A 144,179-nucleotide genomic window follows, 5' to 3' on the forward strand; every position below is an offset into this window, starting at 1 on the left:
CTTGCGTGCCAACATGCTATTAAAATGGTTGTGATGTGGTATGATGGGGTGGTATCCTCCTTTGAATGATTCAAGTGACTTGACTTGGCACATGTTCACACATGTAGTTGAAACAAATCAACATAGCCTTCACGATATTTATGTTCATGGTGGATTATATCCTACTCATGCTTGCACTCAATGTTCATTAATTTTAATGCATGTTCATGACTGTTGTCGCTCTCTAGTTGGTCGCTTCCCAGTCTTTTTCTAGCCTTCACTTGTACTAAGCGGGAATACTGCTTGTGCATCCAATCCCTTAAACCCGAAAGTTATGCCATATGAGTCCACTATACCTTCCTATATGCGGTATCTACCTGCCGTTCCAAGTAAATTTGTATGTGCCAAACTCTAAACCTTCAGATGAAATTCTGTTTTGTATGCTCGAATAGCTCATGTATCAACTAGGGCTGTCTGTATCTTCCATGTTAGGCGGGTTATTCTCAAGAGGAGTGGACTCCGCTCCTCACTCACGAGAAAATGGCTGGTCACCGGGATGCCCAGTCCCATGCTTTATGCAAATCAAATCAAAATAATTGCAAACAAAACTCCCCCGGGACTGTTGTTAGTTGGAGGCACTCGTTGTTTCGAGCAAGCCATGGATTGATGCTTGTTGGTGGAGGGGGAGTATAAACTTTACCATTCTGTTTGGGAACTGCCTATAATGTGTGTAGCATGGAAGATATCACCATCTCTTGGTTGTTATGTTGACAATGAAAGTATGCCGCTCAAAATATTATTTATCTCTATTTCAAAACCGAGCTCTGGCACCTCTACAAATCCCCGCTTCCCTCTGCGAAGGGCCTATCTATTTACTTTTATGTTGAGTCATCACCCTCTTATTAAAAAGCACCAGCTGGAGAGCACCGCTGTCATTTGCATTCATTACTATTAATTTATATTGGGTATGACTATGGCTGGGTCTGTTTTTACCATGAATTACAATGTTTAGTCAGTCCTTAATCTTTAAAGGTGCTCTGCATTTATGTTTTGCGGTCTCGGAAAGGGCTAGCGAGATACCATCTTGTTATATCATATTATGATTGTTTTGAGAAAGCGTTGTCATCCGAGATTTATTATTATTGCTCGCTAGTTGATTATGCCATTGATATGAGTAAACATGAGACCTAAGAGTTATTGTGAATATGGTTAGTTCATAATCTTTGCTGAAAACTTGAATGCTGGCTTTACATATTTTCAACAACAAGAGCAAACAGAGTTTGTAAAAGTTTTTCTTTATCACTTTCAGTTTGTCAACTGAATTGCTTGAGGACAAGCAAAGGTTTAAGCTTGGGGGAGTTGATACGTCTCCGTCGTATCTACTTTTCCAAACACTTTTGCCCTTGTTTTGGACTCTAACTTGCATGATTTGAATGGAACTAACCCAGACCGACGCTGTTTTCAGCAGAATTGCCATGGTGTTATCTTTGTGCAGAAACAAAAGTTCTCGGAATGACCTGAAACTTCACGGAGATTATTTTTGGAAATAATAAAAAATATTGGCGAAAGAATCAAGGCCAGGGGGCCCACACCCTTTCCACGAGGGTGGGGGGCGCGCCTGCCCCCCTGGGTGCACCCCCTGCCTCATGGGCCCCCTGGAGCTCCACAGACCTCAACTCCAACTCCATATATTCGTGTTCGGGGAGAAAAAAATCAGAGAGAAGGATTCATTGCGTTTTACGATACGGAGCCGCCGCCAAGCCCTAAACTCTCTTGGAAGGGCTGATCTGGAGTCCGTTCGGGGCTTCGGAGAGGGGAATCCGTCGCCATCGTCATCATCAACCATCCTCCATCACCAATTTCATGATGCTCACCGGCGTGCATGAGTAATTCCATCGTAGGCTTGTTGGACGGTGATGGGTTGGATGAGATTTATCATGTAATCGAGTTAGTTTTGTTAGGGTTTGATCCCTAGTATCCACTATGTTCTGGGATTGATGTTGCTATGATTTTGCTATGCTTAATGCTTGTCACTCGGGCCCGAGTGCCATGATTTTAGATCTGAACCTATTATGTTTTCATGAATATATGTGAGTTCTTGATCCTATCTTGCAAGTCAATAGTCACCTACTATGTGTTATGATCCGGCAACCCCGAAGTGACAATAATCGGGACCACTCCCGGTGATGACCATAGTTTGAGGGGTTCATGTATTCACTATGTGTTAATGCTTTGGTCCGGTACTCTATTAAAAGGAGGCCTTAATATCCCTTAGTTTCCATTAGGACCCCGCTGCCACGGGAGGGTAGGACAAAAGATGTCATGCAAGTTCTTTTCCATAAGCACGTATGCCTATATTCGGAATACATGCCTACATTACATTGATGAATTGGAGCTAGTTCTGTGTCACCCTATGTTATGACTGTTACATGATGAACCGCATCCGGCATAATTCTCCATCACCGATCCAATGCCTATGAGCTTTTCACATATTGTTCTTCGCTTATTTACTTTTCCGTTGCTACTGTTACAATCACTACAAAACCCAAAAATATTACTTTTGCTACCGTTACCGTTACTTCCATACTACTTTGCTACTAAATACTTTGCTGCAGATACTAAGTTATCCAGGTGTGGTTGAATTGACAACTCAACTGCTAATACTTGAGAATATTCTTGGGCTCCCCTTGTGTCGAATCAATAAATTTGGGTTGAATACTCTACCCTCGAAAACTGTTGCGATCCCCTATACTTGTGGGTTATCATGATGACACCACATAAGGAAAAGTATAAGTAGAAAATTTTGTTAGAGATTGACAAACATAGCATTAGTCAATGATGCAACTCATGAAAGAATTAATAAGGGAAGAGAAGATTCGCATATAAATATACTATCCTAGAAATCTTTTGTGATTGTGAGCCCTCATCAAAATATTATATGCCAAAATTGTTGACGTTGGACAAGGAAGACAACCTAATGATTTATGTCTATTTATATTCACATAGAAGTCATATTGTCATGGATCCTTTAACATGTGGTGCTTGCCCCCTATCTTTGCTAGCCAAAAATTCCGCACTAAGTAGAGATACTACTTGTGCATCCAAAAACCCTTAAACCCAAATCTTATTTTCAAGAGTCCACCATACCTACCTAGGGATTGAGCAAGATCCCTCAAGTAAGTTGTCATCGGTGCAAAAAGGCAATAAAAATTGCTTCTAAAAGTTTGAGATCATTTAGTGTAAGAGAAAATTGAGCGTTGTACGAACTTGTGATGGTGAAGAATAAAAGCAACAGACTGCATAATAAAGGTTGCCATCACAAGGGGCAATACAACGTGACGTTCTTTTTCATTAAAGGGTTGAGCATAGAAACAAATAAGTGCATGGCAACCTCTGCTTCCCTTTGCGAAGGGCCTATCTTTTACTTTTATGCAAAGAGTCAAAAGTTTTCTCTCTATTCCTTTTTATTTTTCTCCTTTGGCAAGCATCATGTGGTGAGGAAAGATCTAGGCACATATGTCCAGTTGAATATAGATAGCATGAGTTATTATTGTTGACATCACCCTTGAGGTGAATACGTTGGGAGGCGAAACTACAAGCCCCTATCTTTCTATGTGTCCGGTTGAAACGTTTTGCTCATGTGTACACGGTGAGTATTAGCAATCATGGAAGACTATATGATGGTTGAGTATGTGGACATGCCTAAAGGCTTCGGTACATGACCCTTCCTGAAAAGATGATGAATTGTAGTTGCAAAGTTGACAGAGAACATAGTTTGTTAGTTTCAAATAGAGTTTTTGCTTTATACTTCAATAGTGTGATGAATTGTCACTTGTTCATGAGAAGTCTATGATAAAAGTTCTATGATAAGAGTCTTATGTTTAAGTTTGTTGTTGTTATAATAATAAACATGATGCTTCTATGTCCGTATTTTGTTTTTATCGACACCTCTCTCTCTAAGCATGTGTACATGTTTTTCGATTTCGGTTTTCGCTTGAGGACAAGCAAGGTATAAGCTTGGGGGAGTTGATACGTCCATTTTGCATCATGTTTTCCTACTGTTATTTATGACGTTTTTATCCATAATAATGCTTTTTAGAGTAATTCTAATGCTCTTTCTCTCATAATATGCAAGGTATACACAAAGAGGGAGAATTCTGGTAGCTAGAAATCTGGACCTGGAAAAGCTACGTCAGGCTACCTATTTTGCACAACTCCAAATAAGTTGAAACTTCACGCAAAATTTTTATGGAATATATGAAGAATATTGGAGCAAATAATTACCAGAGGGGCCCCACCTGGTGGGCACAACCCACCTGGGCGCGCCAGGGAGCCCAGGCACGCCCTGGTGGGTTGTGCTCACCCAGGCCCACCTCTGGTGCCCATCTTCTGGTATATAAGACATTTTGACCTAGAAAAAAAATAAGGAGAGGACTTTCAGGACGGAGCACCGCCGTTTCGAGGCGGAACTTGGGAGGAGCACTTTTGCCCTCCGGTGGAGCGATTCCGCCGGCGGTACTTCCCTCCCAGAGGGGGAAATCATCGTCCTCATCATCACCAACAACTCTCTCATCTTGGGGAGGGCAATCTCCATCAACATCTCCAAGAGCACCATTTCATCTCAAACCCTAGTTCATCTCTTGTGTTCAATCTTGTTACCGGAACTATAGATTGGTGCTTGTGGGTGACTAGTAGTGTTGATTACATCTTGTAGTTGATTACTATATGGTTTATTTGGTGGAAGATTATATGTTCAGATCCAATATGCTATTCAATACCCCTCTGATCTTGAGCATGATTATCATTTGTGAGTAGTTACTTTTGTTCTTGAGGTCATGGGAGAAATCATGTGAACTTGATATGTGTTCGATATTTTGATAGTATGTATGTTGTGATTCCCATAGTGGTGTCATGTGAACGTCGACTACATGACAATTCACCATATTTGGGCCTAAGGAAATGCATTGTGGAGTAGCAATTAGATGATGGATTGCGAGAGTGACAGAAGCTTAAACCCCAGTTTATGCGCTATTCCATAAGGGACCGATTGGATCCAAAAGTTTAATGCTATGGTTAGAATTTATTCTTAATACTTTTCTCGTAGTTGCACATGCTTGCGAGAGGGTTAATCATAAGTAGGAGGTTTGTTCAAGGAAGAACAACACCTAAGCACCGGTCCACCCACATATCAAATTATCAAAGTACCGAACACGAATCAAACCAACATGGTGAAAGTGACTAGATGAAAATCCCGTGTACCCTCAAGAGCGCTTTGCTTATCATAAGAGACCATTTTGGCCTGTCCTTTTGCCTCAAAAGGATTGGGCTTCCTTGCTGCACCTTTGATACTATTATCGTTACTTGCTCGTTACAAATTATCTTGCTATCAAACTGCTCTGTTACTTACAATTTCAGCACTTGCACACATTACCTTGCTGAAAACCACTTGTCATTTCCTTCAGCTCCTCGTTGGGTTCGACACTCTTACTTATCGAAAAGAGCTACAATTGATCCCCTATACTTGTGGGTCATCAATAACCGAGCCATCATAGTAAAAGTAGAATAAGTATAAATGACACAGGAATCGCAACAAAGCATTCTCAGAACATTTAACACTCTTTGAACATTCTGGGTATGCCCGGTAACACCAATGTGGTTGCATTTGTTTCCGGAATGTAAAATTCCCGGGAAGGCAGTGTTCTTTTTGGCTACTAACTAGGACCCGATCCTAAGCGCCATTGCCGAGACGTGTGCAGCTCGGGAACATTTCGGTAAACATGGGGTGCGTAGTTGCACAAGAAAGAAAATCACTTAAGGAAAAACGGGCATTCAACAAAGTGTTGCATACATGCATAAATAAGGCATAAGATGCATACTAGTTAGAGGTTTTTACGTCAAATTGTTGTTGTGGCTACCCATGTCATATAAGCATTGCAGATGAAACCAGGAAAGCTTCAAGGGTCCTTTTCTTCTTCCAAGAACACTTGTCGACGATCCTATCGATGTAGTGGGCTACAACGTCTTCAGCTTCCTCGATGATGCGTCTGAAGGGAGGCGTTTGAGGATGACCCACAAGTTGGTTGACGGGTAGGGTGATGAAGGTGGGAAAGAATGAGCATTGCGACTGCGTCAGCTATCTCCTTGCCTTCCTTCTCAAGCCAGTCACTGTGGGCAGCGTCATGAGCTTCAAGCTGCACAATAATATTCTCAAAGAAGATGGCTAAGCTCTCAGCTCTGTCTCATGTCGGATCAGCAGTTAAAGCCAGAGGAGCCGTCTTCATCTCATCATCTGAGCATTGATGTGGTCAGAAGTTCTGCAAAGCGTTTTCAAGCGTGCCTGATGAGAATGGCTTCGGCTTCTCGAAGTTTCTTGGCCTTGACAAAACTTTCCCGAAGAGTGATGATGTTCCCGAAGCACATCCGGTGGCTGGACTGTAGCTCATTCAATTTGCTTGTCAGCTCTGCATGGGCAGCCTTCACGGTGCCCATCTCCTTCTCCTTGGCCTCAAGGTTTTATTGAGCTTGGCCACCAATGCCTTGGTCATGGACTTTAGTTCTTGGAGCTCTGCCAGTTGCCGGGAATTGTCACCCAGCCGCTACTCAAGGTCCTTCACAAGCCCGACAAGGCGCTCCTTCTTGGTGTTGGCAGCCTTGCCTTGTTCGCAGGAAGCCTCAAGATCATATGAGTGTTGGCGGGATAGTTCCTTAACTGCATTCTCCTTGTCTTGCCGGGCATCTTCAATCTGCTTGGCGAGTTGGCCTTGGAACTTTTGCCGAGCAGCTTTCGTAGTGTTCTCCAAGTTGCTTTCCCGAATGGTGAGCTCTTCCTCATGAGTATCTTGGGATATCTTCTATTGGGTTAGAGTTACTTGCAGGTCTGCAAGTTATTTGCGCTTACCCTCCACCTGAAGATCCCATGCGGCCTTGATGCGGCTTGAAGCTACATCGGTATTTCCCCAAACAGGAAGGGATGATACAGCACAGCGACGGTAGGTATTTCCCTCAGTGATGAGACCAAGGTTATCGAACCAGTATGAGAACCAAGCAACAATACGTAAACGGCACCTGCACACAAATAAGAAATACTCGCAACCCGACGTATTAAAGGGGTTGTCAATCCGTTTCGGGTAACGACGCCAGAAATTGGCAAACAGACGTGAATAAATTGTAGTAGGTTGATAGATCAAACGCCAGATAAAATAAATAAGAATAAATTGCACCAAGGTATTTTTGTATTTTTGATTTAATAGACCAGAAAATAAAAGGCAAATAAAATAGATCGCAAAGGCAAATAATATGAGAAAGAGACCCGGGGGTCATAGGTTTCACTAGTGGCTTCTCTCGAGAAAAATAGCAAACGGTGGGTAAACAAATTACTATTGGGCAATTGATAGAACTTCAAATAATCATGACAATATCCAGGCAATGATCATTATATAGGCATCACGTCCAAGATTAGTAGACCGACTCCTGCTTGCATCTACTACTATTACTCCACACATCGACCGCTATCCAGCATGCATCTAGTGTATTAAGTTCATGGAGAAATAGAGTAATGCAATAAGAATGATGACATGATGTAGACAAGATCTATTTATGTAGAAATAGACCCCATCGTTTTATCCTTAGTAGCAACGATACATACGTGTCGGTTCCCCTTCTGTCACTGGTATCAAGCACCGTAAGATCGAACCCACTACAAAGCACATCTTCCCATTGCAAGATAAATAGATCAATTTGGCCAAACAAAACCCAAATATCCGAGAAGAAATACGAGGCTATAAGCAATCATGCATATAAGAGATCAAAGAAGATTCAAATAAATTTCATGGATAAAAAGATAGATCTGATCATAAACTCAAAGTTCATCCAATCCCAACAAACACACCGCAAAAAGAGTTACATCATATGGATCTCCAGGAGACCATTGTATTGAGAATCAAATGAGAGAGAGGAAGCCATCTAGCTACTAACTAAGGACCCGAAGGTCTACAAAGAACTACTCACGCATCATCGGAGAGGCACCAATGGAAGTGGTGAACCCCTCTGTGATGGTGTCTAGATTGTATCTGATGGTTCTGGACTCTGCAGCGGTTGGAATTGATTTTCATCGACTCCCCTAGGGTTTCTGGAATATTGGGGGTATTTATAGAGTAAAGAGGCGGTCCAGGGGCACCCGAGGTGGGCACAACCCACCGGGGCGCGCCTGGGCCTCCTGGCGTGCCCTGGTGGGTTGTGCTCCCCTCGGAGCACCCCCAGGTGCTTCTTCGGCCCATTGGTTGTCTTCTGGTCCAAAAAAATCCACAAAAAGTTTCGCTGCGTTTGGACTCCGTTTGGTATTGATTTCCTACGATGTAAAAAACATGCAAAAAACATCAACTGGCACTTGGCACTATGTCAATAGGTTAGTACCAAAAAATAATATAAAATGACTATAAACTGATTATAAAACATCCAAGAATGATAATATAGCAACATGGAACAATGAAAAATTATAGATACGTTGGAGATGTATCAGCATCCCCAAGCTTAGTTCCTGCTCGTCCTCGAGTAGGTAAATGATAAAAACAGAATTTTTGATGTGGGATGTTGCCTAACATGTCATCTCATATTCTTTTCTTTATAGCATGGACATTTGGACATTTATATTGTTCAAAGCAATAGTCTAGTTTTGACATGATAACTTAAATACTCAAGCATATCTACAAGCAACCAAGTCTTTCAAAATATCAACGCTAAAGTAAGTTATCCCTAGCCCGTCATGCTCAATCATTGATCCAGTCATGAAACACACTCGCATATTAGCTACATCCAATGCTCAAGTATGATCATAGTGCCCCCTAGTTGGTGCTTAATAAGAGAAGATGGAGACTCAAATTGAAAATAAAAAACTGCATAAAGTAAAATAAAGGCCCTTCGCGGAGGAAAGTATGGATTTGTAGAGGTGCTAGAGCTCAAAGCGGTCATTTAGAGATAAAAACATTTTGAGAGGCATACTTTTCCCACCAACGAAAACGACTTAAAGTTCCCAACACTTTCCATGCTAGATATATCATAGGCGTTTCCCAAATAGAAAATAAAGTTTATTCCCTTTTCAACCATACTTTCACTTTCCATGGCTAACCATATCCACGGGTGCCTTCCATACCACACTTTACAAGGAATTTATTATTTGACAACATAAGTAAATTCATTTTTCATTCGGCACTGGGCATCCCTAATACCTTTGCCTTACTCTCGTGCAATGACAAGTGAATAAACACTCATCGTGAGAATAACACATCTAGCATGGAAAATATTAGCCACTCCTCACCGCCTCGTGAGCGATACGAGCACACAAAAGAGAAATTTATTTTGAAAATTAGAGATGGTGATTGATACGTATCCATCGTATCTACTTTTCCAAACACTTTTGCCCTTGTTTTCGACTCTAACTTGCATGATTTGAATGGAACTAACCCAGACCGACGCTGTTTTCAGCAGAATTGCCATGGTGTTATCTTTGTGCAGAAACAAAAGTTCTCGGAATGACCTAAAACTTCACGGAGATTATTTTTGGACATAATAAAAAATACCAGCGAAAGAATCAAGGCCAGGGGGCCCACACCCTTTCCACGAGGGTGGGGGGCGCACCCCCTGCCTCGTGGGCTCCCTGGAGCTCCACCGACCTCAACTCCAACTCCATATATTCGTGTTCGGGGAGAAAAAAATCAGAGAGAAGGATTCATCACGTTTTACGATACGGAGCCGCCGCCAAGCCCTAAACTCTCTCGGGAGGGCTGATCTGGAGTCCGTTCGGGGCTCCGGAGAGGGGAATCCGTCGCCATCGTCATCATCAACCATCCTCCATCACCAATTTCATGATGCTCACCGCCGTGCGTGAGTAATTCCATCGTAGGCTTGCTGGATGGTGATGGGTTGGATGAGATTTATCATGTAATCGAGTTAGTTTTGTTAGGGTTTGATCCCTAGTATCCACTATGTTCTGAGATTGATGTTGCTATGACTTTGCTATGCTTAATGCTTGTCACTAGAGTCCGAGTGCCATGATTTCAGATCTGAACCTATTATGTTTTCATGAATATATGTGAGTTCTTGATCCTATCTTGCAAGTCAATAGTCACCTACTATGTGTTATGATCCGGCAACTCCGAAGTGACAATAACCGGGACCACTCCCGGTGATGACCATAGTTTGAGGAGTTCATGTATTCACTATGTGTTAATGCTTTGGTCTGGTACTCTATTAAAATGAGGCCTTAATATCCCTTAGTTTCCATTTGGACCCCGCTGCCACGGGAGGGTAGGACAAAAGATGTCATGCAAGTTCTTTTCCATAAGCACGTATGACTATATTCGGAATACATGCCTACATTACATTGATGAATTGGAGCTAGTTCTGTGTCACCCTATGTTATGACTGTTACATGATGAACCGCATCCGGCATAATTCTCCATCACCGATCCAATGCCTACGAGCTTTTCACATATTGTTCTTCACTTATTTACTTTTCCGTTGCTACTGTTACAATCACTACAAAACCCAAAAATATTACTTCTGCTACGGTTACCATTACTATCATACTACTTTGCTACTAAATACTTTGCTGTAGATAGTAAGTTATCCAGGTGTGGTTGAATTGACAACTCAACTGCTAATACTTGAGAATATTCTTTAGCTCCCCTTGTGCCAAATCAATAAATTTGGGTTGAATACTCTACCCTCAAAAACTGTTGCGATCCCCTATACTTGTGGGTTATCAGTGATGTGGCCGCTGTCACATCAGATGGCACATACAAATTTGCTTAGAACGGCAAAAGATTACCGCGTATAGGTAGGTATAGCGGACTCATGTGGCAAAACTGGTTTAAAGTATTTTGGATGCACAAGTAGTGATCATACTTAGTGCAGAATGAAGGCTAGCAAAAGATTGAGAAGCGACCAACCAAGAAACAAATAATCTCATAAGCGAGCATTAAGCATAATTAACATCGAATAATGCACCACAAGTAGGATATAATTTCATTGCATACTTATTGACTTTCGTGCTTGCATAGGGAATCACAAACCTTAACACCAATATTCTTACTAAAGCATAATTACTCATCCAGATGACTCACATATCACATCATCATATCTCAAAACTATTACTCAGAATCAAGTTTATTTTGTCCAATGATCTTCATGAAAGTTTTTATTATATCCGTCTTTGATATCTATCACTTTGGAACTAATTTTCATATGTTGCTTTTGACAAGCTCAAACTAATATAAGTGAAGATCATGAGCATAATTTTTCTTTCTCTCAAATTAATTTAAGTGAAGCAAGAGAGAATTTCTTGAAAATTTTACTAATTCTCAAATAAATGTAAGTGAAGCAAGATAGGACATCTTCAAAAATACTAAAGCACATCATGATCAAAAAGATATAAGTGAAGCACTAGAGCCAATCCATAGCTCATAAAAATTTAAGTGAAGCATAGAGAGCAATTCTAACATGTCATGGCATAATTTTGGATCTCTCAAATAGGTGTGTCCAGCAAGGAATCAAGACTAAAAACACAAAATAAAACAAGCAAAGACTCATATCATACAAGATGCTCCAAGCAAAACACATAGTATGTGACGAATAAAAATATAGCTTCGAGTAAAATATCGATGGTCGTTAGAAGAAAGAGGGGATGCCACTCGGGGCATCCCCAAGCTTAGTTGCTTGATCTCTTTGGATAATAGCTTGGGATGTCGGGGCATCCCCAAGCTTAGTTGCTTGATCTCTTTGGATAATAGCTTGGGATGTCGGGGCATCCCCAAGCTTAGGCTCTTCTTACTCCTTATTCCTTCATCCATCTTAAGATAACCTAAAACTTGAAAACTTCAATCACACAAAACTCAACAAAACCTTCGTGAGATCTGTTAGTATAAGAAATCAAATCACTACTATAAGTATTGTAGCAAACCGATTCATATTTTATTCTTGCATTATATCTACTGTATTCCAACTTTTGTATGGCAAAAACTCATCAAAGAAAACCATAGAATAATCAAAACAAGCGCACAATGCAAAGACAACAGAATCTGTCAAAATCAGAACAGTCTGTAGTAATCTGGATATTTCGAATACTTATGAATCTCCAAAAATCTTGAGAAATTAGGAAAACCTGAGTAATTTGTATATTAATCTTCTGCAAAAAGAATTGGTATTTTTATCACGCTCTGGTTAAAAGTGAGAATTGTTTTCGTGAGCGCAAAAGTTTCTATTTTTCAGCAAGATCGAACAACTATCAGCCAAGAAGATCTAAAGGCTTTACTTGGCACAAACACTAATTAAACAAAAAAACACAATCATAACAGTAGCATAGTTGTACTAACACTCAAAAAAAGAAAGCAAAAAGCAAAAATAAATTTATTCGTTGGTTTGCCTCCGAACAAGCGCTATAGTTTTACGCCCTTAGCTAGGCATAAAGCAAGGATCTAAGTTTTGTCATCTTTCTTCTTTGTCTCCTTAGAGGTGTTTTCATTATGGGGTTTTGTAAAAACAACATAAAACATATTATCCATAGCAACCTTAGCACTATTAAGTTGCTTAACATCATAACCCCTTTGATTTCCGGCAACAATCCAAGAGTAATGTTGATTAACATTATTGAAAACTTGTTGGATTATATCTAAGATGGGGACTTCCTTTTTAAGATTTTCATCAAAGATTTTATTATCCCCAAGAAAATGTCGTAAAGCATAATCGCTATTGTAAAGAATTTCATCTATCACGGGCTTTACATGATTCATACCATAAAAATCAAAGATTTCCCTAGCTTCCCGTATTATGCAGTCAAATTCATTCATAAGAACAAGAGTGGCCAACTTCCTAGCCTTGGGATTCTTTATAGCGCGAAGCTCAGAAAACAATCTTTGCAAAGTAGGATGAGTACGGATAAATTTACTTTCAAGTTTCAGAACTAGTGCTGAAATAGCAACCACATAAGATCTAGTGGTTCTAAGTATAGGAGCATCATCAAGACTTAGATTTCCCACACAATTGAAAAAATCTTGGATGAGTTCTTTTCCTGTCACACCCTGCATTTTGTAACATGTCATTTGCATTATTAAAGCATGAAATTTGGACCAACAAAAACTTTTGCATTATTTGGCTTTTTATTTGGAGTTGGTTTTCTCTCTGTGATTTTCAAGTGCTCTTTAAAGCCAACACAACTCCACCTTATATACTTCATCTCATTGCCCCAAACTTCTGCCCAATGATCATGCCATGTGTATGGAACAGTATAGTATTTTATTACAAAAATAATTTGGCCAAATAGTATTTTCAAAAATTAGTTTTCCAAAAACCCCTGAATTGAGGTTTGCACTACAAGTACTTGATTTGGGGTATGAAAAATATTTCAAAGAGTATATTTGAAACCTATTAGATATAGGATTCCCATAAATCACAAAAATATAATTTTAAAAGTTATTTTCCTATTTTATTTAAAAGCTTTTGCTTAAGGCCAGAAATGGTCTTTAATAGGGAAAAATTATTTTATTGTTTCAAAAATATATGACAAAAATCAGGAAAACTCTGTGGACATATATTTTGCATATACAAGAGTTTCAACACATGGTCATGTTCAAAATATTGGACAAAACCACCCAAAACCATTTCTGCCCATTTCAAAGATTTGAAATATTTCTACAGGAAATATTTTCATAAAAATCCAAGGAAAATCCAGCAAGTCACAAATGCATATTGTGATTACCTTGCAAAGCCTCATCTCAATTAAGGTCAGTTTGGTTCACCAAAGTGCCCCAAAACCCTCTCTGACCAGAATCAAATTTGAACAACTTTGTACTACCAACTTTCTCTCCTTGACCCCAACTTTTGTGATCATGTTCACATGACCAAATGAGGCCCCTACACTAAGTGGTGCATCAAGGAGAGGTGATTTGCTCAACTAGATCTACACAAGTTCATTTCTGCTAATTTCTAGGGTTTGCCAAAGTTACATTCCAAATGAGCTCATCTTCCTTCTACCCTATCATTTCGTCATGACAAACACCCCTGCCAAGTGGCACAAGAAGGAACTTAGTGAAAGTACCCCAAAATCATATCAAACACCTTCTGCATGTTAACTAAAAACCCTGTTTGGGCTCCTTCCACTAATCTCCATGAGCTCCACTTTTTACCACAACCCCACCTAGTCCCCCTCTAGCACCTGGATGCTTTTCTGCCCGAGGAAGCAATGATGAAGGGGGGAGAACCCCATTTTTCTTCTCTGGACAGTGGATTCCTCTCTCTCTCTCAGCCTCCTTCTCTCCTCTCAGCCTTCCAGAGCATCCAAGGCTCTCCCCAGCTTTTGCCCATGCCCCCTGCAGCTGCCAGACACGAGTGGGCGCGCGCGGACGCGGGAAAGCCGTGGATGCCGGCCAAAGTCGCGCTCTCGAGCGCCTGGTAGGGCACCCGACCGTTGACGCCGCGTCTCCCGGTCACCTCGAGCCTCCCCGCGCGCCAGTCGATGGCCCTCGACGTCCGCTCCACGCCAGCAGGCCGCCCACTTGCTCCCGCGCCCTCCTCTCTCTCCTGCAGCTCGCGCCAGAACGCCGCCCCGCTCGGCCAATGCTCGCGCCGCCCCTGTGGCCCGCCTGCAGCTCGTCACGCTCCTCCTCTATCTCCCTGGCACGCTAGAGCACTCCCACGAACACCCCCGAGCCCTCCATTCCCTCTCTAACGGCCACCCGAGCCGATCTCGCGGGCACCCGTAGGACGCGCCTATGGTGGACCTCGGCCAGCCTATATAAGGCGACCCCGAGCCTCTCTCTCGCTTCCTGTCGCTCTCCCACACTCCAATCTACCTCCCGATCCATCCATTTGTCTCCAGAGCCACCCGAGCTCGAGATCGAGCTCGACCTCCGCCGCCTCGGCTCGTCGGCGTCCACGCGGTACACGCCTCCTCCCCCCTGTTTTCTCTCGATCTGGAACCACACGGCATCGCTGACCCTTTCCCCTCTCTTCCCCACTCTTTTTGCAGCCGGGAACGGCCGGAACCATCGACGCCCGAAGCATCTCCGCCGCGAGACCTCGTCACCGGCGAGCCAGGCTGCTCCGGCGACCATCTCCACCACCACCCGAACGGCGACGTCCCCTTGAGTCCAACGGTGCCACCCGCTCGACCTGCCGTGCCCTGTAGCGTCGCCGGTGAGCTCGCCGTCCCCTCTGCTGCGAGGTTAGAGATGACCGGTGGAGCCCACCTGTCATCCTCTCCTCTCCCTTGCCCCCGCTCTCTCTCTCTGACGCTGGGCCCCGCCCGTCAGGTTTGAAATCTGGCGCGCGCGCGCCGCTCGTCTCGCCTGGGCCGAATCGCCTCTGGGCCTGTACACTGCGGCTGTTCTGGCCCAGTTGCACAGTGGCCTTTTTCCTTTTCTTTTTCTGTCACTTTTCCAAAAATTTCACAGGATGAACTATTTATCCAAATGCAATAATTCCAACTCCTAAAATCTTAGAATAATCCCACCTATTTATTGGTGTAACTTTCATACACATCCATTACACTTTTCTGCACTGTTCAAATTTAAATTCAAATTTGAACAATAAAATCTCTGTTTGAAAATCCACTAGTCTGTCCCCCTCACTCCAAATCCAAAACTAAGAATTTTCCCCTTCTTAGTTTTCCTCCTAGTATTTTACAAAAATAAGTTGACATTTTTCTCAGCACTTTGACTTTTCTGTTTTTATTATTGTCTTATTTTTCCGTTGTTTTCTTGCGACGATTAGATCCCGTGTTTGACAAAGTAGTTGGAGCAGAAGAAGGAGAAGGGCCTGAAGACTTTGAAGACCAAGCCAACCAAGGCAAGCAGCCCTTTGACCATGTCTATGAAACCCTTTTTATGCATGTCATATAGCACCATATTGTTGTTGCAATGGAATCATGATGAGGTGGTAACCACCTTGATGGGTTGCCTCCGTTACTTCCTCGCTGATACTTGCATTGTGCATGACCCTACCTCCTTATGAGGGTTATGCCGGTGGGAGTAGATAGGATGCTAAAGTAGATGCTACGCAAGTGGATAGGGGTTATGCATGGAAAGAAACAAGTGTGGTTTGACATACTTGCAAACAGCCCCAGTGGGTGCCACTAATGCCCGAGGGAGATAGTGAGCTAGGTTACCACTTGATAAAGAAGTGGTGTACCGGAGCAAGTTGTGTGGGAGTGTTTTCGAAAATGGATTAGATTTAAGATTTGTCGACTGTCCCAACCTTACATGCGCAACCACTCTACCCTTATATGGGAAAGGGCATTATTGATTACCTAGGCCGATACTAGCTTGGAGCCCGCATTACTAGTGACGGGGGAGAGTTGGTGCTCTCTCTCGGGACGGGGTCGTGCCAGGTAGGGCGGCCATGGCTGTCTTCACAGGGCACCGGACACACCGTTGGTACCCCGTGCTTGTGGTATGTGATGAATATGGGAGCGAGGCTCCACAATTTTAAGATGTGAAATGTTGGGCACGGGGGTTACTACCAATCGAGTGGACTCTATGTTAGTGTCGTCTAGGGAAAGATAGTGATCGGGTGCTTACCCCAGGTACTTGAGGTACCGCGGGTCGTGGATGACACGGAAGTTCCCCGGATCTTGTGGGTAAAGTGTGCAGCCTCTGCAGAGTGTAAAACTATTCGAATAGCCGTGTCCACGGTCAAGGACAGTTGGGCGGTGCTGCTTAAACTACGTCCAAAGTTTCAAACCGTGTGTGTGTGTTGATAAAACTAACCAGGTTAAGTTAAATGGCTTGACACGATGATCAAGTTGGATTGGTGTCCAACTCCACTTATGTTGATATCTTTAACTTGTTCATACGGATACCTGTACTCTCGTGATGCATACTTTACATGTTGACAGATCATGTCATTGCCCTCAAAACTAGCTTTCTACAAACTACCTACTTAGTGCTATATCATTGCATTATTGTGCCCTGTCCCAATCATGGGTTGCTTGCGAGTACATTCAAAGTACTCATTGGCTTGCCACTGGTTATTTAATTGGCCAGGCATGGAAGAACAGGAGTTCGAAGAAGAGTTCTTTGGAGACAAACATGCGAACTAGGACGTTTCCCAGTCAGAATGCCTGTAGGGTTAAGGCAGATGGCATGGGTTCTAGTTATCGACGAAGATTTCCGCTGCTTTAGTTTATTTGGTATTCAGCCCTTGTGGCTTTACCTATGTAAGACTCGACCATAATGGTCATAATTTGTGTAAGACGGTATGTATGGATGTAAGACTCTTGTTATTCAGCTTCTGTGTGTTCAGTGAGCATTGATCTATGGGATCACTGTACACGTGCATTCGGTGATCACGACTTACGAGTCGGGGTCCCCACAGAGCTGGTATCAGAGCCATCCTGACTGTAGGAAGCCTTAGTTAGCGTGGACGTTAGTTAGGGTGAGACTATCTACAAAATTACCTATATACCTAAGTTTTCTAAAAATGTCCCAAACATAGGTCACCTTTCCTCTATTGACCCTTCCCCTTCCACTTTTGTAGATGGCCGTCGTACCCGAGGACTTCCTGACCACTGGCTTTTCCGTGCTTCTTGAGGATAGCCTCAAGAAGTGCCAGTTCACTCGAGCCCCCACCTTCTCCTATCACGAGCACTGGATCGACAGCAGCAAGAAGGAGTATCACGTGGAGGTAGTCATGAGGACGAACGACTCTCCGACAAGCTGGTTCTTTGAAGGACCCCAGATGGCGACCCTGCTTCTTGCCGTTGAGACTGCTGCACTCAAGGCGCCGACTCGCCTTCAAGATCTTCTGCTAGAGATGGCAAGTGAGCCAGCCACTCGTTACCTGCCTTATCGTAAGGAGGGTGATGACGAGAGCAGCGCACCAGCTCCACCCATGGACGAGGGGCTTCCCCTCCGTTTCCAGACCTACTTCAGCTTGTGTGCTGACAACCTTGCACAACACTTGGCCTCGGAGTCGATGGAGCTTCGGAGGGAACTCCATGAGACCAAGGAACTCCTCCGCCTAGCTCAGACAAAGGTGGACAGGATCAAGAAGGATGGTGCTCCCCCTGGACAGCCCGTTGTTGCCTATTGAGGCGGGCGACCCCCACAGGCTACGCATGCCAAGGGATCATCTCGGCCACGCTGTATGACGGCGAAGGAATATCGCAACCTCTTCATGGTGCCACCGGCGAAGCAGCGCCGTGTTCAGCTCCTCCACTCCCCCACTCCCTCAAGTGACGAAGAAACTGAGACAAATGAAGATGAGGAGGAAGACCCAGAGGAGCCGGAATACGCAACCGAGCATTCCACCACTTAGACACCGTTCAGGACTAGGATAGGCCAGTCCGTAACCCTTAAGGTAGGATAGGTCGTGTACCCCTTATGCGAAGTCGAGTCCATGTAATGGTTCAAATGAAACCATGTTGTGTTTGCTTTCAACTCGTTTTGATGGAAGTCGTACCTTCCCTTCGGGAACTTGTAAACGACTACATCCCCCATTTGGTTTTAATGCATGAGTTTGGCCCTTCTGGCCCTTGCTTAACTTAAAATTGTGTCACGCCCACCCCCTTACTAGGCATCCCATCTATATTGCTTTCCCTTATCTTTCCCAATCATGAGACCTTGACCGCTCCAACAGGATGCCTGTTGTAACACGTACTGGTGCCTCTACTCAGCAGCAAGAAGCTGGAGCAGGAGCCAGTCAGGACCATACCCAAGGACAAGCTCCACCACCGCCACCACCTCCAAACATGGACATGGCTCAGCTTCTCCAAGCCTTCCGAGAGGAACGCCAAGCCAACACTGCAGCCCTCCAGATGATTGCCCAAGCCGTCAACCGCCAGCCGACGGGGAACGGCAATGGACGTTCTAACTTGGCAGAGTTCAAGAAGCATGCACCACCTACCTTCGTTGAGACTGCTGAACCCCTGGATGCAGACGACTGGGTCTGCACCATTGAGGATCTGTTGGAACTAGTCGGCTGCACTGAAGACCGCGAGAGGGTGGCATATGCTGCCCACTGTCTCGGGGGAACTGCCAGAGCTTGGTGGGATGGATTCAAGGTCATGCATGTTGGGCAAAACATCATTTGGAATGACTTCAAGACAGAATTCCGCAAGGCCCATATTCCTTCCGGAATCATGGCCATCAAGAAACGTGAGTTCCGAGCCCTGAAGCAAGGAAGTAGTACTGTCAAGGAGTACATGCAGAAGTTCAGTGTTCTGTCAAGGTATGCTCCTAAGGATGTCAGCACTGATGCTGCCAAAAGAGAGCGCTTCATGGAAGGCCTTAACCAGACTCTGCAGTACTCGCTTGTTGTGTGTGACTGCCCAACCTTTCCTGATCTGGTGAACAAGGCACTCATGCTTGAGGACAAGCGACGTGCTTTGGATGATACCCGTAAGCGCAAGATGATCAGCAAGGGCAGCTCCAGCAACGAGAAGCCTCGCCCGTGGCAGCCAGCCCCGGTCAAGCCAACCTATCAGCAACCAAGAGCCCCTGCACCCCGCACCAATTATCAGCCTCAGCAGTACGCCAACCCCAGGCCAGCTTACAACAACCCCTATAACAATGCCGACAAGAGCAGCAACCCCAATCAAGTCACTTGCTTTGGATGTGGTCAGCCAGGACACTACTCCAAGAATTGCCCCAACAAGAAGCCTGACGCCCCACGCCCCAATGCGCAGAACCCCGTACCAGGCCGCGGGATGCCACCAAGGAACCAAGCTCCCCGCAACCCGCCCAACAATGGCAAGGGTCGTGTGAATCATGTCACTGCAGAAGAAGCCCAGGAAGACCCGGACGTCGTACTGGGTACGTTCCTTGTTAACTCAGCACCTGCAACTGTCTTGTTTGATTCTGGAGCCATGCATTCATTTGTCACCCAACAGTTTGCATTAAAAAGTGGCATGACCCCTACACCCCTGAATAACCCTATGGTGGTACAAACCCCCGGAGCTGAGATGAGAGCCAAGATAGGCTGTAAGGGAGTCGGGATCGTCATTAACGGGGTAGATTTCCTAGCAGACCTTATCATCTTAAGATCGCAAGGCTTGGATGTGATCTTAGGAATGGATTGGCTCATCAAGCACCAAGGGTTGTTAGATTGTGCCAACCGAACTGTCACTATGACCAATGACCTAGGAGTCGAAGTTAAATTTGCCTCCAACCCCTCCTCTGCTCAGGCCACCCAAGTCAACTGTCTGACTGAAGTTGGATTGGAGCAAGTGCCGGTAGTATGCGAATACCCCGATGTATTTCCTGATGAGCTACCCGAAATGCCTCCTGACCGAGACATTGAGTTCATCATCGAGCTCATACCCGGAGCAGGACCTATCTATAGAAAGCCTTATAGAATGGGATCGGAAGAGTTAGCAGAGTTGAAGAAGCAACTGGAAGATCAGTTGAGGAAGGGATTTATCCGCCCTAGTGCCTCTCCTTGGGGATCACCTGTTCTGTTTGTGGCAAAGAAGGACGGTACTATCCGCTTATGCATTGACTATTGTTCCCTCAATGAAGTTACAATCAAGAACACGTATCCACTTCCCAAGATTGAAGATCTGTTTGATCAACTCAATGGGGCCAAGGTGTTCTCCAAGATCGACCTTAGATCTGGGTACTACCAGCTGAAAATCATACCCCAAGATATTCCGAAGACGGCATTTGTAACCAGATACGGCCTGTATGAGTGCACGGTCATGTCCTTTGGATTGACCAATGCCCCAGCTTACTTCATGTATCTCATGAATAAGGTCTTCATGGAATATTTGGACAAGTTTGTTGTCGTCTTCATTGATGACATTCTTGTCTTCTCGAAGACGGAAGAAGAGCACGAGCAACACTTGAGGATGGTCCTAGACAAGCTTCGAGAGCACCAACTGTACGCCAAGTTCAGCAAGTGCGAATTTTGGCTGCATGAGGTTGGATTCTTGGGTCATAAGTTGACTGCCGAAGGATTGTCAGTGGATCCCACCAAGATCCAAGCCGTGACTGAATGGCAAACCCCGAGCAATGTGAAGGAAGTCAGAAGCTTCCTTGGACTCGCGGGATATTACCGCAAGTTCGTTGAAGGATTCTCAAGCATTGCCTGACCCATGACCCAGCTCTTGAAGAAGGACAAGAAGTTTGAATGGACGCCGAAGTGCGAAGAAAGCTTCCAGGAGCTGAAGAAGAGATTGACCACCGCCCCAGTTCTGGCCACACCTGATATTCACAAAGAATTTGTGATATATTGTGATGCGTTGAGAGTAGGGCTTGGAGGTGTTCTTATGCAAGAAGGAAGAGTCGTAGCGTATCTGTCCAGACAGCTACGTCCTCACGAAGAGAACTATGCTACTCATGACCTCGAGTTGGCCGCTATAGTTCATGCCCTGAAAACATGGCGGCATTACCTCCTAGGGAAGCGGTGTGAGATATACACGGATCACAAAAGTCTGAAGTATATTTTCACTCAGAAGGAATTGAACATGAGGCAGAGAAGATGGCAAGAATTGATCAAGGATTATGATCTCAGTGTTCAATACCACCCTGGAAAGGCTAATGTGGTAGCAGATGCATTAAGCAGAAAGGCTTGTTCCTTGAATGCTATGCTTAAGGAAAAGCTACCCGCCTTGTATAAGGAACTTGAAAGCTTCGGGTTGGAACTGGTTGCACCAGGATTCTTGGCCAACCTCGAAGTCAAGCCTACCTGATGGATGATGTTAAGGAAGCTCAGAAGGGAGACGAGAGTATTGAAGGCATCAAGAGGAAGATCAAGGCATGTAAGGCCCCAGGATTATCAGAGGATGAGCAAGGAATTTTGTGGTTCAGGAATCGCATTTGCGTACCCAACAAGGTTGAGCTCAAGAACTTGATCTTGCAAGAAGCTCATGACACCCCGTATTCCATCCATCCTGGAGGGACTAAGATGTATCAAGACCTGAAGGAAAGATTTTGGTGGCACGGGATGAAAAGAGAGATTGCCACCTATGTTGCAAAGTGTGATGTATGCCAAAGGGTCAAGGCTGAATATCAGCGACCTGCTGGATTGCTGCAACCACTCAAGGTTCCCGAGTGGAAATGGGATAAAGTTGGAATGGACTTCATCACCGGATTACCCAGGTCAAGCAAGGGGCATGACTCCATCTGGGTCATAGTCGATCATTTGACCAAAGTAGCCCATTTCATTCCTATCAAGACTACCTATGATGGCAACCAGCTGGCAACCCTTTACATCAATAGAATTGTAAGCCTTCATGGTGTTCCTAATGAGATCGTGTCCAATCGAGGGACCCAGTTTACCTCAAGGTTCTGGAAGAAGTTCCAAGAGGCTATGGGAACCAAATTGTCCTTCAGCACTGCTTTCCACCCACAGACCAGAGGTCAGACAGAGCGAGTGAATCAGATACTCGAAGACATGCTCCGAGCCTGTGTCTTAGCATATGGAGCTAAGTGGGAAGATTGCCTCCCTTATGTAGAATTCTCCTATAACAATAGTTATCAGTCAAGCCTTCAGATGGCACCATTTGAGGTGTTATACGGACGGAAGTGCCGCACACCCCTCAATTGGTCAGAAACCGGAGAAGGGCTAGTATTTGGGGCCGATATCCTCCGTGAAGCAGAAGAGCAAGTTCAGCTAGTCAGAGAGCGATTGAAGACCGCCAAGTCAAGACAGAAGAGCTATGCTGACACTCGTCGCCGACAAGTAGACCTCCAAGTCGGAGACCATGTATACCTGCGTGTAACTCCTCTTAAGGGAACCAAGCGTTTCCACGTTAAGGGGAAGCTCGCACCAAGATTTATCGGCCCCTTCGAGATCACCGCACGACGCGGAGAAGTGGCTTACCAGTTGGAACTGCCACCTGAACTATCCGATGTGCACAACGTATTCCATGTGTCACAACTTCGGAAGTGTCTCCAAGTTCCAGACAAGCCCGATCTTTACAAGGACGTCGATCACCAAGCCATTGACCTTCAGCCTAATTTGACCTACCGTGAGAGGCCCATCTGCATTTTGGACAAGGCTAAGCGACGCACTCGAAGCCGCACCATCAAGTACTTCAAGGTCCAGTGGAGCAACACACTGAAGCAGAAGCAACCTAGGAACGTGAAGACTACCTTAGAACCGAGTTTCCCGATCTCTTTATCAGCCTAGTTTAGGAATCTCGGGGACGAGATTCTTGTAAGGGGGGTAGGTCTGTCACACCCTGCATTTTGTAACATGTCATTTGCATTATTAAAGCATGAAATTTGGACCAACAAAAACTTTTGCATTATTTGGCTTTTTATTTGGAGTTGGTTTTCTCTCTGTGATTTTCAAGTGCTCTTTAAAGCCAACACAACTCCACCTTATATACTTCATCTCATTGCCCCAAACTTCTGCCCAATGATCATGCCATGTGTATGGAACAGTATAGTATTTTATTACAAAAATAATTTGGCCAAATAGTATTTTCAAAAATTAGTTTTCCAAAAACCCCTGAATTGAGGTTTGCACTACAAGTACTTGATTTGGGGTATGAAAAATATTTCAAAGAGTATATTTGAAACCTATTAGATATAGGAATCCCATAAATCACAAAAATATAATTTTAAAAGTTATTTTCCTATTTTATTTAAAAGCTTTTTCTTAAGGCCAGAAATGGTCTTTAATAGGGAAAAATTATTTTATTGTTTCAAAAATATATGACAAAAATCAGGGAAACTCTGTGGACATATATTTTCCATATATAAGAGTTTCAACACATGGTCATGTTCAAAATATTGGACAAAACCTCCCAAAACCATTTCTGCCCATTTCAAAGATTTGAAATGTTTCTACAGGAAATATTTTCATAAAAATCCAAGGAAAATCCAGAAGTCACAAATGCATATTGTGATCATCTTGCAAAGCCTCATCTCAATTAAGGTCAGTTTGGTTCACCAAAGTGCCCCAAGACCCTCTCTGACCAGAATCAAATTTGAACAACTTTATACTACCAACTTTCTCTCCTTGACCCCAACTTTTGTGATCATGTTCACATGACCAAATGAGGCCTCTACACTAAGTGGTGCATCAAGGAGAGGTGATTTGCTCAACTAGATCTACACAAGTTCATTTCTGCTAATTTCTAGGGTTTGCCAAAGTTACATTAGCAAACTCTTCCAAATGAGCTCATCTTCCTTCTACCCTGTCATTTTGTCATGACAAACACCCCTGCCAAGTGGCACAAGAAGGAACTTAGTGAAAGTACCCCAAAATCATATCAAACACCTTCTGCATGTTAACTAAAAACCATGTTTGGGCTCCTTCCACTAATCTCCATGAGATCCACTTTTTACCACAACCCCACCTAGTCCCCCTCTAGCACCTGGATGCTTTTCTGCCCGAGGAAGCAATGATGAAGGGGGGGAGAACCCCATTTTTCTTCTCTGGACAGTGGGTTCCTCTCTCTCTCTCAACCTCCTTCTCTCCTCTCAGCCTTCCAGAGCATCCAAGGCTCTCCCCAACTTTTGCCCATGCCCCCTGCAGCTGCCAGACGCGAGTGGGCACGCGCGGACGCGGGAAAGCCGCGGATGCCGGCCAAAGTCGCGCTCTGGAGCGCCTGGCAGGGCACCCGACCGTTGACATCGCGTCTCCCGGTCACCTCGAGCCTCCCCCGCGCGCCAGTCGATGGCCCTCGACGTCCGCTCCACGCCAGCAGGCCGCCCACTTGCTCCCGCGCCCTCCTCTCTCTCCTGCAGCTCGCGCCAGAACGCCGCCCCGCTCGGCCAATGCTCGCGCCGCCCCTGTGGCCCGCCTGCAGCTCGTCACGCTCCTCCTCTATCTCCCTGGCATGCTAGACCACTCCCACGAAAACCCCCGAGCCCTCCATTCCCTCTCTAACGGCCACCCGAGCCGATCTCGCGGGCACCCATAGGCCGCGCCTATGGTGGACCTCGGCCAGCCTATATAAGGCGACCCCGAGCCTCTCTCTCGCTTCCTGTCGCTCTCCCACACTCCCAATCTACCTCCAGATCCATCCATTTGTCTCCAGAGCCACCCGAGCTCGAGATCGAGCTCGACCTCCGCCGCCTCGGCTCGTCGGCGTCCACGCGGTACAGGCCTCCTCCCCTGTTTTCTCTCGATCTAGAACCGCACGGCGTCGGTGACCCTTTCCCCTCTCTTCCCCACTCTTTTTGCAGCCGGGAACGGCCGGAACCATCGACGCCCGAAGCATCTACGCCGTGAGACCTCGTCGCCGGCGAACCAGGCTGCTCCGGCGACCATCTCCACCACCACCCGAACGGCGACGTCCCCCTGAGTCCAACGGTGCCACCCGCTCGACCTGCCGTGCCCTGTAGCGTCGCCGGTGAGCTCGCCGTCCCCTCTGCTGCGAGGTTAGAGATGACCGGTGGAGCCCACCTGTCATCCTCTTCTCTCCCTTGCCCCCGCTCTCTCTCTCTGACGCTGGGCCCCGCCCGTCAGGTTTGAAATATGGCGCGCGCGCGCCGCTCGTCTCGCCTGGGCCGAATCGCCTCTGGGCCTGTGCACTGCGGCTGTTCTGGCCCAGTTGCACAGTGGCCTTTTTCCTTTTCTTTTTCTGTCACTTTTCCAAAAATTTCACAGGATGAACTATTTATCCAAATGCAATAATTCCAACTCCTAAAATCTTAGAATAATCCCACCTATTTATTGGTGTAACTTTCATACACATCCATTACACTTTTCTGCACTGTTCAAATTTAAATTCAAATTTGAACAATAAAATCTCTGTTTGAAAATCCACTAGTCTGTCCCCCTCACTCCAAATCCAAAACTAAGAATTTTCCCCTTCTTAGTTTTCCTCCTAGTATTTTACAAAAATAAGTTGACATTTTTCTCAGCACTTTGACTTTTCTGTTTTTATTATTGTCTTATTTTTCCGTTGTTTTCTTGCGACGATTAGATCCCGTGTTTGACGAAGTAGTTGGAGAAGAAGAAGGAGAAGGGCCTGAAGACTTTGAAGACCAAGCCAACCAAGGCAAGCAGCCCTTTGACCATGTCTATGAAACCCTTTTTATGCATGTCATATAGCACCATATTGTTGTTGCAACGGAATCATGATGAGGCTGTAACCACCTTGATGGGTTGCCTCTGTTACTTCCTCGCTGATACTTGCATTGTGCATGACCCTACCTCCTTATGAGGGTTATGCCGGTGGGAGTAGATAGGATGCTAAAGTAGATGCTACGCAAGTGGGTCAGGGTTATGCATGGAAAGAAACAAGTGTGGTTTGACATACTTGCAAACAGCCCCAGTGGGTGCCACTAATGCCCGAGGGAGATGGTGAGCTAGGTTACCACTTGATAAAGAAGTGGTGTACCGGAGCAAGTTGTGTGGGAGTGTTTTCGAAAACGGATTAGATTTAAGATTTGTCGACTGTCCCAACCTTACATGCGCAACCACTCTACCCTTATATGGGAAAGGGCATTATTGATTACCTAGGCCGATACTAGCTTGGAGCCCGCATTACTAGTGATGGGGGAGAGTTGGTGCTCTCTCTCGGGACGGGGTCGTGCCAGGTAGGGCGGCCATGACTGTCTTCACAGGGCACCGGACACACCGTTGGTACCCCGTGCTTGTGGTATGTGATGAATATGGGAGCGAGGCTCCACAATTTTAAGATGTGAAATGTTGGGCACGGGGGTTACTACCAATCGAGTGGACTCTATGTTAGTGTCGTCTAGGGAAAGATAGTGATCGGGTGCTTACCCCGGGTACTTGAGGTACCGCGGGTCGTGGATGACACGGAAGTTCCCCGGATCTTGTGGGTAAAGTGTGCAGCCTCTGCAGAGTGTAAAACTATTCGAATAGCCGTGTCCATGGTCAAGGACAGTTGGGCGGTGCTGCTTAAACTACGTCCAAAGTTTCAAACCGTGTGTGTGTGTTGATAAAACTAATCGGGTTAAGTTAAATGGCTTGACACGATGATCAAGTTGGATTGGTGTCCAACTCCACTTATGTTGATATCTGTAACTTGTTCATATGGATACCTGTACTCTCGTGATGCATACTTTACATGTTGACAGATCATGTCATTGCCCTCAAAAGTAGCTTTTTGCAAACTACCTACTTAGTGCTATATCATTGCATTATTGTGCCCTGTCCCAATCATGGGTTGCTTGCGAGTACATTCAAAGTACTCATTGGCTTGCCACTGGTTATTTAATTGGCAAGGCATGGAAGAACATGAGTTTGAAGAAGAGTTCTTTGGAGACGAACATGCGAACTAGGACGTTTCCCAGTCAGAATGCCTGTAGGGTTAAGGCAGATGGCATGGGTTCTACTTGTCGACGAAGATTTCCGCTGCTTTAGTTTATTTGGTATTCAGCCCTTGTGGCTTTACCTATGTAAGACTCGACCATAATGGTCATAATTTGTGTAAGACGGTATGTATGGATGTAAGACTCTTGTTATTCAGCTTCTCTGGGTTCAGTGAGCATTGATCTCTGGGATCACTGTACACGTGCATTCGGTGATCACGACTTACGAGTTGGGGTCCCCACATTTCCCTTAACATTCCCTTGCCCCAAGATAAAAGTTTTATCATGCAGATTGCCCGTACGTCCAATCTTAGGAGTTAGGCCATCATCTGTTGGTGCCATACCGAAATCACTCAAGATTGTAAGCAAAGTATAGATCTGACGAGGAAACGGCGAACGAAAAAGAGGGCGAATAAAACGGCAAATTTTTGTGAAGTGGGGGAGAGGAAAACAAGAGGCAAATGGCAAAATAATGTAAATTGCAAGGAGTTGAGATTTGTAATTAGGAACCTGGTATATGTTGAAGATCCTCCCCGGCAACGGCACCAGAAATTCCTTTTGATGCAGCTTGAAGCTACGTCGGTATTTCCTCAAAGAGGAAGGGATGATGCAGCACAGCGACGGTAGGTATTTTCCTCACTGATGAGATCAAGGTTATCGAACCATTAGGAGAACCAAGCAACAATACGTAAACGGCACCTGCACACAAATAACAAATACTCGCAACCCGACATATTAAAGGGGTTGTCAATCCCTTTCGGGTAACGGCACCAGAAATTGGCAAACGGACATGAATAAATTGTAGTAGGTTGATAGATCGAACGCCAAATAAAATAAATAAGAAAAAATTGCAGCAAGGTATTTTTTATTTTTGGTTTAATAGATCTGAAAATAAAAGGCAAATAAAATAGACCGCAAAGGCAAATAAAATGAGAAAGAGACCCGGGGGGCGTAGGTTTCAATGATAGAACTTCAAATAGCAAACGGTGGGTAAACAAATTACTGTTGGGCAATTGATAGAACTTCAAATAATCATGATGATATCCAGGCAATGATCATTATATAGGCATCACGTCCAAGATTAGTAGACCGACTCCTGCCTGCATCTAATACTATTACTCCACACATCGACTGCTATCCAGGATGCATCTAGTGTATTAAGTTCATGGAGAAACGGAGTAATGCAATAAGAACGATGGCATGATGTAGACAAGATCTATTTATGTAGAAATAAACACCATTGTTTTATCCTTAGTAGCAACGATACATACATGTCGGTTCCCCTTCTGTCACTGGGATCAAGCACCGTAAGATCAAACCCACTACAAAGCACCTCTTCCCATTGCAAGACAAATAGATCAAGTTGGCCAAACAAAACCCAAATATTGGAGAAGAAATACGAGGCTATAAGAAATCATGCATATAAGAGATCAAAGAAGATTCAAATAACTTTCATGGATAAAAAGATAGATCTGATCATAAACTCAAAGTTCTTCCGATCCCAACAAACACACCGCAAAAAGAGTTACATCATATGGATCTCCAAGAGACCATTGTATTGAGAATCAAACGAGAGAGAGGAATCCATCTAGCTACTAACTACGGACCCGAAGGTCTACAAAGAACTACTCATGCATCATCGGAGAGGCACCAATGGAACTGGTGAACCCCTCCGTGATGGTGTCTAGATTGGATTTGGTGGTTCTGGACTCTGCAGCGGCTGGAATTATTTTTCATCGACTCCCCTAGGGTTTCTGGAATATTGGGGTATTTATAGAGTAAAGAGGCGGTCCAGGGGCACCCGACGTGGGCACAACCCACCGGGGTGCGCCTGGACCTCATGGCACGCCCTGGTGGGTTGTGCTCCCCTCGGAGCACCCCACAGATGCTTTTTCGGGCCATTGGTTGTCTTCTAGTCCAAAAAAATCCACAAAAAGTTTCACTGCGTTTGGACCCCGTTTGGTATTGATTTCCTGCGATGTAAAAAACATGCAAAAAAACAGCAACTAGCACTTGGCACTATGTCAATAGGTTAGTATCAAAAAATGATATAAAATAACTATAAAATGATTATAAAACATCCAAGAATGATAATATAACAGCATGGAACAATAAAAAATTATAGATACGTTGGAGACATATTAGGCCTCCTTCAAGATTAGAGCCGATCGATCTTTGACCAATTTCCTTTCTCCCTGGACTACTTAAGTCAGCCTATCAGGATGATGCTGTTGTGCAACTTTAGTGCGCTCCTGTAGAGCTCCTTCCAAGCTGTCAACGCGTTCAGCATAGCGTGCAAGCTCCTCCTTGCGTCTGCGGTGAGATGTGATCACTTTGTTCCTCCATGATTGTTGTTTCAGTTGGAGAAGACACTGAGTGGGCAATTGGAGGTTGGTGGTGGAGTAGAAGCATGCTCTTCTGCAAATTCAACGCTGGTGTCAATAGAGCGTTTTGCCTTTGTTGATGGATGAGCTATCTCTGTATAATCAAGATATGAAGGAATCAATATGCTCGGTCTATTCTCTTAACAAAAATCAAGGCATGGAAGTTAGGAAAGACGAGAAAATGGTACCTGAAATGTTGGGACGGGGAGGCACTTCTTATTCGATGGTGGTTCCCGCCGCCACGTTGTCACGGGGAACTGTCCTGCTCTCGGGCCTTCCTAGAATTATCTGTCAGGAATGGCTTGACTCTCTGTCCTTCCCGGACTCTCCTTGTCGGGAATGGATTCACTGGGGGCTCTTGCCGAGGAAATTCTTCTCGGGGAAGATCCTTCTGGAGGAACTTCCTGGGGTCCATCTTCCCTGGGATCTTGAAGAATGTTTTCAGGGACTCCTTCCGGGAAGATGAACCCTAGAAAGTTCCCTCGAGTACACCTGTCCCATCCTAGGAGAGGGTTGACCACTCAACGCAAAAGAACCTAAGAACCCTAGAAGTGGTCCCTCTCACTTCCCCACACCAAATCTTAGATCCCGGAAGCATTTGTGTGAGTTCTTGAGAGTTGTTCCAGTCAAGTGATAGATCTACTCCCTCTCCTTCTTGTGATCAAAGAAAATCATGATTTCAGGAAGTCTTGAGCTTTTCCCCTTGGTCTTATTACTCTTGGAGGTTGGAGAATCCTAGGAGGTAGGAGTTCTTCGGTGAAGAATAGTTCGTTGTGATTACCCCCGGAAAGTTTGTGAAGGTTTGAAGACCACCTCAAGGTCTACCACTAGCGGTTGAGAAAAGCCTTTGTGATGTTGTCTCAAGGGGAGAATAGCGTGAGCCTTTGTGGCATTGGTGTGCCTTCTCGGTAACATCCACCTCTCTAATGGTGACAAGCTTCCCTCCAAGGAAGTGAACGTTGATAACCCACATGTATAGGGGATCGTTTGTAGCCTTTTCGATAAGAGTGTTGAACCCAATGACGAACTAAAGGTAGACTTTATATTCTCTTCAAGTTCTATCGACCACCGATACAATTCTACATACACTAATGTTTTCTTGAACTAGAAAAAGAATAAAACTAGTTTGTAGGTGTAATGGGATACATTTGCAAGATAATAAAGAACGTGGAAATAAAATTTAGGCGCTATTTTAATTAGAGATCAATAGAGTTAATATAGCGAGTGTGGAAAAGTGGTGGTCGGATGTGCGAAATTGTCCCTAGGCAATTGATATCTAGATCGGTAATCATTATTGCAATTATATATGAGGGGGAGGCATGAGCTAACATATTTTCCATACTTGGATCACATGCACTTATGATTGGAAGTGTATCAAGCATCTGCAAATACTAAAGATCATTAAGGTAAAGCCCAATCATAGCATTAAGTGTGAAGTTCTCTTTAATCCCACATGCAAAAACCTGCTTACCCGAGTTTATGTTTCTGTCGCTCACGCAACTCAGTCAGTAAGAGTTAAGATTAGTTAAAATAGTAATTAAGGGATTAATCCCCGCTTGTAATGGCGGTTGCTTTCTGCGATCGTTGCATCGGTTCAGACGGAACCGACGCCCCCTTGTAATGCTTGTTCCAGTGCTATATATAGCATTTCATCTAATGCATCTAATGAAAAGAGGATAGTTCGATCTCAAACACGTTATCAGCCACGTTGCTCTCTGTCGAGCGAATGGACACCGAAGAACCTCCCCTCAGTGGAGACGACGCAACCTAGGCCTCATCCTCTCCGTTCGCGACCTTGTTGCCGGCGTGGGGTCCTCAAGGCATCCCGCGCCACGAGTACAGAGTAGACATCGGCCCCGACACTACTCCTCTCGAGATGGCACCGCGCCTGTCGTCGCGGTTGCCGCACTGCGCCGCCCCGCGCCCGGCTATGTGTCGCGCCCCATGCGGTTCGCCCGGCCGCCCATCGTCTGGCCCCTGCGCCATGGCTAGCAGCGCTAGGCCGTGACCGCCCTCACGCGCGCCAGCCCTGCGCTAGGCCTCGCCCGGCCACCGGCCGGCCGTGGCCGCGCCTGCCCGCGCCAGGCCGTGGTCGCGCCAAACTGTGGCCGGCCGTGCCCGCCCACGCCCGCCCGAACCCGAGTGATATCCCTACGTGGCCTATTTGCATGCAGTTGAGCCACCAGGTGCTCCTGTTAATTTGCATTAGTTGCTTAATTGCTTGTATTTTCAGCTTTTAAGCAGATTAGTGCTCCAACAACTATTGCTATTTATTAGCATTTGTCATGTTTAGGCCAGATCTGCATTTAAATCATTTTCTGTCAAATTTTAAATTCTAGAAATAATATGGTTGTTAATGCCTGACATGTTCTTTAGCGATACAACGCCATTGTTTTACGATTGAGATTAAGTTTTCTCGCACAACAATGTTGATTTGCGATTGAGAAATATCTTTTCTTCTCTCGCAGAACAATATCATAGCGATTGAGATTAATTTTCTCTCACAAAATATTAATTCACCCTGCTGAATTATCTTGCAACTTGATACAAGATCATCTCATTTAATTTGAGGTCTATACAATTCAAGTTTTTCACTTCAACATCAAGTTTGCAACATCATTACTATTCATTATAATAGTGGTGTATTTCTGTTGAGTATGATGTATTCCGGAAGGTATGTATCTCCATGTGCACTACATGTCGAGATTAATACATCTATTTGCAATTGAGGTTTTTAATTTCTTGCAAATAAGAATGCAAAATTCAAAGTGATTTCTTCAAATTGATGTATTGGGATCACAAGGTAGTCATATAGATCTACTGCCTTTGCAGATTATCAATGACTACTATTAAAGCCTATATTTTGTCATTTTGACATTATAATTGCTTTACAAAGTGCTCCCCCACACATTTTACTAAGTCATGACATAAGGCATTATGAGTGAGTATCTACTGATTTCATCAGATTATAGTCTCTAGTACTGCGAGATCTACTCCATTTTGGAGAATATCTTGAAGGTGTCATATTTAGCAATTTGAAATTCACAATAATGGTTTCAAGATAACTTCTTGAAATACCCATTGATTTTGCTAAGTTCATTACAACATCAACCATGATGGTCATTAATTTACTTGTTGTAAATTAATTATCTCTGGTTTACCCATAGAAGTAACATATGGTTGTAGAGTTTGAGGCATTCTCCCTCAATGGCCACCATTGCCCTATCTGGGCATGGACATCATGATCACTTTTGTGTCTCATGGGATAATGTGTGCAATCCTGGATTCACCTCTGGTCAGGATCACACCGCTAACAGAAAAATGGTGCCTTATATATCATAAGGCATTAGATTCAGATCTCAGCATCTGGTTATTCTATATCAGCAATTCCTGGGATAAATTGAACCTCAAGGGCAAAGGTTTGAATCTTACTTCAACCTTCAATTCGACATCACCAGCTGTGACGGGACCCTATGGGCACGGAGAATGTGATGGCTGAATATGCCTCAACCGACATGTTTGGAGACTATGAATAGTCTTTCAATCTCCTGAGTAGTCAATATAATTAATGTCCATTTACGATGTTGTAACAACAACATAAGTATTGTTGTCATCATATATTGTATATCACAATATACTGTATCAACACTTTGATACAAATACATTTGTATGTATTCTATAAATCTGACAGTGATTTACATATTGAGAATCTTCATGTCTATATATAGATTTCTAGGGGAATCAATCCGATGAAAAATGATATGTGCCTTGTGGACATACGCACCACAAACTCTATACTTAGGGAAGTCCAATGTTTCCACTCTCATTGGGAGAAAGGAGATATTTTAAAATCGCTAGACGCGATGAGGTATTTGTTGGCTCAACTCGAGTCATATTTACTATCCCTGTGGGTACTCGAGTAACATTGGTATGCTTTATTTCTTCCCAGGTTTAACTCGTACCCTACTAAACTATGGAGGTATCATTCAAAATAGTTTCCATAGTGAAACTTATGATGACAACAAAGAGAAATAACTTCTCTTTACCATATGCAACAGATATGGCAAGCACATTCTCTATGTATCATCTGGATTGTACTACACATACGACACAACCCGTAGCAGATGTTGTGTATGAGATAGTTTTCCAAAGTGTCTTGTACATGACAAACTTGGCATACTCGCCTTTGTCATCGAGACATTGGGTTGAAACCGAAACTATCAGCAATTCCAATAGTTTATGATTATTATGATGCTAAATTCTAACAACATTTGGATTTTATGTGCACTACAAGTGACACAGGGAAGCTAATTTTAAGGCTCGCACACCTTAAAGTCTACGCTGAACCACTCAGACTCCTTGAATGCATTAAGTTGAGGTAAGTGGATCTTCCCATCCATTGACTAGACTATTCAGGTATTTCATGGTTCTAAAAGATATATCTACATGATGGTCTTAAGTGTGTGCTTTATTCACGTGAACCCATTGGCTCATTATCCTGACATCGATTTCAAGCAAATCAAATGAATAACATTGCAAAGTTCTCCTTGAGTGCCATCTATGGCCCTTGGATTGATGTTTAGCAATTTGTCCTAATGTCTAGACTCAAAATGGTTTGGTAGAATCCTTTATCCAAAGAGTTAAGCTCATTGCATTATCTTTACTTTGGAATTGCAACTTACCAACTTTATGTTGGAGTCATGCAGTTTTACACGCTCATGACCAAACTGCATACTATTATTCCCCTCTATCTTTGATACATGGAAATCTACCAACTATTTCCCATCTGTGGTAATTCGGTTGCATACCGATATCACCACCCGGCATACATTATTGACCCCTCAACATATAGCTGGGATCTATGTGAGGAATAATTGTATTGCCGTCAATACCTCAAGCCCCTCACATGGGGAGTTATTGAAGGCCAGTATGCTGATTCGGTGCGCGTCGGTCCTAAACAAACGGTTTTTAACCCCTTTCCGCGACAGCATCTGGAACCGTTGCCAAGTGAGTGTGGGCGATAGGGGGGTCCTTCCCACATGACCCAGAAACGGTCGGGGATATGCCCTCCTGGCACACACTTTCGGCAAAATGAGGTCGTGTGCGACCGGCGAGCGCTCAAATACGGAAATACGTACAGTAGAGCTAAAAATACAATTATACGGCAAAATTGTTTTCGGTCGCAAGTACATCCCACACAGTCCGTCCCCGCTAAAGGTTTCCGTTCGTATGTACATCCCACACAGTCGCTCCAAGGAAAACGTTTCCGTTCACAGGTACTATCACACACAATTTTTCCCGTTAAATTGTTTGTGATAGCGTTGCCATTGCACACGATATTAATAATTTTATCGTTTGCGTTATTGAATGCATCACACACGGTGCGTAGAAAGAAACTGTGTGGCAAAGGTTGTCCATCACACACACTTTTTATGTGATAAACGTTTGCGCAAGGTGGCCTAACGCAAACAGTTTTCAAGAGAAAGCCGTGTGTGCAGTGGAGATTGATCGCACATGTAGTGGATCCTAGAAACGTTTCTGATCTCCACGTATATTGCAGATGTTTCGGTTTCGCAAACCGTGTGCAGTGTAATCCCTATTTAATCCATAATTAATCCAATTAATCCCTAATTTAAAAATCACATGGATTGAATTTGAAAGTAGGCAATCACTTATTTCATATCCAACCATGTTTATTACAAATATAGGTTCAACCACGAATCCATAATCCAATGCACAGGTACATATACTGAAGAACTACAGAAGCACCAAGTAAAGAATGATGAACCACAGTTGTACTAAAGACTGTAAAGAGAGAGGCGAAAGACATTCTGGTTGCTGGAGAAGGTGAAGCGGAATGCCCATATTGTGCCCTCCTCCATGCGTAAGGCGCACACGACTCTAGGCCAACCCCTTGTGATGACTGCCCGTCCATCCTTCACTGTCTTCATTAGGACTTCTCGATGCTCATTGTAGTCTGAATGAAATACTTTAACCTTCATTGCGTGTCCACCAATCATGTACTTTGCGAGGTAATCTTGAGTGAACTGCTTCGGGAACCACTGGGAACGAAAAAGATTCAGACATTGTTGTCTAACAACTCATTATGGGCAGTAAAAAAGAGAAGGCTGCAGAGTTTGTAGTTACCATCCTACAACTCATTGTTGTGTTGGATAGAGCATAAACAAATAATTTGCTTGCCACCATTCGTATCTTTTTGCTAATAATCCTTGTCAGTTTCCTCACTTGATGCTTGTTCATCAATATCTCATTGCCCCATACGCAAAAAGGGTCGATGCGTGGATCCTTGCCAAGGGCATATGTACCTACAAGCAACAAGTCAATATTAGAAGCTAACTAGTGTCCAGGCCCGGATCTATATGCACTACATTATGGAACGACGGGGGAGTACAAGCCGAGGGATGAAGCTAACCTCGGCGGAAAATGGTGGCCACTCTGGTTGTTGTCATGCATAAGTAGTGGAAAGGCATGATAAGTACAACAATCTTAACATCAAACAAATATAGCAACATCTCCAAATGATAGCTTGAATGTGTTGGTTTCAGCATGCTGTTAAAGCAGATATAAAATGGAAGGCAATGTTACCGACAGCAGGCTTAACAGCCATCAAATATTGCAATTCAAACTGGTATTGTTGAAAATGAATAGAACGTAGGTAATGCTTAAACATCACACTGGATAAATGTGTAAAACTAAAAATAAAGGGCATGTGTTAACTACACCAGGAATAATTGGAACCAAATATAGCCGTTCAAACTGGTATTGATGTAGTCGAGCGGCACAGTTCCGACTTGCACATAATGAACCACACATTGTGAATGACTGAAATAAACAAGGCATAAATGACCAGTATAACAACGAAATATAGCCATTGAAAACTGGATAGAGTCTCACTACAACCAACCTAACAAGCAAATACAGATAAACATGGCATATGCTTGAAAACTGGACAAATGCTCCCTGCAACCAACCTAACAAGCAGATAAAGATAAACAAGGCATCTGCTTGATAACTCGAGAAATGGTAAAAAAAAGCAACCTAACAACCAAATACAGATAAACAAGGCATCTGCTTGATAACTGGACAAATGCTAAAAAAGCAACCTATCAACCAAATACAGATAAACAAGGCATCTGCTTGATAACTGGACAAATAATCAGTGCAACCAAACTAAGAACCAAATACAGATAAACAAGGCATCTGCTCGATAACTGAAAAATGCTCACTCCAACCAACCTAACAACCAAATATAGATAAACAAGGCATCTAATCACTATAAACAACCAAATATAGCCATTCGTGAAACTAAAGTGGACAATTCATACTTAAACATCACATAGACCTATTGAACAATACATTTTTGCATAACTGAAATAATTAAACACGGCACAGTTAAAGCACCGCACGGCAAATGCTACTACAACAAAGGGTACGGGTTGGCAAGCTAGAAAAGGTAATATTTGCTGATAGAATATTGCCTCACATTTCATGGACGGGATCCTTCCAGTTGGAAGAGCACAGACCCATGGTGCGCTCTCTGATGTCACAGATGGGCTGTTTCACCTTGGAAGAACCTTCGTGGGTGCCCTCCTCGTGGTCGTGGTCGATGAGATCTGACTTGGCAATTGAGGATCCCAAGCCGCCGCCGTAGAACGTGTCCTTCAGAAGTGACAAAATGGGCTCGATGGCGTATAAAGCTCGCAAATCCTTGACCGCTTGGCGGAGGAGATCAGCGGCATGGCCGTCGAAGAGATCGACGGCGGTTGAACCAGAGGGGTTGGTGATGGACCACTTAACCTGTGACATGGCCCGCGTGAAGCCGTCGGTGTGGACAAGCTTGATGTCGTAGCCAGCTTTCCCGAGATATAATAATATGCTAGCCCGCTGACATGACGCCTTCGGCATGGCAATGTAGTCAACGTCTTCGCCGGCTTCCGCAGCGATGTGTTGCTCCGGGATCGACAGGTCGGGGCGAATGGCGGCCACCTCGCCAACGTCCGCCGGAGAGGCCATGATAAACCTCTTCTTGGCCGAACGCTCGTCGGGCTTCCCGGGATACGTGGTCGAGCTTAGGCTGCGACATTCTGGAGCAGGGGATGTGGATCTGGCAGGGAGGGACACCGCATGCCTCATCTAAAAACTCAAGGGAGTGGGGCGACGGTATGGGAATCGTTGGATAACCTAAACTTTATTATCTAAGCTAGGAGGAACGGGCAGACCGGCAGGGTTGGCGGCGGCGCCGGCGGCGGCTGCGAGCTAGGGTGCAAAGGGGGGAGGGGGCGGGTGGGGGACTGTGGAGGGGGGGTGTTTGAGGATACGCCGCGGCTACTAATTTTTTTAGTAATGGTGGGTGGAGATGGTGGTGGACGAGGGAGGGCGACGGTTCAAATGCCCCGGCTGCTAAAATTTTAATATAAGGTCGGTGCTCGAGGAGTGTGGGCGACGGTTGAAGTACGGCGGCTACTAAAATTTTGGTAAAGGAATTGATGCGGGGCGGGAGTGCCCAAGATCACGCACGGTCCAATAACAATATGCGTGTATGATAATAAGGAAAAGTGGCGGGATCCGCCAATTTTTGCAACGCTCAAGGCGTAGTTTGTTTTTTATATTTCTAGCTAGCTGGTCTATCACACACGGTTCGTCCTAATTTCCAAATAAACTTACCTGCCTTTAGCTTCCATAGGTGGTGGTTTTACAGCGCACTTGCATCACACACGGTTAAGCCAGTACCTCCACCCTTTGCTCGCGCTTGCGCGGTCATGGTGATTTCAACGCACTTGCATCGCACACGGTTGAGCCAGTACCTCCACCTTAATTTGCTCGTGCTTGCGCGGTCGTGGTGATTCACATCGCACTTGTATCGCACACGGTTTAGATATTATACCCCATGTCCGTTGAGGATCATCAGAGTCTTTGCAGCAAAATATAACGTCAGGGAGGGTCAAAAGACAGCCACACCAGCATGTGGCCCAAATATATATGAGTGAAAAGGGTGGTATGCGATGTTCAAAATTCCAATGCACAACTTTGACCCCGCGGGCCCATGGTTGGGCGCGTCATTGAAGATCGATGAGAGGGGGCAGAAGTCAAGAACCACCTGGAAGTGGCCAAATATATGTACGAATATTGGGGATGTTTAAAACTTTAAATACACAATGCATAACTTTGGTGGCACCAGCCTCGCAAACCCGAAAGCACCCTAACAACCACCTAGCTAGGATATGTATAATGACATAATGTCGTACCTAGCTAGGATGCTTGGCCCACCACCTCCCACTTCATGTCAGCGGGGCGGATGCACGTAATGATCGATACTTTGGTCATACATGCATGTCGACATGACCTACCATAAGACGGGCCAATGAATCTTTCGTTTGGTCAAATGACAGTTGTTGTTGTCGATAAACCACTTGGGCCAATAGATTGAACCATCATAAACATTGCACGAGAGGGACCACAAAACCAGCACCTCTTGCATGCGGCCCAAAATGATGTACATTGGGAAAGGGTGATGTGTGTTTTCAATATAGAATAATGTACAATTTAGATGTGGTGCTTACCTCTCGATACAAACAACAACCATGAAGGCAAGGTAGTTAAGGACGAGATACGTACGCAGGGTTTGATGTAGGTCGAACCCAGCAATCCGAGCATCTGGGAGGGAATCCTGAAAACGCATGAGCTCGAGTTTTGGTTGACCGACATTTGATGGTGATCGGCCCTAACATGAACTAGGAGGAATCCATTCATGGCAAACACATACCCCTCATTATCGATCAAAGGGTTGATATATACACTCGAGGAGCCCACATATATCCATGTCGTCACAAAAAATCGCACAAGGGAGACGTGGTCGATCAGAAGACCCCGTATACACTGCATGCGGCCCGAAAATATGTATGGGTACGATGTTGTATGATGTGTTTAAATCCCAAATGCACAACTTCGATGGGCCACGCCAAGTACATTACAAACCGAACATCGTACCCGACTCCAAGCCTGGTTCAATACCTATGATGTCAGTTTCCCAACTTCGAGGCGGCAGCAGGGGGGGTCGTCCCACGCATGCGCTCAAACTTTATTTTGTCTAGCATGGGACACATCTATATATATCTGTACATCTACACATCTATACACATATATAGTGTGCGAATAACTATGAAAATTGCTCGTTGGATGAAGCCAATCCGACGGTACAGAGATGGCAAATCTGAGCACTACTGGCCGTTGGATATCATCTACATCCCACCAGATTCTGCCACATGTACAATCTAGAAGACTCCATGGTTGAACTTAAACATAATGCACAAACCTCTAAACACAAGCACTTCTCCTTTGTTCTCTAGAATCTTCCATATCTGAATTGCCCAAACCTTTTTCTCTAAATGAATTGTCACTATTTGTTTTTACCTTTACAATGCACAATTCCATGAATCTTAAAATAGTTTTTTTAGAAAACTAATTGATTTTGGATGAGATGAACTGTAAGAATTAAACGAACAACTACATCATGCATATCTGGGAGAAGAGGCAGGAAACCGATGAGAGGAGTGGCGAGAAACGGTAGCCTGTTTTGAGTGAAAACCTAGTAGAGAAGGAAGCGTGAGCTACACGACGCATGCGCACAGTGCTTACCCATGTACTGCATGTGCTGTCGAAAGGGCTCAGGGTTGCCGTTCGATCTGGGAGCATCCAACCGTGCACATGTACGATCTGTGGGGTTTGGGTTCTGGCCAGTCAGAACGCAGGACTCAGATCGCGCGCGCAGCGGGGGGGGATATCATATGGAAACCAACATTCGGTGGAAACCGGTGAAAACCATGAGAAAAAGATGTTTTGAAGTTTAAAAAAAATTCAAAAAATGCGGGATGTTAAGACGATGATGTTTTATTGGCACACAAAATTTCAAGTTGAAACACATTAAGAGATGTGAGCTATGAAAAAGACAAAATCAGTGTTGAATAGTGTCGAATAGTAATGTCACTATTCAAGGCGGAATTTGTCTTTTTCATAGCTCACATCTCGTATTGTTTTTCAACTTTAAATTTTGTGTCGCAATAAAACATCACCTTCTTAACATCCCAAGTTTTTTTTCAGATTTTTATGAAACTTTAAAATATGGTTTCCACGAAGTTTTCATTGAATGTTGGCTTTCGTGAGTGAACCGTGTGCTATTTGAAAACATTTCATGAGAAGAATCTCGGTTTTTAAATCCCCGTAAATCCAAAACTAAGCTGAAAATCGTGAAACCTGCCATGGTGTCACGACATCGCACTTATATGTCGAGGAATTTCGTTCGTCCATTGTGGCACAAGTTTTATTACAAGCCTCTTACAAACCGGAGCTTCTCTCAAAGAAGCCTCATGGTTCCGATAGGGAAACATGTCCCCCTTGTGGGCGAAACGTAATCACTGCCTCTTTTCACCTTGTATTTTCTTCTAAGGGCAACATGGAATGACAGGATATCCGTGCGGAAATTTAAACTTATTCAGGGTTCGTTTGGCCTTTTTATACACTAATTGAGTTTCCTAGGCATTTAATGTCCATAATTCAAATATGAACTACAAATACATGCTCCAGTTCACCAAAATGGCTAGAAAAATTATACATGTGTCCTTGGGTGCATGTTTAGGTCCCATACCAGGAATGGGAACGAATTACAACCGTACTGGTGTCATGGCTCGTACTCAAACATTTCGAATCTCGGTTTTTAAGTCCCCATAAATCCTAAACTCACTAGAAAGTCATCAAAGGTGGCATGGTGTCACATCATGGCACATATATGTCGTGGTAAAAACATTGTCCAATTTGGGCCAAGCTTTATTACAAACCTCTTACAGAAACTGGAGCTTCTCTCAAAGAAGCCTCGTGGTTCTGATAGGGAAACGTGTTCCCCTTGTGGGCGAAACGTAATCACTGCCTCTTTTCGCCTTGTATTTTCTTCCACGGGCAACATGGAACCACAGGATATCCGTGCTGAAATTTAAACTTATTCAGGGTTCTTTTGGCCTTTTTATACACTAATTGAGTTTCCTAGGCATTTAATGTCCATAATTCAAATCTGAACTACAAATACATGCTCCAATTCACCAAAATGGCTAGAAAAATTATACATGTGTCCTTGGGTGCATGTTTAGGTCTCATGCCAGGAATGGGAACGAATTACAACCGTACCGGTGTCCTGGCTCTTCCTCAAACATTTCGAATCTCGGTTTTTAAGTCCCCATAAATCCTAAACTCACCAGAAAGTCATCAAAGGTGGCAAGGTGTCATGTCATGGCACATATATGTCGCGGTAAAAACATTGCCAATTTGGGCCAAGCTTTATTACAAACCTCTTACAAACCGGAGCCTGTCGCAAGAACCCTCATGATTTTGATAGGGAAACGTATCCCCTTGTGGGCCAAACGATAATCACTCCCTCTTTTAGCCTCGTATTTTCTTCTACACGCGACACGGAACAACTGGAGATTCGGGCTGAACTTTGAAATTATTCAGGGTTCGTTTGACCTTATTCATTAATTGAGTTTTCTAGGCATTTAATGTCCATCATTCAAATCTGACCTACAAATACATGCTCCAGTGCACCAAAATGGCTAGAAAAAACGTACATGTTTCCTTGGGGTGCATGTTTAGGTCCCATGGAACGAATGGGAACGAATTCAACCGTCTCGCCGTCCTGGCCTGGCCACAAACATTGCGAATCTCGGTTTTTAAATGTCTGTAAATCCAAAACTCACCAGGAAATCATGAAACTTGGTATGGTGTCACTACATGGTATATATAATTGTCCAATTTAGGCGAAGCTATATTACAAGCCTTTTACAAACCGGAGCCTGTCGCAACCCTCGTGGTTCCGGCAGGGAAACATGCCCCTCTTGTGGGCGAAACGATAATCGATGCCTCTTCTCGCCTTGAACTTTGTTTTCTACAGGCAACATAGAATAACAGGAGTGTCGGGCTAAAATTTGAAATTGTTCAGGGTTCGTTTGGCCATTGTATATATATTACTAATTACTAAGTTTTCTATGCATTTAATTTAGTCCATAATTCAAATTTGAACTACAACCACATGCTCAAGTGAAGCAAAATGGGTGGGAAATCATACATGTGTCATTGGGTGCATGTTTAGGTCTTGTTTAAGGAATGAGAATGAATTACAAACTTGTCGTCGTCCTGAAACAATGAGAATCTCGGTTTTTAAATCCCAGTAAATAAAAAAGTCACCCAAAAACATGAAACTTGGCATGGTTTCATGACATGGCACATATATGCCGTGGTAAGAAAAATCGTCCAGTTTGAGAAGAGGCGCACACATTAGTAGCCAACGAAGTCCTTTTTGAAAAAAAAAACTGACACGTTAATATCGCAAACGGTTGTATTATATTTACCGTGTCGAAATTTAACCATACTCGGTGGCGTGCGTGAAGCTGTTTGATTAGACGGGACGAGCGCGAGAAGTCCGCTGTGCGGCTTTGACGGGACGCGTGCGCGCAGTCCGCCGCGCAGGCTCGACGGGACGCGTGCATCCTGTCCACCTCGCAGGCTCGACGGGACACGTGCGAGCAGCAAGGCCGCCGATGCTCACCGCGAAGCGAGCTCTTTGACCTCCATGCACTAGCCGCCGCCTGCCTCGCTCACAACTTCTCCATTAATGGGTTAATTAAAGCACCTGGACGGAGGGTGTTCGCTTGTGATCCCATGGCAGCATTTGCTTTGTTCGTGTTTTCAACTAGTATTCCGCCCTAATTTAAATTGCCACATAGGGCAATGGATAATATGACCATAAATAAAATGGCAACGGATAATACGACGACAAATTTACAATGGCGCACATATTAATTGTCTTACCTATTCTGGATAATTTAAAATGCCACATGCGGCAAAGCCCGGAAGACACGGGGGCAAGAGAAGAAGGAAATTGCAGACAACGATCTGGGTCGCTACTGTCTCTACTCGTCGATGGATCGCCGGGCGGCGAAATCCTCCAGCTCCTTCTTCAATTCCTCACGACTTTGCTTGAAAGCAGCCACAGATTCCTCCACCTCCTACTCGCGCTCGATCCGGAGCTTCCTCAAGCCACCCATCAATTCCTCGACGACCGCTTTCAGCGTCATCTACGAGGCACTGCTCTGCTCATGCTGCATCTTCCATCCGGCGGCCTCCTCCTCCTTCTCGGTGACCAACTTGAGGAGCTTCGCATTGTCATCCATGAGTTGCTCGACGAGGCCGGTCGCCTTGTCAACCGAGGCATCGCTGATCTTGAGCAGCTTCATCAAGCCGTCGACCAGCTCCTGCTGCGTAGTGACGCCAGCGAGAATGTCATTATCGGCAGCGAAGGACTTCAGGAACGCCGGCTCGTCGCGATGACCGACGCCGCGAATGCGCTTGTGAGAGCCCTCGCGTGCCCGTGAGAGCTCGTTCGAGGGCTCCGTGGCACGCCCGGACATCTCTGCTACGGCTGCGGCTTCGCGGTGGGACCTCTCTAGTGCTTCCGCGGCCTTGGTCTTTGCTGCCTGGTTATATGTCCACCCTAAACTCCTCCTACTGGTCATGGCGGAACGACTTGACAAAGAAAACCAGTTTTGTGGGTGATGAGGAGAGGAATTGTGAAGTAATTTTCGAGTGGGTAGTTTTTATAGCCCGGTGCTAAGTGTGAACGCATATTAGTTTGAGAGGTGTGAACAGATTTGCAATTACTTATTGCATTGTAATCAGTAATGTGACGAGAAACAAGGTCAAAATTTATTGATGGCAGAAGGTTGACCACGTGGTTGCTCGCCGTTGAGGCGGCCGCGGCGCGCTCCGCTCTGGCGTCCCTGCGCGCACTCTGCTCTGCGTTGAGGCAAAGTTACAATGGCAACTGTTAATAATTCTTAATAATTGTCTTACATATTCAGGATAATTTAAAATGCCAAATGCGGCAAGGCCCAGAACACTCACGACCTACATATGCATACGATTATAATAAAATATAAGCTAAAAGGCTGAGCTGGCGGCCTTCCGACGATGGTCTTCTCGGACTCCATGATCAGCATACCACCCTCGCGGCCGTTCACTCCGAGTGTCCCGACCCGCCTCTGCCTATGGAGCTGCTGGCGCTAATGGGAGGCTCTTGGGGCTGCTGGGCCTCTTCCAAAAGAGCTTGACAGCGTGCAATCGCGCGCATGACAACTCCGCGGAACCGCTCCATTTCCATGTCTTTGGCCTGGTAGCAAATTCCGTCGGTCACCTGCATCCTCAAGATATCAGTTTGGCGATGTTCTACTTCGTCGGGGACGTCACCTCCGCCAAGGACGCGCTCGAGCCTAGCCACCACATCATTGGGATCAAGGTTGACACGGCCGCCGCGGGCAATGATGAAGCCGCAGGCTGTCTTTGTCTTGACTAAATCGCAGAGGTCCTATGCCCATTCCTTGTGGGGCATCAGGCTCTCGATGAGCACTGGTGACGGCGGTTCTTCGGGTAGGTCATCGATCATGCCGCCGAGCAGCTCTGGATCTTTTGCACGGTGGATGGCAAACTGCTCATCACACCTCCTCTGTAATATGTCGATTGTGCTCCCAAGGACTGTGACGCCGATATCGCTGCCGATAGGCCATGGTGCCTACACCGGCCGATGAAGCTCTTGCTCCCCGACCTGCTCCGGCTCGTTCTCCTCGCCGAAGATGTAACGCAGGTAGGCGTCGACGTCGAAGCTTTGGTTGTTGCCTGGCATGCTTGGAATAACTAATGGTAGATGGGTGAGGACTAGATCTTCAAAGAGTGTCGCGGCGGGGCGTTGCCGCCTGGGTTATATGCAGCAAGCCGTTAGCTGGTGGCGGGAAACCGGTGAGGGAATAGGCGTGGATTTTACAATTCACCCATGTGGAGCGCGGGAAGCATTCGCCGGAGCGCGGGAAGACTAAGTGGAGCACACACACAACCTGAATATCGTAGCCGGTGCCACGTGTTATTTATCACACAAGTGTTAACATAAGGAAATGCATGTGTAACTTACTAATCATCGCACACGAGTACTCGCAGACGCATCATGTGCGATACTCCTAGCCACCGCAAGCAACTAGTTTTCATTTTTCAAAGTTTTTTGTACACACAGAATCGCACACGAACTAACTATATTAACTGTCTGTGTTGTAAATTCTCATCGCAAACAGTTCATCCGAGTCGGCTGTTTGCCACGTATCACACACATCTTGTTAAGTTGAACTGTTTCTATTGCGTTCGCTAATCGAAAATAGTTTGTCCGAGTGAACCGTATGCCCTATATCACACACACCTTGATGTGGCTAACCGTTTATGTTGCAATCCCTAATAGCAAACGGTTCATCGGAGCAAACTGTATGCCGTATATCGCACACACATTGATATGGCTGCCCGTTTCTGTTGTTCTGCCTCATCGCAAACAGTTCAATCGGGTTAACCGTGGGGCCTGGATCGCACACGCAACTAAAATCTGAACCGTGTTTGATGCATCCTCCAGCACAAATGTTTTGCACCCTTTTTGACGGTTTTCATACACCACCGTTTGCGATTACTGCATCGCACATAGTTTCTCGAAGGGTCTCTGATCGTACTGTCGCGTTAGCAGCATCCTGCAGTAGTGACATTTCTGCCTCAAATCCACGTACTCAAAGATCTGAACCATGCATTCAGAAGATTTGCATCACATTGCAAATAACCTGCCGGATTCATTTACTGACTATAAAGGTGTCACACAATCCTGCAAAAATATGTCGGAAAGAGTGGAGGTACCAACTAAAACCACTCAAATCCCCGTTCAAAGCAACAGGGGGAGAAGTACGGCAATAGTACATCAGGATTCAGCTTCTTGCCAGCAAGGATATCAAGGCCTCTGAATCAGTAAATGCAAGTCAACTTTATGTTGACAGACACCTAATGGGTAGTATACACCTAGTGGATGGGAAACCTCCACTAACCCAGGTGATAGTGCACACAATGACTGGGACATCGGAATACCCGACTCAACCACATTAGGAAATCGCGAGCAGTCACCATGGGTAACGATATTTCCATCAACTATATATTGATATATAGATTCTGGAGAAACATATAATCGGAAGTCTACAATTGTCGACATACATTTCTCAACTAGATTAAAGAAACCTTTCAAGTGATTCAGACCCAAAGACCATGGCCATGGCAAAGTGTGAACAACACTCCGACTGAACTCAAGCAAAGGGTATAATCTAGGTAGAAATGATCTTGCTCAATAATGGGAAGGTATTCATAAGCAATACCTACACCAGTTTTCTTCTGGAAACAGAATTGAGAACAACAAGGTGGTGAAACATAGAGCAAGTATTGTAGCACAAGGGTTCATGCAGATACCCAACTATTCTCCAGAGATGGAATCTCTTTCCGATAACTTATATCATTGGCAATACAAAATCATCTATCTCTGCAGCTGATAGATGTAGTGATCACATATCCATGTGGATCACTAGATTCAGACATATATGATTTATTCCCGATGGAATCTCACTTCTGAATCAAAATGCAAAATGCAACATACATTGTGTAAAAGTCAGTAAGTCACCATACGACTTATTGTTGTCGGTACATATGGTACAACCAACGTAGTGAGTTCCTTATACACAAGGATTACTCCTACAATGATGATTATCCATGTTTGTGTGTCTGCAATGATGACATGTACATGTAATCATCTAAATGATGAAATTTAAAATGAAGGATTTGGGTAAACCAAAATACCACTCGTTACTACAAATTGAGCACCTTCATTTATACATTATGGTATACTATGTTGTCTATATCCATAATATATTGGAGAAATTCACTGTGGACAAATCTTATCTATCCATAACTCTCATGGTAGTTCATTCTCTAGACGTAGAGAAATATCTATTTACACCAAGAGATGATGGAAATGAGATATCGGGACTCAACGTTCCATAATGCCATTGGATCCACCAAACACAATTGGTTGGTACTCAAGAGTATCTTTCGATATCTCCAAGGCATCAAACATCTTGTCCTGGTTTTTTAGTTTCACAGAAATGTGAACACTGATATCATTGGATATATCGATCAGATCCCCACTATGTCAGATCGTGGACAAGCTTAGTGTTCCTACTAGGTGTGGTAGCCCTCTCATGAAGAGTCTTCAAAATATACCTCATGGCTACATCCACCAACCATTATCTCAATGATAATGTTTTCTGTGTTGGCCGGATGCAAACAGGTTACATAATAAGCAATATCACTATATTACATATCTTGCAAGTTAAATCATGCGACTGATTTGTTCACCAGGTCTCTACCAACTTCTATGTTCCAGAAATGTGTTCATGGAATTGGTATATGATGACTTCGGAATATGCAAGAATCAGGGGGGTATGTTCCTGAATTGTTCCTGTTAAAAGCATCATATTATACTCTTTTTCCCTTCATGAGTTTACTTTATAGGTTCTCACAAAGGTTTTTAATGAGGTAATATCAACACAAGACCATATGTCATATTTTCTGTTTTCCCCACCGGGTTTTTAAGAAAGTATACGTGACATATTTATTGTCCTCTAAACTCTATGAGTTTTCTCGTATTGAGTTAAAAAGACAATAACCATTATATCTTGCATCATTTTATCCTTATTTTCCCACTGCGTTTGAAGGAGTTTTAGCAACAAATCAAACACTTTTCTCCTCACATTTTTCCCATAGGGTTTTTGGAGGAGACTCTTTCAAGATGATGATGCTACCTGCACAATCATGGATTAGGGGGAGTGTTAAGATTAATTAAAATAGTAATTAAGGGATTAATCCTTGCTTGTAATGGTGGTTGCTTTCTGCAATCGTTGCGTCGGTTCCGTCCGGTTCGGACGGAACCGACGCCCCCTTGTAATGCCTATTCCAGTGCTATATATAGCACTTCATCTAATGGAAAGAGGATAGTTCGATCTCAAACAATAAGAAAATCATGAACATGTTGCAAAACCTACAGCGAGAATCCCACACGTGGGTGCGAATGGAGGGCACCATAGGACAACACCAAAATAAAACATACAACTCAAACCAATCACGATCATCAATCAACCCATAGGAAAAAACGAATCTACTCAAAGATTATAGGATGGCCACACATCATTGGATATAATATGTAGCATAAAGCACCATGTTCTTGTGGGGGGGGGGGACAACGGGTTGCGGGAGAGTTGGCCGTTGAGTATAGATGGGGGAATGTGATGCAGGTGTTGATGAAGACGACGGAGTTGTTGATGTAGATCACCGTCAGGATGGTTCCCTTGGCGGCGCTCCGACGCCACCGGGAGAGTGGGGGAGAGGTCCCCCTCCTTCTTCTTCTTACTTGGCCTTCCCCCTAGATGGGAGAAGGATCCCCCTCTGGTCCTCTGCCACCACGGCCCTCGAGGGCGCGGTAGCCCCTCTAGATTGGATCTCTCTCTCTGTCTCTCTGTCTCTCTCTCTCTTTCTCTCTCTCTCTCTCTCTCTGTCTCTCTCTATTTTGTCTTCCTGTTTTTTGGCCAAACATCGTTTCTTAAATATCTGGAGATCCATAACTCCGACCGGGCTGAAATTTTAACACGGTTTTTTTCCGGATATTAGCTTCCTTGTGCCCGAAGGAGAGATTTCATCAAGGATGATTATTAGTTTCATCGAAATTATTGGAGCGGTTCCTTCATGAGTTATTTCAGGAGATTAGCAAGAAAAGGACATGTGTCGGTGTCTGTGCAGGCTACGTTCATGCGGCGGCCTGGTTGCATGTGTGTAGGCATCCTGGAGGCGTGTTTGCAGGAGGCCTCGAGGCGTGTATGTGGCCGGCACTTAGGTGTGCGAGTTGGGCACATGAGGGATTCTCACTGGAAGATGTGCCTTTAACCGCTCCTCCAACCGCCATGGTAGTTTGTGCGTACTGAAGGAGTAAGATCAGGCTGCAATGGCCTTTAACTGCCCCTCCGGCTGCCTACCCAACCACCTCTCCTTAATGGCGAGCTCACCTACGGCCGTCCTCCCATCTCCAATATAGCACAAACACCTCCTCCATGGCACACCCCCTAGTATTTTATTTTGATGGTGTTGAGGAGGAGCAGGAAGAGGATCCTCTGGCCCCCTTGTGGGCAGAGATGGACAAGGTGCTGGAGGAGGTTGTGCAGATGGATGCGGAGGCCCCGCAGATGGATGTGCCCACACCCCTGCCCGTGTCAGCGCCTCGGCCCATGCCCGTGCTTAATGCGGTGGAGGTGGAGGCTGCGCAGATGGATGCGGATGATTTCTGCACTGGGCCAAGGCATCCAAAGCCGCATTATATAACATTGTCTTGGGCAGACGTGGCGGTGGCACCGATCATGGTGTTGCACGTCGATGGACCAACGTCCATGGAATCGACGGGCGCGTTGGCCATGGTCGTGGCCGCAACTAGGCGGTGACCATGGCCATGGACACAACTAGGCGATGACCATGACCATGGCCAAAACTACGCGGTGACCATGGCCGCTGTCGGGGTACGACAATCTATGGGACCAGCATGGCCCCTTTGCGGTTCGGTTGGGGAGATTGACGAGCACGGAGAGAAAATCCAACAAGTTCATGCACGAGGATTTCCCAGGTTCAGGCCGCCGTAGAGGCGTAAAACCCTACTCCTATCTATTTGGTGGATTGACCTGGGGCTCATGTTACAAGCGCAACTTGCCGAAAATGGGTGTGCAAGGTGCAACTACTGTGTAAGAGTGAGCAAAGTGTTGACCCATGCCCAGGTAGCCATGGGCCTCCTTTTATAGACCAAAAGGGGTCACCACAGTGGTAACAAGGTCATTACATCTTATGAATAGTGGCCTCGATGCTATGCAACCTCATCCCGCCGGACCAGGACAAGGGCATTTAATGCACCATGAGCTGATAGCGATCCTTCAGCTAAAGGTGTCTCTCCTTCTGTGCCGTCGGGCTGGTCGAGCCTGTCGTCTTGACATGTCCATTAGACGGCTGTTAATAAAGTTGACCTTTACGCAAGGTGTTGACACGCGTCCTGATGATCCTCCCCAAGCCGTCTACATGCTCGACACCTAATCTTGATAAGCTATTAGCTGGGATGAGGTGGAGCCACCAAAAAGCGGGAGGGAGGTACTTCCCGGCAAGGAGCTTGTCGGGTCTTGGATTGCCGGTGCGGAGCTTGCCAGCAACTGGAATCTTGTCCTTCAGTACTAACTTAGTACTTCTCAATGACCTGCCGGGAGGTCTTCTTCACGGTCTTGTGAGTTGAATATCTTGTCAGCAGTAGTCCTCCGGCAAGCCTTGCCGGCGGGAGGGCTACACCAGCCTATGCACAAGTCAGATTACTAAGGCACCCCTAATTTAGTACATCGATGGAGCCCCCGGGCCTGGGCCACACGCGCATGCAAGGAGTTGTTGGGCTAGTCCCAAACAGTGCACATGCATGCATGGCATAGGATAACTGTTGTAATCTTCCCTTTTACCACGCCCCCACAACGTGCATTAAATGCGAAACATGGGTGAGGTGGATTGAAATGGTTGCCAGGGGTAGTGCGCCTGAAAAGCGCAACCACGTAGGATAGTAAATAGCTAGCCCCGTGACTTCCCCATAAAAAGGAAATCGTGAGAGGCGCTACTCATTTACCCCCTTTCGCTTCCAATCTAGCATCTGCCTCCTTTCTCTTCTTCCTCGCGCAAGAACAGAGCACACCGCTCCTTCCACCGCTGCTCCATCGTGCCATTGCCCTCCCATCAAATCCAATTCCTTGGCATCCACCATGGCTCCCAAAAGAGCCCAGGGCAAGACTAAAAATCCAGCCGATCCGGAAGCAGAGGAGAGTTAGGAGGAAATGGCGATGCTGCGGAGGAAGAACATCTTCCTTGCGCCGGTGCTGAAGCAAGAGGATCTAGTAGAGTGGTACGCAACATGTGGGGAAGGGAGATGGCGGCCCATCCCATGCCTCAAATTTTTCCTGGCTCTACCAAACCCAGGGGAGACAATTACCCCTTCTTCACTTCATACTTCTATTGCGGGCTTGTCCCCCCTTTCTATGATTTTTTTCTCTGAGATCATGTACACATATGGGTTTCATCTCCTCGACTTCACACCAAATGCCATGACATGTACGTCTATCTTCGCACATATGTGCGAGAACTTCGTCGAAATAACACCCAACATTGCTCTCTTTTGCCATTACTTTGTCCCACATATCGAAGCGGATGTTCCTTCCAGCGACATTACTTGGATCCCTAGAGTCAGCGCCAAGGAGGCCTACCTCGACGGCCAACTGCACTTGAGGTGAGATGAATGGCGAGTGGAATGGTGCTCGATAAAAGATGTCGAGTTCCCACATTTCTGAAGGCCGGGGATGAAGAAGGTGGAGCACGGTGGGGATTGGGGCTCCCTTGACGTAAACGACAAGAAGCTCTCCATCACCACGACTCGCATCCTTCGCCTCAGGCCATTAGCCTCACCATCGAGATGGTAGGAGCAGACTTCCTCCGCCGCTGCATCGCCCCGCTTCAGGACAAAGGAAGGCCAGCTTGGGATTACAAGAACACAACGGATACCATGCGGGTGAGCGCTGGCCTTGGCGTCAACTTGACAGTCATGCAACACAGAGTCCTCTACCACCAACTCTTCCGTGCCACTGACAATTTCAAGCTGCTGGCAAATGTAGTACCTTTGTGCAACAATTGCACAGAGGATGCCATTATTGCAATGATGCCGGATTGCTATGTGTCGGTGTCAAAACTGGCGGATCTCGGGTAGGGGGTCCCGAGCTGTGGATCTTGGATCAATGGGGAACAAGGGACGTAGGAAACGGTGTTTACCCAGGTTTGGGCCCTCTCTAAGAGGTAAAACCCTACATCGTGCTTGATTATATTGAAGTGTATAGGATGATTATAGAGTCGATCTACCACGAGGTCAGATGAACTAAACCCTAGGCGAGTAGGATGATGGTTATTGTTCTAGCCTCCATGGACTAAACCCTCTGGTTTATATAGACACCAGGGTTACTAGGGTTACACATAATTGGTTATAAAAAGGGAATAAACATGTCGAATCTTCTGTCTTGACTTGGAGGACACACCAAGGTGCCCAAGATATCCTGCCCGGATATGAAGCTGCCTCGTAGTCCGGTCTTCCAACAACTACAGTGCGGCCCACCTGTCCAGTCCATGAAAGATGAGGCAGCGGCCCGAGGACCCCCTAGTCCAGGTCTCCATCAGTAGCCCCCGAACTGGCCTCCAACGTTGGGGTTCATAATTGTCGGCCAACTTGTGCGCCCCAAAGTCTTCGGCTTGCGAGGCGAGTTCTTCACCCCTTCCTTGTTCGGTTGTTTTAACAGTTCGGCCACCGATGAACTCCTAATCCGTCAAGTCATTGTAGGACCCTTAGTATTGATTTTAGTCAAGGGTTAAAGACAACCCTCGACTTCCGTGCGCCCACCAGGAGGCGAACAGTCTAGCGCTCTTTTACAAAAATGCCTCCTGGGACCAGAAAATGTTCCTATATAACAGGCCAGTAGCGCGACGGGTAGTTAAAGCAAGAAGCCAAGACCAAACCAAAGAAATCTCAGGTCAAATGGCCAGCGTCCCAGGTTCATCCTCACGACCTCATGGACCTCTCTCGGGCGACTGGGCTAGCTGCTCGGTTTCACGCCTCCAATTGAGCAATCTCCAAATGCAAGGATATCTCCCTGTTGCAGATCTCGTATATGTGCGTGCCGGATTAAATTTCGTGAACGGTGAGGCCTTCGCCGAGAACTATCCTGCCCCAAGCAAGGAAGAGAGGGTATGTTTCGTGCCTTTCCTTCTACGAGGTCTAGGCTTCCCCATTCACCCCTTTCTACGGGGCTTGCTAGAATTTTACGGGATCCAGCTTCACCACATGTCATGCGAAACCACGGCCAGCTCTGGGGCCATGAGCCCCTTTTAGTTCGGCGGGGGGATGGGCATGTTGCACAAAGAGCGGAGAAGCGCAACACAGCACGACAGATATCACACGGGCAGTTTTACCCAGGTTCGGGCCGCCGTGAGGCGTAAAACCCTACTCCTGCTTTGGTGGATTGATGTAGAAAATGGTGGAGAATGTGGCGCTCTTGCCCGGCAGGGTTGCCTCGGCACGAGAGTGACTACGCGCGTATGAATGTGTGAGGGTCCGAATCCTTTCTACGGTTGCCATGGGCCTCCTTTTATAGATCAAGGGTTTACCACAGTGGAAAATTAGTCTTTACATACCGATTAGATAGCAAACAGTGCTATCATACCTAACTCTGCAGGCGGAGAGAGCGCATTAAATGCACCACTCACTGTCACATCACAGAGCGTCCGACAAGCCTTGCCGAGCTGTCTTGCTAGCTTCACGTCCACTTAGGGGCTTGACACTGCACTGATCGATGACTTGCATCGCTTGTGAGGTGGTGCGGTGGAGTAGTTTGCCTTCGCAAGCCCCGGCAGGCCTGCCGGGACGATCTAGAGGCTTGCTTCCGGGACAACCCCAACCTTGCCAGACTTGCCTGCCCGGCAAGGGAGGTTCTTCCCTTAGTGATATCTTGCTTCTCTAGCTCTTCTTGGTCTTCTCGATATGCACTTTGATCCTTCAAAGAACTGATCCCTCGTGCTTGGTCTGATCTTGGCGCTTGTAATCTTGTCCTTGGGGTTGTGCACAGTCCGGGCAATGGACCCATGGTTTGTTGCACCGACAGGAGCCCCTGGGCCTGGCCCAAATGCGCCGCCGGGTGTCGTCGGGGTAGGCCCTAACAAGTGCACAGGCAGGAGCGTAGAGGTGGCTTCGCCCTTTGAGATTTTCTTTTGCTTCTTCATTAACCTGAGCTCAGGTCAGTTTCCGGTTTTCCCACACTTCGTGTAACGCCAATTATAGTGGGGCCACTCTTGTAATGGCCCATGAATGACTTTAGCGCACGGGCGAGTAACTGCCAATTCACTCTTCCCACCACGCCCTTATCCTTAGCCACGTATGCTGCATGCATTGAGTGGGGTAGGTAAATGAAGGCGCGTGGTGCGTAAGAGCATCAAGGTAGGGCCCCGGTCTCCTTGGATTGGTGGAAGAGGGCAGCGGTTACCCATCGAGGGATCGGCTCCCTGCCCCGACCCGCCTATAAAAGGTGGGGCGGGGGAGGAGCGGAGGCATTCATCCTCACATCCTTCCCCTCCCATCTCCTGCTTTCTGTTGGGTATGTCGAAAGGGAGAGCCCGGGGGAAGGCCCCGGACCCTAGCTTGGGGCTGGCGAGGCCAAATGCTTGTGCTGATGCTTGGGGAGTGAGTCTGGTCCAGGTTTAGAGGAGGTGCGGTGGACAAGCCGTCCGCGGTGCAAGAGGTATCAAGCTTTCCCATTATGGGGAAATGCTTGCCTCCTTTGTCTTGGGCGACCGTTTGGTAGGGAGCATTGGCTCTTGTCGTGAGTCATTGCAGCTCGCCTGCCTAACAACCAGGCTCTTGGAGCCTCCGACGCCCGTCCGGGATGTAGTGCTCGGGATCGTTGGTAATCCCAGCACTGCTCCTTCCAGTGAAACCAGGGCCGATGCTGAAGAAGGGGGCGCCTTCCTGCCTGCCAAGGCGGGGGGAGGTGCTCCACAAGCGCCCTGGTCGTCTTGGCTGTCAGCCGCTTCTCCAAGGAAGGCTATGACCTGGGGGTCTGGCATCTCCCTGGAGTGGTGGTGATGGAGAGAAAACAAGGGAATACGGAGAAAGCGGGTGGCAGGGCGTCAGGTCAGAGTACGATGGCACCGACGCCTTCGACTCCTACTGGCGACCTGTCGCCTTGTCTTTCCGCTCTTCCCCTTCCTTCGCGTTACCATCATCATCGGTCTCTTCGGGTGATAGCCGGGGACTCGTGCATGTAGTGTGTCCATGCAGAGGTGGGATACCTCTATACTTTTAAGTAAACAAGTTTCCCCCAGCAGGTTATCCTGCCGGTACCCTCAGTTTTGTTGCCGCGGAGCTAGGCCTACCGGGCACAAATCATGAAGAGGGACCACCCCCCCCCCCCCCCCCCCGCTAGTCCTTTTCTGTCAAAGGCCACTACGACCATCCTCACCGAAGCAACGTTCAAGTCAAAGGATGGGAGCACCTAAGTTTCAAAGGGTGGCGGGGTTTTCTCATGCACAAGTCCTTACTTACAGAACACGTATGGATAAGAGGAAGAACTTATCTATTTGGCTTGCCGGAGATCGCAGTGTAGGCTCGTCTTCTTATCTCCTCTTGGGGACTAAGTCCACGGCAGGAGCCTGCAGTTTATGCAGATGAAAATGATGCCAAATGCGATCTTATCTACATGAACATGCGATGCGCATGATATGCTTATGCATGCATGCAACTTGTCAGGGGCCCCCCAGCGCTTCATTTATTTCTCTGTTGCTCAGGGTCTGTGCCTGGCTTTGTACAAGGGGTTACATGCAACTGAGGCAAAGCCTGTACAAAAGGGTGGCTGTCGGGCCCTTGCGGGTAGAACTTGCGGAGATGCTCAATATTCGATGAGTTTTGCAATTGAATGCCATCTCCGGTCTCCAGATGGACCGCGCCAGGTCTGGTGACTAGTACTACCCGGTAAGGGCCTTCCCACTTTGGCGTCAACTTGTTTGTACCCTTGGCGGACTAAACGCGCCTAAGGACAAGGTCGCCTTCCTCAAAACACCGGGCCCGAACCCTATGGCTGTAATAGTGACGCAGGGCTTGCTGGTAGCATGCAACACGGGTAGCAGCCCGGAGACGGTTCTCCTCGAGAAGCACAGCGTCGTCACGCCGGTGTTGTTCCTGTGCTACTTCATCGTAGGCAAGTACTTGAGGTGACCCGTAAATGAGTTCCGCGGGGATAACTCGGCAGCTCGATTTGGTGTCGTTCTAAGGGACCAAAGAACCACCGGCAGCTCGTCGATCCATCGCCTGCCGCACTTCTGCAGCTTATCAAATGTTCTCATCTGGAATCATCGCAACACTTCAGTGTTCGCCCTCTCAGCTTGTCCATTGCTTCTAGGATGTGCAACAGAGGCAAATGAGATCTTGCTTTCGAGGGCATGAACATATTGCATGAAGGCGCAGCTCGTGAACTGGGTGCCATTGTCGGTGATGATCCGGGTAGGGACCCCGAAGCGGCACACCAATCCTTTCAAGAACTTGATAGCTGACTGAGCAGTCACCTTTCTCACGGCTTCTACTTCCGACCACTTTGTAAACTTGTGATTGCAACGAACAAGCATTCAAAGCCCCCGGCAGCTCGGGGGAAAGGGCTGAGGATATCGAGCCCCCAGACCGAAAACGACCATGACAAAGGGATTGTCTGAAGAGCTTGGGCAGGCAGATGGATATTCTTGGAATGGAACTGGCAGGCTTCACACTTGGTGACTAGCTCGACCGCATCTTGGAGGACTGTGGGCCAATAGAATCCTTGCCGGAATGCTTTCCCAACTAAAGCCCTTGATCCAATGTGGGGGCCGCACATGCCTTTGTGTATTTCTGCCAGCAGTTCCTTTCCTTCTTCCCGGCAAATGCACTTCAATTTCACACTGTTGGGCCTTCTTCTATATAGTGTGTCATCGACAAACCGATACATACTGGCCCTCCGAGATACTCTTTCAGGTTCTTCTTGCTCTTCGGGAAGTTCTCTGGTTTGGAGGAAATGGACTATGTGCCTTGCCCAAGTTGGAGCATGGGGCTCGGCAACGAGGACTAGCGGCACCTCCTCATTCGTGGGAGCGTGTTCGTTGACCGCAGGGACCAATGGCCCAGCAGGAGGGTGCAACCCGGCAATCGAAGGGGAGTTGTTTTCGGCTGGGTCCCTGCCAGGAGCCTCGAGAGGCTCTATCGAGAGGGGTTACCGGAGTCCAATTTCCTCCTCTTTCGGGCCATTGTTGCCGGGGATACGAGGGCTGAGTAAGATGGAGAACAAAAGTTCCTGGTTCCACAGGAAGCTTCTGCACGCGCAGTGCACTTTGACAGATGATCAGCAGTGCTATTTTCCGCATGGGGTACGTGCTCTATTTGCAATCCGTCAAAGCACTCCTCCAGTCTTCTCACTTCCTCAATGTATGCCTCCATCAATGGACTTTGGTAATCCTTGTTTAATTGTCTCACCACAAGTTGTGAATCTCCTTGAATGATCAGCTTCTTGATCCCCAATTCTATGGCAATCCTGAGCCCGACAAGGAGCCCTTCATACTCTGATGTATTGTTGGTCGCTTCCTCCCGGGGGAAATGCATCTGGACGTCGTACTTCAGGTGCTCTCCAGTGGGAGCAATGAGAAGCACGCCAGCCCCCACACCATGTAGGGAGAAGGCACCATCAAAATACATGATCCACTCTTGGGGTGCTTCCTTGCCGGGGATAACAATCTCCATCAATTCTTCGTCAGGGGTTGGCGTCCATTCCGCAATAAACTCTGCCAACGCCCTGCTCTGAATCGTTGATGTGCTCTCAAACTTCAGGTCAAAGCTGGATAACTCCAATGCCCACTCCACTATTCTGCTGGTAGCCTTAGGGTTTCGGAGTATCCTTTGCAAAGGAAAACGGGTGACAATTGTGATCTCATCGGCTTGGAAGTCGTGGCGCAGTTTCCTTGAGGCCATGACTAGGCCAAAAATCAATTTTTGCACGCCAAAATACCTGGATCTAGCCCCCTGCAATAGGGAGCTGACAAAGTATACTGGGTGCTGCACCACTTTCTTCCTTGCCGCGTCCTTGGGGTTGCCTCCGCTGTCGTGCTCTTCTTTATCCTGATCCACATATGACCTTGCCGGACTGTTCTCATTCTCTCCCCCGGAAGGGGCGCTAGCTGAGGCTGCTACCTCTTCCACTTCCCGCTGTGCCACTAGTGCTACACTAACCACTTGATTAGTTGCCGCTAGGTATGGCAGCAATGACTCTTGTGGTTTGGGAGCAACCAAAGTGGGCACAGAAGACAAGTAGGTCTTCAAATCTTGCAGTGTCGTGTCTGATTCCGAAGTCCACTTCATGGGTCCTGCCTTCTTCAAGACTTTGAAGAATGGCAAGGCGTGCTCGGCAGACTTGGAGATGAACCTGCTAAGCGCGGCAACGCACCCTGTCAAACGCCTCACATCCTTAACTGTCTTAGGTGCCTGAATCTGCTTGATAGCCTTGATCTTATCGAGGTTGGCCTCTATCCCGTGATGGGACACGTAGAAACCAAATAGCTTGCCGGAGGGAACGCCAAACACACACTTCTCCAGGCTCAGCTTCAAGTTGACCTTGCGGATTAGCAAACGTCTCTTCTAAATCCTGGATGAGGGTTGATCTGTCCTTGGTCTTGACCATAATATCATCCATATAAGCTTCAATGTTCCTGTGCAACTGTGATTCAAAACCAATCTGGACTGCTCTTGCAAAAGTGGACCCGGCACTCTTCAACCCGAAAGGTATGCGCACGAAGCAGTATGTGCCACATGGGGTGATGAATGAGGTCTTCTCTTCGTCTTCCTTGGACATAAAAATCTAATGATATCCATAGTACGCATCGAGAAAGGAGAGCAAATCACATCCTGAGGTGGAATCCACAATCTGGTCGATGTGCGGCAAGGGAAATGGGTCCTTCGGGCTGGCCTTGTTAAGATCCGTGAAATCTATGCAAAGCCTCCATTTCCCACTAACCTTGCGTACGACCACTCGGTTTGTTAACCATGTTGGATGTAGTACTCCTCTGACCAAACCAGCTGCCTCAAGTTTCTTTATCTCCTCGGCAATGAACTGCTGCCGCTCCAAGGCCTGCTTTCGAACCTTCTGCTTGACGGGCCGGGCATGTGGGCAGATAGCAAGGTGGTGCTCGATTACCTCCCTGGGAGCACCAAGGGATATCAGATGGTTGCCAAGCAAACACATCAACATTCGCCCGCAGGAAGGCAACAAGCGCGCTTTCCTATTTGTCATCAAGGGTGGCACTGATAGTGAAAGTACTATCAGCGCCAGCCAGCCCTACCGGGACTTTATTCACATGGGGTGCAGCAGCCTTGGATCTCTTGCTATTGGAACTCTCCGGCAAGTCATCAACAGGCGCAACATACTCCGAAGAGGTATGCTTCCCGGATTCCTTGCTGGCATTCCTGCTAGCCTTCATCTTTCCTTTGCTTTCCTTGTTGGGAACTACGGCTTCAGCGGCCTCTGCCGCGACTGCGTCCCGGTACATCTTATCCATGCAAATAATTGCGTCCTTCCGATCTGACGGAACGGAAATGACGCCCACTGGCCCTGACATTTTCAAGGTGTTGTAGGCATAGTGGGATGCCGCCATGAATTTGGCCAGGGCTGGGCGCCCAAGGATTCCGTTGTACGGTAGGGGAGGTCGACCACATCAAACACAACCTTCTCAGTCCGATAGTTCTGTTGGGGAATGTAGCATGCAATTTCAAAAACTTTCCTACGATCACGCAAGATCTATCTAGGAGATGCATAGCAACGAGGGGGGGAGTGTGTCCACGTACCCTCATAGACCGAAATCGGAAGTGTTAGGTTAACGCGGTTGATGTAGTCGAACGTCTTCACGATCCAACCGATCTAGTACCAAACGTACGGCACCTCTGAGTTCTGCACACGTTCAGCTCGATGACGTCCCTCGAACTCGAGAGTTTCGTCAGCACGACGGCGTGGTGATGGTGATGGTGATGTGATCTGCGCAGGGTTTCGCCTAAGCACTACGACGCTATGACTGTTGAGGAACGTAGTAATTTCAAAAAAATTCCTACGCACACGCAAGATCATGGTGATGCATAGCAACGAGGGGGGAGAGTGGTGTCCACGTACCCTCGTAGACCGACAGCGGAAGCGTTATCACAACGCGGTTGATGTAGTCGTACGTCTTCACGATCCGACCGATCAAGTACCGAACGTACGGCACCTCCGAGTTCTACACACGTTCAGCTCGATGACGTCCCTCGAACTCTGATCCAGCCGAGTGTTGAGGGAGAGTTTCGTCAGCACGACGGCGTGGTGACGATGATGATGTTCCACCGACGCAGGGCTTCGCCTAAGCTCCGCAACGGTATTATCGAGGTGTAATATGGTGGAGGGGGGCACCGCACACGGCTAAGAGATCTCAAGGATCAATTGTTGTGCCTCTGGGGTGCCCCCTGCCCCCGTATATAAAGGAGCAAGGGAGGAGGAGGCCGGCCCTAGGAGGGGGCGCACCAAGTGTGGAGTCCTACTAGGACTCCCTAGTCCTAGTAGGATTCCACCTCCCATATGGAATAGGAAAAGAGGAAGGGAAAAAGAGAAGGAAGGAAGGGGGCGCCCCGCTTCCCTAGTCCAATTCGGACCAGACCAAGGGGAGGGGTGCAGCCACCCTTGAGGCCCTTTTTCTTCTTTCCCGTATGGCCCAATAAGGCCCAATACGTATTCCCGTAACTCTCCGGTACTCCGAAAAATACCCGAATCACTCGGAACCTTTCCGAAGTCCGAATATAGTCGTCCAATATATCGATCTTTACGTCTCGGCCATTTCGAGACTCCTCGTCATGTCCCCGATCTCATCCGGGACTCCGAACTCCTTCGGTACATCAAAACTCAATAAAACTGTCATCGTAACGTTAAGCGTGCGGACCCTACGGGTTCGAGAACTATGTAGACATGACCGAGACACGTCTCCGGTCAATAACCAATAGCGGGACCTGGATGCCCATATTGGCTCCCACATATTCTACGAAGATCTTTATCGGTCAGACCGCATAACAACATACGTTGTTCCCTTTGTCACCGGTATGTTACTTGCCCGAGATTTGATCGTCGGTATCTCGATACCTAGTTCAATCTCGTTACCGGCAAGTCTCTTTACTCGTTCCGTAATACATCATCTCGCAACTAACTCATTAGTCACAATGCTTGCAAGGCTTATAGTGATGTGCATTACCGAGTGGGCCCAGAGATACCTCTCCGACAATTGGAGTGACAAATCCTAATCTCGAAATACGCCAACCCAACAAGTACCTTTGGAGACACCTGTAGAGCACCTTTATAATCACCCATTTACGTTGTGACGTTTGGTAGCACACAAAGTGTTCCTCCGGTAAACGGAAGTTGCATAATCTCATAGTCATAGGAACATGTATAAGTCATGAAGAAAGCAATAGCAACATACTAAACGATCGAGTGCTAAGCTAACGAAATGGGTCAAGTCAATCACATCATTCTCCTAATGATGTGATCCCGTTAATCAAATGACAACTCTTGTCTATGGCTAGGAAACATAACCATCTTTGATCAACGAGCTAGTCAAGTAGAGGCATACTAGTGACACTCTGTTTGTCTATGTATTCACACATGTATCATGTTTCCGGTTAATACAATTCTAGCATGAATAATAAACATTTATCATGATATAAGGAAATAAATAATACTTTATTATTGCCTCTAGGGCATATTTCCTTCAATGACCGGAGGAGTAAACTGTGGAGAGAGACGCCGCACATGACTTGGAACAATTGGTGTGTCTCCAAGGGGTGCCCTGCCCACGTATATAAAGGAGGGAGAGGTAGGAGGCCGGCCCTAGGGTGTGTGCCATAAGGGGGGAGTCCTACTAGGATTCCCAGTCCTGGTAGGGTTCGGCCCCCCTTCTTTTCCTTCTCATGGAGGGGAAAAGAGGGAAAGGAGAGGGAGTAGGAGAAGGAAAAGGGGGTGGCACCCCATTCCCTAGTCCAATTCGGCCTCCTCCCTTGTGGGGGCGCACCAGCCCCTTGTGGGCTGGTTAGCCTCCCTCTTATGGCCCATATGGCCCATATCTTTCCCCGGGGGTTCCGGTAACCCCTACGGTAATCCGGTATGTACCCGATACACTCCGGAACCCTTCTGGTGTCCGAATACTACCTTCCAATATATCAATCTTTACCTCTCTACCATTTCGAGACTCCTCGTCATGTCTGTGATCTCATCCGGGACTCTAAACAAACTTCGGTCACCAAAAAACATAACTCATAATACAAATCGTCATTGAACGTTAAGCGTGCGGACCCTACGGGTTTGAGAACTATGTAGACATGACCGAGACACATCTCCGGTCAATAACCAATAGCGGAACCTGGATGCTCATATTGGTTCCTACATATTCTACAAAGATCTTTATCGGTCAAACCGCAATAACAACATATGTTATTCCCTTTGTAATTGGTATTTTACTTGTCCGAGATTCGATCATCGGTATCATCATACCTAGTTCAATCTTGTTACCGGCGAGTCTATTTACTCGTTCTGTAATGCATCATCCCGCAACTAACTCATTAGTCACATTGCTTGCAAGGATTATAGTGATGTGCATTACCGAGAGGGCCCAGAGATACCTCTCCGATACTCGGACTGACAAATCCTAATCTTGATCTATGCCAACCCAACAAACACCTTCGGAGACACCTGTAGAGCATCTTTATAATCACCCAGTTACGTTGTGACGTTTGATAGCACACAAGGTGTTCCTCCGGTATTCGGGAGTTGCATAATCTCATAGTCAGAGGAATATGTATAAGTCATGAAGAAAGCAATAGCAATAAAACTTAACGATCATTATGCTAAGCTAACGGATGGGTCTTGTCCATCACATCATTCTCTAATGATGTGATCCCGTTCATCAAATGACAGCACATGTCTATGGTTAGGAAACTTAACCATCTTTGATTAACGAGCTAGTCTAGTAGAGGCATACTAGGGACACTCTATTTTGTCTATGTATTCACACATGTACTAAGTTTCCGGTTAATACAATTCTAGCATGAATAATAAACATTTAGCATGATATAAGGAAATATAAATAACAACTTTATTATTGCCTCTAGGGCATATTTCCTTTAGTCTCCCACTTGCACTATAGTCAATAATCTAGTTCACATCGCCATGTGATTTAACACCAATAGTTCACATCACCATGTGATTAACACCCATAGTTCACATGGCCATGTGACCAACACCCAAAGGGTTTACTAGATTCAGTAATCTAGTTCACATTGCCATGTGATTAACACCCAAAGAGTACTAAGGTGTGATCATGTTTTGCTTGTGAGTGAGGTTTAGTCAACGGGTCTGCCATATTCAAATTCGTATGTATTTTGCAAATTTTCTATGTGTACAATGCTCTGCATGGACCTACTCTAGCTAATTGCTCCCACTTTCAATATGTATCCAGATTGAGACTTAGATTCATCTGGATTGATGTAAAAGCTTGCATTGACGTAACTCTTTACGACGAACTCTTTTATCACCTCCATAACCGAGAAATATTTCCTTAGTCCTCTTAGGTAACAAAGGATAACTTTGACCGCTGTCCAGTGATCCACTCCTAAATTACTATCATACCCCCTTGCCAAACTCATGGCAAGGTACACAATAGGTCTGGTACACACCATAGCATACTTCATAGAACCTATGACTGAGGCATAGGGAATGACTTTCATTCTCTTTCTATTTTCTGCCGTGGTTGGGTTTTGAGTCTTACTCAACTTCATAGCTTACAAGTCAGGCAAGAATTCCTTCTTTGACTGATCCATTTTGAACTCCTTCAAAATCTTATCAAGGTATGTACTCATTGAAAGTCTTATCAAGCATCTTGATCTATCTTTATAGATCTTGATGCCCAATATGTAAGTAGCTTCATTGAGGTCTTTCTTTGAAAATAATGCTTCCAAGCACTCCTTTATGCTTTCCAAAAAAATCTACATCATTTCCGATCAACAATATGTCATTCACATATACTTATCAGAAAGGCTGTAGTGCTCCCACTCACTTTCTTGTAAATACAGGCTTCACCGCAAGTCTGTATAAAACTATATGCTTTGATCAACTCATCAAAGCGTATATTCCAACTCCGAGATGCTTGCACCAGTCCATAGATTGATCATTGGAGCTTGCACACTTTGTTAGCACCTTTAGGATCGACAAAACCTTCTGGTTGCATCATATACAACTCTTCTTTAATACATCCATTAAGGAATGCAGTTTTGACATTAATTTGCCAGATTTCATAAAATGCGACAATTGCTAACATGATTCGGACAGACTTAAGCATCGATACGATTGATAAAATCCCATTGTAGTCAACACCTTGAACTTGCCGAAAAACCTTTTTGCCACAATTCGAGCTTTGTAGATAGTAACACTACAATCAGCGTCCATCTTCCTCTAGAAAATCCATTTATTCTCAATGGCTTGCTGATCATCGGGCAAGTCAACCAAAGTCCATACTTTGTTCTCATACATGGACCCTATCTCAGATTTCATGGCCTCAAGCCATTTTGCGGAATCTGGGCTCATCATCGCTTCCTCATAGTTTGTAGGTTCGTCATGGTCTAGTAACATGACTTCCATAACAGGATTATCGTACCACTCTGGTGCGGAACGTGCTCTGGTTGACCTACAAGGTTCGGTAGTAACTTGATCTGAAGTTTCATGATCATTATCATTAGCTTCCTCTCTAGTTGGTGTAGGCATCACGAGAACAGATTTCTCTAATGAGCTACTTTCCAATTCGAGAGAAGGTACAATTACCTCATCAACTTCTACTTTCCTCCCACCCACTTCTTTCGAGAGAAACTCCTTCTCTAGAAAGGATCCATTCTTAGCAACAAAGATCTTGCCTTCGGATCTGTGATAGAAGGTGTACCCAACAGTTTCTTTTGGGTATCCTATGAATACACACTTCTCCGATTTGGGTTCGAGCTTATGAGGCTGAAATTTTTTCACATAAGCATCGCAACCCCAAACTTTAAGAAACAATAGCTTAGGTTTCTTGCCAAACCACAGTTCATACGGTGTCGTCTCAACGGATTTAAATGGTGCCCTATTTAACGTGAATGCAACTGTCTCTAATGTATAACCCCAAAACGATAGTGGTAAATCGGTAAGAGACATCATAGATCGCACCGTATCTAATAAAGTATGGTTACGACATTCGGGCACACCATTATGTTGTGGTGTTCCAGTGTAAAGCCCCGAGACCGACGCTCCAGAAGCCTTCTAGTTATTTCGTTGTTGTCGTGTGATTTATTTGTTTGTGCATTCATCATCGCATCATCCGCATTGCATCTGCATGTTTTCATAAAACTCGTGGTCCGTTCGTGGTTGCCGCTTCTTCATCGCCTCCGTTGACCTTTCTCAGTCCAGCCGTTCTTTTGTGGTCCGGCCGTTTGGCCCTTTCTGCACAGTGCACTGACCCCCTCGCGCGCGTCCGAGATTACCCCGAACCCGACCTGCTCAGTCATCACCGTTGGGTCCGGATTATCCCCAAACATCTATATAACATCTCCGTTTTCTTAATTGGGCTCCCAAACCTATTTTATTCCGGATCATCACCCATTTCGTATATATATAGACACCTAACCTAGATGCCGTCCCATCCGTCAAATCCTCCCACTGCCCAGTCGGCCGCCGCCACCCTCTTCCTTGGGATCGCTCCCGATCCAAAAATCCACCAGCCAACCACTTCTCCTCGAACCAAATCCTCCCCGACCACCTTCCTTGTTTTCCGTGGATGCTCGCGCCTCCACCTGATCCCTCCTGTCCAATCCCCGTGCATCCTCCTCCCTCCTGCCTGTGCCCAAGGGGCTTACCTCGAGTGCCGCTGCAAGCAGCAGCGGCTCCCTCGTCCCTGACCGCGACCGTCGCCGGCGACCAGCAGCTCGCCGGAGCCAGCAGATGAGCGCCTCCCTTCTTCTCTGCTTCGTTCTTCCCTTGCTCTCCCCGTCCCCTGATCTCTCTCCCTCGTTCTTTCATACAGGACTCCTCCCGAGAACCAGGGACAGGAGCCCCGCCATGGATCTCCAAGCCCGCTCGTCTGCGTTGACCCGCCGCCTCGCCAAGTCCAAGGAGCCCCCTTGCCTGCTGCTGATTCCTGCAACGCCAGCCACCGCACGCTTCGCTCGCCAAGTCCCAGTCACCTCTGCTTCGAGCCGCGTTCTGCATCGAGCGAACGCTCGTCCCTGACCGTTGACCGCACCCCTCTCTGCTCGTCGGCCTCCCAGCCTCCAGCCCCTCTCGACCTTGCCGTCCTCATAACTCCGGTGAGCCGCCGGTAACCTCGACTCTACCACGCGCTCCTCTTCTTCTCGTGTATTCCTTGCGCTACTGTTGACCCGCCTGCCGCCGTTCTTTGTCACAACAGGAGAGCACCACGCCGTGGCCCCTCTGATCTAGACCAAGCCGATGCCTCGCCCAAGTCCCTCGCCGGAGCGCTCGTTCCCAAGTCCCGCTTCTCCGCCTCCCCAAGTTGCGCCCTCGCCGGCCGGAGTTCCTGCTGCCGCCGCCATCGTTCGAGGCCAGCGCCTCGCCTCTGCTTCGAACCCCCCGACGTCGCTCGCTCCCGTTGACCGCGCCCTGAACCGCCTGGAACGGCCTCTTCTTCCACCAAGGCCCAGCCGCCCCTTCCGGCCTTCCTCTCCACCGCGTGGGCTGAGCCCCTCTGGTGAGGCCCAGTCCGCCCGAGTTTCGGCCCAGTGTGTTTTTTCCAGTTCTGCGAATTTAGCTTTTACTCAGGATTTACAGTTTTGCAGAAAAACCCTCTACTTCATGCATATAATAACTCATGAACTATACATCATATGTAAAAACTTCATGTATGTAAAATGCTTAGAATTTCATCTAGTTTAATAATTTGCAACTTTCATCCATGTTTAAAATGTTTAACTTGTCGTTTGCATTAATTTGATTAATTGCCATGCTAAAATGCTTTATTTCATAACTAAATAACCGTAGCTCCAAATTTAATAAACTTTATATGCAAATGGGGTGGAAAAATGCATAGATTAACATGGTGGCATTACTTTGCATGTTTAACCACTCTAAAATTGTGTATAGGGAAGAACAGTACCAAATTCGAAATATGCACATGAGGATTTTCTGGAATTGTTGTTTGTTGTTCCGGCCTCATTTAAACTTGCCTAAATAGTTAGTTTAATTATGCTTCACCTCTTGCCATGTTTAATAACATTTAATATTGTTGGTACATAAACGAGAGTGAACTAAATGTTTGAAATGTGGTGTTTCGTCAATATGCAACTCGTTGCATATTGTGCTCCACTTAACTTGTAGTATTGTTTGTGCACTTTGCCATGCCATGCCTCTTTAAACCGGACATGCATCATACTTGGTTGCGCATCATGCCATGTTTATGTGATGGTTGTTTACTATGTTTTTTGCTTCTTTCCGGTTTGCTTCTCTCGTTACCTTCGGTTTCGTTCGGGAGTTGTGAGGATTCGTTCGATTACGCCCATTCGTCTTCTTCTTGGACTCGTTCTTCCTTGCGGGATCTCAGGCAAGATGACCATACCCTCGAAATCACTTCTATCTTTGCTTGCTAGTTGTTCTCTCTATTGCTATGCCGTGCTACCTACCACTTGCTATATCATGCCTCGCATATTGCCATGTCAAGCCTCTAACCATCCTTTCCTAGCAAACCATTGTTTGGCTAAGTTACCGCTTTTGCTCGGCCCTTCTTATAGCGTTGCTAGTTGCAGGTGAAGCTGAAGTTTGTTCCATGTTGGAACATGGATATGTTGGGATATCACAATATCTCTTATTTTAATTAATGCATCTATATACTTGGTAAAGGGTGGAAGGCTCGGCCTTATGCCTGGTGTTTTGTTCCACTCCTGCCGCCCTAGTTTCCGTCATATCGGTATTATGTTCCCGGATTTTGCGTCCCTAACGCGGTTGGGTGTTATGGGAACCCCTTGACAGTTCGCTTTGAATAAAACTCCTCCAGCAAGGCCCAGCCTTGGTTTTACATTTTCCTAACAACCTATTACCCCTTCCCTTGGGTCGGCCAACCCGAGGGTCATCTTTATTTAGCCCCCCCGGACCAGTGCTTCTCTAAGTGTTGGTCCGAACCGAGCAGCCTGCGGGGCCACCTCGGGGAAACTCGAGGCCTGGTTTTACTCGTAGCTTGACTTATCCGGTGTGCCCTGAGAACGAGATATGTGCAGCTCCTATCGGGATTTGTCGGCACATTCGGGCGGCTTTGCTGGACTTGTTTTACCATTGTCGAAATGTCTTGTAACCAGGATTCCGAGACTGATGGGGTCTTCCCGGGAGAAGAATATCCTTCGTTGATCATGAGAGCTTATCATGGGCTAAGTTGGGACACCCCTGCAGGGTATTATCTTTCGAAAGCCGTGCCCGCGGTTATGTGGCAGATGGGAATTTGTTAATGTCCGGTTGTAGAGAACTTGACACTTGATTTAATTAAAATGCATCAACCGCGTGTGTAGCCGTGATGGTCTCTTTTCGGCGGAGTCCGGGAAGTGAACACGGTTTTGGGTTATGTTTGGACGTAAGTAGTTTCAGGATCACTTCTTGATCACTTCTAGCTTCTCGACCGTTGCGTTGCTCCTCTTCTCGCTCTTATTTGCGTATGTTAGCCACCATATTTGCTTAGTGCTTGCTGCAGCTCCACCTCATTACCCCATCCTTCCTATAAGCTTAAATAGTCTTGATCTCGCGGGTGTGAGATTGTTGAGTCCTCGTGACTCACAGATTCTACCAAAACAGTTGCAGGTGCCGACGATACCAGTGCAGGTGATGCTACCGAACTCAAGTGGGAGTTCGATGAGGACCTTGGTCGTTACTATGTTTCGTTTCCTGTTGATCAGTAGTGGAGCCCAGTTGGGACGATCGGGGATCTAGCAGTTGGGTTATCTTCTTTTCTTTTGGCTTTGACCGTAGTCGGTCTATGTGTGTACTCTGATCGATGTATGATTTATTTAAGTATTGTGTGAAGTGGCGATTATAAGCCAACTCTCTTTATCCCATTCTTGTTCATTACATGGGATTGTGTGAAGATGACCCTTCTTGCGACAAAACCTACAATGCGGTTATGCCTCTAAGTCGTGCCTCGACACGTGGGAGATATAGCCGCATCGTGGGTGTTACAAGTTGGTAATCAGAGCCATCCTCGACTTAGGAGCCCCCTGCTTGATCGAATCGCTGGCGTTGTCGAGTCTAGAACAAAAATGTTTTGAGTCTTAGGTTTATATATATCGGAGAGTAGGATTCTTTTTACTCCTCAGTCCCTTCGTCGCTCTGGTGAGGTTTCCTGACGTAGAAGTTTTGACTCTCCTCTCCTCAAATTTCATGAAAACAAATTTAGGATCACGCGGGTATCTTGGAATCGTTCCGATGGTTTTCTGACAAGAACATTGTTCTTGGTGCCTCCTGACATTTAGGGGTTGTGGCAGTGTCCCGGGGAGTTGAGCTCCGAGGTGTTGTCGTCACAATTTTATCGTTGCAGTTCTGGAATACCTGAGTTTCGCCGACATAGAAAATCTCTTTTATGCAGTTTGTTGGTGAGATCACCTCGACGCCACCCAGTACTGGGGCGGGAGTTCAGGAGTATTGCCATAAATCGTATAACGAATGCTTTTCGAAGGTTGAGGTACACGATTTCCAGAGTTTTCTTGGTTATGTGTTGACGGATGGATACAGCTGGATCCAGGGATTGTTAGTTTGGGTGAGATATATTGCGTCCCCTGTTTTCGACAGATTGCATAACCAGAAAGTTTCGGGAGTTTATAGGTGGGAATTCAAGTAGCTCCTAGAATATCTTTTCGACAGATGTATGATTTGAGATTGGGGTCCAACGTCTAGTGGTTCGCTTTTCACGGTCGATTTACAGTGACCATTCCCTTTGCAATAGAAGCACTCAATTTCAGGCTTAGGTCTAGCTTTGGGTTTCTTCACGGGAGTGGAAAATTGATTGCCATTCTTCTTGAAGTTCCCTTTCTTTCCCTTGCCCTTTTTCTTAAAACTAGTGGTCTTGTTAACCATCAACACTTGATGATATTTCTTGATTTCTACCTTCACTGATTTCAGCATCGCGAATAGCTTGGGAATCGTTTTTGTCATCCCTTGCATATTAGAGTTCATAACGAAGTTCCAGTAACTTGGTGATAGTGACTAGAGGACTCTGTCAATCACTATCTTATCTAGAAGATTAACTCCCACTTGATTCAAGCGATTGTAGTAGCCAGACATTCTGAGCACATGCTCATTGCTTGAGCTATTCTCCTCCATCTTGTAGGCAAAGTACTTGTCAGAGGTCCCATACCTCTCGACACGGGCATGAGTCTGAAATACCAATTTCAGCTCTTGGAACATCTCATATGCTCCGTGGCATTCAAAACGTTTTTGAAGTCCCGGTTCTAAGCCGTTAAGCATGGCGCACTAAACTATCAAGTAGTCATCATACCGAGCTTGTCAAACGTTCATAACGTCTGTTTCTGCTCTTGCAATAGATCTGTCACCTAGCGGTGCATCAAGGACATAATACTTCTGTGCAGCAATGAGGATAATCCTCAGATCATGGACCCAGTACGCATCATTGCTACTATCATCTTTCAACTTAGTTTTCTCTGGGAACATATCGAAAATATATAGGAGCTACAACACGAGCTATTGATCTACAACATAGATATGCAAAAACTATCAGGACTAAGTTCATGATAAATTAAGTTCAATTAATCATATTACTTAAGAACTCCCAAGACATCCCTCTAGTCATCTAAATGATCACGTGATCCATATCAACTAAACCATGTCCGATCATCACGTGAGATGGAGTAGTTTTCAATGGTGAACATCTCTATGTTGACCATATCTACTATATGATTCACGTTCGACCTTTCGGTCTCAGTGTTCCGTGGCCATATCTGCATATGCTAGGCTTGTCAAGTTTAACCCGAGTATTCTGCACGTGCAAAACTGTCTTGCAACCGTTGTATGTGAACGTACAGCTTATCACACTCGATCATCACGTGGTGTCTCGGCACGATGAACTGTCGCAATGGTGCATACTCAGGGAGAACACTTATACCTTGAAATTTTAGTGAGGGGTCATCTTATAATGCTACTGCCGTACTAAGCAAAATAAGATGCATAAAAGATAAACATCACATGCAATCAAAATATGTGACATGATATGGCCATCATCACCTTGTGTCTTTGATCTCCATCTCCAAAGCACCGTCATGATCGACACCTTGATCCCCATCGTAGCATCGTTGTCGTCTCGCAAACTATTGCTTGTACAACTATCGCTACCACATAGTGATAAAGTAAAGCAATTACTTGGCGATTGCATTTCACACAATAAAGCGACAACCATAAGGCTCCTGCCAGTTGCCGATAAATTTTACAAAACATGATCATCTCATACAATAACTTATATCACATCATGTCTTGACCATATCACATCACGACATGCCCTGCAAAAACAAGTTAGACGTCCTCTACTTTGTTGTTGCAAGTTTTACGTGGCTGCTACGGGCTTCTAGCAAGAACCGTTCTTACCTACGTATCAAAACCACAACGATTTTTTGTCAAGTGTGCTATTTTAACCTTAAACAAGGACCGGCCGTAGTCAAATTCGATTCAACTAAAGTTGGAGAAACAGACACCCGCCAGCCACCTGTGTGCAAAGCACGTCGATAGAACCGGTCTCACGAATGTGGTCATGTAATGTTGGTCCGGGCCGCTTCATCCAACAATACCGCCGAATCAAAATAAGACGTTGGTGGTAAGCAGTATGACGTTGGTGTACCTGGCTCTGATGCCACTGTTGGGGAACGTAGCATGCAATTTCAAAAAAATTCCTATGATCACGCAAGATCTATCTAGGAGATGCATAGCAACGAGAGGGGGAGAGTGTGTCCACGTACCCTCATAGACCGAAAGCAGAAGCGTTAGGTTAACGCGGTTGATGTAGTCGAACGTCTTCACGATCCAACCGATCTAGTACCGAACGTACGGCACCTCCGAGTTGTGCACACGTTCAGCTCGATGACGTCCCTCGGACTCTTGATCCAGCAGAGGGTCAAGGGAGAGTTTTGCCAGCACGACGGCGTGGTGACGGTGATGGTGATGTGATCCGCGTAGGGCTTCGCCTAAGCACTACGACGCTATGACCGGAGGAGTAAACTGTGGAGAGAGACGCCGCACACGACTTGGAACAATTGGTGTGTCTCCAAGGGGTGCCCTGCCCACGTATATAAAGGAGGGAGGGATAGGAGGCCGGCCCTAGGGGGGCACCATAAGGGGGGAGTCCTACTAGGACAACCAGTCCTAGTAGGATTCGCCCCCCCTTCTTTTCCTTCTCATGAAGGGGGAAAGGGGGGAAGGAGAGGGAGTAGGAGAAGGAAAGGAGGGTGGCGCCCTTCCCTAGTCCAATTCGGCCTCCTCCCTTGTGGGGGGCACACCAGCCCCTTGTGGGCTGGTTATCCTCCCTCCTATGGCCCATATGGCCCATATCTTTCCCCGGGGGGTTCCGGTAACCCCTTCGGTACTCCGGTATGTACCCGATACACTCCGGAACCCTTCTTGTGTCCGAATACTACCTTCCAATATATCAATATTTACCTCTCGACCATTTCGAGACTCCCCGTCATGTCCGTGATCTCATCCGGGACACCTAACAAACTTTGGTCACTGTGGCACCCCGGCTCAGAGAAACCGGAATGCCCCATATTCCAGCCCAGAGATCGAGGAGAAGTCTTCTGGAATACGACACTGCTTAGCATAGAACAAACCAGCTCTTTATTGCAAGCTATATTGGGTACAAGGGGATTACATCGGCACGGTGACACTACGCCTGCCATGGTTGCTCTATGCAAGCAGCAGAACAACTCGATGCAACGGAATGACTACTGGCAGCGGAACAATGACAGCGGTGATGAACTCCACTCCGCGGGGACTCTGGCTGGAATGCTTATCCTAGCTCGCAAACAAGGAATCCACAGCAAACAAGCAATCATATCCGGCATGACCTGCAAACTAGCATGACACGCCAGGTCAGTACATGGAATGTACTTGCAAGCTCACAGCAACCAAAGCAATCAAGACAAACAATAGCATGGCAATTACAGGTTATCAAGGATTAACATGATATTATCAGATCAATCATAGCATAGGCAAGATGATACAGCTAGAACAATACGAGCATAGCAACAACATTGTACCCACACCACGGAACCCTGGCCTCGCACTCCCATTCGGGTGGACCAAAGCGTTCCGACAAAACCGTCCTACTGCCATGACACTCTCCCGGCCACTCCGACCAACTCCCCTTTGGGCTAAGTCCTGGGTGGCCCCATGCCTACCAAAGGCACCAACGGCCACCGTCGTGGAAAAACGGTCCCAAACGGGGACAAGGATCCATACTCAACAACGGGCACACAAGGCTTATGCCGTCCTACCTGATCAGGGTAGCGCCCGCGCATAACCTTCCCTCGTGGGAGGCACCGGCGAGAGGCATGACAATAGACCCAGTTAGGAACCCCCCCCCATAGGGTAAGCGTGGTTGCACTGGTTAGGTCGATATGGTGGCACCATGACTCAGCCAACGGTTGTTCAAGTTCAGTTTAATCCGGTTAAACTTGAATGCAATATGCTGAGCCATGACAAAAATAACAGGATGCAACTACAATGCATGAACATGATATCAAACATAAGCATAGGGGTGCATCATAATCAACGAGCATAGCAACAACATGTAACCATTTATCCAGATGAGCATGGCATACTGACGAGCATGAATATCATAACTAGCACACTACCCATAGCATGACATGACCACTAGCATCAATAATAAATACCATGCAATAACATAACGATAAAACTAACATGCAAGTATTTAATCAACAGGATGCAAAGAAACATGCATAACGGCGGTACTCGGAACAGAAGATAGTCATGCACCGAAGACCATCACCAACATGTACTACTACCAAACATTGTCAATATTAAAGTAATACTAGCATGAAGAACATAATAACAGAGTGTAAGAAAACATAGCATGACGGTAAACACCGATCCATAAGCATAACCGAAATACCGACAGCAGTAGCAAAACAATCCAACAGTTATTAAAGATTCAAGTTGGAAACCAATGCTTCTGCATGGTTATCATGCAAATGGTGGTTGTGGCTTGCCTGGGGATGAAGAAGGCTCCGGGAGAAGTGTGGAACGATCGTGGAAAGAATCGCCGGAAAGGGTTCTCTCGGAGGGGGGCTGATTTGGGGCAAGGGCAAAATGGTTATTCTCAGAACGCTTACACATGGTGAAAATGATACCAAAAGTTTGGGCTCGAAGAGACGAAGACGTGGGCATTGGTTTCACCTCAATCGGAGTTACGGTTGCGGAGTTGTGAGATGTTGAACACCATGGACCAATCTATGAATAAAATTTCAACAAACAAGTCCCTGGAGGCAAAAACTGAAAGCGCCTTCGGCTGAGTACGTTTTCTGAAAAGGAAAACGTATTTTGAGCTGAAGTTAAAGGAAATACGCTTTTCAGAAGGGAAAGTGCGTTTTGGTTTATAAGAAGGGAGAATACGCTTTCGGGAAACGGAAACGTATTCCTGCGAATACGCTTCCACTTACGTGACTAGGCAGAGGTGGGGCCGCGGATTGTCTCACTGATGTGCGGGTCCCACTGGGTGGGGACCATCACTTATCCATGCTGGCCGTCCGGGTCAACGCACGCAGAGGCGGGTCCAGGCCGCAGTGGCTGCCAGGTGGGTCCCGCGGGCGTTGACTCTCTCCTCCTCGTCCCTTCTTCCATCTCCCGACGCGCGCCCGCAGAGCAGAGGAGGAGCACGGCGCCGGCGCTCTTCCGACCGGCTCCGGCCACCGTTCGCAGTGCCCGGACCACCCACGCGCAGAGGGGACCGAGGCGAACCCGTCCCCGTAGGGTACGGGCGCCGAGGAGGACCGAAGCGACGAGGGCCTGGACTCCGGCGGAGATGTCTTCGGGTAGGGGTTGGGCATCACGGCCAGGGGCTACCAGAGGAGGAGGGAAACGGTGGGAAGGCTCTAGGGGTGCGGTGGAGGGCTCTGGTGGTGGCCAGGAGGAGAGGGAGGGCTCGGCTCGGGCTAATTTAGCCGGGCACCGGCGGCGGCCATGGCGGCAAAGGAGGGTAACAGGAGCTTCTCGAGCTCGGGCTAGTGGCTAGGCAGGACCAGAGGAGGGCGGGGAGGAGCTTGGTGAGACCGGGAGGCGAGGGGAGGTGCTTAAATAGCCATGGCGTCAAGGCCGTGGCCAGGGACGCGTGTCCGTGGCTCGGGCACGTCCGCGTACGCGTGTGCACACCAGCGAGCTCAACGGACGGCGACGAGGAGCAACGGGGAGAAGCTCACGGGGTAGATGAGGTCGAGGGGCATGGGGAAGAAGCAGCCAGGGCGCCATTAAAGCCTTGTCGGCACTGTGCGCCCATGGACGCTCACTATTCGGCGACGGGGACGGCTCACCGAGGAAGAAGACGGAGGGGGCAAGGGCTCTAGAGGGACGGCGACTGCTCGGGGAAGGTTCTGGACATAGCTAGGTGACGGGGGGACAAGCGTGCGGCGAGGGAGAAGAAGACAGTGGCGCTAGAGCGCGAGAAACGCCATGCCAAAACGGTGGTTACCACTGTGACCGGCAAGGAGGGGACGCGAGAGGCTGCAGCGAGCTGTCTAGTGACTAGTCCCTGCATAATAGAGGCCGAGGGAGTTGATGGATCGACGAAAGGAGCCAAGGAGATGAATGAGGGATCATCTGAAGTTTGCTGTATCAGTTTTGGATGAGCACTGGTGATCAACAGGGACTTGATTGGGTCAAATGGTGTTGTCTGGGATGATTAGGATAGGAAGGACTACGGTCCTGGAAAGTTTGGAGGGATTTGGACCACTAATTAATATAGTTGCTTTACAACTAAGTAATCTGGTCCAGAATGAAGATTATGATGATCCTCTCACATGGAGTATCAACTTAAGCTCAACTTGGGCAGTGCTGAGTTATTTGGTCATATGAAGATGCTGCAAAAGGTTTCATACCAATTGGATAAACCAAAATGGTACTTGCTTCACAAGCATTTCCACTGACCAGAAACTTGCAAAAATTCTAGAGGAAAATTGGCTAAATGGAATATGCCCAAATTGGGTGGAGATAGGCTATATGAATAAGAGAAGGCCTAGGAAAATTTACAGCCATAATGGAACAAGATAAAATATACTTGCTTCACTAACTGAAAATTTGGACAGAACCAAAGATTTGAAGCTGTGCTCACAGGGATGCATTGCATGAGCTCAAATCTTGAGGAGAGCTTTTATTTGATGATATGAAAGACCATGCAAAAATTCAACTCAATTGGATTAACCTAGCTAGTACTTCCTTCACAACCAATTCTGTCGGCGTTCTGGGAACGGGGGTCCCCAGACTTGCCCGCCTGCGGCCCACGGCGTGGCTGTGTAGCAGGCCTGTACGACCCATCTTCATCAACAAGGCATTCAAGACCCTCGCGAGCGGCCAAGCCTCGTGAGGCGGACGACACAAGACCTCCTCAGGAGCGGCCTCACTAGGTTGCCTCGCAAGGAGCGGAGAGATCAAGGCAGGGCAAACCTCGCGAGGCTCTCGTGACGTGAGCCATGACTATCAAGATCAGGCGGGCGCCAGCGCGCGCAGTGTCCTTTTTTCCTCTTTGGTGCTAAGGAGGCAAGCGTAGGTGCGGAGTACTGAGGCATCAAGCAAAGGTTTCCATATCAGTGCAACGAGACCAAGACCAGCAGGACGGCAAGACGGAGGTCACCATGGAGCCCAAGGCGGCGTCACCACCAGAGCCTTTTGCAGGCGAAGACCGCTTTTGTCAGGATAAGCTGTACTAGTTGTCCCCTTTCAAATTGGCCGTTGTTGGCTCCCTTCCCGCTCAATATTTGGGGAGAGGACCAGGGCCTATATAAGTAGAACTAGCCACCCCAGTAGGGGAAGGATCGATCCCATCCTCCATCCTCACCCACACAAGTTGGCCAAGCACAAGAACACCTCAACCTCAGGAGGCTATTCTTCCCCTTGTACTGTTCATCATCAGCCCAAGAGGCAATCCACCACCACACTGGAGTAGGGTATTACACCACAACGGTGGCCCGAACCAGTATAAATATTGTGCCTTTTGTGTTGTGAGTTCGTCGAGTTCGTCCGCCAGATCTTAGCGAGCTAGGGCGTGGATCGGTAGGAAGGAAGTCTTCGCGCGCACCCCAATGTTGGAACCTTGAGGGTTTTGCCGGAACCCGTGATCCGACAAATTCCCTCAGACAGGAACTTTGAAAAATTGCTCAGGAATATGTACTAGGAAAATTAAGTTGAAATTTGTCATGAGGCAATTATTTGGACCTGAAAAGGTGTCCAAGAAGTTTGGAGTCAATTGGGCAAAGATAAATGGCACTTGCTTCACAATCTACCATTCAAGACAGAATATGAAATGAATTATTTGAGCATGATGATAAACATGGCAAATGAAATATTTTGCCACATTTGAGGAAGATATGACCCAAACAATTTATGAGAATTATTTGGGAAGTTTAGGAGTGATGGAAATATAGGTTGCTTCACAACCTAGGGCAAATTGAGTTATTCCTTTAATAGAAAAGGAATATCCCCAATAAAAAGACTATTGGGGTTTGGGCTAGGATGAAAATGGAAAGGTCTAGGGAAGGATTTGAGGTTGACAAGCCACTCTGGAAGCAAAGAAGAGGTCATCTTCTTCCGTTTCCAGACCACAAAGCCACGGAAAAAGAAAACTCAAGCAAAAAATCCCAGAAAAACAAAAGAAAAAGAAAGGGCCAAAAATCAGGCTGTGACAGTCACCAAAAGACATAACTCATAATACAAATCATCATCGAACGTTAAGCGTGTGGACCCTACGGTTTCGAGAACTATGTAGACATGACCGAGACACATCTCCAGTCAATAACCAACAGCGGAGCCTGGATGCTCATATTGTTTCCTAGATATTGTACGAAGATCTTTATCGGTCAAACCGCAATAACAACATACGTTATTCCCTTTGTCATTGGTATGTTACTTGTCCGAGATTCGATCGTCGGTATCATCATACCTAGTTCAATCTCGTTACCGGCAAGTCTCTTTACTCGTTCCGTAATGCATCATCCCGCAACTAACTCATTAGTCACATTGCTTGCAAGGCTTATAGTGATGTGCATTACCGAGAGGGCCCAGAGATACCTCTCCGATACTCGGACTGACAAATCCTAATCTTGATCTATGCCAACCCAACAAACACCTTCGGAGACACCTGTAGAGCATCTTTATAATCACCCAGTTACGTTGTGACGTTTGATAGCACACAAGGTGTTCCTCTGGTATTCGGGAGTTGCATAATCTCATGGTCAGAGGAATATGTATAAGTCATGAAGAAAGCAATAGCAATAAAACTTAACGATCATTATGCTAAGCTAACGGATGGGTCTTGTCCATCACATCATTCTCTAATGATGTGATCCCGTTCATCAAATGACAACACATGTCTATGGTTAGGAAACTTAACCATCTTTGATTAACAAGCTAGTCTAGTAGAGGCATACTAGGGACACTCTGTTTTGTCTATGTATTCACACATGTACTAAGTTTCCTATTAATACAATTCTAGCATGAATAATCAACATTTATCATGATGTAAGGAAATATAAATAACAACTTTATTATTGCCTCTAGGGCATATTTCCTTCAAGTTCAACTCTCCTTGGAATGTCACTGGCAACGTGATCTTTCCCTTAGGATGACTCCTACCGGGGTTGATTCCCTAAAATGTGCCCGTGACCTTGAGCTCTTCCTCTGCTATCTGGAGTCTGCTGATGACCTTTGGGGAAATCGGATTCAACCCGGCCCCGTTGTCAACCAACATCTTTGTGACTTTGAGGTTGCGGAATGTTGGTGAGACCAACAATGGCAAACACCCTACCGCGGTGGTGCGGTCAGGGTGGTCCTCTTCGTCAAAGATGATGGGTGTGCATGAACACTTGAGCATCTTCCGAGAGTCCGCCGTTGGCTCTACGACATTGACCTCACGCACCCACTATTTGAGCTGGCGGTGAGAGGAGTGCAGAGATGCACCCCCGTCAATGCAATGGGCGTCAGTGGCTTTCTGGAATTCCTGCTTGTTGGTTTCCTCTTCATCCCCTCCATCACTTTCATCATTGCTATCCTCCTTCTCCCGGCCCCTAGCAGGGTTTCCTTGATTCTGAGGAGCCTTGCCAGGGCGACTTGCCAGTGACATTCTAACTTTCTCTTTATCACGCTTCTCATACTCAGCCCTCTGCTTCTTGACGAGCTATTCAACTTGATGGCACTCCTGGAAATCGTGGCCCTTGGTCTGATGAATCTTGCAATACGGCCCATCACCTTTCCTAGCCTTCTCGGCAGCGACAGCCTCCCGACAATCAATGCACGCGGCAACTTCCTTGCCGGGGGCTTCGGCCCTAGCCTTCTTGCCGGTACTAGGCATGCCCGATCCCTCAACGGTCATTACTGCCTTATCCTTGCGCCTCTTGATGACTCCCTAGCAGTGGCGCCAGAAAGTTCATGTCTGCTAGAACTACGTCAATATTTCCCCAAAGAGGAAGGGATGATGCAGCACAACGACGGTAGGTATTTCCCTCAGTGATGAAACCAAGGTTATCGAACCAGTAGGAGAACCAAGCAACACAACATAAACATCCCCTGCACACAGATAACAAATCCTCGCAACCCGACGTGTTAAAGGGGTTGTCAATCCCTTCCGGGTAACGGCGCCTCAAGATAGGCAGACGGACGTGAGATAAATTTGTAGTAGATTGAAAGATAGATCGCAAATAAAATAAATAGAAATAAAATGCATCAAGGTATTTTTGTATTTTTGGTTTAATAGATCTGAAAATAAATGCAAGGAAAAGGAGTTGATCGCAAAGGAAAATATATGAGAAGGAAGACCCGGGGGCTGTAGGTTTCACTAGTGGCTTCTCTCGAGAAAAATAGCAAACGGTGGGTAAACAAATTACTGTTGGGCAATTGATAGGACTGTGAATAATCATGACGATATCCAGGCAATGATCATTATATAGGCATCACGTCCAATATTAGTAGACCGACTCCTGCCTGCATCTACTACTATTCCTCCACACATCGACCGCTATCCAGCATTCATCTAGTGTATTAAGTTCATGGAAAAACGGAGTAATGCAATAAGAACGATGACATGATGTAGACAAGATCTATCTATGTAGAGATAGACCCCATCGTTTTATCCTTAGTAGCAACGATACATACGTGTCGGTTCCCCTTCTGTCACTGGGATCAAGCACCGTAAGATCGAACCCACTACAAAGCACCTCTTCCCATTGCAAGATAAATAGATCAAGTTGGCCAAACAAAACCCAAATATCAGAGAAGAAATATGAGGCTATAAGCAATCATGCATATAAGAGATCAAAGAAACTCAAATAACTTTCATGGATATAAAAAGATAGATCTGATCATAAACTCAAAGTTCATCGATCCCAACAAACACACCGCAAAAGAGTTACATCATATGGATCTCCAAGAGACCATTGTATTGAGAATCCAATGAGAGAGAGGAAGCCATCTAGCTACTAACTACAGACCCGAAGGTCTACAAAGAACTACTCACGCATCATCAGAGAGGCACCAATGGAGTGGTGAACCCCATCCGAGATGATGTCTAGATTGGATCTGGTGGTTCTGGACTCTGCGGTGGCTGGATGAATATTTCGTCGATGCCTTTAGGGTTTCTGGAATATTGGGGTATTTATAGAGCAAAGAGGCGGTCCGGGGGGCACCCGAGGTGGGCACATCCCACCAGGGCGCGCCTGGGCCTCCTGGCGCGCCCTGGTGGGTTGTGCCTCCCTCGAGGCACCCCCAGGCGCAGCCAGGGCCCATTGTGTTCCTTCTGGCCCATAAAAATTCCCTGTAAAGTTTCGTGGCATTTGGACTCCGTCTGATATTGATTTCCTGCAATGTAAAAAACATGCAGAAAACATCAACTGGCACTTGGCACTATGTCAATAGGTTAGTACCAAAAATGATATAAAATGACTATAAAATTATTATAAAACATCCAATATTGATAATATAACAGCATGTAACAATCAAAAATTATAGATACGTTGGAGACGTATCACCTCTTATTGCGCTTCTTGTTCTTCTTCTTCTGACTGGTGGCCTCGTTGTCATCCTCTGAGTCGATGTCGACGCCATCTTCTTCTCTAGGGAGTTTCCTCCCCTCCTCCACCCGGCCACACTTGTCCACCAAGGTAGAGCTCCTTCACATTCTTGGGCAACCGAACGTTCATCTTGGAACGTATCCGACGGTTGCGCACGTTGGACTGGAACGCAGCTATCACAGCTAGCGGGTGGATATGTGGAATATTTCCATGGACTCGGCTAAACCTCAACATGTACTTCCGCAGAGTCTCTCCTTCTTTCTGCGGGTGAAGCTGCAAATCGCTGGGCCGTCCTGGTTCTTGGTGGCCGTCTGTGAAGGCGCCAACGAACTCATGACACAGGTCAGCCCAAGTCGAGATGGAGTACTCCGGCAGGTGCATCAGCCAAGACCTCACATTTGGCTTGAGCGCCAAAGGGAAGTAGTTGGCAAAAACCTTCTCATCTCTTCCCCCTGCAGCCTAAACAATGATGGTGTAGATGCTCAAGAACTCTGCTGAGTTCAGTCTCCCATCATACTTCTCTGGTATCTCTGGCTTGAATGTGCGAGCGGACGGCCAACGGACTTGCCGCAGCTCACGGGTGAAGGCAGGGCACCCAGCCTCGAAGGGCAGGTACCCGCCTTCGCCGCGTGTGGGCTCGTCGACGTCGGGGCCATCGCCCCCATTGGACTGGCGGTGGTTGTCGCGGAGCTACTCGATGGTGACGCGCGCGCCTTCCCTCTGCCTGTCTTCCGGGACTCGTCGTTGGCCTTGATGTGCTCGAGGATCGGACAAAGCCATCGAGACGCCACCAAGCTCTTGGTCGCACAGCACCCGTGCTGGTTGCCGCGGTGGGGATTGCACCGTGGGGGTGGCCCGTCCCGCACGGCCAGCAACGTGGGCTGCTGTCGTCGTCTGGGGAGGCCGTGGCGGGCCAGCTCGCTGTGAGCCTCCAGCCTCGGCAAAGCCAATCAGACTCTGAATGGTGGCTCTCCACTCATCCATCTGATCAACTGCCGGCAGAAACCTCGGCAGTAGCTGGGCCCGCGCCATGGCCTCCGAAGCAATACTTGGCATAGGTGAGGATGATGTAGAACGCAGCGTCGCCCGGCTCCTGACGGTGCCAGTTGTGGCTGCGCCAGGCTCCCGTCGTCGGGAGCCAGTCACTGGGATGGCGTGGTGACGTGGTGGTGGTGCGTGTGGAGCAATGACCCCGTACGGAGCATTGGCTGGGCCAGTTTGCCCCGGGGGTGGTGCATGTCCTGCGACCGCGCCCGCGACGGGGGTGGCCGGAGGATTGCGATTCGCCTCTGGGCGAACGTCACCGCCGTGGCTATGTCCCTCGGCTAGGCAGGGAGGGACAGAAGGAATAATCTCTCTACCCGTACCTCGCGGAGCATGGTCGTCGGGATGTTGTTGGTGCTATCCTCCTCCAGTGCCTTCCGCTCCTGCTTCGGCCGCGGGGGAGGTGGTGACAACGCCGCCTGCGCCGACTACGTCCTCCGTAGCGTCCACATCCTCACGTGTCCCCGCATCCCCCGTGACGTCAGCGGTCGCGGGCGGCGGGGCCTTCAAGGTGGACGGGTGATTTGCGGCGCCGGGCTTTTTCTTGGGCGCCATAGTTGATGGAGCCGTCGATGGTGAAAATGGCAGTGAAGATGACGCGCTGCTTACGCTCTCCGGTTCACGCAAGTGATCCCCCTACCAGGTGCGCCAAAGATGTCGTGGGAAACTACAGCCACCTATGGGGCCATGAGCCCCTTTTGGTTCGGCGGGGGGATGTGCACATTGCACAAAGAGCGGAGAAGCACAACACAACACGACAAAGATCACACGGGCAGTTTTATCCAGGTTCGGGCCGCCGTGAGGCGTAAAACCCTACTCCTGCTTTGGTGGATTGATGTGGAAAATGGTGGAGAACGCGGCGCTCTTGCCTGGCAGGGTTGCCTCGGGGCGAGAGTGACTACGCGCGTATGAATGCGTGAGGGTCTGAATCCTTTCTACAATTGTCATGGGCCTCCTTTTATAGATCAAGGGGTTACCGTAGTGGCAAATCAGTCTTTACATACTGATTAGATAGCAAACAGTGCTATCATACCTAACTCTACAGGCAGACAGAGGGCATTAAATGCACCGCTCATAGTCACATCACAGAGCGTCCAGCAAGCCTTGTCGGGCTGTCTTGCCAGCTTCGCGTCTGCTCGCTTGACACGTCACAGGATGGGTGTCATTTGGAGGTGTTTTACGTAGGAAGTGGCTGCCATGTGGCAAGAAGCAACCACTTAGTCACTTAGGGGCTTGACACCGCACTGATCTATGACTTGCATCGCTTGTGAGGTGGTGCGGTGGAGTAGTTTGCCTTCGTAAGCCCCGGCAGGCCTGTTGTGACGATCTGGAGGCTTGCTTCCAGGACAACCCCAACCTTGCCAGGCTCGCCTGCCCGGCAGGGGAGGTTCTTCCCTTAGTGATATCTTGCTTCTCTGGCTCTTCTTGGTCTTCTTGATCTGCACTTTGATCCTTCAAAGAACTGATCCCTCGTGCTTGGTCTGATCTTGGCGCTTGTAATCTTGTCCTTACACTACCAAAAAATACACTTCCATGATGATACGTGTTTGTCACAGTAGGTCATGTTTTCTGTCATGCATGTACATCCATGACGATTTTATGACAGAATCAAGATAGTCATACCTGTGCTTTCATAGAAGTGTTCATGGCGCGTCATGGAAGTGCCTTTGTCAAGGGTAACCGACACGTGGCATCCACCGTAACGGGTCGCCGTTAAGCTATCGGGTCCGGTTTTGGATCCGATAACCCGCTAACAGCCACGACCAATGTTGATTTTCCATGTGTAAAATTCTCATTGGCCGACGGAACCACACGTCAGCTCCGCATTAGCACAGATGTCACTCATCCAATGGGCGAGATGCGCCTATGATATGTTGACACGTGGACCGGTCCAAAAGTGGCCCATAAAGATTAAATGGGCCGGCCCAACTAATGGCCCACATCAACTAATGGGCCGCCCAAACCAGCGCCGGTGGGACTGCATGCTCCCTCCTCTTGTGGCCGGCTATGATGCCGCACAGGCTTCACCGGCCCACCCTACTCCCTCTGTTGGCCTGGCCATCCCTCTACCCACCTGGACCTCATGTTATTCTCTGGTGACGGCAGCCTCACTCCGCAGCCGAACCAGTCAACCGTCATACTCTCCTTAGTGTGGGCATCCACTGTTGTGTCTTTGCCGGCTTCGGGTCGTTCCATTCCTAGGCCTCATCGTCATCCACCGCATTGGTGCTCTAGGGCGCGGCGTGCTCAACATTCAACAAATGACAGCCATCGGAATAGGGATGTACGTGGAGAGGCTGACAGTAGGGACCCCCATGGTCCATGGCCGCACGCAAGCAACTGCCTCCTTATTATGCGAAAAAATGATTCCTCCCACTGACATCTGGGGCGCACCGGTTCGGAGGCTGGCCTATGGGCCTCCTAAGTTGACGCGTACACAGGGGTTTGTCAACTTAGTCAACAAACGATTCTAGCAGCAGTGATCGTTTGATTTTAATTGAACGGTCCTGCTACTTCTTCAATCGCTGCTCTTCTTGCACCAGCCGCCCAAACCAGCACCGGCGAGACCGCCTGCTCCTGCCTCCAGTGGCCGGTTGTGCTGCCGCGCAGGCCTCACCACCCCACTCTACTCCTGCTGCTGGCCAGGTCATCCCTCTACTGTCTACTCACCCACAACCCGTGTTATTCTATGGCAACGGCAGCCTCACACCACAGCCGAACCAATCAACCCTCGTACTCCTCTCCCCGTGGGAATCCACTGCCGCATCTTCCCCTTCCAGGCTTCGCCGTCATCCACCGCCATGGTGCTCTCGGCGCGGCATGGTCAACATGGTCAAGGAACGACTTCCATCGGAAGAGGACTGAACGTGGAGAGGCTGATAGCTGGATCCATGGCCGTAGCAAGGAAGTGCAACCTTGTTACGCGTAAAATAATTATTCCTCCACCTGACAGCGGGGACCCACCGAAAGGGACTCTGTATTTTAAGAAAAAAACATTTCCCCCTGACAGCTGGGACCTACCAGCTACATCTTTGCACGCAAGGATGTGTGTCTATATTACGGGCAAAAAAAATGATTCTCCCCTTGACCGTTGGGACCCACCATCAATAACTTTGCATGCAAGGAAGTGCCTCCTTATCCTCCTCGATAGTAGGGACCCACCTAGTCGAAGCGTACGTAGTGTTGTCATTCAGGTCGCGAATGTGTATGTACATACTGGTCGATCGGTCTCTCTGCAACGATGAACCGTGGCTGAGCAAGCAGCGGCACATGTAGTAGTAGAGCCCCCGACGTAGCAGTTTAGGCAGTCCAGTCAAAACCGTGTACACGTACATACAGCCAGATGCCAAAAAATACGGCCACATACGTACATGCGGGCGGGGTCTCGAATGCCTACACGCGCATTTGTACAACCATGGCTCGTCTACATGGAGAGGCAATGGACGGAAGCAACAACGTCATGTTCATCGGAAGCCAACCGGCTGGGTCAGAACGGAGAAACTGCTTCGTGTTCATGGGGAGGCAACAGAATGCGCCGTGTTCATCGGGAGGCAACAGAATACATCGTGTTCATCGGGAGCCAACCGGCTTGGAAGGAACAGCTGAAACGAGGTCTGGCGTACCGCAGAACGGAGGAAACGGGCCTTCTGTTCGACCGCGTATGGTCGAAACGGGGTCCTGTTCATCGGGAAGGGTCTCGCGTATTGCAGAACGGAGGAAACGGCCTTCTGTTCGACCGCCTACGGTCAAAACGGGATCCTGTTCACCCAGAGGGATCTGGCGTACCGCAAAACAATGGAAACGGACTTATCTTCGACCTCCTACGGTCGAAACGAGGTCATGTTGATCGGGAGGGGTGTGGTGTACCGCAATACAGAGGAAACGGACTTCTCTTCGACCTCCTACGGTCGAAACGGGGGTCCTGTTCATCTGGAGGGGTGTGGCACATCATAAAACGGGACTCCACGGTCTACTATTCATCCACTGTCTACTACCTCGCTCCAGCCTCCACGGGCTACTGTTCATCCATCGTCGACCTCCTCCAGCCTCCACCTGCGACTGTTCATCCACGACGTCTCCCTTCTGCCTCCACCAGCTACTATTCATCCACGGGCTCCTGTTCATCCAGCCTCCACCGGCTAGTGTTCAACTAGCCCTCTCCACGGGGTCCTATTCAACCAGCCCTCCATGGGCTACTATTCATCCAACCCTCCACCGGCTACTGTTCAACCATCCCTCCACGGGATCCTGTTCATCCACCCCCAACCGACTCGATCGGGGTCCTGTTCATCCAGCGGCAACGGCCTCTAGCTACTACCACGGGGTCCTGTTCATCCAACCCCCAGCGGGAACTGTTCATCCAGCCCCCAACAATGCTCACTGTTCATCAAGAGGCAGCACGTTCGATCGGCTTTAGTTAGCAGCAGTAGCGAAGGAATCGCTCGATCGGGTTCAGTTAACAGCCAGGGATCGATCGATCGCTCAGGTTCAGTAACACGTAGCGGGTGCAGTTGCTCGGGTTCAGTTAGAGCCCAACACCTCGCACCCACGCACATACGTGTACGAGAGAAACGCGTAATCCCTCCATGCATCGCTCGGCCCCAACCACCCACCGTGACCGGAACTCCCCGATATTTTCCTCGCCCTCGCTTCTACCACGGTTTTTTCCGTCATGGACGACCCAAAGAATGTCATGCAGCTGCGCCTCCGGCCGGCCCAGGACGAAAAGCCCATTTTCTGCCATGATTTTTTTCATAAAAGTAGGAGCCCACCACATCTATGATGATACCGGGTTTTGTCATAATTATCGTCATAGAAGTGTCATAAGCATGATAGAAAAAATTCCGTCCAGCCCTAAATGTCACGGATATGTCTTTTTTTGTAGTGTTAGGCCTGTGCATAGTCCGGGCAACTGACCCAGTGTTTGTTGCACCGACATCACCTCACCCCCGGATCCATATTGCACATCTCCGGCTTCGTCGCCCTTTACGAGATGTTCCTGGGCTATGAAGCACATTTTGAGTTATGGAGAAAATATTTCTGCCTTGCCCCCCGTACTTGTGGGGGGTCAATTTTTGAAGTAGGCAGAGCCAAGGTGTGGCGCATAGCCGGGACAGGGTATCCTATTGGTACCCCGAAGAAGGATTCCGAAGAGTGGACCTCAGAATGGTTTAATATCAAAGACGTTCCCTTATCCGAGCCAGTTCGGAGGGGTTTGCCTGAATATTCGGACGCTCCTCTAAACAAGCGGTTCAACTGGCGGCCAAAAAGCCCTTCCCAAGAAGAAAGCGCCGAGGTACTACACTTGGCCGCCAAAGTTGGGCTACTGACCCACAACAAGTTAACCATGATTGACGTGATGGTCGCCGCCATCGCTCGGTGTGTACAACCTCTCCAACAAAGGATGCACCCCCTGTGGTGCTATAACGGGACAAATGACGTGACCCATTACAAGCGGCAAGGGCCAGATAACCAAGCGGCAATGGCTGCCATACTAGCCAATCTCTTCAAAGGAGAAGAAGAGGGGTTTGCCCATTTGAGGAACAGGGACGACTATGCGAGCTATAACCCCATTGAATGGGTAAGTTCAAATTTTCATTTCACAGTCCGGGCATTACATTCGTATACTGACCGGACCTATATTTTTCTGAACATAATTGGAGGCCCCAAGTCGAGTCTATCAGCTGCCCCTCTCCTCAATCGGAGAGCCATGTCCGAGGTGACGACCTAGGATTTCATGACGACCCAGAGACGTCCATTGATTTCGAGGACGGGGTCTTTTTTCAGGAAAGCCTTGACGGTACCAAGGTGGCCCTCATAGCCGATCATCCTTGGGCCCTCTCTTCTTCCGTTGTAAGTAGCAAGAAGGCCTCTTCCTGATAAGGGCATTTGCCTCACGCCACCCCGAGTGTGCTGACTTCTACTCCCAAGGGTTGCCATACCACAGACTGAACTCCAACGAGAGCGGTGCCGAATGCGTCGACATCGGCCAATAATGGAGCTTCCAAGCGCAAGGCAACCACGGGAGCGTACCTTCGGGCAAGAGGTAGTATATCTGAGATTATCATCAGGTTATCGTTTATCGTTGCCGCCATGGGTATCGGTAACGTTACAGAGATTTGCAGAAGAAGGGCACCACCACCCCCGTCCAAAGACGTCCAGGAGGTGCCAGGGTGTAATCCCGGGCGGGGATCCTCGGCACGGCCCGGGTCAATGCAGAAGCTTTTGCCGTAGACCCGCCTCTGGAGGATCCCGGGGATGTCTTGGTTACCAATTCCGAAGTGAAAAGTGTAATGAATCACCAACGACGGAGGGAATCCCTGCGCCAAATCGCATTTTCGATTAGGAGTTCAATGTGTTTAATTCGGTGGATGCATACCTCAGAGCATACCAACAGGTCTTGAGGGGATTGCTAACCTCCTATCCACCAACATGCACATGTGAGATTGGTTTAAAAACCAAACATAAATCCTTACCCAGTAGCCCCCGAGCCTTGATTCAGGCGGGACGGCCGAGTTAAGGGTCTGTGAATAAATGTATTTTGTGATATTTTGTAGGCTCTGAGGGAACAAAATAAGAAGCTGCCCGAGGACCTTGAGCTGAACCAGACATAGTTGGCTGATGGAAAAGCCGAACTAGAGGCCGTCAAGAAGTTCACCAGCGAAGCCCATGGTGAGAAAAAAATTTATAACACAATAATTATTTAGGGTACCTTGTGTAACACAAGCTTCCCTTATAGCAGCTGAATCCATGGGTCAACTACAAAAGGATCTGAACACGGCTAGAGAAGCTCAAAGGTACACCGAGTCACAGCACGAAGCTGGCCGCCGAGTACTGATGCGAAGCCATGAGGAGAAGAACAAACTGAAGGCGGAAAACCAACAATAGGCCAAGGAAGTCGAGGGTTTGAAAGCTCAACTAGTGCAAGCCCTTGAGGAGAACCATAAATTGAAAGGCGACATGTTCGGTAAGTGCTATTTCAGCTCATGAGCACGTAGATATGCATAGTGTCTGAATGTAGAGGACATGCAATGCCTTGTGCTAGGTCTCCTGACTGGGCGGCCCGAGGAGGAGGTCAACTCATTTGCAGGGAACCTTTTAAAGGAGCTGTCCATTGTGCACGAGAGAGCTCAGAAAGCCATGAGGACCATGGTCAAGGCGTTATGGCTGACCGAGACACCTCCAGAAGGGATGGCCGAATTGGCCAATCGTTTCAAGGGAGCTCAGCATCATTTTGAATTATGGAAGATATTGGCCTGCCAAGAAGGAGCGCACAAGGCCTGGGCGATGGTGAAGACCCGTTCACCAAACTCTAGCCAGAATATATGGCTCGTGTTGGGCCAGCGGGGCCAGGTGGGCGAGAAATACCGCTTTGCCTGGTGTACGACCAAGTGATGCCTGCTGCTCAGTATTCCCAAGATGATTGTGCCCTGGACACTTTGATACATAATATTGACAGGGAGTAGGGTGCTTGATTCGATGTATCTATGTACTGTACATCAAGCCTTCTCGATCCGCATCGTAAACACTGTCTTAACCGGCCATCGGCTTTCGCCTCCCCGACCAGTGGTCGGGGAGTGTTCCGTGCTATGTGATCCGATAATCAGGAAATCACTTTAGGGAACCAGGCAATCCGGCCGTTTGGTGCAAATAGACAAAAGCGAGTGCAGAGAGTTATGTTATACTCCCTCCGTTCCATAATGTAGTGCCTATAGATTTTTACAAAAGTCAAACATTACAAACCTTTACCATGTTTATAGAGAAAAGTAGGTACGCCTAGAATACCAAATGCACATCATTGGATACATCGTGAGTTATATTTTCAGAATGTACATGTTTGGTATTGTAGATGTAGACAGTTTTCTCTATACACTTGGTCAAAGTTGGCAAAGTTTGACTTTCACAAAAATCTATAGGCACTACATTGTGGAATGGAGGGAGTATTACTTTTTAACATAAGAAACATCTTCCGAAGAAAATAGCTCCTCCATGGGTTCTTTTCTTCGGGTTTGTCATGTTAACCATAGACGGTGTATCCAGATACCTATAGTATGCGAATGTTAGTCATGTTGGGAACCAACCCCAAGGTTTCAATAATGAACACCTAATTATTTTCACTTCCCTCGTGGCCGACCCATTATTTTCTTAAGAACGCTAGCTTTCGGCTTCATCCATCTGAGGTATGTACATGGATGACCCGGTCGTAGCAATCGCAAAGGTGCTCCCTTTACCCCCTAGCCGAGCAATCAGGAATGTAAGGGGTAAGCACAGGAGCCAGGCAACCCAGCTTGGCAAAAAAACTTAAGTCAAATTGGTGCATATGATGGCTTGAAATGGTACGGGAAGGGTGCAATCACGACAAAGACAAATGTATGCACGAAAAGTATATTGATTGGCTTCTTGAAAGGAGACCCCAAGTAGATCTGGGTAGTACATTTGAAGATGTATATTTAAGGAGCTTAATGCGGATCTATTTATCCGAACATATATAGCCCGGGAGGTGCTAACTCTAAAAAAGTAAAAATAAAAAACTAGAACAAAGAAAAGGGTAGTTAAGGTGACGGTGCTGGACTAGCTGTAGAAGCACCGAAGGCAAGCTGCGTTCCATGGGTTTGGTTCAAGGCGATTATCCGTTGGATTGTGAAGATGATATGCTCCTCCTGCTAGTACTTCATCAATTATGAAGGGACCTTCCCATTTAGGCGAGAGCTTGTTCCTTTGCTTCTCAGGGAGACGGAGGACGAGTACGCCTATGTTGTATACTTTCGCCCGAACTTCCCTGCTCTGGTAGCACCGGGCCTGCTGTTGATAGAATGTAGAGCGAGCCCGAGCTATGTTGCACTCTCCTTCCAGGGCGTCCAGTTCATCCTGTCAATCCAACTCGGCTTCCTTTTCTTCATACATGCGCACTCGAGACACGTCATGGATGAGATCGCATGGAAGGACTGCCTCTATGCCTTATACCATGAAAAGGGTGTGTATCCCATTGACCGGTTGGGGGTGGTGTGCAGTCCCCATAATACAGAGTCGAGCTCCTCTACCCAGTGACAATCGGATTCTTTCAGGGAACGGACCAGACGAGGCTTCATGCCACTCATGATTAGTCCATTGGCACGTTCGACCCGTCCATTGGTCTGTGGGTGATACACCAAAGCATAGTCGAGCTTGATGCCCATGTTAGCGCACCAGTCTTTGACTTCCTGGGCTATAAAATTGGATCCATTGTCCATGATTATGTTGTGGGGAACACCTTAACGGTGCACCACGCCAGATAGAAAGTTGATGATTGGTCCGAACTTTGCTGAGGTTACTGGTTTTACCTCAATCCATTTAGTGAATTTGTCGACCATAACCAGTAAGTATTTCTTTTTCTTGGTCCCCCTTTAAGTGGCCCGACCATGTCGAGCCCCCAGACCACGAAAGGCCAGGTGATCAGGATTGTCCGAAGAGCCGTAGGGGGCATATGGCTTTGATTTCCAAAGAGCTGGCATCCAATGCGGTGTTGGACTAACGTGCGAGCCCAAGCTGTCGCGTGGTGGCCGCCCATGCCAGCATGTATCTCGGCCAAAAGTTAATGCCCTCCTCTTCGAATATGCATCTATGGAGGACTCCGGTAGTGCTTTTCTTGTATAACTCTCGCTCGTGGACATTGTAGGCTTTAGAATGCCAGACTATGTGTCGTGCCTTGATACATCTCCAACGTATCTATAATTTTTTATTGTTCCATGCTATTATATTATCCGTTTTGGATGTTTAATGGGCTTTAATATTCTCTTTTATATTATTTTTGGGACTAACCTATTAACCGAAGGCCCGGTGCCAGGTTTTTTTGCCTATTTCAGTGTTTCGCAGAAAAAGAATACCAAACGGAATCCAAATGTAATGAAACCTTCACGATGATCTTTCTTGGAATAAACACAATCCAGAAGACTTGGACTTGAAGTCTGGAACTCCGCGAGGCAGCCACGAGGCAGGAGGGCGTGCCCGGGGGGGTAGGCGCGCCCCCCATCCTCATGGGCCCCACGGAGCTCCACCGACGTATTTCTTTTGCCTATATATACTCTTATACCCTAAAAACATCAGGGGGAGCCACGAAACCACTTTTCCACCGCCGCAACCTTCTGTATCCCTGAGATCCCATCTTGGGGCCTTTTCCGGTGATTTGCCAGAGGGGAATTGATCATGGAGGGCTTCAACATCAACACCCTAGCCTCTCCGATGAAGCATGAGTAGTTTACCACAGACCTTCGGGTCCATAGTTATTAGCTAGATGGCTTCTTCTCTCTCTTTGGTTCTCAATACAAAGTTCTCCTCGATGTTCTTGGAGATCTATTCGATGTAATACTTTTTGCGGTGTGTTTGCCAAGATCTGATGAATTGTGGATTTATGATCAAGATTATCTATGAATATTATTTGGTTCTTCTCTGAATTCTTATATGCATGATTTGATGTCTATGCAAGTCTCTTCGAATTATCGGTTTAGTTTGGCCTACTAGATTGATCTTTCTTGCAACAGGAGAAGTGCTTAGCTTTGGGTTCAATCTTGCGGTGTCCTTTCCCAGTGACAGTAGGGGCAGCAAGGCACATATTGTATTGTTGCCATCGAGGATAAAAAGATGGGGTTTATATCATATTGCTTGAGTTTATCCCTCTACATCATGTCATCTTGCTTAATGTGTTACTCTGTTCTTATGAACTTAATACTCTAGATGCATGCTGGATAGCGGTCGATGTGTGGAGTAATAGTAGTAGATGCAGAATTGTTTCGGTCTACTTGACATGGATGTGATGCCTATATTCATGATCATGCCTAGATATTCTCATAACTATGCGCTTTTCTATCAATTGCTCGGCAGTAATTTGTTCATCCACCATAATATATGCTATCTTGAGAGAAGCCACTAGTGAAACCCATGGCCCCGGGTCTATTTTACATCATATTGGTTTTCCATCAACTTGCCAATTTATTTCACAGTTTATTTTACAATCTTTACTTTCCAATCTATACAACAAAAATACCAAAAATATTTATCTTACTATCTTTATTAGATCTCACGTTTGCGAGTGACCGTGAAGGGATTGACAACCCCTTTATCGCGTTGGTTGCAAGGTTCTTGATTGTTTGTGCAGGTACTAGGTGACTAGCGTGTAATATCCTACTGGATTGATACCTTGGTTCTCAAAAACCGAGGGAAATACTTACGCTACTTTCCTGCATCACCCTTTCCTCTTCAATACAAAACCAATGCATGCTCAAGAGGTACCAGCCTAGCTCTGATACCAAGGTTGTAGGGGCCGGATTTCCGGGACATAAATCCCAGTAAACGACCCTTGTGTCATCACCAGCCCCAGGATTACTGTTGCTGGTGGACATTTCCTTGATATAGAATTCCAAGCAATTACAAGAAATTTGATACAAGACCACAAAGGTCCAATGAATATAACAAGGATATCTAGTGGTCGATGATGGAAGCGACTCGTGGATCTCCAATGTCGATGGGACTCCATTCCCACGGGAACAGCTGACCTGGACAACTCCTATCTTGCGTTGCTGCTATCTCCGAATCCTAGGTTGCGGGATGTCCTCATAGTGCTTGTCTCTGAGTCATGATCTGGCCAAGACAATAGCCAGGGACAAGCCAGTGAGTACGTTTGAATGTACTCGCAAACATCAAGAACAAAAGATATACCGGATGCATATGCTCATGATGAATTAAATTATATGCATGTGCTGACTGAGAATTAAAGCATGGCATGACAAATATGCATATGGTGCAGAAGGATAAGTAAGTCATGTTATTAGGAAATCAAAGAAATGAGACGGAACGTCGGGCATTGGACCGCCCGAGAAATTCCAAGAGAAATGCCAAACGGGTGTCTAAAAGAGAATCGGGCGAGACAGGACCGCCCGAGAACTCAAGCGACACCAAGAGAAGTCTTGAAAATACGTGCCATAGTTGGGTGTCTAAAGTGACGCCTGATAAAGGGCTTATAAGAAAATAACATGAGTATTTAGGTGGACTAGCCATCCCAAGTGATACTCATAAAAGAAAAGAGAACAAAACGAGTATCCCGGGTAGTCTAGCCATCCCAAGAGATACTCACAGTTGCGCATAAGAAGAAAAGGTTAGTCCACAACAATATTCATGTCAACAATAATATTCGTAATGGCACCAGCAGTGACAATAGTTACCCTCCAGAACGAACCATGATCAATTTAATTATTTCCTCCGGAGACTGACACTAAGACAGACACTTGACCAACCTAGAATGTAGTCCTTAACCATGGACACGACTATTCGAATGGATATAACTCTGCAGAGGGTGTACTCTTTACCCACAAGTAAAAGATTTCTTTAGTCAACCCCGAGACGTTGACTAATTCCGATTACGGTCTTTGGGATGAAAACACACCTGACCCGCACACACCAGCTTTTAATCCATCAAGCCAGGGATCACCCCAAACAATGATAAAGTAAAACTCTAAGTGGGAAGGCCTCACGCAATGGCCTCCAACAGCATGAACATTCAGCTTCGGTCCCAGACCGGCCATTCATGCCCCCGGACCAAGTGACATGACTACTGGGGCCAATAGTATCATTCCCTATGGCCTCTTTGTACGGTGTGTGCAGGAAAGGGGTTATAAACTTACTGAACCATACCCTACCTTTGGTAGGGACATGTGGTAGCACGAATCAAGTATGGGGGTTACTGGAACAAGACTCGATCTACGGTCAATTCAGGAGGTTTAAGTTTTCCTGCAGTGGTTAGCACAATACAATTCCTTGGTAGTACCCAACAGGGTCACCACCTGGTATGTCTCAACATACCCTCACTGATCATTCTCGTCACAATGAGATTTCAGTCTCACGGTCACTTTTCTCGTGACTGATTCTTCCTGCAAATTAGCCTGGACCAACACAGGCATATATGGTACATGAAAATCACCATACTCACTCATACTTCATGTTTAAATGGAGATAGAATATCATCAAGGGGTCATGCATGTATGCCTAGCAATATGCAAGTTCTATATGAATTCACCACATTCATAATTCAATTACACTAGCAAATAAACCATTATGCATTCATCATATCATTTGTCCAAGATGCTTGCCTTGAGCATGCAGAAAGATTGGGTGCACTCCAAAACTTTGAAAATTACATCTCCCCTCCATTTCCTATTTTCAAAATATTATAATTACCACATAAATCCAAAACAGTGCTAAAAAGTTGTTTGGAAATTTTTGAAACAAATACCAAAATAAACTAGATGAAATTTGAGAAATAACAGAAAAAGAATCAAGTCATTTGGAGTTCATATGATTTTCCTATGGATTTACTAAGCTGGAATAATCAAGGAAATGGATTATTTTGTAGATCCAGAAAAAACCTGGCCTAGGAAAAATGTTCACCCTATCTGGATAAATAGAGCATGATTTTATGAGTAGGCAGAAATTTGAATCATCAATTTTGGATGTGGTTGTTGTGGAATTATTTGAAATCTTCTAGAAAAGAAAAAGAAAATAGATATTACTCGGATGGGCTAAGCAGAAACGCGCCCTGGGCGCGGCATAGACGCCTAGCGCTACTAGGCCAAGCCCAATCACTAGGCCGCGTGGGAGGGCTGTGACGTCGAAGGCGTACTCCTAGGAATTCGCTTTCCCCGCGCGAAAGCTTCTCCAGGGGAGTCCGTCTCCACTTATTGACGAGTCAGCGGAGTGCTGGGTCACTGACAGTGGGCCCTCCTGGCCCACGGGTCATATTTGACCAGTCCAACCGCGCCCTCCCTCCTGTGGCAGAACAGAGGCGCCGTTCTGGTGGCCCTCGCCGGCGAACGGCGGGGAGATGAGCACCTGGACGTGTTCAGGGGGTCGAGGAGGACCCATGGGTACCCTTCGTGGTTGCCGTGGTGGACGGAGTCGCTGACGACGAACTCTCCGGCGGACAGCGGCGTCGGGTGAAAAGGAAATTCCTACCACGATCGATCCTGAGCAGAATCGAGAGGTGGGTTGGATTCGTGGGATCCCTAGAAAGCTACTGGAGAAGAACTTGGAGAGGGACTGGCTCTAGTGGTGCCGGAATCAACCGAATAGTGGCGGCGGCCGCCTCGGTCGGAGGTGAGGAAGACGACTGCTTCCGGTCATTCTTATGTTTGAGAGAGCTCAGAGAGGGAGCAGAGGGGTTGATGGTGTTGGGATCATGCTCGGGGTAGCCTTTTATAGCCCGGTGAGGTCGGCTTCACGGCTTCCCGAAGATAGACACGATGGCGGCGGCCATTAATGACAACGAGGGCGGTGGCTGGTTAGGTGCGTGGCCGGTGCGTCTCTTGCGAGACCGGTGGGCTGCGGATGAGCTTGAGCCGAAGGCAATTAAGTGAGAGGGGGCCGGATAGGGACGTGGTGAAGGGGGAATCGTCGGGCGGCAATCCTGGTCGCCGTTGACGGCGGTGGACGGTGCTAGGAGCCAGGGGGAGGTGTCGGCGAGGGTCCAGGTGGTCGAGCTGATCTTGAGAAGGATCAGGGTGAGAGGGGGAGGCAGCAGAGACACGGCAGGAGCTCTGTCCCGACGCGTGCAAAACGCACGCTTTGGTCGTGCCCAGAGCATGTGCACAGAATGCTTGACAAAATGCCAGGCAATCCTAGGGGTCTCTAATGATAGTGCAAACTAACAGGATTGTGAACCTGGTTATGAGAGAGCTAATGGACATGATGGTTTTTCCAAATGACCAAGTGTCCTGTGCAAGTTAGAAAATGGCAACATTTCTATCGTGCCCACAAGGTGTTTGAAAAAATGATAGGGCTAGCTAGGAGATTCTGTTGATGATGAAATTTGGCAGGATGAGGTATCTCTAGATGATAGAGATGGTGGTGCAGTTAGTTTGGCAAGACGGGAAACTTGCTAGTGCAAGTTTTACCAGAATTCAATTCTGGACAGAAACTTCAGTGGCATGTTTGGTGGACTTAAAAGATTCAAATAGAACTGATATCCTGGAGTTAAGGTTTTGGTTGTAAGGACTACAACATGGCAAAGTTTCAGAATTAATGGAGCTAGGAAAATTAGGGTTGCAGTTATAACTCAAGAATGGGGCAGAAATGAAAAGAGGATGTTTCACTCAAAATTTTCAAAATACATAGTTAGGTTTTTGCTCAAAAGTGACATATAGGCATCACCTGACCTATCATAATTTTTGTGGGATTTTAAAATAATTATTTAAAATATTTGTAGTGCAACAGAAGCATTTTAAGTATTGAAAATGCCTTTAAAAGAATTATTTGTGGACAATTTTATTATGAAAACATTTCCTACTGTTATTTATAATATAAATGAAATGATTTACAAAACAACCAAGGACCACCAGATTCTACAAAATAATTTTCTATGGAGGGGAGAATTTTTGTAAAACAGAAAATAGAAAAGGCTCTGAAATTAATAAATGACCTATTATAATTCAAAATTTTATTTCTGACCAAATTTTACTTAATAAAGTTTGATTAAATTTTTGGGGTGTTACAGAGAATCATCGTAACAAGAAAATAAAGTTCCTACAATCTGATCGCGGAGGCGAATATTTGAGTTACGAGTTTGGCCTTCATTTAAAACAATGTGGAATAGTTTCACAACTCACGCCACCTGGAACACCACAGCATAATGGTGTGTCCGAACGTTGTAACCGTACTTTATTAGATATGGTGCGATCTATGATGTCTCTTGCCGATTTACCACTATCGTTTTGGGGTTATGCATTAGAGACAGCTGCATTCATGTTAAATAGGGCACCATCTAAATCCGTTGAGACGACACCGTATGAACTATGGTTTGGCAAGAAACCTAAGCTATCGTTTCTTAAAGTTTAGGGTTGCGATGCTTATGTGAAAAAGCTTCAGCCTGATAAGCTCGAACCCAAATCAGAGAAGTGCATCTTCATAGGATACCCAAAATAAATTGTTGGGTACACCTTCTATCACAGATCCGAAGGCAAGATCTTTGTTGCTAAGAATGGATCCTTTCTAGAGAAGGAGTTTCTCTCGAAAGAAGTGAGTGGGAGGAAAGTAGAACTTGATGAGGTAATAGTACCTTCTCTCAAATTGGAAAGTAGCTCATCACAAAAAACCGTTCCCGTGATGCCTACATCAATTAGTGAGGAAGATAATGATGATGATCATGAAACTTCAGATTGAGTTACTACCAAACCTTGTAGGTCAACCAGAGTACATTCCGCGCCAGAGTGGTACGGTAATCCTGTTCTGGAAGTCATGTTACTAGACCATGACGAACCTACTAACTATGAGGAAGCGATGATGAGCCCAGGTTCCACGAAATGGCTTGAAGCCATGAAATCTGAGATGGGATCCATGTATGAGAACAAAGTATGGACTTTGGTTGACTTGCCCGATGATCGGCAAGCCATAGAGAATAAATGGATCTTGAAGAAGAAGACTGACGCTGATGGTAATGTTACTGTCTACAAAGCTCGACTTGTTGCGAAAGGTTTTCGGCAAGTTCAAGGAGTTGACTACGATGAGGCCTTCTCACCCGTTGCGATGCTTAAGTCTGTCCGAATCATGTTAGCAATTGCCGCATTTTATGATTATTGAATATGGCAAATGGATGTCAAAACTGCATTCCTTAATGGATTTCTTAAAGAAGAGTTGTATATGATGCAACCAGAAGGTTTTGTCGATCCTAAAGGTGCTAACAAAGTGTGCAAGCTCCAGTGATCAATTTATGGACTGGTGCAAGCATCTCGGAGTTGGAATATACGCTTTGATGAGGTGATCAAAGCATATGGTTTTATACAGACTTTTGGAGAAGCCTGTATTTACAAGAAAGTGAGTGGGAGCTCTGTAGCATTTCTAATATTATATGTGGATGACATATTTTTGATTGGAAATGATATAGAATTTTCGGATAGCATAAAAGGATATTTGAATAAGAGTTTTTCAATGAAAGACCTCGGTGAAGCTGCTTATATATTGGGCATCAAGATCTACAGAGATAGATCAAGACGCTTAATTAGACTTTCACAAAGCACATACCTTGATAAAGTTTTGAAGAAGTTCAAAATGGATCAGTCAAAGAAAGGGTTCTTGCGTGTGTTACAAGGTGTGAAGTTGAGTCAGAATCAATGCCCGGCCACTGCAGAAGATAGAGAGAAAATGGAAGTCATTCCCTATGCCTCAGCCATAGGTTCTATCATGTATGCAATGCTATGTACCAGACCTGATGTGTGCCTTGCTATAAGTCTAGCAGGGAGGTACCAAAGTAATCCAGGAGTGGATCACTGGATAGCGGTCAAGAACATCCCGAAGTACCTGAAAAGTACTAAGGATATGTTTCTTGTTTATGGAGGTGACAAAGAGCTCGTCGTAAATGGCTCCGTCGATGCTAGTTTGACACTGATCTGAAAGACTCTAAGTCACAAAGCCGGATACGTATTTATATTGAATGGTGGAGCTGTTAGTTGGTGCAGTTCCAAGTAAAGCGTCGTGGCGGGATCTACATGTGAAGCGGAGTACATAGCTGCTTCGGAAGCAGGGAATGAAGGAGTCTGGATGAAGGAGTTCATATCCGATCTAGGTGTAATACCTAGTGCATCAGGTCCAATGAAAATCTTTTGTGACAGTACTGGAGCAATTGCCTTAGCGAAGGAATCCAGATTTCACAAGAGAACCAAACACATCAAGAGACGCTTCAACTCCATCCGTGATCAAGTCAAGGAGGGAGACATAGAGATTTGCAATATACATACGGATCTGAATGTGGCAGACCCATTGACTAAGCCTCTTCCACGAGCAAAACATGATCAGCACTAGGACTCCATGGGTGTTAGAATCATTACAATGTAATCTAGATTATTGACTCTAGTGCAAGTGGGAGACTGAAGGAAATATGCCCTAGAGGAAATAATAAAGTTGTTATTTATATTTCCTTATATCATGATAAATGTTTATTATTCATGCTAGAATTGTATTAACCAGAAAATTGATACATGTGTGGATACGTTAACAAAACACAGTGTCCCTAGTAAGCCTCTACTAGACTAGCTCGTTAATCAAAGATGGTTAAGTTTCGTAACCATAGACATGAGTTGTCATTTGATGAACGGGATCACATCATTAGAGAATGATGTGATGGACAAGACCCATCCGTTAGCTTAGCATAATGATCGTTAATAAGTTTTATTGCTATTACTTTCTTCATGACTTATACATATTCCTTTGACTATGAGATTATGCAACTCCCAGATAACGGAGGAATACCTTGTGTGCTATCAAACGTCACAACGTAACTGGGTGATTATAAAGATGCTCTACAGGTATCTCCAAAGGTCTTTGTTGGGTTGGCATAGATCAAGATTAGGATTTGTCACTCCGAGTATCGGAGAGGTATCTCTGGGCCGTCTCGGTAATGCACATCATTATAAGCCTTCCAAGCAATGTGACTAATGAGTTAGTTGCAGGATGATGCATTACGGAACGAGTAAAGAGACTTGCCGGTAATGAGATTGAACTATGTATGAAGATACCGACGATCGAATCTCGGTCAAGTAACATGCCGATGACAAAGGGAATGACATATGTTGTCATTACGGTTTGACCGATAAAGATCTTCGTAGAATATGTAGGAACCAATATGAGCATCCAGGTTCCGCTGTTGGTTATTGACCGGAGATGTGTCTCGGTCATGTCTACATAGTTCTCGAACCCGTAGGGTCCGCACGCTTAACGTTCGATGACGATTTGTATTATGAGTCTGTGATTTGGTGATCGAATGTTGTTAGGGGTCCCGGATGAGATCACGGACATGACGAGGAGTCTCGAAATGGTCGAGAGGTAAAGATTGATATATTGGATGATAGTATTCTGACACTAGTAGTTTTTGATAAAAGGAAGGGGGCCGAATCCTACTAGGAGGCCAAGTGGGAATCCTCCCACTTGGGCGCGCCTAGGGCCGGCCTCCTTCCCTCTCCCTCCTTTACATACAGGGGTGGAGGCGCCTCTAACACACATCAATTGTTCCAAGCCGTGTGCGGCGCCCCCTCCATAGTTTACGCCTCCGGTCATATTCACGTAGTGCTTAGGCGAAGCCCTGCACGGATCACTTCACCATCACGGTCACCACGCCGTTGTGCTGACGGAACTCTCCCTCGACTCTTTGCTGGATCAAGAGTTCGAGGGACGTCATCGAGTTGAATGTGTGCAGAACTCGGAGTTGCCATACGTTCGATGCTTGATCGGTTGAATCGAGAAGACGTTCGACTACATCAACCGCGTTAAGCTAACGCTTCCGCTTTCGGTCTACGAGGGTACGTGGACACACTCTCCCCCTCTCGTTGCTATACATCTCCTAGATAGATCTTGCGTGAGCATAGGAATTTTTTTGAAATTGCATGCTACGTTCCCCAAGAGTTGATATGTCCATTTTGCATCATGTTTTCCTACTGTTATTTATAATGTTTTTGATTAATATAATACTTTGTGATGCAATTATATGCCTTTTCTCTCTTAATTTTCATGATTTACATGAAGAGGGAGATTGCCGTCAACTGGAATTCTAGACCTGAAAAAGCTACATCAGAGATACCTATTCTGGAGAACTCCAAATGAGCTGAAATTTTATGGAGATTTTTTATGGAATATATAAAAAATACTGGAGCAAAGAAATACCAGAGAGGAACCACCAAGCGCCCATAAGGCACTAGGGCGCGGCCACCCCTGGGCGTGCCCTAGTACCTTGTGGGCCCCCAGCAGGCCTTCGTGGCCCATCTTCCCCTATATGATGCCATTTGCCCTAGAAAAAAAATAAGAGAAGACTTTGAGGACAAAGCGCCGCCGTCTCGAGGCGGAACCCGGGCAGGAGCACTTTTGCTCTCCGTGGAGCGATTCCGCCGGGGACACTTCTCTTCGATAGGGGGAAATCGAAGTCATAGACATCACCAACAACCCTCTCATCATGGGAGGTTCAATCTTCATCAACATCTTCACTAGCACCATCTCATCTCAAACCCTAGTTTATCTCTTGTATTCAATCTTTGTCTCAAAACCTCAGATTGGTACCTGTGGGTTACTAGTAGTGTTGATTACATCTTGGAGTTGATGATAGTTGGTTTATTTGGTGGAAGATTATATGTTCATGTAACATCCCAATTTTCAATTTGGATGTTAATCATGAGGTCATCATATGCATCCATGATTCTTGCATTTTGAATTGGTTTTATTTGGACATTTTGATCCTATAGACCTTAAGCAACTCAAGGACCATTTGAGAGAGTTGGAGGTTTTCATAAAATTCCATTTTTTAATTTTCAAAATTGGTAAATTGGATCAAGGTGATTTTTATGTGAAATTATTTTTTCCAATTATTTTGAAATAAATAAAATATAGAGAGAAGATAATATGACTTCTTCAAAACATAGGAAATAATGGAAATTTAATTTTAAATAAAAATATATTTTTAATTGAATTTTATTTGAGATTTTATTGGGTTAAATTAGGGTAAAGTTGCATTTTTAAAAATTTGCATTTTAGCCCAGAAAAATGTTCACGTTGTCCTAAATATTAGGAGAGGACCGTGAAAATTATTTTTGGGATTTTAGGATTTTTTTAATTTTTTTGGATTTTTTCTTTTCTGGCGAAATTATTTAAAAAAAACAAAAAAAGGTTCCTGGGCCGACCTAGCTCGCAACCGCCACCGCCGCCGTCCCCGAGCCGGACTCCGGCAGGAGTCCGAGCCGCCGCCGCCTCGCTCGCCCCCTGCCCCAAGTCGCCTCGCCCCTCCCCACCTCGACCCAAGCCATCGCCGTCGCTTGCATCCCCTGCGCCATCGCCACCCCTCCCCACCTCGACCCAAGGCACCGCCGCCGCCTGCATCGCCTGCGCCGCCGCCGCAACCGCACCCCGTCGCCGCCGCCGCTGCTGCACCGCACCGCGCCGCCGCCGCCGACGCCGGACCTCACCGGAGCCGCCGCTTGCCCCGCCCGCCGCCGTCGTTGACCGATCCGCCGCCGCCGTCGAACTGGTATAAACCGATCCCGGTTTTCCTCGGTTTAGTTCGGGTTTTTTTAAAGTTTCGGTTCATTAGGATAGATCGGTTTTTTATTTTTTTGGTAAATAGCGAATGTTAACCCGATTCATTCCGTTAGCGAACGAATTCGTTCGTTAGTCTCTGTTAGCGGACGTTCATCCGATAGATTTTTCTTTTTCTGTTTATTTTCGGCTAGGGACCTATCCGCTAATAGTTTTCTTACAGATTAGTCCCTGGTCTTTAAACCCACGCAACTTTTTGCTCGTTCATCCAAATCCAGTGAAACCAATGCCAAAATCTTCGTGTTGTTCCCCTCTGTTCAAATAAACAACTTGAACATGATTTTGAAAATTTAAAATTTGGTTTCAAGCAGATTTGATTTCGAACTTATTTTGATCGTAGTTTGTGTTTCGTAGCTCCGATTCGATTGATTCTTTTTGCAAATCGAAGCTCTTCACTTGAACTTTCTGTTTAGATCTTTTCTTTTGGTTTTAACTTTGCATCTTATGTTTGAGTGCTTATCTATGCTATTGTTTGTTCACGGTAGAGTTTCCGAAGTGCGAGGCTTGCTACTACGAATCACTAGGGTTTTCCGATCGTCAGCAAGCCAAGTAACACTTTGATCATATCCTCTTATTTACCCAGTTTTTATGCATTAGTTCAACCCTCAAACATTGCATGAGTAGGATTGATAACATGTGGGTATTGGGAAGTAGTTGATGAGGTAGGAACCTATTGTCTTATTTTCAAACCCCGGGTGTTACTGCGTTATGATTGCACTACTTTGCTATGCTAGTAGACGTGGATTGGTTGGTGAGATTCATGAAAGATGTGAGAGTTATTATTAATTAAGGGAAACTCAAGGTGGCTACTTTAATACACATCTGGGTGGATCATTTGTAGGCACCTGGGGATATACCAGTGTTGTCCTAGGAGATCCCAGGGAACCCGTGTGATCATCCTATGGTTCGCCACCTAGGCTCAAAGGGATCATAAGATTATTCATGCTAGAAACTTCCATGTGCAGCCACAATCCATTATGGGCTCTGGCATAGTTGAGTAAGTTGTGGGAATCCTTTCCATGATGGGCTAGCAGATGTAGGGGAATTGTAGGTGTACCGGCCTATCTATCGGTTAAGGGGACCCCTTCGGAAAGACTGTGTCTCGGTCATCTGTTTCTCAAACATCATGCAGTGCAAGAAAAACTACGGAGGAGATCGAGTCTTGTGGGGAAAAGTGTGCAAACCTCTACAGAGTGTATAAACTAATCATGGTTAGCCGTGTCCCCGGTTATGGACATCTTGAGTATCTGGTACTTGAATTATTGATTTGATCTCATCACTTTACTTAATTAATTTGTTAGGTTATTAATTATTATTTTGGGATTGAGTTGGGGATACCTTCTCAATAATTTCAACAAACTTGGTAGTTAAATAAACTATATTCCTTTGTTGTAGGGAAAAACTAGCTTTATGCAAATGATAACCATAGAGCCTCCACCAGCCATATATGCATGTAGTGATAGCTGTTATTTTGTTCATTACTCTTTAGTGTTATCTTGCGAGCATATTCCATGTGCTGACCTACACGGCTGCAACGTATCATATTACAGGATTTTCAGACAAAGAGTAAGGTGCGCTAGGTCGTTGTCATGCACTCGGTATTGCCGTGGAGTTGTATGGACTCATTTATCTTCAATGCTTCCGCAGTTATCTTATTTTAGATGGCCTTTAGCCATATTATTGTCATAAGTACTCTTTTTGAGACACTCGATGTAATAAGTGTGTGATTGAACTCCGTTATAAATCCCCGAGACTGTGTGTGTCAGCAATACCGATCCAGGGATGACACTTAAGCACAGAGACTTGACCGTCTAAGGTCGGGTCGCTAGAAGATGGTATCAGAGCACACGCTCAGTGTAGGACGCGACCACTAGGACAAGCCACAGGATACTCTTCTCTACTCATTTGTAACTCTTCTCCATTTCTACTCTATAGATGGCGGACCCAAGGAACAAGTTCACTCAACCAGATGACGACACACCTTTCGGGCGATACTTGAAGGAAGTCACTACGTACCTGAGCATCGGCATACCAAGCTTCACCGGAACCACCACCGCCACTCTACCTGAAGAGGAGCGCTGGATGATTCGAGTTCATGTTCCAGGAAGGACATTCGCGCCAGTTATCGAGCCCATCGAGTTTTCCTTTGATGCACCAACCTGGAGTCTAGGAAAGAGCATGGCCACCCACATCGCCATTGGACGCATCGATGAGGTGTACAACAAGGATCTTAAGGACACCATCTACCAGATATGTGGACGCCGAGATGAGCAATGGGAGATGATTTGCACCAGGAAGGATAAATCCATTGCGGCCTACATACAGGAGTTAAATCAGCACATTCGTTGTCAGGAGAACCAAATGTGCGCCAATATGGTAGACATGAAGAAGGTGATGACCCGGAACATGGAGCTAGAAGAGGAACTCAAGTCTATGCGCGATGGATATGAAGAAGAAATTGATGTACTACTAGAGAAGAATGAAGACCTGAAGAAGAAGCTAGGAATAATCATGGGTGATCCCGAACCGGAAGAGAACATCCGTTCTGAAGACTACATCATAATAGACGACATAGACTCCGACCCCGACATCAATGATGAAGACAGTGATGATTATGAAGACGAAGCTGGAGCTGATATTATGGAGTCTTCCACCGATCAAAATTTCTAGTCGACCACCATATTACCATTAGTATTCTCCCATGTATATAGAAATAGCCCACGAGATTTTGTAACGGTAGCTTAGATCGATTGTATGAATCTTGTTTGAATTGAGTGGTATGAAATGAATGTGTTTTCCTCATGTGCATATGGGTAGTGGAATCTCTCTTTAGACCTCACTCTATTCTGTTCTCACCCCTCTAAACCTATCAGATGCCTCCAAGACGTGACCCCAGATTTGTCTTCCTGCTGGAGCTCACTCAGTTGATCCAACAACAGAATGCCTTATGCAGTTGCTAGTCCAGAACCAAGGCAACAACAACAACAACCCACCGCCACCACCTCCAGTGGACAACTTAGCCCGTTTTCTAAGGTTGAATCCACCGGTGTTCTCTAGTAGCACCGAGCTGTTTGTTGTTGATGACTGGCTCCGCAAGATTGGAAGGGAGCTGACCACCGCAGGTTGCACAGATGCTGAGAAGGTGCGCTTTGCCACACATCAACTGGATGGACCCGTAGCCTCATGGTGGGAGAACTACACTGCCACTTTCCCTGTGGCCAAAGTCACTTGGGATCAGTTTCAACAAGCATTCCGCACTGCACATGTCTCAGCTGGAGCTATGATCATGAAGAAGAGTGAGTTTCGCAACTTACGCCAGGGAAATCGTACTGTGGCTCAATACGTGGATGAGTTCAGCAAGTTAGCTCGCTACGCCCCAGATGATGTAGCCACAGATGCCGCAAAGCAGGAGAAGTTTATGGAAGGGGCTGAATGATGAGCTATGTATGAAGTTAATGGTGGCAACATTCACCAACTATCAGCAGCTGGTAGAAAGGGCCCTCATGATTGAAAGCAAGCAGCAGCAGATAGAGAACCGCAAACGGAAGTATGGACAAGGAAAGTATAACTCTGGAGCTCAGCAGAAGCCTCGTTTTACCCCGAACTCGGGAGGACATACCCATCATAACCATGGAGGCCATACTCACAATGGAGGAAGTTCACATAGCCACAGTGGCCCTAAGAATGGAAATGGGAATGGGGGAAACAACAGTCAGAGCCGTTCCAACCCAGCAACACCCGCTAAGAAGGATCTGAGCCATGTTACCTGTTTCAAGTGCGGGGAGACTAGTGATACGTCTCCAACGTATCTACAATTTTTTATTGATCCATGCTATATTATCTTCTGTTTTGGACATTATTGGGCTTTATTATTCACTTTCATATTATTTTTGGGACTAACCTATTAACCGGAGGCCCAGCCCAGAATTGCTGTTTTTTTGCCTATTTCAGCGTTTCGCAGAAAAAGAATATCAAACGGAGTCCAAACGGAATGAAACCTTCGGGAACATGATTTTTGGAACGAACATGATCCAGGAGTCTTGGACCCTACGTCAAGAAACAAAAGAGGAAGCCACGAGGTAGGGGGCGCGCCTACCCCCCCCCCCCCCCCAGGGGCGCCCTCCACCCTCGTGGGCCCCCTGTTGCTCCATCGACGTACTCCTTCCTCCTATATATACCTACGTACCCCCAAACAATCAGATACGGAGCCAAAAACCTAATTCCACCGCCGCAACCTTCTGTACCCACGAGATCCCATCTTGGGGCCTGTTCCGGAGCTCCGCCGGAGGGGGCATCGATCGTGGAGGGCTTCTACGTCAACACCATAGCCCCTCCGATGATGTGTGAGTAGTTTACCTCAGACCTTCGGGTCCATAGTTATTAGCTAGATGGCTTATTCTCTCTTTTTGGATCTCAATACAATGTTCTCCCCCTCTCTCGTGGAGATCTATTCGATGTAATCTTATTTTGCGGTGTGTTTGTTGAGACCGATGAATTGTGGGTTTATGATCAAGTTTATCTATGAACAATATTTGAATCTTTTGAATTCTTTTATGTATGATTGGTTATCTTTCCAAGTCTCTTCGAATTATCAGTTTGGTTTGGCCTACTAGATTGATCTTTCTTGCAATGGGAGAAGTGCTTAGCTTTGGGTTCAATCTTGCGGTGTCCTTTCCCAGTGACAGTAGGGGCAGCAAGGCACGTATTGTATTGTTGCCATCGAGGATAACAAGATAGGGTTTTTATCATATTGCATGAATTTATCCCTCTACATCATGTCATCTTGCTTAAGGCGTTACTCTGTTTTTATGAACTTAATACTCTAGATGCATGCTGGATAGCGGTCGATGAGTGGAGTAATGGTAGTAGATGCAGGCATGAGTTGGTCTACTTGTCTCAGACGTGATGCCTATATACATGATCATACCTAGATATTCTCATAACTATGCTCAATTCTGTCAATTGCTCAACAGTAATTTGTTCACCCACCGTAAAATATTTATGCTCTTGAGAGAAGCCACTAGTGAAACCTATTGCCCCCGGGTCTATCTTCATCATATTAATCTTCCAACACTTAGTTATTTCCTTTGCTTTTTACTTTGCATCTTTATCATAAAAATACCAAAAATATTATCCTATCATTTCTATCATAAGTCACTCTCGTAAGTGACCGTGTAGGGACTGACAACCCCTTATCGCGTTGGTTGCGAGGATTTATTTGTTTGTGTAGGTGCGAGGGACTCGCGCGTAGCCTCCTACTGGATTGATACCTTGGTTCTCAAAAACTGAGGGAAATACTTACGCTACTTTGTTGCATCACCCTTTCCTCTTCAAGGGAAAACCAACGCAGTGCTCAAGAGGTAGCAAGAAGGATTTCTGGCGCCGTTGCCGGGGAGGTCTACGCAAAAGTCAACATACCAAGTACCCATCACAACCCTTATCTCCCGCATTACATTATTTGCCATTTGCCTCTCGTTTTCCTCTCCCCCACTTCACCCTTGCCGTTTTATTCGCCCTCTCTTTTCCGTTCGCTTTTTTCCGCTTGTTTCTCGTTTGCTCGTGTGTTGGATTGCTTGTTTGTCACGATGGCTCAAGATAATATCAAATTATGTGACTTTACCAATACCAACAATAATGATTTCCTTAGCACTCCGATTGCTCCTCTTACCGATACTGAATCTTGTGAAATCAATGCTGCTTTGTTGAATCTTGTCATGAAAGATCAATTCGTCGGCCTTCCTAGTGAAGATGCCGCTACTCCTCTAAATAGCTTCGTTGATTTGTGTGATATGCAAAAGAATAAATATGTTGATAATGATATTGTTAAATTGAAGCTATTTCCTTTTTCGCTTAGAGATCGTGCTAAAGCTTGGTTTTCGTCTTTGCCTAAAAATAGTATTGATTCTTGGAATAAGTGCAAAGATGCTTTTATCTCTAAGTATTTTCCTCCCGCTAAGATCATCTCTCTTAGAAACGACATTATGAATTTTAAGCAACTTGATCATGAACATGTTGCACAAGCTTGGGAGAGGATGAAATTAATGATACGTAATTGCCCTACTCATGGTTTGAATTTGTGGATGATTATACAAAAAATTTATGCCGGATTGAATTTTGCTTCTAGAAATCTTTTAGATTCGGCCGCGGGAGGCACTTTTATGGAAATCACTTTAGGAGAATCTACTAAACTCCTAGATAATATTATGGTTAATTATTCTCAGTGGCACACTGAAAGATCTACTAATAAAAAAGTGCATGCGATAGAAGAAATTAATGTTTTGAGTGGAAAGATGGATGAACTTATGAAATTATTTGCTACTAAGAGTGTTTCTTCTTATCCTAATGATATGCCTTTGTCTACTTTGATTGAGAATAATAATGAATCTATGGATGTGAATTTTGTTGGTAGGAATAATTTTGGTAACAACGGGTATAGAGGAAACTTTAATCCTAGGCCTTATCCTAGCAATTCCTCTAATAATTATGGTAATTCCTACAACAATTCTTATGGAAATTTTAATAAGATGCCCTCTGAATTTGAGACTAGTGTTAAAGAGTTTATGAATTCACAAAAGAATTTCAATGCTTTGCTTGAAGAGAAATTGCTTAAAGTTGATGAATTGGCTAGGAACATTGATAGAATTTCTCTTGATGTTGATTCTTTAAAGCTTAGATCTATTCCTCCTAAGCATGATATCAATGAGTCTCTCAAAGCCATGAGAATTTCCATTTATGAGTGCAAAGAAAGAACCGCTAGGATGCGTGCTAAGAAAGATTGCTTTATGAAAGCGTGTTTTTCAAATTTCTATGAAAATAAAGACGAAGATCTAAAAGTTATTGATGTGTCCCCTATTAAATCTTTGTTTTGCAATATGAATCTTGATAATGATGGGACTGAATATGATCCACCTTTACCTAGAAGGCATTCCAAAAATTCGGAGTTTTTAGATCTTGATGCTAAAATTGATAAGAGTGGGATTGAAGAAATCAAAACATTAGATGTTAATAAACCCACTATTTTGGATTTCAAGGTATTTAATTATGATAATTGCTCTTTGATAGATTGTATTTCCTTGTTGCAATCCGTGCTAAAGTCTCCTCATGCTTATAGTCAAAATAAAGCTTTTACCAAACATATCGTTGATGCTTTGATGCAATCTTATGAAGAAAAGCTTGAGTTGGAAGTTTCTATCCCTAGAAAATTTTATGATGAGTGGGAACCTACTATTAAAATTAAGATTAAGGATCATGAGTTCTATGCTTTATGTGATTTGGGTGCTAGTGTTTCCACTATTCCTAAAACTTTGTGCGATTTGCTAGGTTTCCGTGATTTTGATGATTGCTCTCTAAAATTGCACCTTGCGGATTCCACAATTAAGAAACCTATGGGAAGAATTAATGATGTTCTTATTGTTGCAAATAGGAACTATGTGCCCGTAGATTTTATCGTTCTTGATATAGATTGCAATCCTTCATGTCCTATTATTCTTGGTAGACCTTTCCTTAGAACGATTGGTGTAATTATTGATATGAAGGAAGGGAATATTAGATTCCAATTTCCATTAAAAAAAATCATGGAAAACTTCCCTAGGAATAAAGTTAAATTACCATATGAATCTATTATGAGAGCCACTTATGGATTGCCTACCAAAGATGGCAATACCTAGATCTATCCTTGCTTTTATGCCTAGCTAGGGGCGTTAAACGATAGCGCTTGTTGGGAGGCAACCCAATTTTATTTTTAGTTTTTTGCTTTTTGCTTCTATTTAGGAATAAATATTTGATCTAGCCTCTGGTTAGATGTGTTTTTATGTTTTAATTAGTGTTTGTGCCATGTTAAACCAATAGGATCTTCTTGGATGATAGTTATTTGATCTTGCAGAAATTTCCAGAAACTTTCTGTTCACGAAAATAATTGTTAAAAATCACCAGAACGTGATAAAATATTGATTCCAATTGCTTCTGATCAATAAACAAATTTTCTAGGTCTTCCTATTTTGGCTGAGTTTTTGGAGTTCCAGAAGTTTGCGTCAGTTACAGATTACTACAGACTGTTCTGTTTTTGACAGATTCTGTTTTTCGTGTGTTGTTTGCTTATTTTGATGAATCTATGGCTAGTAAAAGAGTTTATAAATCATAGAGAAGTTGGAATACAGTAGTTTTAACACCAATATAAATAAAGAATGAGTTCATTACAGTACCTTGAAGCGGTCTTTTGTTTTCTTTCGCTAACGGAGCTCACGAGATTTTCTGCTGAGTTTTGTGTTGTGAAGTTTTCAAGTTTTGGGTGAAAGATTTGATGGATTATGGAACAAGGAGTGGCAAGAGCCTAAGCTTGGGTATGCCCATGGCACCCCCCAGATAATCTAAGGACACCATAAAGCCAAAGCTTGGGGATGCCCCGGAAGGCATCCCCTCTTTCGTCTACTTCCATCGGTAACTTTACTTGGAGCTATATTTTTATTCACCACATGATATGTGTTTTGCTCGGAGCTTCTTGTATGATTTGAGTCTTTGATTTTTAGTTTACCACAATAATCTTTGCTGTACACACCTTTTGAGAGACACACACATGATTCGTAAATTATTAGAATACTCTATGAGCTTCACTTATATCTTTTGAGCTATATAGTTTTGCTCTAGTGCTTCACTTATATCTTTCAGAGCACGGTGGGGATTTGTTTTATAGAAACTATTGATCTCTCATACTTCACTTATATTATTTTAAGAGTCTTAAAATAGCATGGCAATTTGCTTTAATTAATATCATGAGAAAATTGATGCTTGATAATTGTTTTGAGATATAAAGGTGGTGATATCATAGTTGTGCTAGTTGAGTAATTGTGGAATTGAAAAATACATGTGTTGGAGTTTGTGATTCCCGTAGCATGCATGTATGGTGAACCATTATGTAACGAAGTCGGAGCATGAAGTATTTGTTGATTGTCTTCCTTTGTGTGGCGGTCGGGATCGCGAGATGGTTAACTCCTACCAACCCTTCCCCTAGGAGCATGCGCAGTAGTACTTTGCTTCGAGGGCTAATAAATTTTTGCAATAAGTATATGAGTTCTTTATGACTAATATGAGTCCATGGATTATACGCACACTTACCTTTCCGCAATTTTCTAGCCTCTTCGGTACCGCGCATTGCCCTTTCTCACCTTGAGAGTTGGTGCAAACTTCGCCGGTGCATCCAAACCCCGTGATATGATACGCTCTATCACACATAAACCTCCTTATATCTTCCTCAAAACAGCCACCATACCTACCTATCATGGCATTTCCATAGCCATTCCGAGATATATTGCCATGCAACTTTCCACTGTTCCGTTTATCATGACATGCTCCATCATTGTCATATTACTTTGCATGATCATGTAGTTGACATAGTATTTGTGGCAAAGCCACCATTCATAATTCTTTCATAAACATGTCACTCTTGATTCATTGCATATCCCGGTACACCGCCGGAGGCATTCATATAGAGTCATATTTTGTTCTAAGTATTGAGTTGTAATTCAAGAGTTGTAAGTAAATATAAGTGTGATGATCATCATTATTAGAGCACTGTCCCAAGTGAGGAAAGGATGATGGAGACTATGATTCCCCCACAAGTCGGGATGAGACTCCGGACTAAATAAGTAAATAAAAAGAGGCCATAAGAAAAGAGAAAAGGCCCAAATAAAACAAAAAAATGAGAGAAAAGAGAGAAGGGACAATGTTACTATCCTTTTACCACACTTGTGCTTCAAAGTAGCACCGTGATCTTCATAATAGAGAATCTCTCATTTTGTCACTTTCATATACTAGTGGGGAATATCATTATAGAACTTGGCTTGTATATTCCAATGATGGGCTTCCTCAAACGCCCGAGGTCTTTGTGAGCAAGCAAGTTGGATGCACACCCACTTAGTTCTTTTTGAGCTTTCATACACTTATAGCTCTAGTGCATCTGTTGCATGGCAATCTCTACTCCTCGCATTAACATCAATTGATGGGCATCTCCATAGCCCGTTGATTAGCCTTGTTGATGTGAGACTTTCTCCTTTTTTGTCTTCGCACATAACCCCCACCATTATACCTTATTCCACCATAGTGCTATATCCATGGCTTGCGCTCATGTATTGCGTAAGAGTTGAAAAGGCTGAAGCGCGTTAAAAGTATGAACCAATTGCTTGGCCAAACCGGGGTCGTACATGATATGAATATTTTGTGTGGGGAAGATGGAGCATAGCCAGATTATATGATTTTGTAGGGATAACTTGCTTTCGCTATGTTATTTTGATAAGACATAATTGCTTAGTTAGTATGCTTGAAATATTATTGTTTTTATGTCAACATTAAACTTTTATCTTGAATCATATCAAATCTGAACATTCATGCCACAATGAGAAGAATTACATTGAAATTATGCCAAGTAGCATTCTGCATCAAAAATTCTGTTTTTATCATTTACCTACTCGAGGAAGAGCAGGAATTAAGCTTGGGGATGCTTGATACGTCTCCAACGTATCTATAATTTTTGATTGCTCCATGCTATATTAACTTATGTTTTGGACATTATTGGGCTTCATTATTCACTTTTATATTATTTTTGGGACTAACCTATTAACTCGAGGCCCAGCCCAGAATTGTTGTTTTTTGCCTATTTCAGAGTTTCGCAGAAAAAGAATATCAAACGGAGTCCAAACGGAATGAAACCTTCAGGAACGTGATTTTTGGAACGAACATGATCCAGGAGACTTGGACCCTACGTCAAGAAACAAAAGAGGAAGCCACGAGGTAGGGGGCGCGCCTACCCCCCCCCCAGGCGCGCCCTCCACCCTCATGGGCCCCCTGTTGCTCCACCGACGCACTCCTTCCTCCTATATATACGTACGTACCCCCAAACAATCAGATACGGACCCAAAAACCTAATTCCACCACCGCAACCGTCTGTACCCACCAGATCCCATCTTGGGGCCTGTTCTGGAGCTCCGCCGGAGGGGGCATCGACCGCGGAGGGCTTCTACATCAACACCATAGCCCCTCCGATGATGTGTGAGTAGTTTACCTCAGACCTTTGGGTCCATAGTTATTAGCTAGATGGCTTATTCTCTCTTTTTGGATCTCAATACAATGTTCTCCCCCTCTCTCGTGGAGATCTATTCGATGTAATCTTCTTTTTGCAGTGTGTTTGTTGAGACCGATGAATTGTGGGTTTATGATCAAGTTTATCTATGAACAATATTTGAATCTTCTGAATTCTTTTATGTACGATTGGTTATCTTTGCAAGTCTCTTCGAATTATCAGTTTGGTTTGGCCTACTAGATTGATCTTTCTTGCAATGGGAGAAGTGCTTAGCTTTGGGTTCAATCTTGCGGTGTCCTTTCCTAGTGACAGTAGGGGTAGCAAGGCACGTATTGTATTGTTGCCATCGAGGATAACAAGATGGGGTTTTTATCATATTGCATGAATTTATCCCTCTACATCATGTCATCTTGCTTAAGGCGTTACTCTGTTTTTATGAACTTAATACTCTAGATGCATGCTGGATAGCGGTCGATGAGTGGAGTAATAGTAGTAGATGCAGGCAGGAGTCGGTCTACTTGTCTCGGACGTGATGCCTATATACATGATCATACTTAGATATTCTCATAACTATGCTCAATTCTGTCAATTGCTCAACAGTAATTTGTTCACCCACCGTGAAAATACTTATGCTCTTGAGAGAAGCCACTAGTGAAGCCTATGCCCCCCGGGTCTATCTTCATCATATTAATCTTCCAACACTTAGTTATTTCCTTTGCTTTTTTACTTTGCTTTTATTTTACTTTGCATCTTTATCATAAAAATACCAAAAATATTATCCTATCATATCTATCAGATCTCACTCTCGTAAGTGACCGTGTAGGGATTGACAACCCCTTATCGCGTTGGTTGCGAGGATTTATTTGTTTGTGTAGGTGTGAGGGACTCGCGCGTAGCCTCCTACTGGATTGATACCTTGGTTCTCAAAAACTGAGGGAAATACTTACGCTACTTTGCTGCATCAACCTTTCCTCTTCAAGGGAAAACCAACGCAGTGCTCAAGAGGTAGCCACTGAACACTACGCCAATGATTGTTCTGAGTTAAAGAATGGTAACGGAAATGGAAGCTTTGGAAAGAAGACCAACCCTTTCACCAGAGGGCAGGTTAACCACGTCAACGTGGAGGAAGTTGAAGAGCAGCCCGACGCAGTGATTGGTAAGTTTTTAATTAAGTCATTTACAGCTATTGTCCTTTTTGACACTGGTGCATCGCATTCATACATATCAAGGGGATTAGTGGATAAGTTTAAGTTGCCCACCGTAGCCCTTAAGACACCTATGTTAGTAAGCTCACCAGGAGCGGAGTATATGGCTAGCAGAGGATGTTTTCAGTTGCCATTGACCATAGGTAGGCATGTTTTCCCCTCAGACCTAATAATTTTGGAGTCACAAGGATTGGATGTGATACTAGGCATGGATTGGTTATCGATGTATGGAGGAAATATCGATTGTGCTAGTAAGTCAATTCTCCTCACCACCCTAGAGGGTAAACAGATCAAGTATGTGTCTAGGCATGCGCCAAGGACGACTCAAGTAAATTCACTCTCGGGAGTTGTTCAGGAGGAAGTGCCAGTTGTGAAGGATTATCCTAATGAATTTCCAGAGGAATTACTAGGAATGCCACAAGATCGAGACATAGAATTTTTTATAGAGCTTTTACCAGGCACCGGACCAATATCAAAGAGACCGTATCGGGTGCTCGCAAATGATCTGGAGAAAATTCAGAAGCAGATTAAGGAGTTATTGGAGAAAGGTTATATTCGACCAAGTTCATCACCGTGGGGAGCCCCTGTGCTCTTAGTTGAGAAGAAGTATGGATCCTTGAGAATGGTTGTTGATTATCGTGCACTGAATGAGGTGACGATCAAGAACAAATACCCACTATCGATGATCAATGATTTGTTTGAACAGCTGCAGGGAGCTAAAGTATTCTCCAAGATCGATCTTCGATCAGGATACCACCAGCTGAAGATCCGAGAACAGGATATACCTAAGACAACTTTTACCACAAGGTATGGGCTATATGAGTACACGGTCATGTCTTTTGGATTGACTAACGCTCCTGCCTATTTTATGAGTATGATGAATAAGGTGTTCATGGAGTTCTTGGATAAGTTTGTTGTGGTGTTCATTGATGATATGTTGGTGTACTCGAAGAATGAAGAAGAACACAAGGAACATTTGCGTTTAGTTCTCGAGAAGCTCAGGGAACATCAGCTATATGCCAAGTTCAGCAAATGTGAGTTTTGGTTGAAGGAAGTTGGATTTCTCGGACATGTTATATCTGGAGAAGGTATAGCAGTAGACCCTACCAAGGTTCAATCTGTCACTGAGTGGGTGGCACCCACCTCAGTTGGAGAGATACGTAGTTTTCTTGGACTCGCAGTATATTACCGGAGATTCATTGAATTTTTTTCCAAGATTGCGAAGCCCATGACGGAGTTATTGAAGAAGGACACCAAGTTCAAATGGACCGAAGAATGTGAGGCCAGTTTTCAGGAGTTCAAGAAACGTTTAGTTACAGCCCCAGTGCTAATTCTTCCGGATATACGCAAGGATTTCCAAGTATATTGCGACGCTTCTCGCCAGGGACTTGGAGGTGTACTTATGCAAGACGGAAAAGTTGTTTCATATGCCTCACGATAGCTTCGACCTCATGAGTTGAATTATGCCACGCATGATTTGTAGTTAGCAGCCGTAGTGCGTGAGCTCAAAACCTGGAGACATTTTCTTATTGGAAACCGTTGTGATGTATACACGGATCATAAGAGTTTGAAGTACATCTTCACACAGAAGGAGTTGAATCTCAGGCAAAGGAGATGGTTGGAGCTCATAAAGGATTATGATATGAAGCTGCATTATCATCCAGGAAAGGCCAATGTTGTAGCAGACGTGTTGAGCCGCAAGAGTTATGTTAATACTCTCGTGACTGGGGCATTACCGCAAGAGTTAGCCAACAATCTCAGAGAACTTTGTTTGGAGATAGTTCCGAGAGGTTTTGTAGTAGCATTGGAAGTTCAGCCCACGTTGTTGGGAAAGATTCGAGAAGCCCAGAAGACAGATAAGGAGATTGCGGAGATAAAGGAAAAGATGAGTAAAGGAATGTAAGTGCATCTAGTGCCCCTTAGTGATTTTGGTGTATTGAAGACTTATAGGTTAAGTGACTGATGCGTTTGTGAGTGTACACAGGTCTATAAGTCTATGAGGAGTTTGATATTTACAGAGAAAGTCGACCCCTAAAAATGAAGTTCTTCGACTGAAGACTTTGGATTTCTGAAGACTTTCTGAAGACTTTGAAAGTGAAGAAATTGGTGTGACCCTGAAGACTTGAATTTCATGCGAGGAACATGAAGCGTGAAGACTTTTGTTTTCGTAGTTTCATTTTCTCTTTCTTGAGTCATAGGAAACACCGTATTTCCAAAATTTTCCAAGTGATGCTCAACTCAAAATCCTACACCTACCAATCCCTTCGAGTGAAGCCATTGGAAATCTCATGCAGTTCAGTCAATTTCTTCAGGGACAGAGACGAAGTTCTTCTGGTCTCTGAGGAATTTGTTTTGACTGAGGAGTTAGGAATTCGCCAGTGCGGATTGCCTACAAGTGAGGAACATGATAGCCCTGAGGAATTTGATATTCAAATTTCCGACCGTTGCTGTGCTACGCGCCAGCTGTCCCAAAATATCTACCCACCTAACGGTCATATCATTGAAGGGCATTTATGTATTATCATGTCGGGCTGCTCCCTAGGCTATAAATAGCCGCCCCCCACAACCACTAGCTGGTTGGTTGCTCCGAGAGAAACTGACACTTGTCACTTGAGAGCATCCAATCCTCCGAGGACTTTGAGCGAAAATCATCAAGTGAGGAAAACCCAAACCCAAACCCAAACCCAAACACCTACAACCCAAAGTGCTTGAGCATCACTGAAGAGATTGATCCTGCATGGATCCGATGCTTGTTACCTTTGAAGACTATGCATCTTCCAGACAGTTAGGCATCATGGTCTAGAGCATCCAAGAGGAAATTGTGGACCGCCGAGTGACCGAGTTTGTGAAGGTTTGCAAGTCACCTAAAGACTTACCACGAGTGATTGGGCGAGGTCTGTGTGACCTTAGCTCAAGGAGAATACGGTGAGGACTGTGTGTCTGGGACTGTGTGTCCTCAGGTTTAAATACCTAGCCGCTCCAACCACACGTACAACTGTCACAGCAGTTGGAACTGGTCTACCAAATCTTTGTCTTCACCAAGCCAACTGGTTCTATTTCCTCAACTCTTTCATTTCCTCATTACTGTGTTGTGTGCTTGTTCATATCTGTTTGAAGACTTTCTCAATTTCCTTAGTTCAATTTCTTCAGTCTGTTTGTCTTCATCCTGCTTATCCTGTATTTATGCTTTCTGTACTCGGTGCTTGTTTTCATTTCATTATGATGACCATGCTTATGTTCTGTTATGTTTGCATCTGAGTACTTATTCCGCTACAAGTAGTTCTTCTCTTAGGAATTTCCTCACCCTGAAATTCCTTAGTGAAGAATTCATAAAAACGCCTATTCACCCCCCCTCTAGTCGACTTAACGCACTTTCAATTGGTATCAGAGCAAGGTACTCCCTTGTTCTGTGTGATTTTGGTTTAACCGCCTGGAGTTTTAGTTATGTCGACCGCAGGAATGAAGACTGTGTCATGCCCCATCTTTGACGGTCATGATTATCCCAAGTGGAAGGCCATGATGAAGAAGCGACTCATGGCGATGAACAGCGAGCTGTGGACCGTCATTGAGATTGGTATTAACGATATGTGCAAGATGGCGGAAGCTGATGACATTCGCAAGTACACTCTTCTCAACCTCACGGCAAAGGACATCATTTGCTCCTGTCTGTCTCAAAATCAGTTCAAGAACATTATGCATCTCAGCCATGCAAAACTCATCTGGGACCGACTCTCTGAGGTCTATGAAGGTCATAGATCTGACCATGATCCTTGGTTGCAGGATTTCATGGTATCGCGCAAGGCTATGACTTTCGATCCAGAATCATCATCCTCTGAACCATGCCTTATGGCAAAAGGTGACAAGGTAACTGAATGCTACCTATCTGAGTGTGACGCCCCCGATTTGACCGTACACTAATCATGCACGCAAATGTGTACGATCAAGATCAGGGACTCACGGGAAGATATCACAACACAACTCTAAAACATAAATAAGTCATACAAGCATCATAACACAAGCCAGGGGCCTCGAGGGATCGAATACAAGTGCTCGATCACAGACGAGTCAGCGGAAGCAACAATATCTGAGTACAGACATAAGTTAAACAAGTTCGCCTTAAGAAGGCTAGCACAAGCTGGGATACAGATCGAAAGAGGCGCAGGCCTCCTGCCTGGGATCCTCCTAACTACTCCTCGAAGCCGAACTCCATGTAGAATCATCCTCAGGATCTCTAGCTCCTGGACTCCAGCATCTGGTTGCGACAACCAGGTATAGAAAGGGGAAAAGAGGGAGAAAAGCAACCGTGAGTACTCATCCAAAGTACTCGCAAGCAAGGAGCTACACTACATATGCATGGGTATATGTGTAAAGGGCCATATTGGTGGACTGAACTGCAGAATGCCAGAATAAGAGGGGGATAGCTAATCCTGTCGAAGACTACGCTTCTGGCCACCTCCATCTTGCAGCATGTAGAAGAGAGTAGATGGTAAGTTCACCAAGTAGCATCGCATAGCATAATCCTACCCGGCGATCCCCTCCTCGTCGCCCTGTTAGAGAGCGATCACCCGGTTGTATCTGGCACTTGGAAGGGTGTGTTTTATTAAGTATCCGGTTCTAGTTGTCATAAGGTCAAGGTACAACTCCGGGTCGTCCTTTTATCGAGGGACACGGCTATTCGAATAGATAAACTTCCCTGCAGGGGTGCACCACATAACCCAACACGCTCGATCCCATTTGGCCGGTCTGGGTCATGCCCGGCCTCGGAAGATCAACACGTCGCAACCCCACCTAGGCTCAACCGAGAGGTTAGCACGCCGGTCTAAATCCTATGCGCGCAGGGGTCTGGGCCCATCGCCCATTGCACACCTGCACGTTGCGAGGGCGGCCGGAAGCAGACCTAGCCTAGCAGGCATTCCAGTCCAATCCGGCGCGCGCCGCTCCGTCGCTGACGTCAAGAAGAGCTTCGGCTGATACCACGACGTCGAGTGCCCATAACTGTTCCCGCGTAGCTGGTTAGTGCGTATAGACCAAATGGCCAGACTCAGATCAAATACCAAGAACTCGTTAAGCGTGTTATGTTGAAGTAACCACGGACGCCATCCAGGGATAGGCCCACCTCTCGCCTAGGTGGTCTCAACCTACCCTGTCGCTCCGCCACAAAGATCCACTTGCGGGTACTCCTACGAGCCGACCCGACTTTAGTCACCACAGGTCTCATGTATATAGTATATAAGTATATACCCGTGATCACCGCCCAAGTGATCACGGCCCGATAGTATAGCACAGCAGACGGACAAGAATGTAGGGCCACTGATGGAAAACTAGCATCCTATACTAAGCATGTAGGATTGCAGGTAAAGGTAACAACAGTAGTAGCAAGGACAGGCTATGCATCAGGATAGGATTAACGGAAAGCAGTAACATGCTACACTACTCTAATGCAAGCAGTATAGAGAAGAATAGGCGATATCTGGTGATCAAGGGGGAGGGGCTTGCCTGGTTGCTCTGGCAAGAAGGAGGGGTCGTCTTCGATGTAGTCGAACACACGAACATCGGCAGCGGTCTCGGAGTCTACCGAAAAGAAGTAACGGAGGGGGAACACAATAAATAACAAAGCAATCAAATGTAACACAAAGCAAGACGCGGCGATACGTTGTGGGGTGACCTAACGTAGGGATAGGTGATACCGGCGAAGGGGGGGAACATCCTGGAAAGTATCCCCGGTGTTTCACGTTTTCGGACAGATGAACCGGAGGTGAAATGTTGCAGGTTCACTATGCTAGGGACGCGTGGCGGACAAACAGACTGCGTATTCGGATTCATCTCGTCGTTTTGAGCAACTTTCATGTAGAAAGTATTTTCATCCGAGATACGGATTATTTTATATGATTTTCTAAAGATTTAATCATTTTAGGATTTATTTAATCATTTTAAATCAACATTATCCAGAATAGTAAAAGATGACGTTAGCATGACATCATGCTGACGTCAGCAGTCAACTGTGCAGTTGACTGGGTCAACTACGTGTGGGTCCCGCATGTCATACACTGCTTAGTTTAATTAGGGTTTAGCTAATTAATTACTGTTTAATTAAATTAACTAATTAATTAGATTAATTAAGTAGGATTAATTAACTTAATTAATTTTTTTATTTTTTTTATTTTTTTTAATTCCTCCTTTTTTTAAAACACGTTCTGGGGGGCCCACATGTCATAGGCTCTGGGGGAGCCTAGCGGGCACTGGGCGAATGGGCGCAACGGGTGCCCAGCACCCTTTCGTTCGGGCGCACGCCTCAACCGCCAGAGGGGCAACGGCGACAGCATGGCGCCGGGGCGGCGCGGCGAGGGGGTGGTCGTGACGGCAGCAGGAGGTGGTGCCGGAGTGGGGCCGCGCGGACGGGCGCCGGGCACGGAGCGCTAGACGCAGCCAGGGGGCGCGGCCACGCGCGGCGCACGGGCGCGGGCATCTCCGGGTGAAGGGTTCGTGCGGCGTGGGGCTCCGGGCGGGCTACGGCCGGTCGGGGCAGGGGAAGGGACCGCGCCTGGCCGAGAGGAGCGGGACAGCGCCAGCGCGCACTGGGCGCGGCGTGGACGGCGATTGCGGGGCCGTCGAGCGGGGCCATGGGCGTGGCGACGAGGCGAGCCTACGCGGGCGCATCGCTAGCAGGAGCAGCACGGCAGGTGCGAGGTGCTGGCAGAGGGAAAGGGGAGGCCGTGGGCCTCACCAGCGATGGAGGGAAGCGGGGCGGCGTGGCTCGAGGAGGCCGGTCGGGGATGAGGTCGAGGTGGACGTCCGGCGGCGCTGGGTGAAGCAGAGGCGGGGAACGGGGCGGTCCGGCGATGGAGAGGCGGGGCAGGGCAGTCCAGCGAGAGACGAGGTGGGGCATCGGGGTGGCGCCGGGGACGCGCGCCGGCGTCAGGGGCGCGGGGCGGCGCGGGATCGGGTCCCTCCCGTCGATGCAGAACAGGCGAGTGGGGAGGAGAGGAGCGAGGGGAGTGGGCGTCGTGCGGGGGGAGCGAGAGAGAGTGGAAGGATCGATCCCGATCCAGGGAAACGGGGGAGGGAGTGGAGCGCGTGGGGGGTTAGGGTTACGGGAAGTGGGGGTAGGTGTAGTGGGGGGGAATAGGTGGGCTGGCCGGTTGTGCCAGGTGGGTCGGCCAGCTGGGCTGTGTGGTCCAGTTGGCCAGGGGGCTTTCTCTCTTTCTTTCTCTTTCCTTTTTATTTATTTTATTTTCTGTTTTCTTTTAACTTCCAATTTATTTTAACTCTATTAAGATTAATAATTAGTGCCTAAATTAGTGCTGTAAATTAATCCTTTGCCATAAAAAGCTTGAGTTCCAAATAAAATAGTTTAGGATTTTATAAAATACAAAAGTCATTTATTTAATTATTTTAGCCACAATGTTAATTACTTTTGAGCTTTTAAACATGTTTTAAAAATGTGGTTTCTCCACCATTATTACTCATGTATTATCTGACACGTTTAGAGCATTTTAGTTTTAATGTTTGGAAACTTTTATTATTTGACTTAAATTCAAATTTGAATTTGAATCGGTTTTGAACTAACGCGAGATTAGCAACAGTAAACGGGGTGACATGGCATCGTTAATGTGGGATTACTGTAGCCTAATTATCCGGGCGTCACAATTCTCCTCCACTACAAGAAATCTCGTCCCGAGATTTAAGAGGGGAGTAAGGGGGAAAAAGTGCTGGTAGCGAAAACCTAACGGGTCTTGTCGGTCTTGGCTGCCCTTTTGAAGAGGTTGATCCCTTTCGTTGATGTCTTCATTACTCTGCTTCAAGTCACCATGATCAAGTCGTCATCCTTTCTTCGGGATCTCCATCGTACTTACGACAGAGTAAGGGGGTATTCTGGAAGAACGGACCTCTGCAAGGTTGACTATCTGGTCAATATCATCGGGGAAGGTGGCGGAAAGTAACTCTCGAACTAAATCTTAAGAAAAAGCCGAGAGCAAGTAAGAAAGTACCATGAGAAGTTTCAAACGGGTAGGCAATCGTTCGAAGCCTGAAACAAAGTGTGAAAGGGGTTCAAAGCAATCGGAATAAGTATTATGTCTGATGCCAGTATAGATCCGTAGGACGGTGGTCCATGAATTACATACGAGTCAAGCTCGAGGAATAACTTCGACAACAGGGTGTATAGGAGAGTCAGGTTTCGATCCTGTGGAACTGTGGGTTATGGGCCCACCATGTGGTTAAAGTAGGAAGGGCGGTGACATCTTGCACGATCATGATAGCAAGGCATGTCAGAGGGTAGCCTGTCAGTTATATCTCAGCAACATCATCGGTACCAAGGGCGAGGGACGAAGAGAACCATTTTCCTGCTTGTTGAAACGAGGCGGACCAATAGGCAAAGTTCTCGTCCACCGGTGGTTACCGGAATGTCACAACAATAGTAACAGGGTCTTAGTGACAGAGTTGTACACCGAGGTGTTTGCACAAGCAGGGAATTAGTACTGCTTAGATCATAATGATCACCAGAAACGTTAAACCAACCAATGGAAAGGAAAATGTGATTATCAGATTAAACAGAACAAGGGAAAGGAAAATGTGTTTAAACACACAATTATTAGGAGTATATCCTTCCCATGTACAAGCAGAACATGGCATACAGGGTAGGAGAGCAAGTACCCAACCATTCAGATAAGAGGCAAGGATTAATCGAGATGTTACCCATACATCAGTGTTTGGATAGTTGAGCAGGAAACATTTAGCATTGGGCTTCAAATGTTCCTGTTGAAAATCGGAGTACCATAGACATGCATCGAGATAGCCTTGACATGGTTATCAGGTGAAGATCAGACTTTAGAAACAAAAAGGGTCCATCGGGAACCGCTTGCAGAATAAGTCTTACAATTTCCTCATGGAAGAAAAGGATAGCCTTGCTAAAAAGGAAAACTTATAACAATAGGTCCTCCGGCCAGGTGTGTTAGGCATGACATCACCTTACCGGGTCATAAATAGACCAATGTTATAACTCTTGGAAATATGTTCCAACCATCATATCTGACCGAGATTCAGATCTGATTGGTGTCAGGATAACTCAGACTCAGGATGCCTGAGAAGAAAAAGGTGCAACACAAATTGTCGAGGTGACATTGTATGATTCTCGGGAATTAAACCATGGAAGTGAGTTTCGAAACAAGAGTTCATCATTAATTCAAGGAGAGGATGAGGGGGTGGCTGATGGACTCAGCGACAATTCCTCGAGATTTCCAAAAAGATGGATTTCCATAATCATGTGAACTAGGAGATAACATTTGTCAGATCAAATGGTATAATGATGTATGCTCGAGGAAAACATACACAATTAAACATTGGTTGAAAGGTGCACCCGAAATATGGGCTGAGTTGCACGACCAACGTCGGAATGGTGATTCAATAATCAATAGTCTAAGAATGAACGGCCGACCATTAACTTCAAAGCAATAGGGTTGCTAGAAGGGCAGGATCCAAACAGCACCGCTCACTCGTTGGTACCCCGGTTGGAATCAACACGAGGACCCAAGAAGGAATGGTGATGGTGAGAAGTATCACCATACCAAGATTTCTTAAGAGGTGGTGAAATTCTCACAACATTGAGGACAAAAGAGATGTTAATGTTCCAAGGTAAAGAAGAACAATTGCTGGATAGCAAGGAACTTAAAGTTCATTCAAAACAAGACCAAGTCTGTGTTTGAAAGGAAGGCATGGAATTTCTCATCATGAATTCAATTGATATCTCGGAAGAAGTTAAAATGTTGACGATGATCATGACACACTTGTCGAGAGGTTTCTTGAAGATGTAATCGATCGGCAATGACATCAAGTCAAAGGAATGGTGAAGCAAAAAGTTATTGGAACCAAGGGTACGACACAAACTCCAAACCAAGCTTGTTGTTGGAGGTGAAACGATAAGATGAGGAAGATCGACATAAGCTTAGCTCATCATCGAAAGTTGTGCTCCACGGTTAAGGACCAGGTAGCACAGTTAAAATTTAGCATGCTAATGATATAGCCGATCAGGCTAGGAATGACTTAAATGATTATTAAACTCATAAGCAACGAAAATTACTTAGAGTTATTGAATCGGAGTGTGGAATTGATTCACTTATCGGTGTCCTTGAGGGGTTCTAACAACTCAGAACCCGTTGGAAAAATGGAATCGGCAAGAATATTAGTTGATGAAGAATTCATAAGAAGTTAAGTAGTTCCTTGGCATTCTCGAGATACCAGGGGGTAATACTCGATGACAGACCAAAGTAGAGGTTGGACGAGGTATTGCTCTGCAGAGGACAAGTGCTTAAACTTGCACGAGAAATGGTATTTAAAGGAGAACATGGTCGGAACCACGTCCACGGATACCAGATGAACTTATAACAAGGGGATAATTATTTTAAGAGAAGCTTCCGTGATAAGGTATACATCGTGTCCATGGGCATGAACTCAGGGTTCAAGGTCGACTCCACTTGTTCAACGCATAACCTTTCATTCACCTCTCGTGTTTCGAAAATGACATTAGTTGTTGAAAGTTTTTACCTGGTGCAATACCAGATAAGTATGACCCGTGTAATCTTTCGGGTTCACACGAATTAGGGAAGGCGTAGGTTCAACCGTCAGGGTATCGTGGAAACATATACAACAAGCTTCAATAGTGAATATTACAAGCTCGAAAGTAGAGCATTGTTCAAAAGCAGATGATACAATTTACCAAAGGCATTATATACCCCTGGAAAGGCTCACAAGGTTATTCAATATGACGGACACTGTCGGATAAAATCCAACAAAGGAACCGATGGTCCACAAGGGATCTGATGTGAGCATCGGTACTCAACCAGAGGAAGAAGAATGCAAGGAGATCTGATTATAGAAACAACTGACTAACTCAAAGTTCAAATGCAAAAGAATTATGATTTCCAAATCAGGGGATCAGGAGCAACGCTCTGATCAAGGATGGATAAGTTCAATAGACATAGGGGCAAAATCGACGACAATTTGATTGGCGAGAACCAGCTCACGTTTCAAATGACGTCTGAGCCGGAAGGATGAATTCTAGGCTCTGATTGAGGATTGCGAGCATTCGCAACAGATTGAATCAACGGACTCAAAATGATAATGACAAGAGATGCCAATAAGATTACGAGACTTAAGATTAATCATAATGCAAATAAGCAAGAATTTCAAGAGCAAAAGGCTCTTGAGGATTTTCGGAAGATCGAATGGTATTTTGAACACTTTTGTGAAATACTTGAATCAACTGGGGATGAGCGGATACTCGGTAAGTGCGAGAATTATCTGTAAGGGTATTCAGGTGACAAAGAACAGCAAGGCAGTAAGCTCAAAGGATTCTCGGAACAACAGAGAGAATTTCGGGGTATCTTGTAATAACAAGATCAACTGGGAAACATTGTATGAATGGCGAGTATACGTGGTTATCCATAGGAGTTCATCGATGAAAGGGAATTGCAAAAGCGATGAACACAAGTTCTCGGGTTATCAGCGGAGAGTATCTTCAGGGTCTTCACGTGCAGCAGACGATCATCAGTAATAAGGGGCTCTCCGGGTGAAAGTGATAACGAGATCCTAATGTTATATTTAGTAAAATCGTTTAACCCGAATAGAAGAGGTGTCAGAGTCCCAGAGTATAGGTTGAGGAATAAAAGATCCTACTACTACCCAATGGCGACGTGGGCCCGTAAGCCACACAACCATGTTAGTAAAACAGTTTTCACTGACTAGACTCAACTTCGGCCAAGGAGTTGGAAAGGGGGATTCCTACAGGCAGTAGGCTCTGATACCAACTTGTGACGCCCCCGATTTGACCGTACACTAATCATGCACGCAAATGTGTACTATCAAGATCAGGGACTCACGGGAAGATATCACAACACAACTCTAAAACATAAATAAGTCATACAAGCATCATAACACAAGCCAGGGGCCTCGAGGGCTCGAATACAAGTGCTCGATCACAGACGAGTCGGCGGAAGCAACAATATCTGAGTACAGACATAAGTTAAACAAGTTTGCCTTAAGAAGCCTAGCACAAACTGGGATACAGATCGAAAGAGGCGCAGGCCTCCTGCCTGGGATCCTCCTAACTACTCCTCGAAGCCGAACTCCATGTAGAATCATCCTCGGGATCTCTAGCTCCTGGACTCCAGCATCTGGTTGTGACAACCAGGTATAGAAAGGGGAAAAGAGGGAGAAAAGCAACCGTGAGTACTCATCCAAAGTACTCGCAAGCAAGGAGCTACACTACATATGCATGGGTATATGTGTAAAGGGCCATATTGGTGGACTGAACTGCAGAATGCCAGAATAAGAGGTGGATAGCTAATCCTGTTGAAGACTACCCTTCTGGCCACCTCCATTTTGCAGCATGTAGAAGAGAGTAGATGGTAAGTTCACCAAGTAGCATCGCATAGCATAATCCTACCCGGCGATCCCCTCCTCGTCGCCCTGTTAGAGAGCGATCACCCGGTTGTATCTGGCACTTGGAAGGGTGTGTTTTATTAAGTATCCGGTTCTAGTTGTCATAAGGTCAAGGTACAACTCCGGGTCGTCCTTTTATCGAGGGACACGGCTATTCGAATAGATAAACTTCCCTGCAGGGGTGCACCACATAACCCAACACGCTCGATCCCATTTGGCCGGTCTGGGTCATGCCCGGCCTCGGAATATCAACACGTCGCAACCCCACCTAGGCTCAACCGAGAGGTCAGCACGCCGGTCTAAATCCTATGCGCGCAGGGGTCTGGGCCCATCGCCCATTGCACACCTGCATGTTGCGAGGGCGGCCGGAAGCAGACCTAGCCTAGCAGGCGTTCCAGTCCAATCCGGCGCGCGCCATCCAGGGATAGGCCCACCTCTCGCCTAGGTGGTCTCAACCTGCCCTGTCGCTCCGCCACAAAGATCCACTTGCGGGTACTCCTACGAGCCGACCCGACTTTAGTCACCACAGGTCTCATGTATATAGTATATAAGTATATACCCGTGATCACCGCCCAAGTGATCACGGCCCGATAGTATAGCACAGCAGACGGACAAGAATGTAGGGCCACTGATGGAAAACTAGCATCCTATACTAAGCATGTAGGATTGCAGGTAAAGGTAACAACAGTAGTAGCAAGGACAGGCTATGCATTAGGATAGGATTAACGGAAAGCAGTAACATGCTACACTGCTCTAATGCAAGCAGTATAGAGAAGAATAGGCGATATCTGGTGATCAAGGGGGAGGGGCTTGCCTGGTTGCTCTGGCAAGAAGGAGGGGTCGTCTTCGATGTAGTCGAACACACGAACATCGGCAGCGGTCTCGGAGTCTACCGAAAAGAAGTAACGGAGGGGGAACACAATAAATAACAGAGCAATCAAATGTAACACAAAGCAAGACGCGGCGATACGTTGTGCTAGGGGTGACCTAACGTAGGGATAGGTGATACCGGCGAAGGGGGGGAACATCCTGGAAAGTATCCCCGGTGTTTCACGTTTTCGGACAGATGAACTGGAGGTGAAATGTTGCAGGTTCACTATGCTAGGGACGCGTGGCGGACAAACGGACTGCATACTCGGATTCGTCTCGTCGTTCTGAGCAACTTTCATGTAGAAAGTATTTTCATCCGAGATACGGATTATTTTATATGATTTTCTAAAGATTTAATCATTTTAGGATTTATTTAATCATTTTAAATCAACATTATCCAGAATAGTAAAAGATGACGTCAGCATGACATCATGCTGACGTCAGCAGTCAACTGTGCAGTTGACTGGGTCAACTACGTGTGGGTCCCGCATGTCATACACTGCTTAGTTTAATTAGGGTTTAGCTAATTAATTACTGTTTAATTAAATTAACTAATTAATTAGATTAATTAAGTAGAATTAATTAACTTAATTAATTTAGTTAATTAATTAATTAATTATTATTTTTATTTATTTTTAATTCCTCCTTTTTTTAAACACGTTCTGGGGGGGCCCACATGTCATAGGCTCTGGGGGAGCCTAGCGGGCACTGGGCGCAACGGGTGCCCAGCACCCATTCGTTCGGGCGCACGCCTCAACCGCCAGAGGGGCAACGGCAACGGCATGGCACCAGGGCGGCGCGGCGAGGGGGTGGTCGTGACGGCAGCAGGAGGTGGTGCCAAAGTGGGGCCGCGCGGACGGGTGCCGGGCACGGAGCGCTAGACGCAGCCAGGGGGCGCGGCCACGCGCGGCGCACGGGCGCGGGCATCTCTGGGTGAAGGGTTCGTGCGGCGTGGGGCTCCGGGCGGGCTACGGCCGGTCGGGGCAGGGGAAGGGACCGCGCCTGGGCGAGAGGAGCGGGACAGCGCCAACGCGCACTGGGCGCGGCGTGGACGGCGATTGCGGGGCCGTCGAGCGGGGCCATGGGCGTGGCGACGAGGGGAGCCTATGCGGGCGCGTCGCTAGCAGTAGCAGCACGGCAGGTGCGAGGCGCTGGCAGAGGGAAAGGGGAGGCCGTGGGCCTCACCAGCGATGGAGGGAAGTGGGGGCGGCGTGGCTCGAGGAGGCCGGTCGGGGATGAGGTCGAGGTGGACGTCCGGCGGCGCTGGGTGAAGCAGAGGCGGGGAACGGGGCGGTCCGGCGATGGAGAGGCGGGGCGGGGCAGTCCAGCGAACGACGAGGTGGGGCGTCGGGGTGGCGCCGGGGACGCGCCGGCGTCAGGGGCGCGGGGCGGCGCGGGATCGGGTCTCTCCCGTCGATCCAGAATAGGCGAGTGGGGAGGAGAGGAGCGAGGGGAGTGGGTGTCGTGCGGGGGGGAGCGAGAGAGAGTGGGGGGATCGATCCCGATCCAGGGAAACGGGGGAGGGAGTGGAGCGCGTGGGGGGTTAGGGTTACGGGAAGTGGGGGTAGGTGTAGTGGGGGGGAATAGGTGGGCTGGCCGGTTGGGCCAGGTGGGTCGACCAGCTGGGCCGTGTGGTCTAGTTGGCCAGGGGGCTTTCTCTTTCTTTCTCTTTCCTTTTTATTTATTTTATTTTCTGTTTTCTTTTAACTTCCAATTTATTTTAACTCTATTAAGATAAATAATTAGTGCCTAAATTAGTGTTGTAAATTAATCCTTTGCCATAAAAAGCTTGAGTTCCAAATAAAATAGTTTAGGATTTTATAAAATTCAAAAGTCATTTATTTAATTATTTTAGCCACAATGTTAATTACTTTTGAGCTTTTAAACATGTTTTAAAAATGTGGTTTCTCCACCATTATTACTCATGTATTATCTGACACGTTTAGAGCATTTTAGTTTTAATGTTTGGAAACTTTTATTATTTGACTTAAATTCAAATTTGAATTTGAATCGGTTTTGAACTAACGCGAGATTAGCAACAGTAAACGGGGTGACATGGCATCGTTAACGTGGGATTACTGTAGCCTAATTATCCGAGCATCACACTGAGTCCAGTGATCATGAATCTGGTGATGAATTTGGACCCAGCTATACCGAACTTGCTTCCCTTGCCACTAAACAACAAAGAGCTTTGGAAAAAGTTCAATACATGCTGGATAAGAGCGACGATATGTTGGGTGAAGAAATGGATCAGTCGAAAGCTTTGGCTAAAAGTCTTCAGAGACTTCAGACTAAGTTTGATAATCTTCAAAGTCATCATAACACTCTCTTATCTGATCATGAGAAGCTTTCTTATGAATTTCTTCAAAGAAAGCAAGATCTTGAAAAGCTAAGGGTGAGTTATGAAGATCTTCAGAAGGAGCGTGATTCATTACTTGCTCAACAAATTAGCGCCGCTCAAGAAGAATTCATTCCTCCATGTTTGAAGTGCATTGACGTGAATCTGCTAATTCTTCACCTGAATGTTCAAATGTTTCTACTGCTACAAATTCTTCACCTGTCTCTGCTATCACTAATTCCTCATCTCAGGATATTGCTAGTATCATTGACAATGCAGGGCTGAAGGAATTGTATATGACAGGCATGTACAAAAGCCTCAAAGGGCATCAGGCTCTTTGTGATGTGCTTAAAAAGCAGATCCTCAACACGAACCCTAGGAAAGAGGGTATTGCCTTTGAGAGGAAACTCAATGCTGATGGGACTTACTGGAAGCCTGAGCAGTATCCCAAAACCTCATGGGTTGCTGCAAAGGGACCTCCAGTAGATCCATCTACCTTATCTGGCTTTACATGTGAATCTCCTCATTCTTCTGATGAGTCATTTGACTCCAACTATAAACTGTTCAAAAATCAGAATGGTGAAGTATTTGCTAGATATGTTGGCACTAACTGCAGGAACGGTTCTCCTATGAAGAAAATCTGGGTTCCCAAAAGGTGCCTTAAAAATCTTCAAGTGAATGTCATCATGACACCACCTGTGAAGAATAGGAACCCCAGATCAAATTCTTCATATGGACCAAATTCTTCATATGGATCCAAGTCCTCATACGGACCGAATTCCTCACGTGGATCAAATTCCTCAAAAGGATCAAAATCCTCATATGATCATCATCGTGCTAACCCTTCTGTTTCGCAGGGAAGATCTAAGGGCTATGAATATGTGCATTATTCTTCTAACCATTATGTTCATAAGTCCTCGAAGAATTTCTCTTCTTATCCATATGCTTATCCAACTCCTCTTATGTGAAACAAAGTGGACTGGCTTCTATGCCACCGTTCTCTTATAGAGCTCGCAAAATGATGAACTCTTTGCCACCCCTTCACATGTGGGTGGTGAAGAAAAAGAACAAATCTCTTATGCAGGGTCAGGTCTCCAGACGAACTTAAATGTCTGAAGAATTTGCTGGAGACCTGAATATGCCTGAAAGGATGCAGGCTAATCATGAAGAAATGAATCCTCATTTCTCATGTCCTCATACTGCTTTATCTGTTATATTTATTTGATGAAATCGATCTAATGAAATTGATGTCATATTCTTTACTGATGAAGTATATGAGTTCGTAAGTTGCAGTAATTCATCTGCAAGATGATCTACCCAAAGCCACTGAGTGGGTCCTTGATAGTGGATGTACGAATCACATGACCGGTGACAAGAATCTATTGATGGATGCTCCCTTATCTCCATCGCATCTGAAGCATATCACCTACGCTGACAAAGGAAAAAGCAAGGTATTGGGTCTAGGTAAGGTTGCGATCTCAAAGGATCGACACATGGACAAAGTCATGCTTGTCGAGTCCTTAGGATTCAACCTCATGTCAGTCTCAATGCTTTGTGATCTTGGTATGGTTGTTATCTTTGGCAAGTATCATTGTGTTGTGATCATGGAAGCTAACAATTCCAAAGTCTTCGAAGGCTTTAGAAGAGGAGATCTGTATATTGTTGATTTCTCTACAGGACCACGACCAGCTATATGTCTACTTGCAAAAGCTTCAGAAGGCTGGCTATGGCATCGACGACTAGGTCATGCTGGCATGAGGAACTTGCACACGCTCGCGAAGAAGAAGCATGTCATTGGTATTGAGAATGTCAAATTCCTCAAGGATCACTTGTGCGGAGCCTGTGAAGCTGGAAAGATGTCCAAGGCCAAGCATCTAGTGAAGACAATCATGACTACCACTCGACCATTTGAATTGCTTCACATGGATCTCTTTGGTCCTAACCATTACTCTGCATTCACTAATGAATCATCTCTATATGGCTTTGTTATTGTTGATGATTACTCTTGTTACACATGGGTGCATATTGTCACTTACAAACGTGAAGTGCAGGAAGTCTTCAAACGATTTTCCTCGAGGGCTTCAACCAACTTTGGTGTGAAGATCAAGCACATCGGAAGTGACAATGGAACTGAGTTCAAGAATACTGGTCTTGATGACTATCTTGATGAACTTGGTATTACTCATGAGTTATCTGCTCCTTATACTCCTCAGCAGAATGGCGTCGTGGAGCGCAAGAACAGGACTCTTGTTGAGATGGCTCGTACTATGCTTGATGAATACAAGATGCTGATACGTCTCCAACGTATCTATAATTTTTGATTGCTCCATGCTATATTATCTTCTGTTTTTGACATTATTGGGCTTTATTATTCACTTTTATATTATTTTTGGGACAAACCTATTAACCGGAGGCCCAACCCAGAATTGTTGTTTTTTGCCTATTTCAGAGTTTTGCAGAAAAAGAATATCAAACGGAGTCCAAACGGAATGAAACCTTCGGGAACGTGATTTTTGGAACGAACAAGATCCAGGAGACTTGGACCCTACATCAAGAAATAAAGGAGGAGGCCACGAGGTAGGGGGACGCGCCTACCCCCCCCCAGGCGCGCCCTCCACCCTCGTGGGCCCCCTGTTGCTCCACCGACGTACTCCTTCCTCCTATATATACCTACGTACCCCCAAACGATTAGATATGGAGCCAAAAACCTAATTCCACCGCCGCAACCTTCTGTACCCACGAGATCCCATCTTGGGGCCTGTTCCAGAGCTCCGCCGGATGGGGCATCGATCACGGAGGGCTTCTACATCAACACCATAGCCCCCCCCCCCGATGAAGTGTGAGTAGTTTTCCTCAGACCTTCGGGTCCATAGTTATTAGCTAGATGGCTTCTTCTCTCTTTTTGGATCTACAATGTTCTCCCCCTCTCTCGTGGAGATCTATTTGATGTAATCTTCTTTTGCAGTGTGTTTGTTGAGACCGATGAATTGTGGGTTTATGATCAAGATTATCTATGAACAATATTTGAATCTTCTGAATTCTTTTATGTATGATTGGTTATCTTTGCAAGTCTCTTCGAATTATCAGTTTGATTTGGCCTACTAGATTGATCTTTCTTGCAATGGGAGAAGTGCTTAGCTTTGGGTTCAATCTTGCGGTGTCCTTTCCCAGTGACAGTAGGGGCAGCAAGGCACGTATTGTATTGTTGCCATCGAGGATAACAAGATGGGGTTTTTATCATATTGCATGAATTTATCCCTCTACATCATGTAATCTTGCTTAAGGCGTTACTCTGTTGAACTTAATACTCTAGAGCATGCTGGATAGCGGTCGATGAGTGGAGTAATAGTAGTAGATGCAGGCAGGAGTCGGTCTACTTGTCTCAGACGTGACGCCTATATACATGATCATACCTAGATATTCTCATAACTATGCTCAATTATGTCAATTGCTCAACAGTAATTTGTTCACCCACCGTGAAATACTTATGCTCTTGAGAGAAGCCACTAGTGAAACCTATGGCCCCCGGGTCTATCTTCATCATATTAATCTTCCAACACTTAGTTATTTCCGTTGCTTTTTACTTTGCTTTTATTTTACTTTGCATCTTTATCATAAAAATACCAAAACTATTATCCTATCATATCTATCAGATCTCACTCTCGTAAGTGACCGTGTAGGGATTGAGAACCCCTAATCGCGTTGGTTGCGAGGATTTATTTGTTTGTGTAGGTGCGAGGGACTCGCGCGTAGCCTCCTACTGGATTGATACCTTGGTTCTCAAAAACTGAGGGAAATACTTACGCTACTTTGCTGCATCACCCTTTCCTCTTCAAGGGAAAACCAACGCAGTGCTCAAGAGGTAGCAAGAAGGATTTCTGGCGCCGTTGCCGGGGAGGTCTACGCAAAAGTCAACATACCAAGTACCCATCACAACCCTTATCTCCCGCATTACATTATTTGCCATTTGCCTCTCCTTTTCCTCTCCCCCACTTCACCCTTGCCGTTTTATTCGCCCTCTCTTTTCCGTTCGCTTGTTTTCTGTTTGCTTGTCATTATGGCTAGTCCTTTGTCTTCTCCGTTGTCTCCCGAAAATGAAGTTCTCAATTTTAAACAAAGGGAGGGAGAAAATTTGAAAGACGCTTGGTATAGAATTTGCAATGCTCAAAATAGATCTACCAGGAAGCAATCTACTTCTGTTCTTCTCCGCAATTTTTATGTAGGTGCTAATCCTTGGTATAGATATATTCTTGATACCATTACCGGAGGAAATTTCTTGGGTAGCCATACTTTTGACTCTTATAATGCTATGATAGATTTATTTGGCTCACCACCTCTTTTGGTTAATGGAACTATGTTAACTTTGGAGCATGTAATGCAAAGACTTGAAATTATTGAAAATAAAGTTGCTACCGTGGAGTTAATTGAAAATCTGGATAAAAAGATCCACAACCAAATTACCCAATATGGATCTAAGGTAGGAGTCACATTGAAAAATATTAAGGAAAAGGAACCCATAGTTAATGAAAGAATAAGTCAAGATTCTACTAGAATCGATAAACTTGAGGGTATCATTGCCAACTTGGGAACCGCCTTTTCTTACGTAAAGAATACTCCTAGTCCTCCCACTAAAATTGCCAAGCTTATGTATGTTCCTAAAAATAAGGGTGAATCCTCTAGTAAAGAAACTGCGGATCTTAAATCTATAAGTATTCATCCCAATCTTTTTGCTATCATTAAGGAACCATTTGCTACAAATGATTTTTTCGATCTTGTTCCTAAAAGTTTGATAATTAATAGAAAGAAAGAAACTCTAAAGGATGATAGATGTCTTATTGAAGAATTGCCCACCAAAGATGGCAATACCTAGATCTATCCTTGCTTTTATGCCTAGCTAGGGGCGTTAAACGATAGCGCTTGTTGGGAGGCAACCCAATTTTATTTTTAGTTTTTACTTTTTGCTTCGGTTTAGGAATAAATATTTGTTCTAGCCTCTGGTTAGATATGTTTTTATGTTTTAATTAGTGTTTGTGCCAAGTTAAACCTATAGGATCTTCTTGGATGATAGTTATTTGATCTTGCAGAAATTTCCAGAAACTTTCTGTTCACGAAAATAATTGTTAAAAATCACCAGAACGTGATAAAATATTGATTGCAATTGCTTCTGATCAATAAACAAATTTTCTAGGTCGTCCTATTTTGGCAGATGTTTTTGAGTTCCAGAAGTTTGCGTTAGTTACAGATTACTACAGACTGTTCTGCTTTTGACAGATTCTGTTTTTCGTGTGTTGTTTGCCTATTTTGATGAATCTATGGCTAGTAAAAGAGTTTATAAACCATAGAGAAGTTGTAATACAGTAGGTTTAACACCAATATAAATAAAGAATGAGTTCATTACAGTACCTTGAAGTGGTCTTTTGTTTTCTTTCGCTAACGGAGCTCACGAGATTTTCTGCTGAGTTTTGTGTTGTGAAGTTTTCAAGTTTTGGGTGAAAGATTTGATGGATTATGGAACAAGGAGTGGCAAGAGCCTAAGCTTGGGGATGCCCATGGCACCCCCCAGATAATCTAAGGACACCATAAAGCCAAAGCTTGGGGATGCCCCGGAAGGCATCCCCTCTTTCGTCTACTCCCATCGGTAACTTTACTTGGAGCTATATTTTTATTCACCACATGATATGTGTTTTTGCTTGGAGCGTCTTGTATTATTTGAGTCTTTTCTTTTTAGTTTACCATAATCATCCTTGCTGTACACACCTTTTGAGAGAGCCATACATGATTTGGAATTTGTTAGAATACTCTATGTGCTTCACTTATATCTTTTGAGCTATATAGTTTTGCTCTAGTGCTTCACTTATATCTTTTAGAGCACGGTGGTGGATTTGTTTTACAGAAACTATTGATCTCTCAGGCTTCACTTATATTATTTTGAGAGTCTTAAAATATCATGGCAATTTGCTTTAATTAATATCATGAGAAAATTGATGCTTGATAATTGTTTTGAGATGTAAAGGTGGTAATATCATAGTTGTGCTAGTTGAGTAATTGTGGAATTGAAAAATACATGTGTCGGAGTTTGTGATTCCCGTAGCATGCACGTATGGTGAACCGTTATGTAACGAAGTCGGAACATGAAGTATTTGTTGATTGTCTTCCTTTGTGTGGCGGTCGGGATCGCGTGATGGTTAACTCCTACCAACCCTTCCCCTAGGAGGATGCGTAGTAGTACTTTGCTTCGAGGGCTAATAAATTTTTGCAATAAGTATATGAGTTCTTTATGACTAATATTAGTCCATGGATTATACGCACACTTACCTTTCCGCAATTTTCTAGCCTATTCGGTACCGCGCATTGCCCTTTCTCACCTTGAGAGTTGGTGCAAACATCGCCGGTGCTGTAAGTGCATCTAGTGCCCCTTAGTGATTTTGGTGTATTGAAGACTTATAGGTTAAGGGACTAATGTGTTTATGAGTGTACACAGGTCTATAAGTCTATGAGGAGTTTGATATTTACAGAGAAAGTCGACCCCTAAAAATGAAGTTCTTCGACTGAAGACTTTGGATTTCTGAAAACTTTCTGAAGACTTTGAAAGTGAAGAAATTGGTGTGACCTTGAAGACTTGGTATTCATTTGAGGAACATGAAGCGTGAAGACTTTTGTTTACGTAGTTTCATTTTCTCCTTCTTGAGTCATAGGAAACACCGTACTGTTAAAGGGGTCAAGGAAATACTAAGGAAAAATTTCCATGTGATGCTCAACTCAAAATCCTACACCTACCAATCCCTTCGAGTGAAGCCATTGGAAATCTCATACAGTTCAGTCATATTCTTCAGTGACAGAGACGAAGTTCTTCTGGTCTCTGAGGAATTTGTTCTGACTGAGGAGTTAGGAATTCGCCAGTGCGGATTGCCTACACAGTGAGGAACATGATAGCCCTCAGGAATTTGATACTCAAATTTCCGACCGTTGCTGTGCTATGCGCCAGCTGTCCCAAAATATCTACCCACCTAACGGTAATATCATTTAAGGGCATTTATGTCTTATCATGCCGGGCTGCTCCCTAGGCTATAAATAGCCGCCCCCTACAACCACTAGCTGGTTGGCTGCTCCGAGAGAAACTGACACTTGTCATTTGAGAGCATCCCATCCTCTGAGGACTTTGAGCGAAAATCATCAAGTGAGGAAAACCCAAACCCAAACACCTACAAACCTAAAGTGATTGAGCATCACTGAAGAGATTGATCATGCGTGGATCCGACGCTTGTTACCTTTGAAGACTGTGCTTCTTCTAGACGGTTAGGCGTCATGGTCTAGAGCATCCTAGAGGAAATTGTGGATCGCCGAGTGACCGAGTTTGTGAAGGTTCGGAAGTCACCTGAATACTTACCACGAGTGATTGGGCGAGGTCTGTGTGAACTTAGCTCAAGGAGAATATGGTGAGGACTAGGTGTCTTGGACTGTGTGTTCAGGACTGGGTGTCTGGGACTGTGTGTCCTCAGGTTTAAATACCTAGCTGCTCCAACCAGACGTACAACTGAGATAGCAGTTGGAACTGGTCTACCAAATCATTGTCTTCACCAAGCCTACTAGTTCTATTTCCTCAACTCTTTCATTTCCTCATAACTGTGTTGTGTACTTGTTCATATCTGTGTTTGAAGACATTGACTGAAGACTTTCTCAATTTCCTCAGTTCAATTTCTTCAGTGTGTTTGTCTTCATCCTGTGCTATCCTGTGTTTACGCTTCTGTACTATATGCTTGTCTTCATTTCATCATGATGACCATGCTTGTGTTCTGCTATGCATACTTTTGAGTGCTTATTCCGCTACAAGTAGTTCTTCACTAAGGAATTTCCTCACCGGCAAATTCCTCACTGAAGAATTCATAAAAATCGCCTATTCACCCCCCCTCTAGTCGATATAATGCACTTTCAATTGGTATCAGAGCAAGGTACTCCCTTGTTCTATGTGATTTTGGTTTAACCACCTAGAGTTTAAGTTATGTCGACCGCAGGTATGATCAAGGTCTCTGCTGGGTGTCCTACCTTCGATGGGACGGACTACCCCTAATGGAAGAATAAGATGCGAATGCATCTTGAGGCAATTGATAATGATCTCTGGTATGTTGTGGAAAATGGTGTTCCCTCTGTCTCACCCTCACTGAACGCTACCGATGTGAAGAGATTCAAGCAACTCGATTCTCAAGCGAAGAATATCATATGTGGCCATCTGAGCAAAGGACAGTATGGAAGAGTGAGTGCTTTGGAAACTACTAAGCTTATCTGGGGTAGGCTATCCAAAGTAAATGAAGGAGTCTCAACTCAGCGTGACTCTCGAGTTGATGTTCTTCGCAATCTCTTCAACCGCTTCAAAAGACTCGACAATAAAAATGTTCAACAAACCTTCAATCACCTCACTGACATCTCAAATGAGCTTCAAGCGCTTGGTGCCACTGACACCGACCATGAGGTGGTGAAGAAATTGTTGAGATCGCTTGATTCCTCATTTGATACTCTGGCATTGATGATACAAGAACGTGTTGATTACAAGTCACTTGATCCCGCTGATATCCTTGAGAGGCTAAATACTCATGAGTTCTAGCTTGCTGAAAAGAGAGATCTTTATGGTTCGAGCTATGGCAGATCACGTGCACTGAAGGCCAAGGAAGTTTCTGAGTCTGAAGATGAAGACTCTGACAACAGCCTTGGTGATTCTGAAGAACTGAGCCATGATCTAGCACTGCTCGTGAAGAAATTCCAGAAGTTCTCAAGACGTGGCTGCTTTGGAAGACCCTCAAGGAGCAATGATTCCTCACCCAGTGACTACAAGAAGAGGCTTTGTCACAAATGCAAGAAACCCGAACACTACATTCAAGATTGTCCTCAGTGGGAAAAGGAATCAAAGAAGAAGAAATACAAGGATTATAGTTCTGATGATGCGAAGAAAAAGAAGAAATCCTCAAAATCTTCATCATCAAAATCCTCAAAGTCTTCATCTCACAAAAAGAGCAGCTCCAAGAAGGCTCGGGCATTCATTGGCAAGGAAATGGACTCTGAGGCTGAATCTGAAGAAAATGAGGAAGAGGAGGCATCTGAGGATTCCGAATCTGGTGTGGCGAGCCTAGCCCTCGCTACTGCATTCGTCAGCAAGTCTATCTTCAACACTGAAGAAAATGACCTCACCAACAAGGCTGATGAAGGCAATGATGACTACGCTCCCACCTATTGCTTCATGGCAAAGGGTGCCAAGGTACTCAAATATACCTCCTCTGAATCAAGTGAAAATGAATCTGATGAAAACCTTAAGCCCAGCTATTCTAAACTTGCTAAGATTGTTGTGAAACAACAAAGGGCCCTTGAAAAGATTCAAAACATGCTAGACAAAAGTGATGATATGTTGGGTGAAGAAATGGATCGCACTAAAACCCTGACTGAAAATCTTCAGAGACTTCAGACTAGGTTTGACAACCTTCAAGGTCATCATAACACTCTCTTGTCTGATCATGAGAAGCTTTCTTATGAATTTCTTCAAAGAAAGCAAGATCTTGAGAATCTAAGAGTGAGTTATGAAGATCTTCAGAAGGAGCGTGATTCATTACTTGCTCAACAAATCAGCGCTGCTCAGGAATAATTTGTTCCTCCATGTTTGAAATGCATTGAACGTGAATCTGCTAATTCTTCACCTGAATGTTCAAATGCTTCTAATGCTACAAATTCTTCAACTGTCTCTGCTATCACAAATTCCTCGTCTGAGGACATTGCTAGTATCACTGACGATGCAGGGCTGAAGGAATTGTACATGACAGGCATGTACAAAAGCCTCAAAGGGCATCAGACTCTTTGTGATGTGCTTAAAAAGCATATCCTCAACAGGAACCCTAGGAAAGAGGGTATTGCCTTTGAGAGGAAACTCAATGCTGATGGTACATATTGGAAGCCTGAGCAGTACCCCAAAACCTCATGGGTTGCTGCAAAGGGACCTCCAGTTGATCCATCTAATTTATCTGGCTTTACATGTGAATCTTCTCATTCTTCTGATGAGTCATTTGACTCCAACTATCAACTGTTCAAAAATCAGAATGGTGAAGTATTTGCTAGATATGTTGGCACTAACTGCAGGAATGGTTCTCCTATGAAGAAAATCTGGGTTCCCAAAAGGTGCCTTGAAAGTCTTCAGGTGAATGTCCTCATGACACCACCTGTGAAGAATAGGAACCCTAGATCAAATTCTTCATATGGACCAAATTCTACATATGGATCCAAGTCCTCATACGGACCAAATCCCTCACATGGATCAAATTCCTCAATAGGATCAAAATCCTCATATGAACATCATTGTGCTAACAACTCTGTTTCGCAGGGAAGAGCCAAGGGCTATGAATATGAGCATTATTCTTCTAATCATTATGTTCATAAGTCCTCGAAGAATTTCTCTGCTTATTCATATGCTTACCCTAACTCCTCTTATGTGAAACGAAATGGATTGGCTTCTATGCCACCTTTCTCTTATGGAGCTCGCAGAGTGATGAACTCTTTGCCACCCCTTGAGATGTGGGTGGTGAATAAAAAGAACTAATCTTTTATGCAGGGTCAGGTCTCCAAACGTACTTTAACGTCTGAAGAATTTGCTGGAGACCTGAAAACTGCCTGAAAGGACGCAGGCTAATCATGAAGAAATGAAATTTCATTTCTCACGTCCTCATACTGCTTTAACTATTGCATTGCTTGATGAAATTGGTCTGATGAATTGTGATGTCATATTCTTCATTGATGAAGTATATGAATTTCGTAAGCTGCACAAATTCATCTGCAGGATGATCAACCCAAAGCCACTGAGTGGGTCCTCGATAGGGGATGTACAAATCATATGACTGGTGACTAGAATCTATTGATGGATGCTCCCTTATCACCATCGCATCTGAAGCATATCATCTTCGCTGACAAAGGAAAAAGTCAGGTATTGGGTCTAGGTAAGGTTGCGATCACAAAGGATCGACACATGGACAAAGTCATGATTGTCGAGTCCTTAGAATACAACCTCATGTCTGTCTCAATGCTTTGTGATCTTGATATGGTTGTTGTCTTTGGCAAGTATCGTTGTGTTGTGGTTCTGGAAGCTGACAATTCCAAAGTCTTCGAAGGCTTTATGAGAGGAGACTTGTATATTGTTCATTTCTCTACAGGACCGCAACCAGCGTGTGCCTACTTGCAAAAGCTTCAGAAGGCTGGCTATGGCATCGATGACTTGGTCATGCAGGCATGAGGAATTTGCACACGCTTGCGAAGAATAAGCATGTCATTGGCATTGAGAATGTCAAATTCCTCAAGGATCACTTGTGTGGAGCTTGTGAAGCTGGAAAGATGACCAAGGCTAAGCATCCAGCGAAGACTATCATGACCACTACTCGACCATTTGAATTGCTTCATATGGATCTCTTCGGTCCTAACCATTACTCAGCAGTCACAAATGATTCATCTCTCTATGGCTTTGTTATTGTTGATGATTACTCTCGTTACACATGGGTACATATTGTCACTTACAAACATGAAGTGCAGGAAGTCTTCAAACGATTTTCCTCGAGGGCTTCAACCAACTTTGGTGTCAAGATCAAGCACATCAGAAGTGACAATGGAACTGAGTTCAAGAATTCTGGTCTTGATGACTATCTTGATGAACTTGGTATTACTCATGAGTTATCTGCTTCTTACACTCCTCAGCAAAATGGCGTCGTGGAGCGCAAGAACAGAACTCTTGTTGAGATGGTTCGCACTATGCTTGATGAGTACAAGACGCCTCGTCACTTCTGGATTGAGGCAATTTATACTGCGTGCCACATCATCAACAGGGTATATCTTCACAATTTCTTCAAGAAGACTGCCTATGAACTCCTCACTGACAAGAAGCCCAATGTGAGTTATTTCAAAGTCTTCGGTGCTAAATGTTGGATTAGAGATCCTCATCACAATGCTAAATTTGCACCGAAAGCACATGAAGGTTTTATGCTTGGTTACGGAAAGGACTCGCACACCTACAGAGTCTTCAACAACGTTCTTCACAAGGTTGTTGAAACTATAGATGTGCGGTTCGATGAAACTAATGGCTCGCAAAGGGAGCACCTACCTTCTGTGATAGATGAACCAGCACCTGAGGAATCTATCAAGTTCAAGGCTATTGAGGATGTCATTCCTACCGAAGAATCTGCTGAAGAATTCATTCCAGAACGTGAAGAACGTCGAGCTAATGCACCTGAAGAAAATGCTGAAGAAAATGGTGCTGAAGAAAATGCTGATCAAATTCCTCGACGACAACCAACTCATCCTCGTGTTGCAAAAGAACTGCAAGTTGAAAAGATCGTCGATGACATTAAAGCACCAGCTCCTCTCACACGCTCAAAAGCTTCACATTTATCAAACTTTTGTGGGCACTATGCTTTTGTCTCTATCACAGAGCCCACTAAGGTAGATGAAGCATTTCTGGAGCGTGAGTGGATTCAGGCCATGCAAGAAGAATTACATCAGTTCGAGCTCAACAACGTTTGGGAACTCGTCAA

This window comes from Aegilops tauschii, chromosome 1 (assembly GCF_002575655.3).
Source record: "Aegilops tauschii subsp. strangulata cultivar AL8/78 chromosome 1, Aet v6.0, whole genome shotgun sequence".
NCBI lineage: Eukaryota > Viridiplantae > Streptophyta > Magnoliopsida > Poales > Poaceae > Aegilops > Aegilops tauschii.